The sequence below is a fragment of the Dysidea avara genome, chromosome 5, assembly GCF_963678975.1.
Source record: "Dysidea avara chromosome 5, odDysAvar1.4, whole genome shotgun sequence".
NCBI lineage: Eukaryota > Metazoa > Porifera > Demospongiae > Dictyoceratida > Dysideidae > Dysidea > Dysidea avara.
The window spans coordinates 27,212,936-27,330,771 of record NC_089276.1 but is presented as its reverse complement, the minus strand read 5'-3'; the positions used below and the strand labels follow the sequence as shown (position 1 = coordinate 27,330,771).

The window sequence follows — 117,836 nt, the reverse complement described above, 5'->3', positions numbered from 1 at the left end:
TGGCACCAAAAATTATGTATAAGTATGCATAGCACAATGTTTAAAGAAACAGAATGCATAAACACTGTCAACTTTTTAGCTGTCTAAGAGACAATTAAGTTATTAAGGTTCCATTACTTGTATGGGTGTATGTTGAATACTATAATGAAGGCTTACAGTAAAGAGACAGTTCCAGTCTGCTGCTGATGATGGTGGTGTAACTGCATCCCACATTGTTGACCTGTGAATCATGGGGTTGGGAAGGTGTTTACCCAATGATATGGTAACCATAACATCCCTGAGAATACCAGATAGGCTGCATATCTCTGACAGAGTGAATGGCAGGGGTGACTTTACTGAGATGTGAATAACCTTAAAAACATGTACAGTTGAAATAGAATAAAAATTACTGACCAGTAATGTCTCCATAAAATTCAGCGTCATGGAGCGTGAATAACATTAATTGGAATATTGCACTGAATGTGACTAGCTGAGGGATGAGATCATGTGAGCTGGTGGATGAGATGAGAACACCCCCAGCCAGCTGCTTCAACACACTTGCTGAACCACTATTAATGTTAAAAATATATGAATGAACAACATAGTTATTATACATGATGATTCGGACAGTGTAACGTGAAAAATTACAATTGGTTTGCTTACAATATGCCAACTGACTGCATTGATGTAATGCTCCTCCAAAGATGCTTCAATATAACTGGGTGAAGTGACAGCAGTTGAAATAAACTATATATATATATATAACAATATTATAAAGTCACCATGTCTTCACCCAACTCACCAGCTAGTGTGATAAGAATATGGCTTCTTTAAAAGCTGATAACACAGCCTGCTTAGTGGTTTGAGTATATCACCATGGTTACTACAGAAAATGTTCTATGAATAGCAATGCACAACCACTTTATTGCTTACATGATCTTCACTATAGCAGTGGCCAGTTCCCAACTGGACACCTTACATAGACAACATGACTGCAACTGCTCTCTGGATTTCAGAGGGTCACAGAGTTCATACATCAAGTAGGGTTGACCAAAAAGTTCATTGTCTTCATCAATGACAAAGTCATCTGGGCCACACTGTTCTAATAATAATCCAATTGTGTCCACTAACTGGATCACCTCAGGAGGTTTCATAGCAGCTGATTATATTAAGAAACACATACATCACATCACATCACATCTGCAACTCTTGGATAAAGCAAAATAACAACATTAAACAGAATTAAAATTTACATTAGACATTGCTTACAGCATTACACTGAGAGATATCATGGAAAACATGTAACCACTTTAAACAGACTGTAGGACCAAGTGTCCTACAGACCTTCAGCACTTGTGCTATATAAAGCCTTAATAATACAAATTTCAGATCATTTATCTAACATGTACATAGCACAAAAACACATACACACAAAAGTGGATCACCAATTGCAATACAGTTAGCTAGAGATTTTACAAGTAGAGAGAACACTCACACAAGTTTCATGACATGCACCATGTACCATTCAGTATAACAACAACAGGACAAGCATTGGCTACACCTATACCATGTAACTAGCACATTATTTTAGTGGATATAATTTTTCGTAGGTTCCATAATAGCCAAACAATTATGATTTTGTTCTGCAAATATTTACGGTTTAGTAAGCAAGACAGTAAAGTATGTTCAATTGAGCCTTAATTTTGTGCCTGTATGAGTGTTCTCTGCTGCTTGGATCAGCTCATTTGTTCAAGTATTTTATCTTCTTAAGGTGACTTCATCATCACCAAAAATGTTACACTACCTTCCCATGTCAATAATAGTCAGCCAATAGTTTTGCAGTGTCTTACACGATGAGACTGTTTTATTTCCACCACATTAGCTCTAATATGGCACTTACATAGTAACAGATAAGTGCCACGGTAGAGAACAAGGGGTCTAGCTGTGCAATAGTAGATGGCCCTCTGTAAACTTCAATCAATTACAATCAGCACTACAAATAGGGTAGCAATGTTATCGACTAGTTTCAGCAGCATGATTTTTCCATTTAGATGATATGTATTCAATAAAGTAGTGACATTATCTCTTTCACAAAATTATTTTTTATGAATTTTCATTTGTACCTTAATTGAAATTACAAAAGTTGTGCTACGAAAATTTCATGGTACAAGTACAAGGAATAATTAAGAATTGATAAAAGACATAGTAAAACAAGGGAGATCACCAGTAAAACAAGGGAGATCACCTATACCTAAAGATCACCTATCCCTACTTCATGATCAGTCTATACCCATGACTGAATTAGGGATAGATTGTCCACCAATATATCTAAAGGTGTTAGTAGACAACCTTCCTTGTTTCACTTCTATGATCCCTATAAACTTAAAATGCTTATACTTGTACATGTTTGCTTGTTTACTTTTTTGTAATGTAATTATGACTAGTGAACCCACGCAATTTATTCCTTTATTAAGACTTTACAGCACAAGTGCTGAAGGTCTGTAGGACACCTGGTCCTACAGCCTGTTTAAAGTTGTTAGATAAAGCATGTTTGAAAAGGTGGAGAAAGGAGAAAAATCCATGACTGGATCTGGGCAGCCTCAAACATGCAGCCATTCGATTAATGCTTGAATGCTTATACGGGAGTCTGCCAGGCGGTCATTGTCTCCTTGTCAGTTTCAAGCATATGTATCCATAGGAACTCTAGAGAGTGACTTATTATTATCTCAATCTACCGCATCAAAAATATTAATGTAATGCTGACTCCAACGAATAATTACAGAAAGTGAAGTGGCTATTATGCTTCAATTAGTTATACTCAACCTGCTACACAGCTTTACAAACAAAGAACAGTACAAGAAGTGCTTCTGCAATCAATCCAGTCACTATGAAAAATATGGATGATGACCATTACAAATACAGGAAGCAATCACATGCTTCTGTGAATCAACACCTTGCACTGCCAGCAAAGAGAAATCAGACACAAAGAATCCGGAGGACATAGACAATTGCAATTGTGCATGCATTGTATATACTGCAGTATGCCAAAAGGCACCTGTTGGGCTAAAGAGACATCTAGCAATACAAAGTGAGTAAAATATAAGTATCACAAAGTAAGTCAGTAAGTGAAGTAAGATGGTGAAGCGAAGTAACTCAGTTGGTCTGTCAGTCAATCAGCTGGGTAGGTTGGTCGGTCAGTTGGTCAGTTGGTTGGTTGGTCTGCCCATCCATCAGTCAGTCAGTAGAAAATTCCACTTTTAAAAATAAAATGTAACAACATACTGGAAGTGTTTCAGATCATACTGAATGCATTACTGGACTTCATATGTAACCATTACTACGTATAACAGTATCATGAAGGCATTGTGAGGCTGGTTTGTGGTAAATTCTTTTATGAGAAAGTATAAGCACCCTAATATACAATATCACTGTACTGTATGATAGGACTGCAAAATTAAATTACCTACTGTATATGTACCACACACAAACACACATACACACACACACACACACACACACACACACCTATTCTTCCCTCTACAATGGATAACAGACAGTAAAGAGTATCCTGGATAAACATATTCTGACTGCTGGTTGTTTTGACAGCTGAAATGATACTGCTAAGAGGGATATACTCCTTTACACCTGGAATAACTAAGTGGATCATATGAGCTGTCAGCGGACGTGCCATCACTGTAGCAACAAATGATTGCAACACACTACAGCAAAGCACAGCTGTAAACAATTAATTCATTGAAAAAAAATTACATATATTACATTTCATTGCCTTGAGATAGGAGCGTTGAAATAACCGGCAATAAAGTTGTAGCCAGGGACGACCGAATGGAGGTACTATCAGGAAGCGGTATTGACCTCTCCAGTACACTGACAAGTGATGCAAACGCTCCTGTAACCATAGCAATAAATAAGGTACACAACTATCATATTGTACAATGTCTTATTAAGAAAATCCACTCCTTCTACTGCAACAGTTATACTCAAAGATTAATAAGTGGCACACTCTAATAAAACAGCTAACAATCAAATATTTAAATTTAATCAAACAAGTATCTCCCTACACTTGCAAAACACTTTAAGCAGCGTAATGCTAATTATTAATTGTTGCAGTAGTTTTCAACTTGCTTACAATTAATACAAGCTAGCAGAGTTGCATTGCATGAATTTTAATGCAAGATACTTACATATAGAGGTCATAGTCATATTATTAGTACGTTACCAACTTTGAGTGTATAGGAAGGAACATGATCAAAACTCCCACATTCCTTTACAATACAACCATCTGTGTATCTCCTTTTGATGATTTCTAGTTTTGCATGCAAGCACTTGTATAAATATGGTTGTAATTTTGTTCATCTTTCCTTGTTTGTTTTTCTTAATCAAAGAAGGTACAGATTACAGGTAACCATCCAGCCAAATCTGTTATGCTCAAGGAGCGCCTGTCATTAGTTGAATAAAACATTGCCACAAGTCCTATGCAAAACATATGGCAGACAATTGGCAACTATAGAGCCATGTACCATATACTGTATTCTGTCTACACACCAAGCACTCTTTGAGTACTATGTCTATTATACAGTAGAGCAAAGCAATGGGCACCGAAGTAAACAACATGCATGGGTTATACTATTCAAAAGTCTTGGAACTCGCCATCTTGTAAAAATTCACCATTGCGCCTGTTAATCAGTACATCCCTCTACTGCAGTAGGTGTTTCTCTTACTGTTCTAGTTAGGCCCATGTGCTATTCTACAACCACCCATAGTAACGTACCACATTTGGACAAACATTCTAGGATAGCAATGCTCGTGCTTTTGACTGTTACTGTTCTGGGATCAGTAAACACTTCAATCATCCTCAATGGGATAGCAACAGAACTGTATATGTTATCTTGTAGTATCCTAAATGATCCAATGACATGATCACATAACCTTTTAGCTCCACCCACTACATACCTGCAACAAATTGCAAGCAACTATTTTAGCTGAGCAACCCAAACACATTTGTCTGATGTTCTAATGATTTCATGCTTCATCTTTAGCCACTGTTGACATAGTGATACCTGTATATAAAATTAATGTTGCAACCAGTGTAGCCAAAAACCACAGCACTTACAAATTTGTCCATCTCTAATTTGACTGTGGACATGAACAACAGTTGCCTGGTAAAACTGTGAAGTAATGTGATATCTTTACCACCAAATTGTGAAAGTAGTGTTTCATATTCCAGTGACATTTCAGCAAACTATATTATACAAGCATAATTTGTGAATGAATGCACAACAATTATCAACCCAGCTTACCAGCAACTTGCGGCAGACATAACTTCTGTAGTGTGACTGGATAATTAAAGCAGCATTTTGCTGTTGTTTGTGAACCTGTTAATAAAGAAACAATTTAATGTCTGAACAAAGTAATATGCTATCAATTTGTGGTAGCAAGCCAATAGTTCATGTTGATAGTGACATGCCCTGTGGTAGGTGAAGGCTGACTAGTACGTATGTTTAAAACCTAGCAATAAGAAACAGTAAAACAAGAGATGAATGATGGTATTACAGGTGGGAAAATCCCTACTTTGGCATTGAACAAAATAACATGCCAAAGTAGGGATTTTCCCACCAAGTTATGCTGTAATGCCATCATTCATATCTTGTTACACTACTTTTTATCGATTGAATCCCTACTTCACTTTTAAGTTGTAATTTTTAAATACATAAACAATTACGCAAACTTCTAGCTACAACAACAACATGTCTATTCAGTAATACGTTTGCAAGCTCAGCAGAGTCATTGCTTTCTGTATTATGCATTGCATGAATTTGTAAGTATCATAAGAATTAACAGTCATGCATGAGCATTATGAAACTCACCTCTCGTTCATAACGATCAATGTGTACACGTGATAACAGCTCAGATCTCTTCTCCTACACAGTGTAACAATCATCACTAACCTATGACACTGGACACTGTACCTGATGACTGTTACCACGAAATGACAGGGTAGGTTTGCTACAATATTCACCAGTAAATGTATGCTGTAAGAAATCCTTACTATCTCTTAGCATAGTAACCATAGCTAGGTTTTCTGTGAAACAAACAATCATAGTGGATGACAAGTTGATGTCGTGCTACTTGTAAAATACTAGAGGCTCATTTAAAGTAAATTAATCAGCTATCTAGTTTTGTAAATAATGTTTATAATTATTTCGCTGAGTAATAGACCAGATTTGTATAAGTGCATTTGGAATTTTAAGTACTTTACAATGGCAGAGCCTCCAAGAAGATAATTAGATGCATGTTGTTGTCTTGTATGAAATTGGGTTCATTAATAGTGTGGAGGAATGGAAATTCTATGCTCTGGGTATGTGAGACCATGTGCCATGTACGTAAGACCAACGTAAGACCATGAATGCATAAGTAGTTTTAACATAAGCATCCTCACCTATGGCAACACTTCCTCCTTCTCCTGGGGTATGTTGCAAAAATATCACTCTCTAGAATGTATAGCCACTGCTTACAGAGCAGAATAGTGATCATGACAATGGGAGGTGGGGTGGACAGAAGAAAGTATTTGTTACACGTAGTTGAAATATCCATTTTCATTCACTGTGCATATTCTGTGCTCTATATTGTTATGATTAGTACTGTTCATGTAGTAAAGTGCGACAAAGTGGTTATTTTTGGTGAGGAAGGCTGAGAGAAATAGTTTTTATGGAAATAGTGAATTTAAGTGGACAAAATTAAAAAAAAACAAACATAATTATGTACTAGTAGTAGTAGAAGTTTGTGATTTGTAGAATATGTTTTAAGCAAAATTTAGCTATCACACACTGAGTGGACCACATTTTTGAACTATAGATTGGTCTTGAAGCATTTTCAGTCAAGCACATGTAGTACACTGTAAAAAAAAAATTTTAATATAGCATATACACACATGGTGCAGCTTGCTATAATTTTAGTCCGACATTAGTATAGCCCTATCACACTTTACAACCAGCCAAAAGTCAAGCCAAAACTAGTCCCTTTTTGACCCTGGAGCATACACCCTAAACTGATTGTACTGTTACAAATCCATGTATTTCAGTTGGCTCTTTCGAGTGCAAAAGATCAGAGTGTCATTTCCTAACATACTGTTATCAACTCACCACATATCTTGTCAACTTCTCCATTTTCATGATCAGCTAGAAAGCTTTTCTCATTGGTTTGGTCAAACAGAATGTGAGTAGCCATGGAACGATCTGATCAATTCCGGCAGGTACGTAGTATATAATATCTATGATTCCGGCAAGATCAGATAAATTTACTACTGATCCAGCAGCTCGGTGGTGTAAACTTTGGTTCACCGCAAACTAAACTGACGGCTGACCTCCAAGTCCCTTTATTTTGTAGCTTCGTTGTGAATCTGATTGTTTTGGAACACACCAGAATGTTTGGGGATTTCCCAATATATTCCCGGAAGCCAATATAGTCACGGAAGCCAAGTGAGACTGTGACAACGGTAGCCTTATAAGGAGAAGGTTTCACCTACACTGACTCGGTCGTACGACTGTACGATTACTCAGTAGCCGGAGCTAGTCTCGTGCCCAGACCGTTTTTTTCTTTTTGTGTGGGGGCGGAGAAAAAAGGGTCTGGTGGATCTCCAATACATTTTTTGTGCAGCCGGATCTACAACTTTTGGGGATCGTTGATTAGTGGTGATGAATAGCAAAGGCTTGTTAACGAAGCAACAATAGGAAATACGGCGCGCGTAGCCAAGGATGTAACCTTGCCAAGCAAACGCGCGCCGTATTCCTATTGTTGCTTCGTTAACAGGCCTTTGCTATTCATCACCACTAATCAACGATCCCCAAAAGTTGTAGATCCGGCTGCAGATCCACCAGACCCTTTTTTTCTCCGCCCCCACACAAAAAGAAAAAAAGCGGTCTGGGCACGAGACTAAGCCGGAGCGGCCAGAGCCGCGTAGCTACCATACTTTTCATAGCAAAATTAATGCAAACCACTCAAAGCTATAGCTATACCCTCTTCCCAAACCATATGCAGTAATTAAGCGCCACAAAAATAATAATGGTAGCTTTTTTGACACTTGAGAGTAAAAACAGTGATGTGTTGTAACTAGTTTTGAGGAAATAATTAAGGAGTTAGCTATAGCTGCACACAGTAAAAATAAGTGTAAATACTGTGGAAAATAGTGAATGTCACTGGAAATTCTTAGTGACAGTTACTAAAATAGCCATGGCCAGTGTATTTACTACTTATTTTTTACTGTGCACTGTATATTTGAAAACATGAAATTCATATAGCAAAGGGATCGATGGCTCCTCATGTGCGGCACCTTGATGGTATGAGGGTCATACTCAGTTGTCATCCCTTCAGTATGAGATTCATACTTTCGAATTTCAGTGTGGTTGCTAACATCAAATAATTAAGTAGAATCTGATTGTGAATGACACTATAGCTATGAGGGGTCAGCAACCAACCAATTAGCTAGCACCCAATATTACCTACGAGATTCAAGATTTCTGAAAAGTTTCACAGAGATTTCCATAGAAAGATTCTGCCTTCAAATGGCCATAGAAGAAATTATGTTAAAACTGCACAATTTTTCTGGAAATATCCAACATATTTCTGGAATGAGTGATTTCAAGATTCAGGAATTTTCATAAAGATTTTTAGAATCAGCCTACAAGACTTTAAGCTTGTTGCTGACCTCTCAACACTATACTACTAGCCATGCATTGATTATACTTTTAGGGTACTGACTGTGAGCTACTACATAAAGCTGCTGAAATGGCTATATGTTTCAATCTTGTATATCTAGATCCATCATGCGCAGCTATTCCCGCTAGTATTATGTAGCTTTAAGGGATAATCTTTAAAGCTAAGTAATTAGCTATTTGGTTTGCATTGTGGAATTAATGCCATGACATTCCCACACCACAACTAAATGTAAGTAGCTTGAGTCTATTACGTCAGCTATATGTATATGCCAATATAATTTTATGGCATAATAGGAAGGTAATAAATCAAGCATGAAGTTGGCTATTATTAAGTTTCAAGCCTAAAGTCAGAGCTTCTGTATATTTGAGTTAAGGTGATGCATGGACTAGCTATACTCCAGCTGTATAATGAAGTAGTTTATTATTTTATTATTATTATTACTTTACAATACAAAATATACAACAGCATTGGTATACAGATGACAAAATTACGTGTGCATGTATTGAAGGTCTACTGGCAACCAGTGCCAATAGCTTGGGTACAATTAATTTATTTTGTATGCATGTAAATAAGATTTATCAAAATTAATTATTGGACCAAGGTTGCGACAATTAGTGCATGCCATTGGACAAATGATAGGTACAAGGGTTGTCAGAATCAAACTTAAGTACGTTTAATATTCTTAAGTAGATAACTAATCATTCAATCAATCAAAAGCAAACATGTACATGTGTCTGCATGCAACTATTTCAAAAGCAATTAAGTCACATATACTTGAGAAGGAACTTCAAGACAGCTCCTACATGGAGCTGACTTATTGTATACTTGTTTGTTCCCAGGCCAAAGTTGAATATACATCCTCTGCCTGCATGGTCACCATTGCTTCTTCAGGGACATTACAAGGCTGGAAGGATTACAGCATAACTAGAGGTACAAGATTTGTGTTAAGAAACTACTAACAAACTATTATACCGTAAGTAATAGAAATTAAGAGTTAGGGGATTAAACATGTACTTTATTATATGAGAATAGAAGAAATAACAGTGTTGTAGTGATACTAACCCCTATACCCAAGAATGGAGTACTCAGCCCTATTACAATTTATGAATTAATCAATCAAAGGATCTAGTTTTACCCACCACTATATATGCATATATATACATGCTGAAGGAACTGATATGTAACTGAGTATTCATATTTCCATGAAGCAATTGAATTATGAAACAACTTACCCATGAATCAAGAACCTTCTATACAAAGTACACAGTCATAGTTTGATTTATAGTTAATGAATAGCTTAATATATCTTAAAATTCCTATCAAAGTTTTCACACATTAATGGATGATAATAAAGCATACATAGATAGCTACCTGCATAGAAACTCATGCAGTCTCTTCATTCTCCAATAGAATGGCAGGATATAATGTACAATTCATACTGCAGCAATTAACTTATATTATAGAGTAGCTACATAATTTTGATCACGTAAGATCCCATGTAATGTAAGTTACAACTGGTAACAACTGTTAGTGTGCATATGATGTAAGAACACATTGAATTATTGCGGGGAAACTGGCTCCAGTGGTAAAAATAAGCTTAGTACCTGCATTGCTGTTGTGCATTACAGTAATGGATCATCATGAGCAACTAATATGCTTAATCTTTATATAGATTTTGATTTGATTTTAAATTTAGCTTCAGCAATGTTGCTCTTCCCTGGCAGAGGAAACAAAACCACAACATACATACAACAAAGTTACAACTACACATATACAGACACAGCAAAAACAATTACATGAACATGAACAAAGCTAATTACACATACAGTATAGTATAAAATCAAGGTTTTACACATAGTACAAAAATAGCTATGCAGTATACACAGAAGTTTAAGTAAAGGAATTCCACTCAAAACTAAGTAACTTAGTCACATTATGTGTTAATAGTTATATTAGTTAACACCAGTGTAGGAATACCTGGGGGTCAGTATATCCTTGGTTGAGTTATAGCTATGTATGATACCAAAATAACTCAGTATTATTTCATGTACTGTTTGATTATTTTATTTCTCAATCAAAGAGTATAACACACAAATGTATATAAGAGCACAAAATATAAAATCAGCTAATCAAAATGACACACTGTTAAAACGAGGTGTTACAGGTACACCCATCGTAAAGGTGTTCACGTACACCCATGGTATTTACAACACCCTAAGGGAGTATTGTAGCACTTAGGGTGTTGTTGAACACCACAAATGTCATTTTACTCCCCAATAATAGCTAAGCCACTGTAAGGGTGTTTGCCTACACCTAGGTATATTGAAACCCACAATTGGATGCTTCTATTGAAAATTAGGTTATAAGTACAGTTTGCTAACTTCTATAAGAGTGACTTGGAAACAACTATGTGGTAAGTATAAGGTGTTGCAAATATATTATTGCGTACTGCTAATGTGCTTTGTTGTTGGTAGTCATTGAGTATAAATTGAAATCAACATGAAGGTTACTGGAATGCTATAGCAAGCCTACATTTCTTTTCAACAAAATGCCACCATGGAGAGCACTAGAACATCTTTAAAGTGTACCGTGACACCTTTATAGCTATTCCTAGAACACCCTTAGGGAGTGTTGCAATGCCCTTGTAACACCTTTTAGTTGCTCCTAGAGCACCCCTGGGGAGTACTACAACTCCCTTCAAAGGAGTTTAATTTAAACAGCAGTTAGAACTCCCCCAAAGGTGATTGGATTACACCCTATTTTTAACAGTGCACTGAATGATTTAATAATGCATCCTTAAAACAGTTTATAGATAGCTGATTGACTAAATAATAATTATTATTATTTATTGTTATTATTATAGTACAGGAATAGTATAAAAGGCACTAGGCCTGTAATAGTCCTGATCCTAAGATTCTATATACAACAGAAAATAAAACTTAGGTATCATATTTAATGTTTTGGTAAAAGTGTCGCATCTCGTCTTAAATAATGATAAAGTTGGTGCTGTAACAACTTCCTTTGGTAGGTGGTTCCAACAGTTTATCACCCTTTGACTAGAAACATTTGCCCTGACATCATTAAGTATTTGCTGTTTATAAAGTTTGAAACGATGACACCTAGTTCTTGATAAAACATCTATTGTGAAAACTGAGATTGATCCAAGTTGAAGATGTTGTGTAAGAGCCTGTAAACATTTATCTAATCCAAAACAGCCAAGCTGTAAAAACAGTGTGCGGCCCTCAGAAAGGCTATGGTGAAAAAAGATGTGAAATGAAATCCAAGGTGGCGGCCAAGAAATGGCTGTGATGGTAGGTTAATGGTAAAAATTTTAATAATGACAATTCAGGTAAATTTTGTGAAGCGGCACAAAAATTCACCTGAATTGTCGTTATTAAAATTTTTACCATTAACCTACCATCACAGCCATTTCTTGGCCGCCACCTTGGATTTCACATCTTTTTTCACCATAGCCTTTCTGAGGGCCGCACACTGTTTTTACAGCTTGGCTGTTTTGGATTAGATTTCATTTCTTTTTGTATTTGTATACCCCAAAGCCGGCCTATGGCCAGCTTTGGGACTTTTTTAACCTATGTTTTTTTTCTTTACTACAGGAAGAAGAAAAGATGAAGTAGATGTACTTTAAATATTTTATCAGTAAATGTACAAATTATATATATAATACATATGGGACCGGATTTGCGAAAAGGGGCCTTCCATACACATCCAATTTGCCAACTTTGACAATTGATAACTTCAGAATGGAAAGAGCTATTGCCTTGAAATTTGGGCAGTGGTGATTTCTTTGCAGCTGAACTCTCCACATGATGATTTCTTTGTAGCTGAACTCTCTACAAGATAATTTCTTCTAGCTGATCTCTCTACAGGGAGATTTGTTTGTAGCTGAACTATCTACAAGGTAACTTCTTCTAGCTGATCTCTCTACAGGGTGATTTGTTCGTAGCTGAATTCTGTACAGGTGATTTGTTTGCAGCTGAGCTCTTTACAAAATGGTTTCTTTGTAGCTGAACTCTCTACAAAGTAACTTCTTCTAACTGATCTTTCTACAGCGTGATTTGTTTGTAGCTGAACTATCTACAATGTAATTTCTTCTAGCTGATCTCTCTACAGGGTGATTTGTTTGTAGCTGAATTCTGTACAGGTGATTTGTTTGCAGCTGAGCTCTTTACAGAATGGTTTCTTTGTAGCTGAACTCTCTACAAAGTAACTTCTTCTAACTGATCTTTCTACAGCGTGATTTGTTTGTAGCTGAACTATCTACAATGTAATTTCTTCTAGCTGATCTCTCTACAGGGTGATTTGTTTGTAGCTGAATTCTGTACAGGTGATTTGTTTGCAGCTGAGCTCTTTACAGAATGGTTTCTTTGTAGCTGAACTCTCTACAAAGTAACTTCTTCTAACTGATCTTTCTACAGCGTGATTTGTTTGTAGCTGAACTATCTACAAGGTAATTTCTTCTAGCTGATCTCTCTACAGGGTGATTTGTTTGTAGCTGAATTCTGTACAGGTGATTTGTTTGCAGCTGAGCTCTTTACAGAATGGTTTCTTTGTAGCTGAACTCTCTAAAAGGTAACTTCTTCTAACTGATCTCTCTATACAGGGCAATTTGTTTGTGGCAGAATTTTCTACAGGGTGATTTCTTTGCAGCTGAACTCTCTACATGGTGGTTTCTTTGTAGCTGAACTCTCTACAAGGTAACTTCTTCTAGCTGATCTCTCTACAGGGTGATTTGTTTGTAGCTGAACGATCTACAAGGTAACTTCTTCTAGCTGATCTCTCTACAGGGTGGTTTCTTTGTAGCTGAACTCTCTACAAGGTAACTTTTCTAGCTGATGTCTCTACAAGGTGGCTAGTTTGTAGCTGAACTCTCTACATGGTGGTTTCTTTGTAACTGAACTTTCTACAAGGTGACTTCTTCTAGCTGATTTTTCAATAGGGTGATTTGTTTGTAGCTTCACTCTCTACAAGGTAACTTCTTCTAGCTGATCTCTCTACAGGGAGATTTGTTTGTAGCTGAACTCTCTACAGGTGATTTGTTTGAAGCTGAACTTTCTAAATGATGGTTTCTTTGTAGCTGAACTCTCTACAAGTTAACTTCTTCTAGCTGATCTCTCTACAGGGTGATTTGTTTGTAGCTGAATTCTGTACAGGTGATTTGTTTGCAGCTGAGCTCTTTACAGAATGGTTTCTTTGTAGCTGAACTCTCTACAAGGTAACTTTTCTAGCTGATGTCTCTACAAGGTGGCTAGTTTGTAGCTGAACTCTCTACATGGTGGTTTCTTTGTAACTGAACTTTCTACAAGGTGACTTCTTCTAGCTGATTTTTCAATAGGGTGATTTGTTTGTAGCTTCACTCTCTACAAGGTAACTTCTTCTAGCTGATCTCTCTACAGGGAGATTTGTTTGTAGCTGAACTCTCTACAGGTGATTTGTTTGAAGCTGAACTTTCTAAATGATAGTTTCTTTGTAGCTGAACTCTCTACAAGTTAACTTCTTCTAGCTGATCTCTCATACAGGGTGATTTGTTTGCAGCTGAGCTCTTTACAGAATGGTTTCTTTGTAACTGAACTTTCTACAAGGTGACTTCTACAAGCTGATTTTTCAATAGGGTGATTTGTTTGTAGCTTCACTCTCTACAAGGTAATTTCTTCTAGCTGATCTCTCTACAGGGTGATTTGTTTGTAGCTGAATTCTGTACAGGTGATTTGTTTGCAGCTGAGCTCTTTACAGAATGGTTTCTTTGTAGCTGAACTCTCTAAAAGGTAACTTCTTCTAACTGATCTCTCTATACAGGGCAATTTGTTTGTGGCAGAATTTTCTACAGGGTGATTTCTTTGCAGCTGAACTCTCTACATGGTGGTTTCTTTGTAGCTGAACTCTCTACAAGGTAACTTCTTCTAGCTGATCTCTCTACAGGGTGATTTGTTTGTAGCTGAACGATCTACAAGGTAACTTCTTCTAGCTGATCTCTCTACAGGGTGGTTTCTTTGTAGCTGAACTCTCTAAAAGGTAACTTCATCTAACTGATCTTTCTACAGGGCAATTTGTTTGTGGCTGTATTTTCTACAGGGTGATTTGTTTGCAGCTGAACTCTCTACATGGTGGTTTCTTTGTAGCTGAACTCTCTACAAAGTAATTTCTTCTAGTTGATCTCTCTACAGGGTGATTTGTTTGTAGCTGAATTCTGTACAGGTGATTTGTTTGCAGCTGAGCTGTTTACAGAATGGTTTCTTTGTAGCTGAACTCTCTACAAGGTAACTTCTTCTAACTGATCTTTCTACAGGGCAATTTGTTCGTGGCAGAATTTTATACAGGGTGATTTCTTTGTAGCTGAACTCTCTACATGGTGGTTTCTTTGTAGCTGAACTCTCTACAAGGTAACTTCTTCTAGCTGATCTCTATACAGGGTGATTTGTTTGTAGCTGAACTCTCTACAAGTTAACTTCTTCTAGCTGATCTCTCTACATGGTGATTTGTTTGTAGCTGAATTCTATATAGGTGATTTGTTTGCAGCTGAGCTCTTTAAATAATGGTTTCTTTGTAGCTGAACTCTCTCAAGGTAACTTCTTCTAGCTGATGTCTTTACAGGGTCACTAGTTTGTAGCTGAATTCTCTACATGGTGGTTTCTTTGTAACTGAACTCTCTACAAGGTAACTTTTTCTAGCTCATCTTTCTACAGGGTGATTTATTTGTAGCTGAATTCTTTACAGGTGATTTGTTTGCAGCTGAGCTCTTTAAAGAATGGTTTCTTTGTAGCTGAACTATCTACAAGGTAACTTCTTCTAGCTGAAGTCTCTACAAGGTCACTGGTTTGTAGCTGAGCTCTCTACATGGTGGTTTTTTTGTAACTGAACTCTCTACAAGGTGACCTCTTCTAGCTGATCTTTCTACAGGGTGATTTGTTTGAAGCTGAACTCTCTACAAGGTAACTTCTTCTAGCTGATCTCTCTACAGGGAGATTTGTTTGTAGCTGAACTCTCTACATGATGGTTTCTTTGTAGCTGAACTCTCTACAAGATAACTTCTAGCTAATCTCTCTACAGGGAGATTTGTTTGTAGCTGATCTTTCTACAGGGTGATTTGTTTGAAGCTGAACTCTCTACAAGGTAACTTCTTCTAGCTGATCTCTCTACAGGGAGATTTGTTTGTAGCTGAACTCTCTACATGATGGTTTCTTTGTAGCTGAACTATCAACAAGGTAACTTCTTCTAGCTGATCTCTCTACAGGGTGATTTGTTTGTAGCTGAGCTCTTTACAGAATGGTTTCTATGTAGCTGAACTCTTTACAAGGTAACTTCTTCTAGCTGATGTCTCTACAGGGTCACTAGTTTGTAAATGAATTCTCTACATGGTGGTTTCTTTGTAACTGAACTCTCTACGAGGTAACTTCTTCTAGCTGATCTTTCTATAGGGTGACTTGTTTGTAAACGAATTCTCTACATGGTGGTTTCTTTGTATCTGAACTCTCTACATTGTGGTTTCTTTGTAGCTGAACTCTACAAGGTGATTTCTTCTAGCTGAATTATCTCTTTCTATAGTTGCATGAATTCCCTACAAGGTAACTTCTTCTAGCTGATTTCTCTACAGGGTGAATTGTTTGTGGCTGATCTCTCTACAGGGTGGCTTGTTTGTAGCTGATCTCTATACAGGTTACTTGTTTCTAGCTGATCTCTTGAATTCTCTTCGGGTGACTGCTCTATTAGGATGACTGCTCTATTAGGATGACTGCTCTATTAGAGTATCTCGATCTCACACTTGCTACACTAAGTTGGATTTCGTGTTATAACTCCGTGGTTTTAAGTCTGATTCTTCTACACCATTGAAGAGCCTTTCTAAGATGATAACTCCATCTGTACAGCGATTTTCAAAGCATTACCCCAAGCGGTTTACCTGGTAGGCGTGGCAAGCAGTCGTTTTTTATTAGCTAATCTCGATTGCGTAATTGTTACACACTGTTGGTTTTTTCGTTGTATCTTCCTGGTTTTTAGCTCGATTTCTTTCAAACCACAAAAGGTTTGAGGTTCAATAGTTAACCTATTCACCCACCGATTTTCAGCTTCTTCCCATACGCGGTTTACCCTGTAGGCGTGACAACATATTGGTGTTAATTTTCGTGAATAATCGCTCATAACTCTTTGCCTGTTTATCGTATTCCAGCCAAAGTTGGTACCGAGATGCGCCTTTATATCCCCCTTCTGTGTGCCAAATTTCAAGGCAATCGGATATGGCGTGCGAGTTTTATAGCAGTTTTTGTAAGTGTGCGACAAGAAAAAGAAAAATAAGAAGAAGAAGAAGAAGAAAAAAAACGAAGAAACTGAGCCAATTTTTGAAGTCGCATATCTCGGGAACGCGCGAAGCGATTTCGCTCAAATTTGGAATGTGGAGTGCTGCAGTTGGGGGGCATGTCCACAGCAAAAATCGTCTTGTTTCATCAAGGAAGCACAGAGCTACGGAGGTGCGAAAATTGCGTTTTCTTTCTTCCTGTCAATATACTCACGGGTGTTACGCGCCGGCTTCTTGGGCCGCACGACACACTACCGTGTGTCTTGATCATATCTCCACGTAGACGTCTGTACTTGAGAGATGGTAAGTCAAGAGTACGAAGTCTTTGTTCATATGATAGGTGTCTAATAGATGGTATTAATATTGTGGCTGCTCTTTGGACATTTTCTACTTTGATTTGATCTGTGGTGTAAAATGGGCCCCAGATTGTATTTCTGTATTCTAATTGAGAGCGAACTAATGTTTTGTAAAGGTTAAGAAAGGCGTCAGAGGTATTTCATAATACAATTATTATAGATGGCAAGAAGAAAAATAAGTAAGAGTTTGTTCTAATTTGCAGAACTCTAGAATATTGAGAGTGACCTCAATTGATAACATTGATGATACAGAAATAGATTGTGTATATAACATGATTAGCTTACAGAAAATAGGTAATAATTCTAGTGACGTGAGCATGCCGGAGGTAACACTAATCCACGAGTAATCAATCATTGCATACCTTGCAGCACTACATTAACATTAAACGGCTATTCTGTCCACCACGTCATAATACTGTATACGTGAGGAATCCAGTACATTTGAGTATGGGTGGGTATAACAAAGGACTTGCCATTTAGGCTTTTATCTGATAAGGGATGGACTTGATAGAGCTACGTTATACTTCTGCATAATGCCATGATCTATATTTTATTGCAGATATAAAGTAAGAACAAAGAAATCAAAAATGGCCCATACTACATGCTAAGAAGTCCGACTTGAAGTGAAACACAGAATGCTGGCTAGTGGGCCATTTTTGGTATGCAGAACTGGATTAACTAAAAGATAGTAGTTATATCATGATCCCATGTATACCACACAAAGATGGACTCTAAATGTAGTTATTAGATGATATCCATATCTTGCCATGGTAAACTACATAACAACAGCTATTGATTTTTTAGCACATCTTTCAGTTGTTTGTAGACATGATAGCATTGTAGGTCAATATAGAGAAAAAACTAGCAATAACTGTAACAAGGCATGGAATTTCAATAGCATGTTGCAATGGCGGATCCAGGATGGGGCATTTGGGGCAAATTCCCCCCCCCCCCTCTCCACCTTGTGGAGGAGCCAGCCATGCTTCTGATTAAAACAGATAGTAAATTTTATGTCAGGCCAACCGAGATCAGTTTAAAACTTATGAAAATATGCACATTTTACTAGCATTTATTACAAATCCACCTGAGACCAAAGCGAACCGAAGTCAAACTAACTGTAAAATAGTCACTCAGCACCTTCGTGCGTACTAAGCGCCTCTAAAAATAATTATCGTGTTATGGTGTTGCTGTTATTTAAGACATTCAGAACCTTTTAAACAGTTTTAAGACTTCACAACCATCTGAAAAGGCCAAAATGGCAAATATCAACAGTGAGACACCACTAAGAGGTGATTATTTGCTGCTTTAAAAAAGCAGCACTGAACTATAGAGAATATGGTTCTCCCCATTCATGCAACCACCTACCCTATTTGTGCCCCTCCCCTAGCCAGCTCCTGGATCCGCCCCTGTGTTGTACAGATATCTCCGCTATAGAGTTTAACACCAATACCACACACACAACTTGGGAAATTTTAAGGTGAGACAATGAATTTGACCATTAGCACCATCAATGATCAAACTCAAATCCATGCTTAAAGGAGAAACATTTTTACCATATCACATAAATAAACTCACACTTATTACACTAAAATAATTATAACATACCACTTGTATATAAAGTTCTAATATATAGGAGGACTAGAATGTTGTTGGATCAGACTGACTAGTGGGAAAGCCACAGAAAATTAAAGCAACACACAGCTACTTGATAGTACCGTCAGGAGTTTATATAAGCTCCTGATACTGTATAATGAACATGGTTTACAGCTTATTAGCGGTACCATGACTCACGTACAAACATTATAAAGCTATAAAGACATCTACATCCTGCGGATCCTTTACATTGTATTTTGCATTTTAAAAGTAGTTACAAACAGTATAAAATATTTGTGGAAACTTTTAAGCAAATTCAAACCCAGAGTCAGATGTTATAGCATAAAGTAGTTTCTCTTTCATTTGTGCCTCATCTTTGATGTCTGGTAACTTCAGTAAATTCATACAAGTGGCTGCAGTAGGCAGTTTGCCTTCCTCTCCACTCACATACTGGATTCCAAATTGTGGAAACAAATTCTATGGAAAGTAAAACTAGAAACAATGTAGTAACACACTGTCCACAGCAGAGAACCAACTATTAATTAGCATTGAGCACAGGTTAATTGTATACACTGCACTAGCACAATCTCTGAGAATTCAATTCATGTCGAAAGGGTAAAAGCTTACCAAGATACTAGTTGGCGTCAAGCATCCAAAGTATTAAATTAAGAGAATACACAAAAAATACCTATATACTGTGAGTACATAAATGCATAAATTTTGATCAATTCACCAAAATATTATTCTTAATACACACTTACACAGACACAGCACAAGAGAGCTGCGTGCACTACCAACCTTAAACCCAAACAATGGAGCTCTTGTGCTGCAGGTGACAAACTTGAGTAGATGCTGTTTCTCTTCCTCAGTCATTGTGCCCACAACTTTCCAGAATATTTTTATACATTCATGTCCATCACTGTATCCATCTGAGTATGTAGTGTTTTTCCTTAGGTCTGTCAAATCGATAGTAGCTTCTCCAGACATCAGCACCTTGTAAAACAGTTAATGTAACTAACATTAAAATACAGTATGTATTAACAACATAACTAACTGATTTGTACAGTAACAGTTTTAAAAATCCAGTAACAAAACTTATAACAATTCAGTACGTCTCAGCTATTAAGTAGGTCATTACAAGTAATAGGGAAATTCCAGAAGATAGTCTAGCTAGTCAGGGGAAGATGATGATAAATATGGTGGCTTGTATCCACCTCAATTTCAATTATACGCACAATATATAGTTAGCACAAAGCACTGTACATGAAGGAAACACTTAGCAATAAGCAATAAGATTAATTTTCCTACACACAGTCACTGTAGTGCACATTTGAGTTTATAAAGAACTACACAGGTGCATGCCCTTTCAGCTAGTTTTTCCCATTTTGGTTTTGTACAAAGGAGGATAAAGGTTAGTCCATGATGCATACAGTAGCTGCAATATGGCATGGATTTTTTCTCCTTTCTCCAACTTTTCAAACACACCTTAAGTAGTTAAAGTCTAAGTAGCTAAAGTCTTTGAGCAGGCTGTAGGACCAGGTGTCCTACAGACCTTCAGCACTTGTGCTGTAAAGCATTAATAAATAAAATAAAATAAAAAATATATCAAGTCTAAGCAATGTTGAAAAGTGAAGAAATAAAGCCCATAGTATTACCTATTACCATAGCCAAGTTATTCTTGTCAATTATTTCTTAGAAAATTCAGTTAAACATTTTTGTATTCTGTAATAACTCACCAGAAGTACCTTTAGTTGCTTTGAAAGCTTAATTATACCCAACTAATACTGCCAAGTCATTGTCATCATAAGGTGAGGTTGGTATCTGAGTGATTTTTAAGCACAAATCTTCGTAATCCAGTACACCCTACTGTATGATAATGCCAGATGGATTCTCAAGGAAATATTTTCATGGGATTGTACCTCCAGAGGTTGAACCTCAGTTAATAATTCAGACATAACCTTTATAGTAAGTGAATTCCTACCTCTATGGCAGTGCAGATGCATTTTTTAAATAATGAAAAAATTGCAAGATTTAATGTAAAGTTTCCAGTAGTACCTTATACTGCTGGAATGTTTAACTTACAGCATTACTTAACAACATGTCATAAAGTCTATTATATTATGCTGTTGCATAGCTGCACTTCTATAAACTTTAACATACTTGTAGTTCATGATGATTAAACAGCTGGAACCATTTATCAGGTATGACACTAGCCAGTCCTTCTCTAAACGATGCACACTGTCGATTTAGCTAGTAATAAAACAAAAGTTAACTACCAGGATTACCATCTCAACCTGTATCACATACCTCTCTGTTTAATTTATAATTAGCGACAAGATGAATGAACTCAAATTTGTTCTCATCAGTAACAGGCATGGCATTGCCATTTGGTTTCAAATCGATCTCCTAATATATTTGGTTATACAAAGGTACTGACAGACACATGGCCTGTACTTACCTGCAGTTCTCCCATATCATCAATGTTAATAGAAAATACAAGGTCTAATTCAGCAACACTTGTTTCCTTCAGTGATAGTAGACTGCTATATATTAAAAGTACAATCACTGTCACACTTTGCTATTATTATGTGGCATGCTATACTCAATAACATACGGTAGGTTGTAAAAAAAAGTTTACGTTTCGTAATTGTAATTACGGTGTGATTACTAAGTAATTACCATGTTTGTACTGTAATTTCATTTTGACCGTAATCCATAATTATGCAAAAAAAGTGGTTTTTCACCAGCCATATTTACAATATAATCATAGTTACCAATAGAGCATAATTCGTAATTACGCTACTACAGCATAATTACAATTACAAAACATAAACTTTTTTTGCAGCCTACTGTATCTAATACTCCTCAATGCATACATACATTGATTGATGATAACAGTTGGAGCATACTGATTATAAACCAAGTCTAAGTTAATACACGTAACTTAATAGGACAATTGAGAAAATGCATAGTATATATATATAAAAGTAATCAATCATCAAACAGTATCCATTGTCAAGCTTAGTGTAAACCTACATGCATGTGGTCCAGTGAACGACAATAGCCAACAAAATATAAATGTTTTAGCAACAGTTTCTTTTATTACTAAGGCTCTAGTAGGAGCATTCTTTTATTAACAAAGTTTCAGCCTATGTGGTGATTGGTTTTGGAATTGTAGTGCTGTGCATAGACATGCAGTAGGAAGAGCAAAAACTTTATTTGTACAGTGACTGTACTTTACAAGTACACAAATGGTTATCAGTCTGACATACATGATGAGTGAACAGCATAATCAATATCTGTGGAGTTTCTGTATTACATGTAAAGTTATCTAGTAGCTGGATATCCTACAGAATTTTGAGGTGATAGTAGCATAAGTTTCCAGGGAGTGGTAGATTAGCAAACATACACTGTTATTTACTATTTATAACACTATTGTTCAACACTATAATCTGTTCACGTTCACCTGAGCCCTCTTCTCTTGTTAATAATTCTTGTTACAAGGGTAAGCTGCTCAAACATTTTGTAGTGCTGCGAAGCCCTTTAAACGCCGGAACTTTTTATCAAAAAAGTGCTTTGATACGGGCAAGAACAAGTGAGTTATGAGGCTTTAAAAATATCCCTAGTATGGATGATTCAGGCATGCAAACATGTTTATAACATGAAAACATGCTTGTTCCTGTACAAAACCATTGAGAGTGAACCAATGTTGAAACTGGGTCGGGTCATCCGGGTCAACCAGGTCACATTTTCTCCGGGTCATCTGGGTCTGACCCGGTTTACAAATTATCCAGGTCTGACCCGGATTGGATCACGTGAGAAATGAAATTGTTCGTTTGACGACGTGGAAACTTATAAACGCTATCGCGTAGCTCTTTCGTGAGCCATGCCCACTTATCGCATTACCAACATACGCTCAGCTACACCCATTTATTAGTAAATGCAGTATGTAGCACGAAACTGAGGGTATCTATGGTGAGGGGTAGCTATTGTCAGTAGGTGATGACCTTTTTTTTTTTTTTGTTTTTTTGGTCTTCAACCTACTGCTAGGCTGAAGTTGCAATATTTACTCAACACGAATCGAACGCTCAAAACGTAGTCTCACTCGCTCGAGACTAGCCAAAATATAGCTCTTATCGCACGCCTCGGCTTTAATTAATCTGGGTCACATCCGGGTCAAATCTGGGGTCTGACCCGGTTTGCTATCCGGGTCAGTGGGTTAAACACTGCTTTAACGAGATATACTCACTGTAACCAGTGTGTATATCTCACTAAAGCAGCTAAAGCAGTGTGTATATCTCGTTAACTCAAGACATTGCATACCTAATAGGTTTGTAGTATCTTATCCAGAAATCTGTTATGTTTTGATGTCTCTTCCGGCTCTTATATGGGAAACCAAGTAAGCTGTGATTGTGGGATTGCATTTTACCAAACAAGATGTGATTGTGGGATGGAAGTTTAAGGCAACAACAGTATTTTACGGTTTTTATTGTTAATACAGTAATAAAAGAAACATGATTTACAGTGTAATTAATTAACACCTCTACATTCTTTTTATTACTGTATTAACAATAAAAACCATAAACTACTGCTGTTGCATTAAAATAAACTACTGTTGTTGCATCAAAAAGAATGTAGAGGTTTTAATTAATTACACTGTAAATCATGTTTCTTTTATTACTGTATTAACAATAAAAACCCGTAAAATACTGTTGTTGCCTTAAACTTCCATCCCACAATCACATCTTGTTTGGTAAAATTCAATCCCAAAATCACAGCTTACTTGGTTTCATATATAAGAGAAGAGATAACACCTGAGTGTGTCAAAATAGAACATATTAATTATACCATAGTCACTCGTGCTTTGCCTGATATATATGCACGTGCCTGAGGGCCACACGTGCCTGTGGTATAACCATTACAAATACCATGATCACGTGAAACTTCAAAGGCGCCGCTGGTTGCATATAGGTAGGGTTTCCAATGTAAAAATTCGACTTCTTCAAAATAATTTGCTAACTGCTGTTACATGTTGGACTAACTCTCACTTGATTACAGTTGCAGTGGCAATAAATTCCATTACCTTCTTGGGGTAGAAATGATTGAAATATCTGCAAAATCCGACATTACAAGCTGTAACTCTCATAAGCCTTGATCCTTTATCGCAATACTGGAGTTCAACCTTCCTCTGTGAGTAAACCTTCACCTAAAAGCATTGGTAGTTTGATTGGTGAGGTAAGTTTCCTGTCGTTGCATCATTTGAGCATGATTTTGGGCTCCAAAAATGGGTTTTCGTCTATGGACACCAAACGATTGATAGCCAAAACTTCCTCACACCATTATCCATCAAACAAAGAAGCCACATATGAACTTTGGTCAAGTTGTGACATCTCTAACCATCTGGGTGAGTGTGATATAGGGCAAAATTAGCCGGAAATCACACCTTCACTACATAACTTGTCTGCTCAACTGCTTAAAAATAGAAATCTTAACGTAAAACAACTGTATGATCCCTAAAGTATGGCTAGAAGTGAGGTTATCGTCATCAAGAATTGTAAAATAAAATTTAATGCAGCTAACGAAAATGCAATTAAGCTCGTGTGATTTCTGCCATCTAAACACTTGATATCTTATGCAGTGCCACGACAACTGTCCCTCATTACAAATATTGCCTGCCCAGTAATAACAAACAAATAAATGTAGGCAGTAGGGCTAAAACGAATATACCGAATATTCGAATTCGTATTCGATTCGACTTCGTTCGAAGGAATTATTGAATTCGAAACATCGAAATTACAGTAAAGATGGCAGACACTAGTAATGAGGAATCTTTGTCAGTCTCTACAACTTCAACAACATCAGACACTGGACTAGAGATGTACCAATAATCGGATTGGTGATCACGAGGGTGATCAGATCGGTTGCCGATATGCCTTCCATATTCAGTAATAATGGGCACAAACGCTCTATGAATCAATTAGTTTGCATGGCCAGCTATGAAAAGCCTTTTTGCTCACTACAAACAAACAGAAAGCCTCTCTACACTATTCTATAAAACGCTAAATTACGAGAAGCCATATGACGACGTGTGAGAGTACTGCTATTAGTGTTAAAATATTCTTACCCAGAACAGTAGCTGTTAGCTGCACTTTAAGAATAAAAAACTGCACTACAGGAAAACTAAAGTGATCACCTGTGTACAACAGCCATCTTGGTAACTAATCAAAACACGGAGTAATCCGGACAAAGGAACATGTATTAAAATATTTGTGGTGCCTAATTGTCTGGATTGTGTAATAGAGGCCACACCACCATAGGGAGTTGTGCAATATAGTAAAGTTACATCACTTCTCTTTTCTCAATGCTACAAATCATTAGAATATACATCATGCAGTAGCTACACCTGTAGTTCTATTTGATTTACGAATATACAATAATTTAATCGGTATATAATCAGTATCAGCTCTTTTAGGTACAAATTAATCAGATATCAATACAACTGAAAAATCCTTATCGGTACACCTCTAGTAGCTACATCATCAGACACTTTTACTTCATTTCAAAAGCTGCCTACTGTATCAAATTTTAATGATGTTTTACAATTGAATACAAATAATAAGAAATAACACATGTACACTGTATAAGAGCATTACACTATATATAGAATATTCTATTATTCGTTCTTGACCAAAGATATTCATTCTCTTTCATTTAGAATATTCGTTTTAGCCCTAGTAGGCAGTGTATATCATTACTGACCACACCCAAGCCTAGTCACATGAGCCTGACTGAACTAGGCTAAGTGCATTTGTAGCTGAATTGCAGTGACGATAACTTCACCATTAGTTATACTTTATGGATCATACAGTTGTTTTACACCGAGATATCTATTTTTAAACAGTTGAGCAGACAAGTTAAGTAGTGAAGGTGTGATTTTTGGCTAATTTTGCCCTATATCACGCTCACCCAGATGGTTAGAGATGTCACAACTTAACCAAAGTTTGTATGTGACTTCTTTGTCAAAGGATAATTACTACTGTGGTGTGAGGAAGTTTGAGCTTTCAATCGTTTGGTGTCCGTAGACAAAAACCCATTTTTGGAGCCCAAAATCATGCTCAAATGATGCAACGACAGGAAACCTACCCCACCAATGAAACTACCAATGCTTTTAGGTGAAGGTTTACTCACAGAAGAAGGTTGAACTCCAGTATTGCGATAAAGGATCAAGGCTTCTGAGCGTTACAGCTTGTAATGTCGGATTTTGCAGATATTTTGATCGATTTCTACCCCAAGAAGGTAATGGAATTTATTGTCACTGCAGCTGTATTCAAGTGAGAGTTAGTTCAACATGTAACAGCAGTTAGCAAATTATTTTGAAGATGTCAAATTTTTACATTGGAAACCCTAATATAGGGCATATACAGACATTTGCGTGATCTTTGCAACACAAGACCGCCAAGCGAAAACCGAAACATGTGATGCAACTACTTTGATAATGTGATGAATTATGTAACAAGCTCATGTTTCCAGTGACTTCCTGTGTTGCATAGATTCCGCAATCATTTGTACACCTCAAACCCACAGGTGAGTATTTATATACTTACCTGGGAGGTTACATGACACATTACTGTGTCACGATTACGGGCTAATAGCCCGACGTGGGCAGGTGAACGACGCCCATGCTAGCATGACTAATCACCCAGATAACTCGGCTAATAGTCCTTGTCATGCTAGGCGATCAATCACTCCAGCCAGTAAGAGTCCAACCACTGGATTCATTTTATAACCATACCTCGCGACTTTGATGATGGGTAGCAGCAAGTAACGTTGCTCCTATGTTTGTTGATAGATCAGACAAGTCCTGGGGATGTACAGATATGTTTACTAAGTCCCACAATCAATTTGATTCTTCATTGTGAGCAAGCTGAATTGCGAGAGGAACGCTTCCAGTGTGTCTACTATGCCAAACTATAGTGTGAGTATATACTTTAAGTTGGTTTGTGTGCATATGAGTTGTTAGTAAGTATTGTAGTGCGGATTAATTTAGAAACATGGTATATATTATATGAATCTTTGGTGTATTGCACTTATATACACCCCTCCTCCTCAGTCATCAGAAGTTTACTGGTGATAAATGCCTCAGTGAATCTTGTAGCCATGGTTTATATATTACATATTTTATAGTTGTAACATGGGAATGAGTGATTTGCCTGATATGTATGCCCAAAGCCCGAGGGCTGCGGGCATACATATCAGGCAAATCACGAATGCCCATGTTACAGCTAATATGTAACACTTCTGTTCAGGCTGATAGCCTTGATGCCAATACGAGTGTAACCACTGGATTCATTTTATATGCATGCCTGAAAGATTCAATTATGGTTAGGCAGCAAATAACGCTGTAGTTACGGTCACTATAATAAACGGACGAGTCGTACAGATATTATGAAAATGTCAAGTGGGGAAAATTTTGGGGAATTAGTGTTATGATGCTTTTGCATTATGTAAAGACTAATCACAGTGTATACTAACGACCTAGAGGGGTAAGCCCCATTATAGAGTGATTAAATTGTGTTGTCCATAATGTGGACATGTCTGCATTCAAAAACATGCTGAAACACTTGTGAATGCACTGCAAGACTAGTTCACACCTTTCAGTAACATTTCCCAACTTGTAGAATGGCATGCAAGGATACTGAAATTCCTTCATTTCAGTACTTCTTGTTAGTTTGTGGTAGTCATCATGTGAGCATTAATTTATTCCCCCAATTGGTTTCGGCCTAAGCTTGTATAAAACAAACAGAGGGTGGTACCACTACCTCATCCACATCAAGGCCATGCTTGCTTTGATGAAAGTGGCTTGCTCTTTTAGAAGTGCAACCACTTTCCCGGGATACATTTCAATGTACACCGGTGTACATTTTGATGTCTCCCTGTAAAGAGGTATACATACTAATACATCCTCTGGAATTCCTTTGATCTGAGGTGTCAAAGTCTTACATATATATATATATATATATATATTACATGACTTCACTCCAAACATAATGTTAATTGGAATAAGTTACAGCAGGTACCAAAGGAGACCAAAGAATGCTCTATTAATGATCAAACTGGAAGTCTATGTGTTGTTGTGGCAAGAACTTTCAAGTGTTTACTGAAATAAGTCTGTTAATGGCGACTTATGAAACCATGTATGTACAAACAGACAATTTACCGATACAGTTGTGGATCCAGTGTTTGTAAATGATGAATGTCCACACTACCTGCAGCAAACATGACCACAATAAAACATATAATTATGTAAACTAAAGTGGAGCTAGCATATTGTCTTATACCAAGAACTATTTATTCACACTACTGTTTCCACAAGTATTATCAACACATAGGCCTGCTCAAAATTCTTTCAGGAATTTTCCAAAAAATTCACCTATTATGCTCTTCAGTGTTCCCATTATGTTTGCATTATCCTCCTAGGTGAACAACATTTCTTATAATTATCTTGGAACATTATTATTAGTGAATGCTCTATTAGAGTATTTCACTGCAAAGTGACTCTTCTATTAGAGAGTATCAATCTAAGGAGCTACGTACAATGCCTAATTGCAGTTTGCAGTTTCTACTGACTGCTCTATTAGGGAGTATCGATATATTTCAGGCCTTTTCGTTTAAGGCAGTGGAATGTTGTGGTAACACTGTGACAACATAATTGGTAGGGCTGTACTGATACCATATTTTACATCCAATACTGATATCTGATATTTATTGTCTATTTCCGATACAGGTTTTCTAATGAACTGATACCATATACACAGCCAATACTTAAAAGTCAAACTGATATGCATTACAATATAAAGAGTATGTAGGATGATGACTATGGCTGTGTTAAATTACTACAATTCATAATTATGCTTTTAATCTTTTTATTTGTTGGTACTTATGACTGTCTACAAAAGGTTTTTATCTTTATTTTTTCAGTCAAAACAATACAAAAATCAAACACTAAACAACATTAAAAGATGGTGCAAAAACCCTCAGAAAAGAAAAACTTACCCAACCTGGGATTTGAACCGGATGAACCTAGGCCAACCCATGCTAGGTAAGGACTGCTAGGCTAAGAAATTAACCAGTTAACACTAAGTCACTAGGCCAATAGTGTGCTTTTCATTGTAATAATACTATGTTAAATAGTGCATATAACTCAAGTGAAATATCTGTATTGTAGACTGCAATTGACCGATACCAATACTAGTAATATCTGTACCGATACCGATACAATATCAGTATCGGTACAGCCCTAATAATTGGTCTATGAATTGACTTCTGGAGTACAATATTTTCTTCAATCACTACTACATTACCATTGATATTGGCGGTACTTGCAGTGCTAATTCACAAGTAATTAGTGAGATTATCAAGTTGAAGCCATCTTAGCTTTGTTGCCATGTTAGGTGAATGCTATCCTGTATCATTCACTGAAACAGCATGAAAGGAGAGTACTGTATACAGGTAGCCCAGCGATGCAGCCTAGATCAACAGCGTGGCACTCACAAGCTATCCAAGAGCTATATAGCGTCAGATAAATTTCCAGCAGTGTGTAGATTCCTAGCGTCACTACCAGTTATTTTTACCTTCGTTAGCCTGCTGGTTTCTCTATATAATAACTACCATCAAAGTTTGGGAACAGTACACTGGTCAAACAGCACCTTCACCATTGCTCCAGGTATTTAATTCACTATAAGACCACTGTTTTCTGTTGTTGCTATTCTTTGCTTGGCTTGAAAGGCTGCTAGTGGCAAGAACGGTATGGTGGTGAACTATCATTAGCACTAAAATTATCACCAGTAGCTTTGTTAATTACAGTGCCAAACAAAGTGATTAAATACATGAAAAGCTATTTATAAAACTTCTGTAACTCAAAGACAGGTTTTTGAAATGCAATGAGACAAAGATTTCCTGAGAGAGGAAGACCAAATCTAACATCTAAAGAAATTTTGGCTGCATATATGGTAGTATGAACAAGTTTTAGTTTTTAAAAAAGTATTTTTGTACAGGCAGTCAATGGGAATCACAAGTTGTGGTTAGCAATATTGCACTCTGGAGAAGTGAAGAAAGTAATTAATACTAATGGCATATTTTGGTTAGTTAAATGAAAAAACCTATTACACTTCCACATAATATTCCAGCATAACTATATGCTCTATACTATGCTGGCATATCTGACACAGACCTACACACACATACACACACACACACAAACACCAACACACGCACGCATGCACATATACACACACAAACTGCGCACGCACACACACATACAAACACCAACACACGCACGCATGCACATACACACACACAAACTACACACACTACACACACACTGCAGCTGTGCAAAACACAATAATTGCTACTGAGTGAACCAGCGCACGCGCGCGCGCACACACACACACACACACACACACACACACACACACACAAACACATATACACACATACACATGACTAGTAGACTGACAACTAGCCTCTTTGTAGCTCCCCTTGGATGCTATACACTTTTACAACATGAATCATTTTGTACGCAAAAAGTGTACAAGGTTCCCTCATGAAGTCTATGTATAGTCTATTGTATAGCTAAGCTACACTGGGGATGATTCAAGGAAACTTTCATTAAGCTTGTGATATTAACTAAAGTAAGTCTACTTCACTTATTTTGTCTGCTACAGCTCAATGACTTAGGGTCAAATCCAAGATGGTGTTAAATCAAAATTCTATGTTACATTCAATGTATGTGAATGTTTTTAGGAAGGGTAAAATTTTCCTTTTGTCATCTAACATATAATTACATACCAATTAATTCACTTACTGCTACACTACACTACACTACACTACACTACACACACACACACACACACACACACACACACACACACACACCTCCTCCAATGATTTTACATAGGAAGAAACCAGCCAATGGTAGCTCTACTAACAAATTCTCATACAATGCTTTTCCTATCAGCCGACCAATAAAGTGATAATGTTGTGGATAATCTTGCATGATCATGTGAGCCTGAAACACCACCTTGTTACCATGACAACAAGCTATTGACTTACCTGTGAGTTAGGGAACAACTCCTTCCGGTCACTACTATGAAACAATCCTTTTTCTGGATCAAAGGATTCTTTAACCAGCTCATACAGAAACTCTTGTGTTACTCCCTTCCCAACACCCGCTTCTTCAAGCATCAATAAATTGAACATGGTAACACGTAGATTCTTTCGGATATCTAGTATTTGCCAAATAGTATGCACATTTGATAGTGATGCCATACTTACCAGCATCATGTAGCGCCAGTTGAATAAATGCATCATAATAAAGTCTCTCCCTTCGTACTAAAAGGCTAACATGTGGTTCTTTGCCAAGCAATGCAAGCCACGGAGGTCCTTGAACAGCAATTTTGTCCCTGTGAACAAGTTGCCAGAAGAGCTAACATGTGGATAGATGATACTGTTAGGAACAAAGATGGTTAAAGAAAACAGCTTACTTTAACTCTATCAGTAAATGAGTACACAAATGGGGTGTACTTTAAAAGTTCTCTGGTTTGAATCAATGGTTGTCTAAGAGGACGAGCTAGGCTCTCATCTGTAAAATATAACCAGTACAGACAGATTCAAACACTATGTAATACCACACCTTCATCCTCAAATATGTTAGGTGGAAGCTGAAAAGAGAACATTAGTATTCATGGCTACAGGTAAGCTCTCTTACTTGGTCAAGTTTGTGATATGGTAAATTGGCAACCCAGTGATTCTCTGGACAAAATGACCGACGTGAATCTCTCTCGTGGAGTAGTCGTAATAGTCTCCGTAAGTGCTATACATACAAACATATGTAATTTATCTGTAAATGTAATTTCAAATACAATTGTAGCTAATAACTGGTGTTCCTATTTTCAGCTATGTTAATTAGTATAGCAACTTGAATATGTAGCTATGACTGTTGTACAATTTGTGAAAGTTTTTTACAAATTTGCTTTACAATTAAATATGTAAGATTAAGTTTTTAGGGTGCCAAGGGTTGCAGTAGTTGTCTTGTGCAGATCTGTGAAATTTTTTGTCAATTACCACTTTAACTGCTGTGCATAGGGTAAAAACAAGGTGCCATTAGTCTTCTGTTGGTGAGTTTAACAAACCGCAATTGAAAGTTTTGGCAATATTATAATTTGGAAAATGTGATAATAAGCAGGAACTCTTTGTGACAATTGTCCACAATCAAGGTTGAGACTTGGAATACCTAAATAATTTATATACCTATATATTGGATAGAAATTTGACTACTTTGTACACAGTATATACTTGAAGCCTAAAACACATCTGACTATAAGCTGAACTTTCTTTGCATGGTGCTACCTTTTCTTCACTCATGTAATGAACTGGCAAAAGCACCTTGGTTGAGATTGCAATATTTAGAATAAAGACTATAGTGATATAGGCACTAATAAGTATGTGCTATATATAAATAGGTTTGGAATTGTTATACATGCTCTTGTCACATCAACGCTATGAAGACTATTATCTATGGACTGATAATAACTATATGGAAATGAGGTACTGATAGTTGGCATTCAGTATTGTGCACAGTCAAAGTCTATGAAACAGCTTGATATGATATGATAGAAGATTGAGAAAACTCTAAGTCTGTAGAATATTTCTATGATGAGTTATGCAGTTGTCACTTGTGCTTACAGTTAGCAGACAATTCCACTCTGCCGTTGATGGCAGGGTATCTATGTCACAAGTCGATAGTTCATGTAGTAAAGTGCTTGGAAGATGTTTTCCCAGTGTCATATTAACTGTGATATCCCGTATAATAGTTGACAAACTGCATATCTCTAATAGGCTGAATGGAAGAAGCATCTTACCTAAAATTTGGACAATTTTATGACAGATAAAGCAACACAAAATAATTACTAACCAGTGATGTCCTCGAAAAAATCAGCATCATGAATGGCAAGTAATGTCACTTGGAATAGTGAACAGAATGTGACCAGTTGAGGAATGAGATCATGTGAGCTGGTAGATGACAAGAGTATACCCCCAGTCAGTTGTTTCATCACATTCATTGAACCACTATGAATGTTAACAGAACACACCACAAGGTCAGAAAACGAAAACTGATAGTGGGTACATATAACCTTACTTACAATGTTCCAACTGACTGCATTGACGTAATACTAGTCCAAAGATATTTCAGTATAACTGGGTGAAGTGACAGCAGTTGAAATAAGCTAATGAAACATGATGTTGTATCAATTAGCTACAGTAATTCTCATCACACCAAAAGTAAGAATTTATATTGTTATGAACTCTTGATGACAGATCACACCTGTACTCACCAGCTACTGTGATAAGGATATGGTCTTTTTAGTAGTTCATAACACAGCCTGCTGAGTGGTTTGATTATATCACCATGGTCACTGAAGAAATTTTCTATTACATAAATACAGACCCACATTATGCTCACATGATCTTCACTACAGCAGTAGCCAGTTCCCTACTGGACACCTTACACAGACAACATGACTGTAATGTCTCCCTAGATCCCAGTGGGTCAACTTCATCATACAGTGTGTGGGTTTGGTAGAGTGGTTGGTCATCTTCATATGTGGGTATGTAATTTGGAGCACAATTTTGTAATAGTAATCCAATTGTGCCCACTAACTGGATCAGATCAGGAGGGCCCATAGTAGCTAAATAAAAAAACAGATGACATAATTATTATATTATCTATTTCATCAACAGCAGCAATAGCTATCATATAGAGGGTCATTTTGGTGGGTGTATAGTTTTCATGAATGAGCAATCTCACTAAACTTTGCATGAAGATAACAAAAAACCACTAATCACTTGTATCAACAGTAGAGCTGGACAGTACTGTTGATACTACCCGGTATCATGATACCTATAGTGGTATATCAATCTATAGCTACTCCATCCTTTGGTATAGTGGGTTTCAATTATGCAATATAACCAGACACATTTGATGTCAAATATTTGAATAAAATTTATTGCATAGAAACTCTGTAAATGTGATAAAATTTGTACATATCTTCATATATGCAGATTAGCCTGGTAGGCCATACCATGTGAAATAATATCATATCAATAGCTATATTGTGATACCCTAACTGGTATTGTGATACCCTAACTGGTATTGTGACACCCTAACTGGTATTGTGATACCCTAACTGGTATTGTGATACACAAACTTGTCTCGTACAGCTCTAACTGAACAGTGTACTAAATAATTAGCCAGCTAGCAATTCACTATTAAAATTGTATGTCAACCTGGGTGAAAATTTTCCCCCTTTTTGCGTTTTATTAGTGTATAATATTGAGACTGAACATGTAACTAAAATTCTATTGTACCACCACCTCAACATACGTAATAAGTTTACTTTTTTGACTTTAAGTGGTATGTAACAGTGTTTTGAGACTATGGAATGAATTAGTTATGCTCAGCATATACCTTGCACTGGTGAACACTGTAGTACATATGTGTTCCCAGTAACAACTTACTATTATCTAAATGGCCATGCTGCACACATAAGTACTTTGGCCTATTTTTCAACCAAGCATTAATCCATACAAAGTTTCAATATATATACATAGCAGTCCCAAAAATGATAAAAGCTTAATCATGTAGAGTAGATCAGGTATTATCGACCACCATGAGTTCGGATGTGATATTTCCTAGAAGAGCAATCAAAGCTGATCATTCATGGCACTATTATGAAGACCTATAACTATAACCTCCATGTATAAAATTTGAAAGGATTTGGTTATATCGTGTGGCCACAGTGACCTTCAAAATCCACTGTCCAAAATAATAGATGCTTGGACAAAGCGATCTTCACTCGGACACCTCTATCTCTACCCTTCCCATGCAACGTATATGCCATTGTGTGGCAATGATTGGTAGAGCTATCCTTGAACTATCCTGTGATATAAGCACATTAGATTTTTATCAACTAGAATTGCAGATATCGCCTGTTTCCCAGATGTGGTAACTTGATGGATCATCGGACATCAAATCGCAATTAAAATTCTGGACACAGCAACTTCTTGTTATTATTTTCACATTTTAAGAGTTTAAGTATAGCACTAAGTTCGAAACCTTAATTTGAAAACAACTTTTATGCACCTTTGTAGAGTGAATTTGTCAATTTAAGATGGAAATCAAGACACACGGTAGTGTGTCGTGCGGCCCAAAAAGTCGGCGTGCAACACCACTGAGTATATTGACAGGAAGAAAGAAAATGCAATTTTCGCACCTCCGTAGCTCTGTGCTGCCTTGATGAAACAAGATGATTGTTTCTGTGGACACTCCCGCTAACTTCAGCACTACACATTCCAAATTTGAGCAAACTCGCTTCAAGCATTCCCGAGATATGTGACTTCAAAAATTGGCTTAGTTTCTTCGTTATTTTTTCTTCTTATTTTTCTTCCTCTTGTTGCACACTTACAAAAACTGCTATAAAACGCGAACGCCATATCCGATTGCCTTGAAATTTGGCACACAGAATGGGGGTATAAAGGCACATCTCGGTACCAACTTTGGCTGGAATACGATAAACAGGCAAAGAGTTATGAGCAATTATTCACAAAAAATAACACCAATATGTTGTCACGCCTACAGGGTAAACCGCGTATGGGAAGAAGCTGAAAATCGGTGGGTGAATAGGTTAATTATTGAACCTCAAACCTTCCGTGGTTTGAAAGAAATCGAGCTAAAAACCAGGAAGATACAACGAAAAAACTAACAGTGTGTAACAATTATGCAATCGAGATTAGCTAATAAAAAAACGACTATTTGTCATGCCTACCAGAAAAACCGCTTAGAATAATGCTTTGAAAATCACTGTTCAGATGGAGTAATCATCTTAGAAAGGCTCTTCAATGGTGTAGAAGAATCAGACTTAAAGCCACGGAGTTATAACACGACATCCAACTTGGTGTAGCAAGTGCAAGATCGAGATACTCTAATAGAGCAGTCACCCTGAAGAGAATTCAAGAGATAAGCTAGAAACAAGTAACCTGTATAGAGATCAGCTACAAACATGTCACCCTGTAGAGAGATCAGCTACAAACAATCCACCCTGTAGAAAGAAGTTACCTTGTAGGGAGTTCAACTACGGAAAGAGATAGTTCAGCTAGAAGAAATCATCTTGTAGAGTTCAGCTACAAAGAAACCACCATGTAGAGAGTTCAGCTACAAACAAATCGCCCTGTAGAGAGATCAGCTAGAAGAGGCTACCTTGTAGAGAGTTCAGCTACAAAGAAACCATCATGTAGAGAGTTCAGCTACAAAAAAATTGCCCTGTAGAGAGATCAGCTAGAAGAATTTACCTTGTAGAGAGTTCAGCTACAAAGAAACCATCATGTAGAGAGTTCAGCAGCAAACAAATCACCTGTAGAGAGTTCAGCTACAAACAAATCTCCCTGTAGAGAGATCAGCTAGAAGAAGTTTCCTCGGCTACAAACAAACCACCCTGTAGAAAGATCAGCTAGAAGAAGTAACCTTGTAGAGAGTTCAGTTACAAAGAAACCAGAGTTTCAGCTACAAACTAGTGACATTGTAGAGACATCAGCTAGTAGAAGGTACCTTGTAGAGAGTTCAGCTGCAAACAATTCACCCTGTTCAGAGATCAGTTAGAAGAAGTTTTCTTGTAGAGAGTTCAGCTACAAACAAATCACCCTGTAGAAAGATCAGCTAGAAGAAGTTACCTTGTAGAGAGTTCAGTTACAAAGAAACCACCATGTAGAGAATTCAGCTACAAACTAGTGACCCTGTAGAGACATCAGCTAGAAGAAGTCACCTTGTAGAAAATTCAACTACAAAGAAACCATTCTGTAAAGAGCTCAGCTGCAAACAAATCACCTATACAGAATTCAGCTACAAACAAATCACCCTGTAGAGAGATCAGCTAGAAGAAGTCACCTTGTAGATAGTTCAGCTACAAACAAATCTCCCTGTAGAGAGATCAGCTAGAAGAAGTTACCTTGTAGATAGTTCAGCCACAAACAAATCACCCTGTAGAAAATTCAGCTACAAACTAATCACCCTGTAGAAAGATCAGCTAGAAGAAGTCACCTTGTAGAGAGTTCAGTTACAAACAAATCACCCTGTGGAGAGATCAGCTGGAAGAAGTTACCTTGTAGATCGTTCAGCTACAAACAATTCACCCTGTAGAAAGAGCAGTTAGAAGAAGTCACCTTGTAGAGTGTTCAGTTACAAAGAAACCACCATGGAGAGTTCTGTAATAAATATAATATGTATTATATTATAATTTGTACATTTACTGATAAAATCAGAAATATTTAAAGTATTTAAAATCTGCTTCATCTTTTCTTCTTCCAGTGGTAAAGAAAAAAAGATAGGTTAAAAAAGTCCCAAAGCCGGCCATAGACCAGCTTTGGGGTGTACAAATACAAAAAGAAGTGAAATCTAATCCAAAACAGCTAAGCTGTTTTGGATTAGATAGTATTTACTTCATATAGCTACAATACATTAGGTCTAGAGTAGCTCCATAAAATTGCTCAAATTTACACATTTGAGTTTATTTGAGATGTGTGAGGTCAACTATAAACTGCAACAATATATACTGTCAAATTATAGCAGTGACTGTTCTATTATAGTATAATAATTTAACATAGCTTTTTGTTAGTTTTCGTACTAAGGCACTCTTAGATATGTATATGCATAAATCATAATATGAGTGCAGTTAATACAAAGTTACATTAAAGTAAAATATGTAATTTAATATACTATAATGGAACAGTCACTGAGGCGAATAAGCAGTGGAGACCTTCTGTACATTGTTGTGGTTTATCTCTGACCTTCCACGTCTCAAACAAGTCCAAATTTACATAAGATTATTACATTTGGGCAATTTTATGCAGCTATTCTAGACCTAATGTATTTTAGCTTATATGAAATAACTACTATTTCCATCTTGAATTGACAAAAATCTCTTTATAATTGCTGTTTTCAAATGTTTCTAACCTAGTGCTAACTCTAAAAATGCCAAAATATCACAAGAAGTTGCTGTGTTTGGAATTATAATTACAATTTGATGTCCGATGATCCATCAAGTTACCACGTCTGGGAAACAGGCAGTATCTGCATTTCTAGTTGATAAAAACCTAATCTGCTTACATCACAGGATAGCTCAAGGATAGCACTACGAATCGCTACCACACAATGGCATATAAGTTGCATGGGAAGGGTAGAGTGGAGGCATCTGAATGAACATCACTCTGTCCAAGCATTGATTTTTTGGACAGAAAGGTCACTGTGGCCACACGATATAACCAAATCCTTTCAAATTTTATACATGGGGTTATAGTTATAGGTCTTCATAATAGTGCCAGCTCTGATTGCTCTTCTAGGAAATATCACATCCGAAAACTCATGGTGGTTGATAATACCTGAGCTGCTCTACCATTCAGGTATTATGAATATTATACTGATGTGTGTACAGATTTCACATTCTCATTTAGCTAACTGTTTTTAAGTAGATTAATCTCAGCTTGTAAGTAATAGTGAAATCTTGGTATTGCTATTACTAAACTAGAGTACTGAATATATTTCCATATGGAATATGTAGTACAACAGATCAGCACAAATCGAGACAGAATATTGGCAAGCATGCAAAATTTTCATTAACATACAGTTATATAGCTAAATAGCTACCATTGGGGTAGCTGCATGCCTTGTTTAAAAACAGACACTGAGCACTGCACACAGATTAATCAGTTAACATGCACACACAAGACACTTTTTACAGGTATCTTCTTTCCCACATGCACCACAGTATAATTATAAAGTTTAGATACCAACATCATCAACATTGCACGCTCATTAACTCACTCACTCACTCGCTCACACACTCACATGCACACACACAAATATAAACACACACAGTGACACAAATATAAACACACACAGTGACACAAATATAAACACACACAGTGACACAAACATAAACACACACAGTGACACAAATATAAACACACACAGTGACACAAATATAAACACACACAGTGACACAAATATAAACACACACAGCGACACAAATATAAACACACACAGTGACACAAATATAAACACACACAGTGACACACCTATTCTTTCCTCCACAATACACATTAGACAGTATAGGGCATCCAGAGTAAATGAACTAGTCATCTTGACTGCAGATATGACACTACTGATAGTGATATGTTCCTTTATTGCTGGTATAATATAGTAAATCATGTGAGCAGTAAGCTTGTGTGCCATCGCCGTACTAACAAATGACTGCAGTATACTACAGAATAATCACAATTGTAAACATTCCACTTTACCCACATTATTATACCTTTCATTGCCTTGTCCAATGAGTGCTGAAATAATCTGCAACAAGCTTGTAGCCAAGGGATGCTGGTGTGTGAAACTATTAGGGGCTGGTACTAACTCCTTAAATACACTGACAAGTGATGTAAAAACTCCTGAAACCAAATTATATTTAAGGAATACATGGCACCAATGGCAATTGTGTTTCATAATTTTCAAATAATTCATATTCAAAATCAAGCGATCAAGTTGGTCTGCAATTTGACTATGCACTGAATCCTGGGAATATTATATTGAATTTGTAACATGCAAGAGATCTTACATTATGCATGAAAATTATAACTTTTAGTCAATTTAGCTTTTGTGAATAGCATGCTGTACATTGTGATTATATGCGGGGATAACTTGTCTGTATAGGTATGAAATGTTTATATACATATCTGTCTGCATTCCATTCAAATTGATGTAGTTTTCTGCATGAAACTAAAGGAATCACGATGTGCACTAAACTGGCACTCTAAATGTCTATGGCTCCTTAACTATTAGAGGAAATGAAGTGAAACACTTTCATACAAGCCACACGATAAACACCTCTGTCATACGTCAGTACATAATCTGCCTGTGGCATATAAAGTGTGGCTTAGGTTAGAAGTGTACCATATTTCCTCGTATAGTAGCAGCATTCGATTAAACGCCTGTCTCATATTATAAGCCAGGGTGTTTCCAGGACATTGGAAAATAAATTCCCAGTCTCATACAGAGGCCCAGGTTATTACTTGAGTCTACTGTTAATTGCTTTCCCTTGTTGCTACTGCTTCATACTTGATCATGACTTTGGAACTTTCTGCGGGATGAAGCCAAATACTACAAGTAATCACATGAGTAGTCCGGGCAAGTAAGCGTGCATGCAGATATGTATGTTACAACTATTAATTTTCCAATCATTTTAAACCTTGACTACACTTGCTTATATAGTCAACACACTGTATCACTGTTTTCTATGCTTACTATTACAGTAATCTCGTTCTACCACCACCTGAATTTAATTAAATGCCGGGTGTCAGTCGGACCAATGCATAATAAATGCCCAGTCTCAAATAAAGGCCCTATTCATTTACAGGCCATGTCAAAAATTCTGGAAAGGAAATGAATCCCGGGCTTTTATACGATGAAATATGGTAATTAAGTACAAAGTTATGTTTTAGCTTGAACCACCTCCTGGACTACTTACTTTGTACATTTACAACTTACCATGTTTGGACAAATGCTCTAGAATAGCACTGCTCATGTTTTTGTCTGTTACTATTTTTGGATCAGCAAACACTTCAATCATCCTTAATGGGATGGTATAAGATCTTGAGTTGTACAGGTTGTCTCGTAGGATTCTACAAATTTATATCATGATCAAATGACCTTTTAGCTCACTACACTTTATACCTGCAGCAAATTTCAAGCAGTCTTTTTGATTGGACAGACCAAACACTCTTATCTGATATTCCAATAATTTCATGCTTTAATTGTATCCATTGTTGGCATAGTGATACCTGTTTATGATATCACCATAGAGACTACCATAATCATGGTCATGTTAGAATACTTACAAATTTATCCACTTCTAGTTTGACTGTAGACATAAACAACAGTTGTCTGGTAACAGCATGAAGAAGGGTGACATTTTTACCACCAAGTCGTGAAATGTTTTCCACATATTTCAAGGATATTTCATTAAACTATAATGTGTATACATACATATACATAATTATATTAACAATATTGCCAAACAACTTACCAGCAATTTGCGACAGGCGTAACTTCGATAGCTTGATTGTATAAGCAGTGCAGCTTTATTCTGTAGTTTGTGAATCTATCAGCAAGTACAAGCAATATGCTTAAATTAAAAAATTAATTTATATAGCAAAACACAGGTAGCTAAAGGAACTTGTATACATAGTACCAAGAATTTGTAAAACCATGATTGAAGTAACATTCTCAAAGTGCTTTCTGTGTTAGTAGCTAATTAAAATGTCACAATGTAGTAACTGCTTTGTACAGTAACGTAGCATGAATATAGCTTAAATTGTAAGAGACATACAAAATGTAAATGAAGGCCAAAGTGTACATATGCAAAATTTAACTGTACCATATGTAGTGTTTCCTGCATAAATGCATTCATGAGGGATGCAGGTGACAGACATTTCTGTTACATGATCTGTCTCTACAATGTATATAGCTAGTTTGCTTAGTGATAAATTATTAAGTACGGTAGTACTTAATGGTAGGGATCGTCAAGGTTCACGATTTCCCGCCAAAAAATTACGCACCAAAAGCAGACTTGCAAAACCATCTCGGCGATTCAGCAGTATTGTATTACAAAAGTGAAGCACGATTTCGCCTTCAAAACGACACGAAATGCATCCTATGAGTTTCCACGAATTTTAAAAAAATTCTATCTGATCGAATTTTCTAGTGACTGACTCCCTAACTGATGCCTTCAGCCAGGCCTAGCGGGAAGATGGCAACAGCTACAGTCCTACTTCTTGCATGAAAATGGCTCGCTTTGCCTATAGATTAAACCTTTCCTATACCGATAGAAATACAATCCTTGCGCTAGGGTCTTACCTTTCATCGTTCTTTAATGTCGCCATTGTCCTGGATTCACTACAGGTAGTGTTAATAACTCCACAGATGGCTTCAATGTACGGCGCCGTCTGTTTTAATAAGAGTGCTCGCTAAATAGAGTAATCATAATCTTCGCGGTAAAATATTCGAATACACGTGGTTGAAAGTTCGAAGTTGATTTTGAGCAGGAAGAGCGAGCTGTTCACAATCGGGAAGCTTTGTACATGTAAGTGAATATATTTAGCGACTTATATCTTTTGTTTCTGGCAAAGTTAACCGGCAAAATTAAATGATATTGCTTGCGTTTGTAAACGCATTTCTTTGCTGTAAACAACGTATCTACCTCAAGTATTTGAGCGATATTAGAAATAATTCGTAGCAAAATAGCATTAGCTAAGGGTATTGTGGTTATTATTGCTTTGTGTGTTTTCTCTGAGGCAATATTGGGTGCGGCAATGCCTTCGAAGGAATCGGCACGGAAGAGTAGAAAGAAGGAGAATAACAGGGCGTACTATGAAGCTCATACAGAGTCTATACTCTCAGAGAGAAAGGACAAGTACAGCAGTGAATGCCGATCACAGCGTCATGCTAATGAGTACTACAAAAATGTAACAACGTTGCGTGAGAAATCAGCTGAAGCCACCAAAACATCATTTAACAAAGATTTGGCAAAGTCTCGCATTGAGTCAGCGGAAAGGCAAAGGGAATACTACCATCAAGACTTGGAAAAGTAACTTTAGTGTCCTGTGTAATAGAAACTGCATGCACATAAAAGATAAGATTCATGCAATGTTTGTAAAAAGTACACAAACAAGTGGAACAAAAAATTAGGAATTTTCAATATGAGTAGGGATCAAAGTAATAAAAAGTACTGAAACAAGAGAGATTATCTACCACCTGAAGTCATGCTAGTACACACGTAATCCCTACTTCAGTGCCATTATATATTAAATCTTGGCAACTGAAGTAGCGATTACGTGTGTACTAGCATGACTTCAGGTGGTAGATAATCTCTCTTGTTTCAGTACTTTTTATTACTTTGATCCCTACTCATATTGAAAATTCCTAATTTTTTGTTCCACTTGTATTTTAAAGAACCAGTCCTAATGGCATCCCACCCACAATCCACCACACGATAACCCTATGCTAAAATTTTCTATTTAAAAGGCTTTGCCTATAACTACACTTACAGAACTAAAAACAGAGCCTATAGAACAAAGGAAGAGAGAAATGAAAGGTGGCTTAAACAGTCAGAAGATGTCCATCCCCCAGTGCTGAGGCTGGAACATGACCCTTAAGGGGATGACCGGAGGAGGAATGATGACCCCTGATGTACATGATAACTGAATGCAACAGGGAAAAACCAAGACGACAATAAAGCAATATGGAGTTTCCACTTGTAAGGCAAGAGGAGGGCCAGACTCTTATAGGCTATGGTAGTGGAGGCACTCGTACCTCCTGAAATGGAGAAAACAAGAGAACTAAAGTTCCATATTCAATCTAGCATTGACAACGTAGGTTGAAACCAGAAGCCAAATGCCTTGATATATAATAGGTAAGCACCAACATCATGATTCGCAGTACACAGGGAGAGAAACTCTCCACTCAAAGGTTGATGGAATGACTTTTGTGGATACATTGTGGCAGACCTCAGACATAAAATCAGCTGGACATCATTGTGGTGGATGGTAGGGAATGTTCACAGTTGAGGGCATGTTCAGCATTATTACAAACACAGTTAGCAGAGAGATTCTGGGGTGACCAACCATATTGAAGTGGAATTGCATCACAAAAAGTGCCCTTGTGAAGAGCAAGACATGGCATTCCAATAGCAGGGTGGACAGCCAAGAGGATGTACCTTTCTCACCTGAAAGTTTTAAAGATATCTGAAGACTGATGGACAGGGTAAAATTGGAAAGATTCTGATGTTTGGTGGATAAAGCGTCTTGTTTGAGAGTATGCTGTTATTGAAGATTGAAACAGTCAAAAGACGAAACTGGTTGAGGCTAAGAGGGATGTGATAGAAACTGAAAAGTGGTAATTGTCTTGGGCATTACAAGGATCACAAGTACCAAAACTACCAAGCTGAAGTGGCAAAGCTAAAATTTCCTGCTAGGAGGATGGAGGAAAAGCTTGGACAATATGGCCTCTTCAATAAATGAGGATAGGTAACACACTATCCTGATTAAAAACATCCAACAGGATGATAAACCATGGATAATAGCAGAGTATGCAGCATGGGCCAAGATATAGTGGTAATTCAGAAGGTAGTAGACAACAAGCAGCATCATAGCAGTCTTCTTTAACAACCGACCAAGACTTTAATGCATTCATCAAGCCAGCAAATCAGCAGCAGCAGCAGCAGCAGCAGCAGCAGCAGCATCAAACAGTAGCAGCAGCAGCAAACCACACTTGAGTTACTATGTCTTCCAACTATTGGATAAGAGGAACAGTTGAAAACACATAATGCATGGCCATAGTTAGGGGATCACCCTGAGTGGTCTGACAGTAAACATTCACCATTGATAAACAAAGAACAAGCCTCCATATACGCATTGGTAAGAGCAACAGCAAGAAGGAGACAAGGTTATGCGATGAAACACACCAACTCAGAGAATTGAAGGCATTGGAGGATCAGAGAGTATGGTATAGCCCAGGGGGGGTGGACCAGGCCAAAGAGTGAGGGAGCCAGGCCAGCTGAAGACCAAAAAAAACGTAATCACCTGCTGACAATAGCCGCCTTCCACCAACTGTATCTCCTTATTTATGACTACACATATGTAGCTAAGTAGCTTGCTACACTGCTTCTCTAGATACTGTGACTGCTCCATTAGGGTATCTAATCTTGACTGTTTTATTAGAGTATCTCGACCTTTTCCTACTGTATAAAAGTGGGAGGACCATGACTCCCATACCCCCCTGTCTTCACCACCTATGGCACAGCCTGAGAATGGAAAAGGCTCTGTATGGCATAGATTGCAGCTTTATACCCTGTTTCTTGAAAGTTGAAGATTGCCTGTTGCCACCAAAATGAAGAATAAAGAATAGCTTTCAAGGCACTTTTCACTCTTTCTACAGTTAATTGTACCCTTTCTGTTGTGTCTTCCATCTTTTAATTTTAGGACTACTGTATGTAGTTTTATCACCTGACTTCTAGTTAGGAACTGAAGGGTTCACATAGTCTAACGTGGCCCAGACTGCTTTTCTCCCATGGTGCTTATCAAATAATCTCTAATTGATAAGCGCCGTGGGGGAAAAAGCGGTCTGGCCATGTGAGACTATTATAAGGTTCACATGCACAAAATCTGAAAATGGTATAACTATAAAAATTCATATAATTATGCAGGATACGCGATACCTAGGGTCTATAGGACTATACATTCATTCAGTGGGCGTGCACAGTACATAGGATTTCACTAAAGGGAGCAGCTGCAGTAATATAAAACAACCAAAACAACCAAAAAACACAGGATAGCTAGAGTAACTGGTCATTCAACGGACACCATCACATGGACATTGTTATATCAGCCGGACCAGGCTACTAGCTGCAATTGAAACTGCACTACTTTGCATTACTTGTTCTTGCATAAAAATTATAGGAGCACAGTGCAGTTACTGTGGTTTAGAGAGCTGCAATTTTCAAGGCCTTCTGGACCATCGATTAACGGAGGAGTGATGTATATACCAGACAACAAAAGGAATTACTTCCACATTGCAAAGAAACGTTATCCTTTTAGCTAACTACATGCCGGTTCATACACATCATTCTATGTAGTCACCCCTGTGGTTGGCAACGAGTAGTAAGCCCCTCCCTCCCTCTTTAATTCAGTCATAAAGGCGCCAAGTAGCTAACCCTCAATGCACGGACTATATCCAGCTACAAAATGCACAAATTCCAGTGCATAGCTTTGGCAAATGGTATGCTATGGCATTTGAAGTCATCAATGACACATTTTAATAAGAAAGATTTCATAATGCATATTTATTAGTATAGCTACTACAAAAATCAAATCACAAGTGCATTAATTAGCTAGCTAATCACATGCAGGGTTGACCGCAATTCTATAAAGTTTTCCGTAGATTCCTGCTCCTAAATGTCACAGCTATTGTTTTCTTTGCTTCAAATGGCTAAATCACTCTTCTCAGGTCTGCCAGCTCACTCCAGTCTATACAACGACCGCTGCCATAGCTTATTTAATAAACAATTTTTACAGCGAGTTAAGGCCCTGACGAGTTACATTAATTTGTCGACACTATAGTGCTGCATCATGCATGATTATTAGCTAGACAATTAGGCGACACCTCCCACCCACACTGCGAATAGATGCCCAACGTAGCTACGGTACATGGGTAGTAGTGTCCGGAATTATATGCAGTCCGTTATTATGTAGTGTCCGGAATTTGAAAACATTACACCGGCTGGAATCCTTCAGAAAATGAAGTAGCTAGCTAGATTTTGGTGCAAGCAAGTTGCGGATGACAGTGCATGGTTGTGTCTGTATCCCATATTTCACATTATCATGGTTATAAGCATATACAAACTAATGCACGATCATGTTCGATTCTAAAACTCAGTGTATAGCTAATCATCAGTGAAGTGCATAATAGCTTACCTCTCTATCATGACGTGCACTTTTTGCACGCGATACCACCTCAGATCTGTCCCCCTAAGATGATAACAAGTAACTAGCTAGTACTATAATGATTTCAGTACCTGACGACAGCTACGCGGACTGTTACCACCTAGATACACAGTGGGTGTTCTGCGGTATCGACCCTCAAACAACTGATTGCGCTTATCTGACATAGTTTACCCGGGAAAAAATAATTAATAGCTATCGCGAGTGTAGACTATATATAGCAGTGCTGGCGCCTCAATTGCCTTGTCAGCATACCCTGTAATGGTATAGCTGAATTCATGGAAACTATCCGTTACGTAACCGGGTCTTTCCTTTGGTCTGTGTCCCTTACCAAAAGTTTAATTTAGTTGACCACAGTTCCCAAGAGATTAGACCTCGCTGTACTCAACTGAGATAATTGGATATCTATTAATATTATTATTATGATACTCAATTTAGATAACTGCACAGCCAGGACAAATAGTACATGTATGTGTAAAGTAACTATATACATACACTGATTACACAATGGCATGCATTATAAGGATACTTAGCATCAACCTAGCTGAATATTATCATACCATCAAATTTCCAGATATGTACATAGGAAATATATTATAATTAATATACAAAATTACAAATTTTAGCTCAATTCAAATCCAGCCCCAGAATTTACTGCATAAAGAAGTTTCTCTTTCATTTGTGTCAGATCTCTGATGTCTGGTAACTTCAGTAAATTCATACAAGTACTAGCAGTAGGTAGTCTACCTTCCTCTCCACTCACACACTGGATGCCAAATGGTGGAAACAAGTCCTAACAAAAGTAAAATAAATCACACAGGCTATACCACACTGCATAATGTATAGTGCAGTATACCTATATGTTACATGTATGTATATATTATTGACTGATTCTTTTTTTATATTTTATTTTCCAAAAATGTGCAGCCTCGATTTGAGGATTAACGCACATATGAAACATGCATACAAAAATGATGACTATGGGATTACTGATTGGTAGGGGAAAGTAATAATAGTTCAGTTGGTGCTTAAAATTGTAATGATTGTTGTTGGATTAGGTCAGGTGGGAGTGAATTCCACAGTCTTATTGATCTAGAGAAGAATGAGTTATTGTATTGATTGGTCCTTGCATAGATATGATGAAATCTTTGGTCATGTCCTCTGGTGTTAGAAGTGACAGGGATTAAATCAACAGGAGATATATCAATGAGATTATGAACAATTTTGTAGAGGAGGGTGATACTTGATACTTGTCTGCGGTGTTCTAAACTGGGAATGTTAAGGTCAATGAGCATGTTGGTTACGCTGCTGAAATGCGAGAAGTCAGCCATAATGAATCTAGCAGATTGCCTCTGTGCTCGTTCAAGCTTATCAATTTCTCTTCTGATATGAGGGGACCAGACAGGGTTGGCATATTCTAAGATTGGTCTTATCATGGCATTATAACATTTCAATTTAATTTGAGTTGAGCAGGACTTAAGATTTCTGTGTAGGAATGCTTTGACTGATAGAGCCTTGAATGTGATGTTAGTAATGTGTGTGGACCAAGACAAGTCATTGGTGATTGTAACTCCTAAATATTTGGTAGATGAAACTTCTTGATAGAGATGTCATTAATGGTGTAGTTGTAGGTGATTGTATTGTATTTACGAGTGATTCTCATGAATACACTTTTATCAGGATTAAAAAACATACCAGATCTAGTGCCCCATTGTGATAAGGAGTTGAGATCATTTTGAAGTGATAAACAGTCAGATGTAGAGTGAATAACAGTGTAAAGTATGGTATCGTCAGCATACAGACCAATGATGGCATTGATTGATAATGGTAGGTCAGTAATATAACATAAAAATAATAGAGGGGCTAAAATTGTTCCTTGCGGGACACCAGAGTTAACTGCATGTGACTCACTGATGTCCCCCAAGGAACACCAGTGAGTCACATGCAGCACAATCAAAATGTATACATTCCTCTTTGTCTCTCAATAATTTTGTTTTCAGGTAATCCGGTACAATAGAAAACTTTGACGATGGAAAAAGATAACAAATTCAACTTTTATTTGTCAAAACTCAACAAGCATCTTAGTATTTACAACAACTATGTCCTTCATGATTGTCATCAACATTGAATTTGACTTTTTCTTCCATCAAAGTTTCCTGTTGTACATTAGATGAAATGAATTTTTATAGAGCTCTGAAAGGATATTTGCAAGGTTGTCAACAACGTTTGCCATATAGCTGCAGTAAACCTACTCGACTTTGTATATCATGTAGTTGTAGCTGTATGCCTGCAAGTTGGTAACAAAAGGGTGGGGCTGGATGGAAGTGGTTGATCACATGGAGCAAGTGGTACTGTGCTGCATAAGCAGAGTTACTGGGATCACCAGTCAAGATCTATTGCTGGCATTATCAAACATCTCATAAGACCATCACTTCTGCAGAAGTACAACTGAAAAGCAGTTTTATCTACATGCACTTTTAGTACTCAGTGTAGTAGTAGCAAACAAAAAGTTGTGTGAGTCAGTGTGACAAGTGAGAACATGGGAATGCACTACATATGCAACTAGCATGTAGAAACAAATTACAGAAGGACATACCATACAATATCAACACAGACTAAAGGAGAAGCGGATGCTTAAGTGAATTGTTCTATTAACCAAAGACACTATGCCTTGTGGTGCTTACGAACTCCTACCAAAGAACACCCATACAATGAAACTATAGAGAATCACACAGCCATAGTAGTAGGGCTATTGATGTTACTTTACTGTATGTGGTCATTGCAAATACGTAGCTACAAGGGATCATACAAAAGCCTCTGAGAAGGATTTCAGCAGCTACACTGTACAAGTCAATTTAATGAAATTCTATCTCATTAAATGTATATTAACTAATGTAATCATAGAGCAAACACCTATACCAGCAAACAAACTACTCTAATAGAACAGTCAAATTGACAATCATGTACATACTTAGTCATACTACCAACCTTGAATCCTAATAATGGAGGTCTTGAACAGCTGGTAACAAATTTAAGCAGAAGTCGTTTCTGTTCATCAGTCATTGTACCCACAACTTTCCAGAATAATTCTATACACTCATGTTCATCACCATATCCCCCAGCATATTGGGTATGTGCCCTCAAGTCATTCACATCAATAGCAACATCTGCTCCTGATATCAGCACCTTGTAATAACATTTGTAAAGTATTAATTAATAAGAATTTGGCATGCTGAGTACTTTAAATCAGCAGAATGTTAGCGATAGGATTTGCCACATTAAGTACATACATTAACAAGCTAACTAATTCAGTGAATTCAGTGAATACAGTTAAGCTTTTACCATATGAAAATTAGTAGCTTATGGCAACTACACAAAGAGATTTAAATGAGTGTCATCTCTTTTGCTACAATACAGTGACACTTTACGGGATCAAATTGTGGGTTTTGCAAGCTACTTGGAAATTAAGATAATTGTTTTAATGAATGAAGGTCACAGGTAAGTTTATATTGCTGTTTTGATTGATATTACATGTAGATACCTGGCGTGATGTCACATATAGCATGTAACATGGTGCTTATTGGATTTAGCAATTAACATTGTAAAAATATTCACAACTTTACTTTATTCATGGCTATTAAAGTAAGTACCTTGGTGCAGTCCCAAAAAAATCCCCCTTGGGGAATTTGTTTATATCAGTTTAAAATTACCAGGTGTTTTCAATCAGTATGTACAAACACAGTGCAACTGGAAGCATATACGGATATATACTAAACCGTCATTTTCAGACGTATACAGAGAATATACAGACAAATACAGAGACGGAGCGATGGCAGGCCGTATACGAGTGTATAGCTTGCCAATGGACGACGTTACATATACGTGAACGCCTACTTCTGTTCACATAATTGTGGTCAAGACTGACTGCATCATGTGAAACGTCGTCAGGGGCGAATCGCTACTGTGACAAAGAACCAGCCGCAGCACTTGAGCCGCAACTACAGTACTGAATGACTGATGCTCGAGTGGCAGTATGGTGCAGAATATAGATGGCAGAAGTGACTGATGTTTCGAGTGAGTACTAGTTTGCATGTACAAATATAACAGCAGCTAGCCGCCGTCCTTGTTGAGCTACCAGTGGCCCAACGGGAATGAAGAACTGCATGGTTTGGCCCAGGCCACTCTTGGGTATATCGTACACCCTTGTTCGCTTGTCTCTTTTATTCTTTTAGTCAATGGGTAGGGAAAAGAGACTGAACCATGGATGAAAAATCATGTGGCTAGCTACATTCAGAAAGAAAAGAAAGTCTTTGGGTAACATGCTGCCACGTCATTTAGCTACAGTCTCAGTGGACATGGAACAGACTTAAATGCTACAGATCATATATTAGTTATAATTATTTTCAGTTTGTAGGAATTTGGTTAGACGATATGAATCCCTAGCCTAATTTGTGGGCCACTCTTTACAAACTTTAGCCAGAGAGATTCTTTGTGATGTACAAAATATCAGCATCGTGTTATTAGTAAGTTTGATTCAAGGTGATGTGCAAACGTTAGCAGATTCTTGATGGTAGATATTTAGTAGTGGCCCAACACTGCTATCACATAGTAAAACATCTGTTTTCTTGCCGACCCAATGACAAAACAGTGCTCTGGCTGTAGACTAGTTGCTCACTGCCAATCCGTACATGGCAGCATACTTTTTCTGTTGTTCAAAGAGAAAGTGGCATGGCCACAACAGACTGTTAGAGTCAATCCAATGGTCCCAGCATAGAATCTGGGCTTGCCTGATTTCTGTGGTCCTGGAACAGAGGTGTAAAAGTCCAAGTGGGTCAATGAAGGTGAATCCATGGCAGAATAAACTATTGCTGAGTCAGTCTGGCAGTGCTCACCCCTTCAAAAAGAACAACAAAAGCTTGCACACATGTAGTAGTAAGCACGGGATTGCTTGAGTGTGGGATTATAAGGGGTCATTCTTTACACGTACTCATAAAACTGTCGACATGCTTTACTTACCAGTTCTACGTTTTACTTACCAGTTCTACTCGTCTGGTCTCTAGCGTGGGCATTCTGTGGGATGCTTTGCATTTGTGGGAGCTGGTGCAATGTATTGAGAGATCCATCTGTATCAGATAAGTCCCATACAAACATTAATTATTGTGATATTCCTGTAGTGTGCTTTAAATCTTTGTACCATGTTAGTATAAAGTGCCCAGCTAGTTGTTAATATAATAACTATGGTTACAGACAAAAGTTTAACTGCTGCATCTTTGTCTCATCTCTCTTGGGTGTAGTGCATGTGACTGGCCAGCCCACGCCCAAGACAACATGTGGCCATGTATACCCCTTAGCTTTGTGTGCTAATAGTATTGGCAAGAATAAATAATTTACTGTAGGTATTGGTATGAATTTTACTTGTGTACACCATGTCTTGTGTACAATATCCTCTACTTATATAGCTGCATGAACACCAAACGATGACACAGGCAATTTTAATTCTTAGAAAGGATGTTGGTGAGCTGTGAAGTCAGATGAACAACACAAAATTGCAGTAAGGAAAAGTCCATGCGATGTGCCATTACCAATCAGTATTATTATCACAATTTTTTTAATTTACAACAACATCATAAATATTATAGGTTTTTTGATCGTTATATTCAACTGCTTGCTAGCGAATTTACTCAAGATGAGAAGGAAAGCTGATGACTATTTTCTTAAGTTGTAGTTTTGTCTTTTGTTCATATATCTCTAATTCTGTTCACAGAGCAGCACATTGACACTGTGACACAAGCGTTTGCATCGTCAACCATGAAGGAGTAAGTGAGTCGCACAAACAGTTTAAAAAGAGGTGCACATAAACTAGAGATAGTCAGATACTGTAATATGCAAGCTGACTTTGCATATGTGTTTTCATAGTAGAAGAATTGCATGCAGGACATCGACCTAAGAGAAGAGGGACGATGAAAGTGATCAGGTGTTACATGTCCTACTAACCTCTGTGGAGATCTGACAGTATGTGTATATGTGTACCCTATAATAATTGGTGACTGTGCACTTAAGCAATATAGACTTTGGACTGCCTACATTTTTGAAATACTGGAACATTGAATAAAGCATTGAAGGAAAGTGGATATTGTCTACTCCTTTTTTGTAAACGCTGTATGACGTACCTGCTTGGGTGATTCAGTAAGTTATTTGTGCTACATTGACCCTATGATTCTTCTAGCAATCTTGAATCTTCAAGGTGCACAAGGGCTGAATATCACAGCGTGGTACATGGCATGCAAGATGCAGGTCACATGTATGTTTTTATATAGAGCACTCCAAGAGCAGTTAGTTTGAGAGATACCGATGTTTGAGAGATACCGATGTGAGTAGGGTTATACTATATGGTTTTGCTAATTTTTATCTCATGCAGTCCCATCATCAATAACTCAATGCACCTACTCACCTTAAAACTGGCATAGGTAAGTATATTTACAACATGCAAAGTATGAACATTAATGTTAACTATTTGTATATGAAGAAATGATGTGATTATTCTCAGTATGAAGAAAGCAAGGATTGGCTAGTGTTGAGGGTACACAGCTCAGTGATGATCAGGCAGAACTGCTATAACCAAAAACTCATTGACTATGAGGTTGTTTTACCTTTTTTTTTTCATTTTCATTATTGTACAACTGTACTTTGTTTTGGCTCACATGAAATAGCAACAATATAAATCAAGAGCGACATCATTAATTAAAAGGATTGATTTCCGAAAGGATATGGGCCGTCTTGAGGGAAAGGCGTGGGTCTAGCAGAAGCGTATACAGCAGTATAGAGGATAGTATGCAGACGTATTGAGGTATGTGTGACTCTATAATACAATTATACTCGTGACATTTACAGAGGTGCCGTCTAAGTTAAGAGTCCAGGTTCAGGATAGACTGACCACATACGTTTGGGTTGACGCTACATGTAGATAATCAGGCTTTGTTTATATACATGTTGTAGATGCTGCTATACTGATCAGTCTATGCCTCTCATTGCGCTGTGAAAGAACAAGCAGCTGCTAACAGTTGTGACTGGATCTGTAAGAACCCCACGTGTCAGCATTTTTTTTCAATTTTCATTTTCTTTAGATAGCCAAGGAATGGTAAACTGAAGTTTCAGCTCTAGAAGCCAAGCACTTTTGAAGTGACAGTGCTACAAAGTGGTAACAACAGAACTGAAGTCAATTTGTACAGTGGCAACACAGATACGAACTACAGGCACTTAAATAAACGGTCATAACTTACGATTGCAGTCCTCTACCAAGATGCAACTTGCATCATCAGATTCTCCATGAACAGGTGAATCCATTGCTGGGTACATTTTGTCTTCCAGACCCTTCCTACAACCATCGCCAGGTGAAATTGACAATGTGAGAACAAAACTATAGTGATCCGCTTGTCAAACACAAAGCAGACTAATACTCATACTTTTTGTCTCCTTGGGGGTACAGACATGAAACAAAGATTTACAAACTTCTATTACTTTGAGGATCATGATGCTATCGAGGTTTTTGCCGTTAGCACCTTCCTTCATTGAGAAAGAAGCGCTCAATAAATTCCTAAATATTTCACCCAATGGAGTTGCATTTATACATCAGGGGGAAACCGCGGATATTTTACATGATTACACATGAAACTACAGAGTGTGACTATAAACTATAATAACTATAACAACTATGATATCACTATAACAACGGGAGTACAATTATGGGGAAAAGGAAAAGTCATCATTCAAACCTTGTAGAGCCCGATATCATAAAAATAATCCTGGCATTCTTTGCTCAGTATAAACACAATGAAAGTTGTTGATGTAAGTTTCTCCTAGCCACTTTACAATCAGTATTGGGACTAAGAATTGATGGTGCAAAAGGTGTCCTTACCCCCCACAACTAGTGAAATGAAATCACCTCCTTCTCTTACTCTAAACACCGAGTTCAACAGCAGAGACTTGTTCACAAATGATTTGTAGTAATTGTGTTGACAAATTGTGACCGAATCTGCAAGAATCCCACACGTTAGTGTAAACTTAGTTTTACAGTAGCTACCTATAGAATGGAGGAGTTATATTTGATCCTGATTATCAACATGGCTATCCTGCCTATTTCGATGTCTCTGTTTGCAGTACTACTCAGTCTGCACATAATTTTCTCCTCTGCTTCCTGTGCTGCCCATGGGGTGACTGCTGCAGCTGGATAGGTGGCTAAGGATACTACTGAAGCATCTGGCTACTGTGAAAGAGCAGCTAAAGAAAATTCTGATCTTTTAACTAGCAACTGATGTGGACATGGTGTGGCCAGCTAATAGTTTTTACTCAATAGGGTGCCACACTCTGCTGCTGGCATTTACACCAGATATAAGTAGTCACCTATCAGTTACAAGCTTTCTTGCACCTTTTCATTTGGAAAAAACTAGTGCCTGTCTATAAGATGCTAAATGACATACTGTAATTTATGGTTGATTTTATTCTGGAAAGTTACAGGGAAAGTATTAACTAAGACTTCTTAGTATAGTGATAATTGGAAAGCTGTTTTTCAAGTGACAGCATTGTGCAGTTCTCCTTCACTATACTAGCCGCAAAGAAATGCTGCACATTACATACATAGGTAATCCTGCAAGCTAACATGTTATGTATGTGTAAGTCAGACAGCCTATGCCTCCGCCTCCCATTCAATGAGAAGAAGTTATTGCTAGCTCAATGCATTCTGTTTCACTTAAAGAGCTACTTAAAAGCAGTTAGTTTTGATTAGGCCAATGAAATTTGATCAGCAGTTTCACGTCATCTCCCGCATGCTTTTGATACACCCGCATGGAATTTCATTATTGGTATTTCACATCGAAGTACTCTAATAGAGCAGTCACTTTTATTCTAATAGAGCAATCAGCTATACTCTAATGGAAAAATCACTTGTTTAGGAGTTACAGAATTAGCTGAATATTCTAGTAACGTGCTTTAGCTAATGCAAGAGTAATCAATGTAGATCTCACTGTTTTTGGCAGAAATCTTCATGTCTGGATGTGTGTTGTGCATAATGAATAATGGATAATAACCGGCCGCCCGCCCGCATCAAATTTTCAAAAATCTGAGCGAGAAACTGGTAATCAAGTTTCATTGGCCTTACATGCCTTCTGCACTGCAGCACGCTACTGATGCTAGCTCCGAATCTCACATCTTCCTGATTACTTGAACTGTGCATTAGTTGAATCATAGGAATTTTGGTTTCACAAACCTTACTTATATATTTGAGATAATGCATGCTGAGAAGTAGTACAGGTGTTTGGTTCTTCAGAGTATATGTATCTCAGCCTGCCCTGGTGCCATCAGCTTTAAAACTACATAGCAAAAGCTAATTATCTTTACAACAGCTGTGTCGTTATCAGTATCAGGATTAAGAAAACACTTTCAAAACTGCAGCACTTGCTTTAAAGGGTTTGATGTTACAGTATGTGCCTTCACCATTTATATTGCTCACAGTTTGCCTCTCCAAAGACTGATTTAATCACAGGTCCTATGGTGCCATCTCTTGCCATTCATTCTGGTCATTTGATATTGAAGATGTACTGAGTCTCACCTACATACAGTACTCTGATCTTGAGAAATATTACACACCCTTACTCTGCAGTTGTATTTGAAAATGACAAAAAAGCATGATCAATATTTTGATCACTGTATAGCTATAACAAGATTGGTGCTTATGGTTACATACCTAACTACATTTTTTATGAATGCATCTCACACAGGCTAAAGTTTAATGCAATCATTCATTTATTCGTAACAGGAAGTGAATATCTGTATATTAATGTACAGGCTGTACTTATCAATATTATTCCCCTCCTCTCCCCTTACAGGAATAATAGTGGGGGAATGTAGCTAGCCATGGCTTCCGAGCATATGTATTATGGTTATAGTAAGTATATCATTATTGTGTTCTACTGTATTCAAGCAATGCCCCTACAATAGCCCAAGTACATAAGTGGGGATGTGATGTCGAATGATGCCATGTGGGTACCGTAGGGAATCTCATTGTATAATAGTCAAATCCCTTACTATGGTTCCTGGGAGGTGAAGCTGATCACGCATTTACAGTAGATAAACAGAGTGACACATTTGAAAGACATGTGCACTTGGCGGCAGGGATGGGTATGTACCTTGAGATATCCGGTGTAGGAGAGGTACTCACATTACTATTGACAAACTTTGTGCCAGCCATTTTTGCATTAAAATCATTTATGTCATCTGTCATGTACAGCCATCGCAATATACTTTGTTCAGTTTTCCAGTAGGAATGTGCGTGATTATACAGATGTATTGATATAAAATTTATCACAATCGTGATACCACTATTAAAATATTCATAAGGACCATCAAAGAGACAATAGCCAAACACTACTAAGACAAGGGACTCCATACTCACTAAATCCATTAGCAGTGGAGCTCTAGTGTATACACCAATGGAAGAACATGCCCTACAAATACAGTGGATAGTTGATCAAAGCAATGAAAATCCCAGACATGCAACCATGAAGCAAACCTAAAACTACTAAATACTCATCCTCACTTAATGGACAAAAGAAAAGCCAAAGGCTTATAAAAGATAGTAACTTCGTGAGCTAATTGAAATGGGTGCATCTAAAAGTGGCATGTTCGACCTCATGAATGTGCTGGCCATATGCGTGAGATTTGCATTTTTTTTTAAAGATAGAATATAAGAGATGAAATTGTTGGAGGGAGCAAGAGGATTGAAATTTACTGTTATTCCTATTTAGAGGTGAAATTGTAATCATAGAGGTTCACAGGAACCTCATAAACTGTCCTTTATAAGTAGGTTAAATGTAGAGTGTACTTTACATGGAGGGTCCTTTAAGCACTGCATGTACATGTACAAACTTATTTTCACCAGCTATCACTTAGACATGCCAATTCCAAACTAATGCATATGCACAACCATAGCACTGTGCTTGTGATCCATTTTTCCTCAAATATCAACTCAACAAGTAAGCTGTAGCTGGTGATTACTGTTCTATTAAACACCAGCTGTCAACCGTTTGTTACAGAAATTACATGCAAACATTTATACAACAATAAAAAATTTACCCCAAGATGGATTTTTTGGGATTTTGTATATGTTATTCTCCATTAAATTTCACACAGAATGATACCAAAACTTCTTTTCTACCATTTTTTTCCGGATACATGGCCTTTTTTGCATTTAACTACCGGATTATTATTGTGGAAAACCTTTTGGTTTTCTGTGCTTATTTGCACAACCATGATCAAAGGTTTCTGCATGCTCGTGTCAATACACTGACATTCAGCCTCAGTAACACCTTGTAATTATTCTTACGTAGATTTACACTCATGAAGCATGCCTGCGTTTCCCACACTTGGAGGTGAGTCACCCAAGTGGAACATATTAGTTGCAACATGGGTACTTGTGATTTGCTGATACAGGGTATATATACGTACCTGCCCTTGGGCCTGTGGCCCTCGTGCTTGTGCGCATACAGTAGGTATATCAGGAAATCACTTGTGGCCACATTATAACTATTACAAATCTTCCAGTAGCATTTTTGGTATCATAAAGATGATACACTAACTGCTAGGCCACATACTTGTAGTTCATGATGACTGAACAACTGGAGCCACTCCTGAGGTATTACACTAGACAATCCTTCTCTAAATGATGCACACTGCAGGCTAAGCTGGTAAATGTGAGATAAGAAGATTATCATTCCTGTTACACTTGCATCACATACCTGTCTGTTTAATCTATAATTAGCAACTAGATGGATGTACTCAACCTTGTTGTCATCGGTAACAGGTATGAAACTGCCACCAAGTTTTAAATCAACTGTCTAAATAATTATTTGGTTACACGAGGATGAAGAGATATTCTAAGTAACTACCTGTCCTTCTCCCATGTCATTGTTAGTGATAGAGAAGGTGAGACCTAAGTCAGTAACACTAGTTTGTTTTAGTGACAGTAGATTGCTACATGGAAAATTAATCAATGCTCACTGTATTATAAAATTTAATTTAAGTTCTTACATAAACTCACAAAAATTACTGTTAAGGACAGACAATACATACACTAACTTAGTTTTAATAGACCAGCATAGTTGGCTATTGTTTATTTGCCAATAACCCACACCCCTCTACATAATACACACATGGATAATCACCGATATAGTTGTGGATCCAGCGATGCCAAATAATGTATATCTACATTGCCTGTAGCAGAAAAATACAACATATATACTTTTCCGATGTCTGGTTCTGTGAGATCACACACACACGCACGCATGCACGCACGCACGCACAAACACAAACACAATACACACACCTCCACTAATCATTTTGCACAAGAAGAAACTAGCCAGAGGCAATTCTACTAACAAATTCTCATATAGTGTCTTTCCCAGCAGTCGACCAATGAAGTAATAATGTAATTTATAATCATCCATGATCATGCGAGCCTGTAACACCACCATGTTACCATGACAACAAGACAGGTGACTCACTTGTGGGTTAGGAAACAACTCCTGTTGATCAGTACGACAAAACAATCCTCGATTAGGATCAAATGATTCTTTGATCAACTCATTTAGAAACTCTCGTAGAACTCCCTCCCCATAACCAGCTTCTTCTAGCTGCAGGGCATTCACCATGGTAACTCGCAGTTTCTTCTTGATATCTATTGGATACTATAATGATGAGCCATGGGTGTTGTGCCACGCCTACCTGTATCAGGTGATGCCAGCTGAGAAAATGCATCAGAGTACAGTTGGTCTCTTCGTACAGTAAAGCTAATGCCTCCACCAAAATGTCTTGAGGGTCCTTGAATTTCAGCTTTATTGTCTTCCACAAGTTGCCAGAAGAGCTACAATAGCAAACAAAAATAGTGAAAATTGCACCAAAACCACTAACAAGGCCACTTCTTTATAGTGACCACCTCTAGTAGATTCTTACTACTAATAGGGCAACCTTATTCTTGATAGGTCATATAAGCTACCATGATAATATTTTATATAAATTATCTGCCAGCCCCTCATATACAATACTTGGTTTAAAAACAGGGCATTCACCATGATAACTCGTAGTATCCATAATGATGAGTCGTGGTTGTTGTTGTGCCACACCTACTTGTATTAGGTGATCTAAATTATCTCCCAACCCTAATTAATTATTATTTATATCATAATATAAGTGGCCCTATTAATGAGGTTCCAAAGTACAAGAAACAAAAGACAGTACAAGAAATAACTCACTTTTACTCTCTCAGTGAAAGAGAACACAAAAGGGGTTTGCTTCAAAAGATCTCTTGTTTTAATTACTGATTGGCTAAGTAAATGAGACAGGTTCCCATCTGTAATATATGACCAGTATACACACAGTCATACATCACTCAATATCACACCTTCCTCCTCAAATATGCTAGCTGGAAGCTGTGGTAAGAAAATAATTATTAATTAAAGTGAATATGGTTTAAATTTACATTACCACACTCACTTGAAGAAGTTTATGACGTAGTACAGAGGAGACCCAGTGATTCTTTGGACAAAATGGCCGGCGTGAATCCCTTTCGTGGAGTAGTCGTAATAGTCTCCGTAGGTGCTACACCACACAAGATACAATACAACAATCACAAGGAGAGCACATATGTACTGTATCACGTACACATTAAACACTTCTATACATTTGTACACACACACACACACACATACTGTACATGCATAAAAGTAGACTCTATTACAATGCTTACAGTTAGCAGACAGTTCCATTCTGCCGGTGATGGTGAAGTAACTGTGTCTAATGTTGTAGACTTGTGTGTCATGGAGTTGGGAACATGTTTGTCCATCGCTATGTTAATCATAACATCCCGGAGCACACCAGATAACCTGCATATCTCTGACAGGGTAAATGGAAGAGGTGTCTTTACTGAGGAACAAAAGACACCCTAATAATAGTGATGAAAGTGAAGGTATTACTAACCAATCATGTCCACATAGAATTCAGCATCATGTAGGGTGAATAGTGTTAATTGGAATAGTGAACAGAATGTGACTAGCTGAGGAATGAGATCATGTGAGCTGATGGGTGATATGACCACACCCCCAGCTAGCTGTTGTAACACTTTTGTTGAACTGCTATGAATGTAACAATAACTTCTAAGCACAATTATAGAGTTCAGACAAATTAAAAACATAGAGCTACATAATTACTCTAATAACACACACATTTTAATTCTTTATACCAATAGACAGTACTCTATTGACTTTAGTTAACTCAATAAATTTACTAGAAATGACATCCCTGCATGTAAGGTTTTGTACAGCAATGCCCTTCACTTACAATATTCCAGCTGTCTGCATTGATGTGATACTGGTCCAAACATGTTTCAATATAACTGGTTGAAGTGACAGTAGTTGAAATATACTAACAGCACACAACATCACCTCATCCTAACATGTACCTATGCATAACTAACTCACCAACTATTGTGATAAGAATAAGATTGCCTTAACAGCTGATAACACAGCCTGCTGATTGGCTTAATTCCATCACCATGGTCACTAAAACTGCCATATTCTATTAAATGTACACCACATCCATTACTCACATGATCTTCATGATAGCAGTGGCCAGTTCCATACTGGACACCTTACGAAGACAACAAGTATGTAGTTCCTCCCTGGACTCCAGGGGGTCACATAACCGGTACAACATGTCAGGTTGATACAGTGGTTCATCATCATCACTACTAGTCATGACATCTTGACCACACCCCTCTAATAGCAATGCGATAGCATCCACCAATCGGATCACCTCAAGAGGTTCCATAGCAACTGGAAAAGAAGGACAAGGTGCTGCTTATATCGGTTAACATGTATATACATACAGGTTGTAAAACTCACAACATAATATACTCAATCAGTATAAAATACTCCCAAACCTTGGTACATTTAGGTCATTACAACAATTGGTACCCATTGTAGCTAAATGGAACTACATACTATCATAGATAATAGAGTAAAAGGGATAGGAAACGCAAGCGATTTCCGGTTTGATTTCCATTACGCGTGACTTGAAAGGACAAGACAGTTTTGTGCTCAAGCATGGGAATTAGTGTTCTAAGCAGCGTAAATAGTAATCCAACAGACTACGGCAAGTATTTAGGCCTCTGTGAGAGATTTTGGCGAGAGAATTCAGACCGTAGATTTTGTAACAAAGCGTATCGCATTAACCGTGATTGTTACATGCTGTCATACTTTCGCTCACAGTACCTTCATGCCTCGTCCATACCACTTCTTTTATAGCCGGTTCCATTTTCGAATCTTGTGGTAAGCTAGGCGTGTCACCAACACAGTCTTTTACCCTTGCGCTGTACTGCAAGGTGGTTTAAACTTTTGGTAAAAAATGGAAGATACTCTGTCATTTCTTCAAGCAACAGTTCCTGTTTTGCTCTGATATTTCCTCTGGTTTTCTCTGTTAAATGGTAAGGAATAGGTTTATCACAGTTAAAAGGATAGAATGTATTTACGAAGAAAGTAAAGTGGTTTAAAGTAATTTGTGAGCCATTTTTTTCACTTTCAATTTCCTTTAATTTTGCACACAACTGGTTGGTACCATCCTAGTCCCCTCGATTACTTACTTGAGTTCATTGTAGCGAAGTTTCACAGTTGTTGCTTGCAAAATTCTGTCGTTACAACAATTTGTTTCTCTTTGATACAAGCGCAGCAAGCGTAACGAGTATGTTCGTGACGTAATACACGGAATTCCAATAAAAATGTACGTATTTTGTGACGTCACGTTATTGCATTTCCTATCCCTTTTAAGTACTCTATTATCTATGGTACTATGTACTAAAGTTCACTTGGAAAGTTTAACATACAGTACTATTGTATGAGGATCAATTCACAAACCATATACTGTATGCTTTCTTGTATTTATCACAGCACACAGAGTCACACACATATCCACGCATGCGCGCGCATGCACACACACAAAGCAAGGCCTGTGACAGCTGTACAAAACACAGTTATTGTTGTCCAGCAAACCAGAGCTAGGATGACTGTGTACCACTCAAGCGCTTGAGCAAGCAAATCCTCCTGAGGCAGGGCTATTAACTCGCAGGAGAACTATTCAGGTATCACAAAGTTCCACAATGACCTCAACACTGCTAAATGAAACAAGGACAGTTGGGTATTCACTTCCCCAGTAAACACCAGGTACTCGTTGCTGAGTGGTCTGCTTTCCCACATGGCACCAGACCACCAGGTCCCCAATGCACAGCTGGGAAAACTGGAGCAATACGAGTAAAGTTTCTTGCTCAAGGAAACAATAACACTAAATTGGCATAAATTGGCATAACCACATTACACAACAGACAGTAAAGGGTATCCAGGGTGTATGCATTCTGATTGGTTTCCATGAAGGCAGAAATTTGAAACTTGGAAAAAAGCTATCCATATAAACACACACACGCACGCACGCACACACACGCACACACACACACACTACACACACATAAACACAAACACACCTATTCTTCCCTCCACATTACACAACAGACAGTAAAGGGTATCCAGGGTGTGTGCATTCTGATTGGTTTCCATGATAGCAGAAATGACACTACTAATGGGGACATCTTCCTTCACAGCAGGAATAATAAAATGGATCATGTGAGCTGTCAGAGAGCGTGCCATCACTGTAGCAACAAATGACTGCAACATACTATAGAAAAAACAAAATGCTAAATAATCAACTCGTACACAATTATAACACGTACAATTCCTTGTTGTGGGTAATAAGTGCTGAAATAATTTGTAACAAACTGGTTGCCAAGGGTGACCGGTGGGTGGTATCACCATCAGGAACTGGTACTGACCTCTCTAGTACACTAACAAGTGATGTGAACACTCCTGTAACCATAGCAATGATTATAACATGATGATAAGGATAGATAGCTGAATACAAATCACCAACACACCAACTGTAATACAGTTGTACATCAACACAGTTTGTGGGATTTAAACTCATACAGTGAAGCCTTAATAATATTATGATCATTTTAACACAAACCTACAGTACATGCACACATGTATAATCAACATAGTAGCAACTCTTCAAGATACATGAAGTCTAATCTTTTTCTCCAAACAACTGTGCTAATTCTAACTGTCCTTTAAATGTACATACACATGTATGCAGTGCCACCTTAAGAGAGGCAAGGCATCTAAATGTGTGTGACGAGCTAGTATCCTGATCATCAAACTATGTACATTTTCTACCTGAGCAGTTCTACTGTACATATAAGGATGTACTCTAATAGAACACACAATAGCTTGCAAATACTCTAATTGAACAATCAGTTTTAATACCAGTCAACACTCTCCAGACAGTTAACAAGACACAAGCAATCACCAAGTTTCATGTAAATGTTGTGTACACATACATTGTACATAGTATACAAAGGTACGTGTATGGTAATGCAACACCATGTAGTACTTATTTTACAAATTTTGATTTCATTCTTTGGTAAATTCCACAAAAACATGACAACATTTAAAATATATGTAGGGTACAAACTGACACCACTAATAATCCAACAACAAAAAACAGTCAGATCAACATGCATTATGCATATGTTACTCACATGTAGCCCTCACTATAATATACATACATGTTGTTCCTATAGTAACGGACAAAAAAGTTCCTGTTTCAACGAGTGAATAAAAACACTTTACAAGCAGTTGAGAATTGTCACGCTGGTTCAACAAAACACTTGACCCCCTTTTAAAATGCCTGAAAGGCTTAGCAAAGTTATATTAAACGTTTTAGCTAAACTGCTTGAGTAAAATTCATGATAGTGCTCTGTCATGATTCCAGAATCGTGGGAGGATGCGTCACTGGCTAGTGGTGGTCTCATCATCTAGTTGCATTTGCTGTTCTACCACCCTCTTCACTTCATCACTTATCACAGTTCTCCTACCACTGCCAAGCCTCTATGCAATACTATGGAGTATTGTTGCTTACGACAATATCACTTTAGAAATTTTGCCACTCCCCTAGAAGTTGTCTGCAAGCCTTTATTGCATGTAATAAGCTTTATTGCTGGTGGGGGGATAATTATAGCAAAGATCACGAAGGTAGATCATATTTAGTTTAACATACTCACTGTAAACAAACCATTTTAGTTGCCTTATTTACATGCCCTTAAGTAGCTAGCTAGCCATTTAACTACTTGCAAAACACTTGTAAAATGCTATGACATAATGAGAACCCACAAAACGGAAAACAGTTATAAACACTACCCACAAAACAGAAATGGAACGCTAATGTTAAATGCAATGGAATGGGAACTTATGTGTCCGCTACTGTAACAAGCAAGTAACAATCACCTTACAATAAACATGGATTGTAACACAATGTTCAAGCACATTACACTATAGTACTTACCATGTTTGGACAAATGTTCCAAAATAGCACATTTGATACTTTCTTCTGTTACTATTTTAGGATCAGTAAATACTTCAATCATCCTTAATGGGATAGCAACAGAACCGCACATGTTATCTTGTAGAATCCTAAATGATGTAATGATGTGATCACATGACCAGCTAGCCCAACCCATTACATACCTGCAACAAATTGCAAGGAGTCTCCTTAGCTGGACAAACCAAGTACAAGTACTCTTATCTAATGTCCTACTAACAATTGCATATTTCATTTGTAACCAATGTTGGCATAGTGTCACCTGTTTATAGTATTACCATAGCAACCAGAGCAAATAAAGCAACAGTAGAAGACTTACAACTTTATCCACTTCTAGTTTGACTGTACACATAAACAACAATTGTCTGGTAACAGTGTGAAGAAGGGTGACATCTGTCCTGCCAAGTTGGGAAGCTTGTGCAGCGTAATTCAATGATATTTCTTCAAACTACAAATGAAAGATGTATACACACACACAGAGTATCAAGCCAGCTTACCAACAACCTGCGGCAGACATAACTTCTGTAGTGTGACTGAATAACCACAGCAGCATTTTGTTGTCGTTTGCGAAGCTACGTATTATTAACAAAGACACATGATGAGTAAGACATGACACAGCATTACATCAAATGTTATAACATGTAAGTCAAGCAAAGATTATGGTACTCCATTAGTAAAATTGGTACTAAACTACTCATTAAGATCATGTGATCCATTTGGGTCAATCATCATGAAGGCTGTGGAGTTTGAATTCTGGATTTTGATGCACTTCACTTGATACAGAGGTTTTGAGTTTGCTTGAGCACTACTTAGCGCAGGCGCAATGGTGGGACTACTAGACAAGTTCTACGCATTGCTACTACACCACTGACCAGTCATGTTTCATCAGACCACAGTTTTCACTACAACCTTGCTATTCATCGCTTTGTGGAGAAAATAATGATAAGAGTTGAATCTAAAGCACCGAATAAGATATTTAGAACTTTTACCCTGCAAAACCTAGACACCGAGGCCGTAAACTGTTGTGAGGAGCTCAAATGGGAAATTAGAAATCAACTTGAAGAAAATGTTACTAGCAGTGATTGTGATGTCGGTTATTATGTATAAGGAATGAAAGTAATACGAATTCGAAGCAGGTTAGTTATTCAAGAATTTTGGTAGAGCTTCAGGAAAGCCAATTTAATTTTGTGGTGTAATGGTTTGAGCACTAACAGTACAAGTAAAGAGTCTGTTGATGAGACAGAGCCAACCAGTAAAAAAAGGAAAGTACAAGCCACAAAGGATGAGGAAGTACAGAAAATTGTTGAAAAGTTAACAGCGAAACATGGAACTAATTTTACTGTGCAGTTGAGAATAAGGGCAGAAATTATTAATGGTGGTCTGTGCTCCAGTTATGATAACCCACAGCTACCTCCATGTTTTCAAGGACAGGTTCTGCATCTAAGAACAGTAAACCAAGTAATAGTACATGCTGCTAATGCCATCGCATCGTCCTTTCAGTGAGAGCTACATCTGTGCCATCCACACGCAGTTGTCCCAGCAAGTTAATTAAAGATCGCTCAAAACTGTACAAGCAGTTGTCTAAACTACACAGTCTCAACGTTTTGAGTGAGGAAGAATATAAAGCAGAAACAGAAACTATTATGGAGCTACTTAAGAAACTTAAAAATACTACAAGCACATCATGATATCTCATCAAGAGTTCATTATGAACTCTTGATCTCATGGTGCCACTGTTATCCAACTAAGCCATTTTAAGCCCTTTGTCCTTAAACCATTTGTCCTTAGACTTTTTGTATTTATTCATTTTTTGTCTTTACACTATTTGTACATATTTACATTATTCAAGACGTATAGTTGTCCAGTGTTTCAATCATAACCAGAGTACTTATGTAGTTTTCTTTACTGTAGCGTCTGGCATATAGTTGCTTTGCTTATACTCTTGCCAACATCAACAAGCAGCCTGCTTTGAATCTCGTGTAAACAATATAGGATCCTGTATAATTCGTAGCAAAGTGAGCTGATCGCCATTATTAAGTAGCTTACATGGCCCGTGCTGGTAATCAAATGGCTTCACTGTACCAGTTTACTTAAACCTCCTGATATATTGCCTAATAGTAAACGCAGCACAACTCCGAAACTTCATCTTTTCACCCAAAATCATCCATGTTACCCTCCATCTCAAATCCACCAAGTAGCCAATAGGCATGGCTAGACTAACCATACAATCGTGGTACAGTTATACATTCAAATTTGCATGGACTGGTATACACATGAGTCATATTTTTCGTAATGCATGCTGAAGCAACCTCAAAACCTCTGCAGGGACATTTACACTGCTACTAAATCATTGTTGTTACTTGTACTTTAGCTACAGCTACTTAGCAGTTTGTCCATGAAGTTAGTATGAAAATTCATAAATTGTGACCCAGTCTGGGAAAACTGGTCTTATCGCCTATTTAAAAGTATTGAGAAACGCCAGTTTTAAGCATTTAGTGTGTTGTAGCTCGCCAATGGTTGAAGCTATGTGTACCAAATTTTCACATGTTTTACACCAATTCTTTACCTTCCAGAGCATCCACTGTGCAAGTAGCCAACAACTAAGTTTCCTGTCATTTTAGATAGTTTTTAAACCAAGGTTGACTGTATCAGGCAAACTGAAAAAGGGGTGGGAGGCAGGGGCAGGAAAGATGGTGTTCAAAAATTGAAAAAGAAGGCGTAGGGATGAATTAGGCCAAGCTTTGGGCCATTCAGGTCTCAAAATTGGCTAAAATGAAAGGAAATTCACAGCAGAGGTACTTATTCAACACCACAGAGCTGTACAGCCACATACAGCCATCCCCAGGCTGATCAGAGCTCCATTAAGGCCCCACACCGCACGTACGGAATGCCACTAGACTTGGGAAAAGCAGCCAGCAAAACCAGACCACTCAAGTCCAGCTGATTTTGATTGTGGAATTAGATAGTTTATTCATGTAGCTTTGTGTCCTGGGTGAAAAATTGAATCTGCTGACATGGGCGATAAGACCAGTTTTCTCAGACTGGGTCACAATTTTTTAATGGATTTCCACTACAAATTTTTATGCAAATTACATGTAAAGTACATGAAGTACGTAATGGTATAAAAATGTTTTCATGCATGACAAAGCTTGCATGAAAAACTGTAGTGGTATGAAGCCATTAAAAGCCATACTATGGTAGTAGGAATTTTCCATACTAGATGAATTTTTCATACTAATGCCAAGGAGTGCTGAAAACAACGTATACTGTGTGTGCGAGCGTTTATGGATTTGTACATTTCACATCTGTACATTGCTAATTAGTCTTCAACTTTCCATGTCTACATAGGCAAGGCCACTCAAAATAAATTTTGTTTCCCATCCACCGCTGACATCTGTTTACTATGGGGTGCCGTTTGTACCAAAATTGTGCAAAAATGCCTTATTTATAAACTATAACCATACTTTATAAATCAATGCACTACTTTATAAATCATATGCATGATTTATAAACCATATACCTGATTTATAAATACTTTATAAACTATAACACTGATTTATATAAATTATACATGTGATTTGTAAACTCAAACACTTATTTGTAAAGTATAAACACTGATTTATAAATTATAATATTAATTTATATATCAATGCACTACTTTATAAATCATTTGTATAGTTTATAAATCATGTGTATAGTTTATAAATCATACACATGATTTATAAATCAATACCATACTTTATGAACCGTACGTGCATAATTTATAAATCATCATTATGATTTATAAATTGCACACATCAGATTAATAAATCATAAGTATAGTCACAAACCATCATCACGAGTGACTTAGTTTGGTTATTGTTGTATTTTATAAATCATTGTTGTACTTTATAAATTCAAAACATACTTTACAAATCACACGTACAATTTACTTTTGTAAACTAGCACTATGATATATAAATGAATAGTGTAATTTAGTAGCCATACATTGTTGTTTAGTATTGATAGTCAGAATTCATATCGATATTACTTAGATGTGCATCAAATGGAAAGCATTTGTGGCATGTGATCCAGCTAGCACAGGATTTAGTACAAGCTTTGGCAGCTATTGTGAACACTTGCACTAATGAGAGCAACCCGGCAAAGTGGAGTATCACCATTACCAATGCCCTTGCCAGTGGTTCCACCAATTATGCCACTGTTGTCACTGGCTGGCTTGAGCCCAAATCCTACACCATGTAAGAGTAGCCAGCAAGAGTGGCATAATTAGTGGAATTACTTGCAGGGAGTTACCCAAAATGATTACAGGGGCATTGGTAATGGTGATACTCCACTTTGCCAGGTTGCTCTCATTAGTGCAAGTGCTCACAACAGCTGCCAAAGCTTGTACTAAATCCTGTGCTAGCTGGATCACATGCCACAAATGCTTTCCATTTGATGCACATCTAAGTAATATTGATATGAATTCTGACTATCAATACTAAACAACAATGTATGGCTACTAAATTACACTATTCATTTATATATCATAGTGCTAGTTTACAAAAGCAAATTGTACGTGTGATTTGTAAAGTATGTTTTGAATTTATAAAGTACGACAATGATTTATAAAATACAACAATAACCAAACTAAGTCGCTCGTGATGATGGTTTGTAAACTATACTTATGATTTATTAATCTGACGTGTGCAATTTATAAATCATAATGATGATTTATAAATTATGCATGTATGGTTCATAAAGTATGTTATTGATTTATAAATCATGTGTATGATTTATAAACTATACACATGATTTATAAACTATACACATGATTTATAAACTATACACATGATTTATAAACTATACACATGATTTATAAACTATACACATGATTTATAAACTATACACATGATTTATAAAGTAGTACATTGATATATAAATTAATATTATAATCTATAAATCAGTGTTTATACTTTACAAGTAAGTGTCAGAGTTTACAAATCACATGTATAATTTATATAAATCAATGTTATAGTTTATAAAGTACGTCAATGATTTATAAATCAGGTATATGGTTTATAAATCAGGTATATGGTTTATAAATCAGGTATATGGTTTATAAATCATGCATATGATTTATAAAATATATGTCCATGATTTATAAAGTAGTGCATTGATTTATAAAGTATGGTTATAGTTTATAAATAAGGCATTTTTGCACAATTTTGGTACAAACGGCACCCCATAGTTTACTGCCAGCTTTAAAAGTTCATTATTCTGTATTCTTTCATTAATATTTTTTTGTTTTCTCATATACTGTATAAATCGCTGATGTAAGGTTCCGCATGTACTAGCAGCTACTAAGCCAGCACGAATTCACGTTTTTGTGTTATTCCTGTTACGTAAAATATGAAAGTACAAGCTGAGAATGGTCTTAGGAAATTTACTATGGTTGTGCACAGGTAAATAATGGCTTTAAAATGCTTCCAATCTCATATTGAAATAATGGAAATGGATCGCCTACCCAAATGCAAATAATATATGCCTGAGAGGAGGACAGGAAACAGAATTTTCTTGGAGTGGTCTAAGTACTAGTTAACACTCGCATCACAGCACTAATCTTAGAGCTCACCTCTCTATCATGACGGTCACTGTGTACACGAAATAACAGCTCAGATTTCTTCTCCTAAAAACATAAAATCCTTCATCACATCATTACCAGCCAATGACACTTTACCTGACGACTATTACCACGTAACGACACGGTGGGCTTGCTGCGATGCTGACCCTCAAACGAATACATATTGTTTCCACTATCTCTCTGTAACCGTGACCATTACAAACGGGTTCACTATAAACACGACACAGTACGGTGAATGTTGCTAGTGGTTCATGAAACGTAATTACCAAACAGTGGACTCACAGGATGTATCACAAGTTGAGGCTGTAGCGTGTCGTCATCACAATATCTCGAGACAATTCTAGTGACTTCCTCGCTAGTGTATTTTAATACATTCGAGTGTGTGTGCTAGGTAATGCGCACCTTAGCAACACTTTTACCCCGAGACCTAGCCACTGGAGTGGCAGCCTCAGCATTGGACACACCGGATTAAGGCCACTCCAAATAAATTATCTGTTTCCCGTCCTGCACCCAGGCATATTTGCATGCGGGCGGTCCATTTCCGTTAAAGGTTGGCAGCTTTCCAAGCCATTATTTGGCTGGCACTACTGCAAATAAAAGCATGCTTAAGCTTTTACCATCCTTTTAAGAAAAACAAACCCAAATTGACTTGCGACTGGATAGCATATAGTCACGTGAGCTGACTAGATTCATTGAATATTTGAGCTGACAGTAACCAGATGTGAGGGTGGTGAACGGGAAACTGAGAGTTTATTTGGAGTGGCCTAAGCGGAATACCTCCAGAAAATTCCGGGTAGGTGGTGTGAGTGTACACTAGAAGACTGTTATTATGGATGTGTTAAATGTAGCATGTAGGCCATACCATAGATTATTAAGGTTACGGGATAGTGAGCGACTGTCAAACAAAAAATTTATTACGTAATTAAGGCGGGCTTGGTGTTGTTGTGTTTTGTATCAGCTGGTAACAGGCTTAAAGTGTTGGGAGAATAATAGCGTGCTGACTGGACAGTTACAAGGTACAAGAAAACACACGTAACAGTACAAGATAACATAGATACAACACACTTAGCAACTGGCGCACCTGTAAGCGCATGCGTAGTTTTGCTGACTAATGGCGATATTTTCCTGAACCAAAAATCAGGACTGTCAAACTAGTTGTTAACATTTTGTATAAACAGACTACTAGTCTGGCTTCTTGTCTAGGTCCTGACGGAGCCATTTGTTAGAAATAATGTTTCTAGTGCTTGTGATATCAATTTAAAAATTAATTTTGTGACTAGTGTCTTGCTTTAGGCCATATTGTAGTCATATTTCAGCAACTATACACATTATTCACAAATCCTCTTGTCAGTCCCTCACAAGTGATGTTCTTCAAACTTTAGAATTGTTCGTAAGTTCTCATGGTTCTTCATTGGTCTGATTTTTGGTTCACAGTTTTCACTGTTTGGCATGGGGACAACTCATGTTTCCATAACAACATTTGAATTCCATGTCGATTTATGAGAAGTTAAGAATGCATAAATATTTGATAACAATACATTAAGAAAAATCAAACCCCTAATCATGAAAAATGATCGATAGTGTACATGTGGGGTTTACAGTATCCCGTAACCTTAAGAGTGGGATTAATAATCATGGCCACATAATCATTAGCCTTGCGTGGCCAGACCACTTTTTTGGTCTGGTACATCCGTTGTCATGAAAACACAATTTTCAAATCCAAACAGTTCATACTATTGGCTATGTTCCATGTGATATATTACAAAAGAGTTGAACTGACCACCATGAGGACAACCGTCTTGTACCTACACTTGCTCTACAATCGATATCCCGGTTGTGGCCAGGATGGAAACATCCATTGATGGTCTACAGTAGCATGCACAGAAGCAATGATGTCATTATTGGTGGTATGTCCAGAACAGGATCCTACTAGAAAAGTATCAAGGTCGATATACTCTAATAGAGCAGTCACTCTGTTAATGGTAACTGCAAATTCCTCTCAAATTCAATTTTGAGGGTTAAATTCTCAACTTCCTGGAGGTAAGAGGGACATACCTCCAGGCCTGTTAACTGGATACTAATAAAAATACCTCAAGATCGAGGTACCCTAATAGAGTAGTCACCTATTACAACAGTCGAGCTAATGGATTCCTAGAAAGTCTGATTTTCAGAATTTCTTTGGGACATGCCCCCAACCCCCCTTTTCTTCGTGTATTTTGGCATGACATTCCCTGGATAAGCCTATAACACACCCACCCCCAAAAATAAGGTGTCTCCTCTTTCCCTGATGAGGAAGTTCCTTTTCCTTCCCCTTTTTACTGCTTGCAGAATATTAAAGAGTCTACAGCCATATTAGCACTCTCTTTTGAGAGATTATATGATTTACATTTATTTTTGAGTTTTCCAAAGCACTGACCCACTGCATCCGTGAAACATAAGATAAATTTTTCATGGGCTTATTTATCTGGGTGGCACCAAATGGCAAAACACAAAATAAATATTACAGCAGTACAACTACAGCAATAAAAACAAAATGTTTTGTTCCAGTGTGGCTTTCTTGATTAAAGCTTCACTATGAGATGGAGACCTATAAGCAGGACTGGTCATTATCATGTAGTATGGTAGTACTGTATAGTAGGGATCATGAAAGTTTGTACCTTAAGAAACATAATGACACCAGATACCAGCTAGCCTCACAATACCTTCATGTTGCCTTGGCAATATAAAGCCCAAAAGTGCCTTCAGTGCGACTGAAAGCAGGTTGCTATGCTATTTTATCTTAGAATTTCTTCTGACTATCTGCTTAATGCTTTCAGATAAGCATAACTCAATAACAGCTAAGGCTAAGGGCTTAATTTTTTAGTTCTTAGATGTTGCTTCAGCTCAAAGTGTCTTTTGACACACTGTAATATTGCACACGTAATGGACTCGTCTTTATCTTAGTAGGGATCATAAAAATGCTTACACAAGGTCATCACCTAAAGTACAATCCGGCCTACTGTATTTCGCGGACTGGACTCACGGACTGGACTCGCGGACTGGACTCGCGCACTGAGCTGGAAACAGTTTTTAAACAATAATCCAGACATTATCCATCTCTTACAACACTGGAGACACCACTATCGAGCTACAACTGCTGATACTGCTCTTCCTTACAAGTCTACAAACTAGCGCATGCACTAATTAATTAGAATACACTTATGATACACGAGTACTGGCAGTGATAAAGCGTGATAGAGGCTATTGTTGTAGCATAGATGTTTTCCTTTATTGTTTTGGCACTAGTGCTAGGGTTGTAGAGATGAGTCAGTAACAATTCTTAGCAGGGTAGCTGTAGATGTGACCGCCCGGCGAGGTGATGGGGCTATGCAAATAAACTGGCTCATCACTACAGCGCTAACACTAGTCCTAAGTACTGGAGCAACAAAGGAAAAATATCTAAGCTACAACAACGGCCTCTATCACGTTTTATCACTGCTAGTACTCGTGCATCGGAAGTTTATTCTAATTGTTGACTTGTAAGGAAGAGCAGTATTAGCAGTTGAAGCTCGATAGTGGTGTCTTCAGTGTTGCAAGAGATGGATAATGTCTGGATTATTCTTTAAAAACTGTTTCCAGTTCAGTGCGTGAGTCCAGTCCGTGAGTCCAGTCCGCGAAATACATTAGGCCGTATAATCCATACTTCTTTGTTTTCAAAACTTGTCATACAGTATGGTATATTAGGAATTCGGGTTTTTCTGTCCAAAAATATCACCCAAAACCCAGCTATATAACATCATCCTGCAGTAGGGTAGGTATAAACAAGCCTTAGTATAATCTATAATCCTAAATGCATATTGTTATGAAATTTAAAATATATATATACAATGGAAGTTTCTGCCTGCCTGCCTGCCTGCCTGCCTGCCTGCCTGCCTGCCTGCCTGCCTGCCTGCCTGCCTGCCTGCCTGCCTGCCTGCCTGCCTGCCTGCCTGCCTGCCTGCCTGCCTGCCTGCCTGCCTGCCTGCCTGCCTGCCTGCCTGCCTGCCTGCCTGCCTGCCTGCCTGCCTGCCTGCCTGCCTGCCTGCCTGCCTGCCTGCCTGCCTGCCTGCCTGCCTGCCTGCCTGCCTGCCTGACTGCATGCCTTCAGGCAAGCGTAACTCAATAACAGCTAAGGCTACGGGCTTGATTTTATTGCACTATTCGACATCACTTCATCCCAAGACATGCCTTTTGGCATACCGCAGTACATACAATGCACACATCGTGGACTTACCTTTGTCCTCATTTGTGTCCCATTTCTTTTTGCTGACAGCTCAAGGTATCGATTCGTAGTAGCTCAATGGCTTCCCTACATTTGTAAACAGGAGTTGTCCATATTTCTGTGGTGGCTGGATTGATTGCAGAGGTGTTTCTGATACTGTTCTTTGTTTGTAACGTTGTGCAACCAGCTGAAAATAGGTGAAAGCGAAGTGAATGGCTATTTCACTTTTGAGGCAGTAAATGATAGTTGGGATGCACAAATTATCCATATTTTTGTGGTGACTAGAAAGATTTCAGACTCACTTTTCCTACCGTTCTTCATTTGTAGCGCTGTGTAACATGCTGAACATAGCTGAAAGTGAAACATAATGGCCACTGCACTTTCGAGTCAGTAACTGATAGCTGGGGTGCACATTCAGACACTCTGGTGCCATCCTTTCTTTTAATGCGGTATATGTGCTGGTTCACCAGTCATAATAATGTTACAGAAAAGGTAAACAAACAAGTAAAAGAAAGTTTTAGGGATCATAGAAGAAAAAAAGTAGGGAAGCAAGGGAAGTTGCCTACACCTGCAGATATACTAGTGGTAATTCAGTCCATACCCATGACTGAATTAGAGATTAAATGTTCACTAGTATATCTGCAAGTGTAGGTGACTTCCCTTGTTTGCCTACTTTTTTCTATGATTACTAAAATTCCTAATTTTTCTTTATACTTGTAGTTAGTAGGAGTAGAATATCTTAGTTGTAGACACAAGTTCACAGAGATACTAATAATGATAAAGCACTACTACATGTGTGTATATCATGATGGGGATGTGTTGAGAAACTAATTCAGCATGAAGTGAAGACAAGTGTATTAGTCTTGAGACAATCCCCCAAGTGCTGTATTTTTATATACATCAATTAGGGGTGGTCCACAATTTTCTGCTTTTTCGCGAGCGTACAAACCGTACTCTAGGGGGAGGGGGTAAAATTGCATGTACGCTTTTTAAAAAATGTCGATCACATGAGTTGGCGAGAAATTCGAATGTAGTAATAAGGCTCTAGTAGTAAACCTCTACTGCTACTTATTCAGTGTCCAATTATAAACAGTGGACTAAAGCGAGCCGATGCTGTTACAAAATTGTGCTTCGGCGAACTCTGGAAAACAGTGTAACTAGGGTTAACTACCAATGAAAAGAAGCTTTATAAGCTAAAGGAAAGATAAAGCTCATTGAATCTACAGGTAAGACAGTTATCAGCGTGATAACACGTACTAAAGGCTTTATATACTTTTATAACAGCACTTACTTTTCTTTCTCTTTAGTATTAGCCTAGCAATTAGGCACTGATAAATTGTTACAACTGAATAGCTTGTAGCTACACTGCTTGTTGCTTTTGTTTTCTACCTGCAGAAGGTGTTGTTGTGAGTTTAGGAATACTGTTGGGTATGGGTTATAGTGGGTACTAATTTGTTTACACTACATAGTTGTGGTAGTTGTGGTAGTTGTGGGTTGCCCTTAGGGAAAACCTGTCTCTGCATGGGTAAGTAAAAACAGTGGACCCGGGGACCCACAGAAATTCAACTCTTTTTGGAATTTTTTATACTTCACAGTATTCTATACTTGTACTAGGTACCTCTGCAAGTAGTCTTGCATGGCCAATCCACTTTTTCCCAAGCCTTTTCCCATCTTGCACGATGTTTACACCAATTAGAAACTATATAAGCACCTCTGAAAAAGAGTCTGAAGCTGACTGGCTTAATTACAGGTCACTCGCTATTTTCCCAGAGTATTTGTTTGTACAATGTTTCTAAACTTTAGTAGCTAGGTGACGTAATAGAATAGCATGCTCATTGTGCAGCAGGCAAACAATTACCAGCTAAGCCAAGCTAAGCAAGTTCCAGCAGCTCTTCATACGTCATGATGCATTTGTACAATGTTCCTAAACTACTCTAGTAACTAGGCGGCATAATAGATTAGTATGCTTACTGTGCAGGGCCTATAAGTGCAGTCAGCTTCAGATACTTTTAGAGGCGCTTATACTTCTAATTGGTGTAAACATCGTGCGAGATGCCGCGAGGGGAGAAAAAAAGTGGATTGGCCATGCAAGACTATTTGCAGAGGTACCTAGTACAAGTATAGAATACTGTGAAGTGTAAAAAGTTTTAAAAAGAGTTGAATTTTCGTGGGTCCCTGGGTCCACTGTTTTTACCTACCCTCTCTGCATAATGTACCCACATCTCCTGACTCCAGTCCACCTCAGACTATGCAGTGAATAGTGAATACCCAACAAACTAGTACTACTGTTGCTACTGCCAGTGTTCGGGGATGGTTTTGTATGAACACATTGAAGATAGCCAAGAACCGTTTCTATGATGTGTATGTACACATTTGCAAATGTACATCAGGTACTAATTCCCTAGGAATGTTTCTTTCAGGGTATCAGCTTCAAAAGCATCAAAATGATAAGATGCCTAAAAGATAAAACAAATACCATAGCTACATGAACAATGCACTATTAAAAAGTATCCATGTGTTTGTTCTGCTATACAATACATCCATGTGTCAACATTTATACAGTACGCTTTGGGCTGGGGGATTAGAAAAAAGATTACTCTTTGTACGTTCGCAAAAAAGCAGAAAATTGTGGACCACCCCTTAAGTGATAATTTCTGAATCATCTTCAGAGGATTGCATGAGCTGCTTCAGTTTTCTGCCTTCAGACCAAACAGTGCTTTCTATTAAAGTAACAAGGGTTCTTTATCATTTATCATATTAGGCTTGGGCTTTTCTTGCCGAAAATACCACCCTAAAACCATACCAGTACATACATACATACAATGCATGCTTTATAGATTATCCTGTGTCCTCCTTTGTGTCCCATTTATCTTGCTGACAGTGCAAGGTGTCAATTTGCAGTAGCATCACATGATGGCTTCCCTAGCATTTGTAATAGGAATTGTCTTAGCTTTCCATTGTGACTTGTGACTGGATTGATTGCAGAGGTTCTTCTCATAGTGTTCCTCTTTTGTAACGCTGTGTAATGGGTCGAACATAGCTGAAGACGAAGCATAATGGCCCCTTCACTTTTTAGTAATTGATAGTTTGGGAACGTATTAAGATAAAATCAATAAACATGGTGTCATGGTATACATGAGTTTACCAGTCATAACAATGTTTCAAAATAAGCAAATAAACAAGTTAAAGGAAAAATTAGGAATTTTAGTTCCATTACATTGAAAAGTAGCAACTTAATCATATGTGTTACACTAAATATCAACCTATGAATGTGTTTTGAAAACAGTTGATTGTGGAGATCCTGGGACACCCAATAATGGAAGTACATTGGGGAGACTCATTCGTGTTAGCCCATCTCATGATCTAACAGATACAACTTTAGGAGCAGTTGTGAATCACACGTGTAATGAGGGAGTTGTAATTCTAGTGGTAATGGAACAAGAATGTCTGTCAAGTGGAGAATGGTCTGGACCCTTTCCATTATGCCTTTGTAAGATCACAAATTCTGCAGAAAAAATCCTTATGATATTTTCTTGTATGTGTAGTTGATTGTGGGGATCCTGGAATTCCTGAAAATGTAAAATACTTTAGGAACAGTTGAAAACCACACATTCAATAGTGGGTTTGTGTTTAGTGGAGTGATTCAAAGAGAATGTCTCCCAAGTGGAGAATGGTCAGAATCACTACCATCTTGTGTTGGTAAGACCAAAATTCTTACAGTTGTAATAATATTCTGTATAGTTGATAAGCAGTGTTGGGAGTAACGCGTTACGTAATATTATTACTTTTGTGGTAACTAAGTAATATAACGAAATACGCTATAAAAACAGGTAATATAACTCAGGTTACTTTACTTACAAATGTAACGTGTTACCTAGTTACTGTAACGAATCTAATATTACGTAATATTATTACTACAAGTAAGGAAGTTACTAATCTCGTTAGTAATCCACTGAGTAACACCTAGCCACAACAAAGTAATGAAGCCTACTGAATGAAGCTTATTCACCAGCTTCTTACGTATAGCCAAGATTTACACATTGTCCAACAACGCAATTATGTCACGTGATAAGGTGGTAGTTTCACATGTGAGAGCTTAAGGCTATGGACACGAAGTAATATAATATGTAATATTATTATAGTTACTTTTTTATGGGTAATATGTAACTAACTAAATAGTTCAGTTGCAAGTAATATGTAACTAGTTACTTTTAAAAAGTAACTTACCCAACACTGTTGATAAGTTTTCAAATGTTAACTGTAGTCCAAATGTCCAATTCTGATATTATACTGTACAGGGGAATTAGCTGATTGTGGAGAACCTGGGATGCCTCAATATGGGAGTACCTCAGTAATTAACAGATACTACTGTAGGAGCAGTTGCTAATCACACGTGTAATGTCTAAGAGAAGCAATACAATCAAATGCAGAATGGCCGGAACTGCTGTAAATTTGTCAGAGGTGAGAATTACTGGTCTATATACAGCAACTACTGAACTGCAGGTACCATGCCAAGTAAACCCCTTGATGTATTGCTTATAATGGTTCATATACTATAATAGTTAGCTAAGTGACTTGTGGGGTTAGATTTACAAAATAAACTAAAACCCACAATCATGGTTTATGAAATACATGTAAACTAAAACCCACTATCAAGATTTACGAAATAAACGAAAACCCATGATTTAAAAAAAGTAAACTAAAACCCACGATTTAAAAAAAGTAAACTAAAACCCACAATCACTCGTAACAGATAGGTCTTTATAAGTAAAGTACAAACCTCAATGAACAGTGACATCATTTTTTGTAAAACTGGTGCTATGCTGCTATAATTTTTGCAAAGGTTCCCTAGGGGACCTCACAAACAAAATTGAGTAGAATGCTAAGTAAATTTGCGTATTGCATAGTGGATTGTATGTTCATGAGGTCCAATTTTTAGGAAATTTGTGAATTAAGGTTTAACTTGCAAAGTCTTCTGCTGATACACTGAATCTCTTGTATGTTCTTTGTTTGAGCAGAATTTTGCCTAACCTGTCCAAGAGTTCATAATATATACTGAGGAGAGTGTCCTACTCTCATACACGCCTGTAGAAGGGCGTATCGTGAAGTTATGATGTTATGGTTTATGACATACAAGCAGCTGTAAAAGTTCAAGAATCATTTGCACCATTTCACTATCATGGTGCTCAGGATAGCCGTATTTACAAATGGCCCAGTAAGAAATGCCTATGAAGCCGTCTTATCCCATGAAGGAACGATCGTAATTTAGTAAGAAACGCTTAGAGCTGGTGCTAGGGACATTCTTAGGCATGCGTTGAATCAAGAGTTCATAATATAAAGTAAAAAGAGAGAGTGTCCAACAGGAGTACATTCCAGCAAATACACTGAGTAAGATAGAATATCAACACCTTGGTTTGTACAAAGGTTTTACCATCTCAACACATTTCAACACTTGCCTTCCACCAGTAAATGTGTCAGTTGGATCAAAACTTTCAAAAGTCTAATTTTACTCAGTGTGTTTGTATAGGCTATATTGGCAGTTTGACACTCTTCCTTAATATTGTACTGTATATTATAAACTCTTGGTTGAATCAATACCATGTTCAACTAATGACATCATGAATTATACAAAGAAAAACAGGCAAACTCAGAAGTGCTACGTCATAATTTCACGATACTCCCTTCTACAAGGGTACATGAGAGTAGGATACTCTCCTCGGTATATGAACTATTGCTTGTATATAACATTTCAGAACTTTAGAAAATGTTTGTGTTTTGCAGATTTTTGCAATCACAGAAATTTATGCTGGAGGCTATTGTAGCTGCTTGACATAAAAGAAAATGGACCTCACAACAATAACCCGCTGTATGGTATACACTCCACTGAACTAACTGTGAGAATATTATCCTATATCATACAGTACGGTATACTACTGTATATTCAGGATCATGAATAACTGGGCTTTTCCAGCCAAAAACTATTACCCTAAAACCAGCCTCAATTTCCCTTTATGTCAGCATAGCAGCATTGGTTAGGCACCCAAAAATGTCCTCAGACCAATCCCAAACCCTTCCAACAAGTTTCTATAGAGTGTTAAATTTTATTTAACAGAATTTTATGCTGACTGACTGACTGACTGACTAATACTTCCAGCCAAGCATAACTTGACAATGGATAAGGCTATGGGTTTGATTTCTTCACTGTTTGACGTTGCTTCATTCTGAGATATACCTTTTTGCCTACCGAAATATGTACAGTACACGAACTATGGACTTGCCTTTGTCCTCCTTTGTGTTCCTGTTCCAGTTCTTTTCGCTGACAATGCAAGGTGTCGATTTGCAATAGTACTATGCAGCTTCCTGTGACTGTGTTGGCTATTATGCTAGTTGCCCGTATTTTCTACAGTGATGGCAGAGATGCTTCTCGTACTGTGTATTATAACGCTGTGTAACTGGTTGAAATAGGTGAAAGCAAAGTGTAATGGCTACTTCACTTTTGAGTAGTTGGGGCTTGCAAATCATTTGTAATTTTTGTTGTGACTGGATTGATTGCAGAGATGCTTCTCCCACTGTTCCTGATTTGTAGTGCTGTATAACAGGCTGAACGTATCTGAAAACAAAGTGTAATGGTCACTACACTTTTGAGTCAGTGGAGTGAGTGCTAGGACGAAAGTATTAACAGTAGCCAAGAATATCGAATGGGTGTATTACCCCATGATTAATGATTGCAGATTTCAGTAATTGTAACACAGATATTTCAGCAATTGTTCGTTTATAAGGGTTGCTGTATTTAGCCCAATTCAGCCAACAAACCAAGCAAAAAAACATAATAGCATTAAAGGGAATTGGCTAATGGCACTGCCAAGCAGATCCCTGAAGGTGTGGCAACACACTCGTTGTGCAACCATTGTTTTAGCGAGTGGAGTTATCTTGGGTCCTTATTACACTTTCCTTGTATAATAACTATTAAATACTTGGTTGAATAACACGGAAAACTGGCGAACAAAGACCTGTTGCCACGTACACATTTCAAATTACCATTTTGCATAAACAAACAATTACTGAAATATCCATGTTACTTTACACAATCATTAATCACGAGCTAATACACCATTTGACACTCTTGGTTTCTATTATATACTCTTGGTGATATGTAATTAAATAGTACTTTCTCAGAATCGTCTTTTTCAGAGCATTCTTCTTTATTTCATGAATTGCTTCAGTTTTCTTTCATCAGACCAAAGAGTGCTTTATTATTTATAAAGTAACAAGTTCTTAAAGACTAACAGTTATTTGGTAGATACAAGGCCTGCGCTGATTATGCTGGGGCATAATAGGTAGCCAAAGCATTGAGCATAATTCCAGCATAATTCCAGCATAATATGCTAAAGTTTTGTGCATTGATTATCATAGAAACTGAAACTCTGCATATTTTGCATGATACAGAATGGGTTAGCGTGTAAACGCAATAAAAATCAAATTTACAGTTACTTGTGAAGGAAAAACTAGTTAAAAATCGATATACTCTAATAGAACAGTCACCACATTATGAAATATCCTAATAATATCCTAATAGTAACGTTTATAGATGTATCAGATACTCCAATAAAGCAGTCAAGACACAATATTATATGAGCAGATTGGGAGTATAATGGGAAACAAATAAGCATAATAGCAGCTTACTCATGTATGTTACACTTGAACTAGCCAAAAACTTGCTACTAGAATAATAAATACCTTATTGGACTGATGGGGTTTTATACTAGATTTTATACAGTTAAATTACTGCAGTATGCTGTGGATGTAGACTAAAACCCACAATCACTTCTCACACGTAGGTCTATTACAAACCTCATTAAGTAGTCTCACAGTATGATGGATGCATAATCCATGTAAAGTAGATTTGTATACTGTACTGTGGGTTATGTATGAAATCCAATTTTTTGCGAAATTAAAGTTGAACAGAAAACCCATGACCACGATGGTAGACAACTGATCCAGGTTAGCAGATGCGTAGTTTTGCTTCAACTATTTTGATTTTCTTATTGGGGTTGACAAGGTGTAGGGAAAATCACGATTGATACTAAAGCCACTATTCATGATAGCAAATAGTTCACAATACTTACAAATAGGTTAGTGTTCCTACTCCTATTCCATAGTGTATTGTTCTGCATTCCTGCAGGAAGTCCTTATAGGTGATAGCAAACTAGCCACTATCAACCTACATTTGTTGTACCACATGCTTTGAGGTTATGTTACGGTGTTCACACCTCTCTGCGGGGGTAACAAGGTTATCACTCACAAGGATTCTTAGCCAAGTACTGCATAACAAATGGATTTTTAATGACAGTAATGTATAGGCAAGGTATCACGATAGTTAATAACAAAGTATCATGATATTGATACTTTCAAAATATCTCAATATATTGCTAAAATGATAATATCGCTGAGCCCTAATAGCAGAGTACAATGTAAGGGAAAATTCTTGCTCGGACAGAATAGCCAATCAAATGTAAATTTGATTGACCATTTCTGAAATTGCATGGCCATAATAAAGAGGTATACCATCCTTGTGTGTGAAGCATAAGCCTTCTAGGAGGTCTGGGAACATGCCCCCCTCCCTCTCCAGAAATGTTTTGAAAAAGGATCACTCTGAGATTGAATCTGAGACCACTTTCAACTACTTATCACTGAATTTTATGCACATAAATTTTACAGAGAGTAATACAACCATGTGCAAAATTTGTATTGCTGTAAGTTATACGTATTTTTACAACAACAAAAATGAATCAATGTATTGTATAGCCATGCAGTTTGTAGACTTAGCTAGTTGGACTAAATGCTTTGTTACAAGTGGTGTTGAGTCAGCACAGATTGAATTATAACTGTCCAACTAGCTATTGCTAAAGTTTCTCTTGTAAATTGATTAAAACTTACTCTCGAACTTGACGTGCATGCAAAACACTTTCATCACCTGACTTTCATTCCCTGCCACTCTCTCCAGCCAGTGTATTTTCTACACATTCTAACCACTAAACAGCCACCTTATACTTGATACCATACCTCCACTTCGTAAACATTACTTTCTTTTCTTCTCCTGGAAAGTGCCACTCATGTAGTCAGTGTAGTCAAGAGTTCATAATAGTGATGTGCAATAATATCGATGCTGTGATAATCATATTGCAGTGGTTCATTATCGTGATATGATAATAGCTTGTGATTATCGTGAGCACTAATATTATACATTCTTACCTTGTCGGAATTACTCGAACAATTAAAACATTCATTTGTTTATTCAACTATGTGTTTTCTGAGGTTGAACTTTACTGTATTTTGGCAGGACATATATGCATTTGGGTATACAGGATATGCCTTTACCAGTGTTCATAGAAAATAAGTAAAATTAGTGCTACATTATGCATCTTATCATTTGGATTTACTATTGTGATAACTATCATATCGTGATTGGTCAATATAGTTGCAAACTTATTATCACACATCACTAGTTAATAATATGAACTCTTGATGTAGTGATTGCTTCTTGATGTAGTGATTGCTTTTTACAACATCAACTGTAACCCACAATCGATAATTGGAATAAGCACGAGGTGCAGTGCTCTAGCTTACGCATGTGCATCGAGTCAATGCTTTAATAGGATCAAGACTTCATGCAGCAATTAAATAGCTTCAGTAATGAAAGGTAACGATATGACAATAATAACTATTAAATACATGTTATAAAGACTGAAATAATTTAATTGGCACAAATGCCTGGCCAATGGCTGCATTGATTGGTCAATAGCATCACTTGGTAGGAAAATAGCCGATGGCCGACTGTTATATTGTATTCTGACTATATAGGGAAGTACGTAATAGGGAAATTCTATTGCTGCTTTCTGAATGCTGTGATTGACAGTTATTGAGCTAAATACAACCATGCTGCGGTCATTACAGCTGCTGGTGATAGTACACAAAGGGGGGTTGGAATAGACAAATTCCATAATAAGGCTTTTTAGCATATAGAAATAACTGTTGCCCCTAGCAACCTGAATTTCCCAATATTGTTAGGTGATAACGTCTAAAGTAACTTCTCCAAATTTTGAAAGGATAGCATGTATATGTGATAAGATATGACATATTGAAATTTGTGGTTTTCCCATACATTTCTATATAATTATGTGAGAGGGCTACAGTTGCCCCTTCTGGGCAATCACAAAAATGAGGTATTTCAATGTATGCAAAGACCAAAAATTCAAAAGTACACATATCTCAATTTTACATAATTTGTAGGTGTGAATGTCAACAATAATCTCTCCAAGTTATAAATGGATAGAGTATATAGGTCATAAGATATGACATTCTTTAAATACCATGATTTGTGTGATTACTGAGAAGGGGCAACTGTTGCCCATCTCATTGACAATGTATGGGAAAATTGCAACATCAAAATGTCATATCTCATGACTTATATATGCTATCCTTTTAAAACTTGGAGAGGTGACTTAAGACATTGACACCTACAAGTAATGTAAAATTTAGGTTGCTAGGGGCAACAGTTAATTTTTTCATTATTATGAAATTTGTCCATTGGTAAATCCTTGGGTTGGGAAAATGTATCTCCTAGCAACCAAGTGACAGTTATGTTAGCACTACAAGCAAATATGTATTTCTCAGCCTTTAGGTATCACTATTGCATTGTGCAAGGACATTTGTGTCCGCCCAAAACTCATTATGGTCAGACATCATGGCATTTGTGCAGATTTTGTTCGTTGACCAACCGTTAATTTAATACCTGACGTGTATCAGTCAGTTCAGACAAACACAGAGACGCTGCTTACCGGAAGACAGTAAAAAACTGATGAGCAGAGTGAGAGAGATACAAGGTTTGTTATTGCCAAACACTTTAGCGTGAGTCAAAGAATCTGGTTCTATTTGACACCGACTATCATACAGTATGATAGTACTGTATAGTAGGGACATCAAAGGTGTGGGCATGGCCAGTGATATAATATAACCCAAAAACCTGCCTCGATTTTTCCTCACGACGACATGACAGTATTGGTTGGGTAAAATCGAGTCTAAAAGTATCTTCAGATCAACCTGAAACGTTTCCATCAAGTTGCTACAGAATTTTTTTAAATTATTCAACGGAATTTTCTACTGCCTGCCTGCCTGCCTGCCTGCCTGCCTGCCTGCCTGCCTGCCTGCCTGCCTGCCTGCCTGCCTGCCTGCCTGCCTGCCTGCCTGCCTGCCTGCCTGCCTGCCTGCCTGCCTGCCTGCCTGCCTGCCTGAGGCCTTCAGTCAAGCATAGCAGAAAACTGGTTACAGCTACAGCTACAGCCCTAATTCTTTCGCAGAAACGTTTCTAGTTCGCTTAAGAAAAAAAACCTTTGGTATATTGATAAACATACAATGCTTGCGCTATTGTCGTAATTACCTTTTGTCCTACTTTACCATGGCCATCAGTCAAGGTTCTACTGCTAAGTGTTAATAGACTAAGATAGGGCTTCCATTTACCAGTGTATATTGCATCAAACTATTCGAATACACATGGTCATTGCACCAAACTATTTGAACACACTTGGCTCAAAGTTGGTAGTTGATATCGATCAGTGAGAGCAACTTGCGGCGAGCTAGCAACGTATAAGTCATTTAGTAGCAATGTTAAAACCGAGTCAGGTCATTCAGGTCCTGCTTTACAGATTATCCAGGTCTGACCTCACGTGCTAAATTAATTAGTGTAACGATGTGGAGGTGTAGTAACACATAGCGTAGCCCTGCTTCTTTCATGAGCCACGCCCACTTATGTAAATTACTGTCTGTAGGCATATGGTAGCCACGTCCATTTGTCAGTCTGTAATTATGCACGAATCCACATCCATTATTGTCTGCAGGCTTATGTAGAGCTACGCCCACCAATCAGTTGTTATTGTATGAGTCATAATCTAGTATACTAGTGCTGTGGTTAACTCTTTTAAAATATTGTGACTGGTTTTGTGAAAAACAGGCTATTTAGTGGTCATGAGCTTGCAAAAAAGCCTCACAAACAAAAATTAGGAATTTTAAATTAGAGTAGGGACAGTGTATAGTGCTGCAATAAAAAGTACTGAAACAAGCTGGATTGGAGTAGTACGTAATTCCCAAATACTGTAAAACAATAAAAAGTGAATATCCCTACTATGCAATCTTATACTTGTACATGTATGTCTGCAACAAAAGTATGTAGATACCTGTGAAAATGTAAGTCATAATGTCAGCACTATCTAATGTGCATCCTTAATGAATTACCCTTCAACTATTATGCTATCATGCTTTTTCTACTGAACAGCAGCTGAGAATATAATTAATGATACACAACAATTTGTGTGCAGATTTCATGCCCAGGTGGGTTGTATGATGGTGATGGGCACATCACTTCACTATGAACACAGTCACTACTGGATAAACCACTGAGGAGTAAATTAATGCTACAACCCAACTTGTTTTTGCTTTTTTGCTCAGATATATCATACCCAGGTAGGTTGAAAGAGTTGCTTCATTGCTTCATAGATCCCTTCATAGTAAATACAACATTAATCTGAGAGCTGTTCATCTGCACACTGTATTCAATACCTTTGCCACAATGTCAGACAGCTAAGCAACTATTCTTAACTTGCTTGCATTCATTGTGTGACAGAGATATATACATAAAAGATTGTAAACCACACATGTGTTCACTTTACATTATGTACATCAGTGTTGTGGTATGTGTGATTAAATAAATGATGTTTGATTACATCATGAGGCTCGTGTATATGTATAGTGAATATGAATTATCTCATTGTCAATGTGATGGTGTCAATCTTACAATGTAACAATGTAAGCAATAGCTCCATTGTTGATGACACTGCTGTGAACTACTATTTACATGGCTTTATATATTATATTATATATTAATACAGGATTATATGAAAGGCAAAAGCCAGTCCTGATCTTAAAGCTCATCAATACTTCTAACTATATGTACATTCAGTATAAAAATAAGTTACCTTTATAGGAGTGATGATAATTGTTGCATGGTAGCTAGCAATAGTGGTCTAATGGACTGTTGTACAATCACTAACTTTGTACCAACAGTACTTGATAAGGTTCTGTTATGTATTTTGTTTTTGTACGTATTTATTGTGAGTTATCCTTCTATGAGTTCACCAGGCTTACATGTGGCTTACGCACTAGTGTGTCACCTAGTCAACAATTCATTCATAATAATAAACATGATAATTATTAGACTGTTAACATGCTAAAAACTTGCTGCAGGGCATATTTATGAATTAATATAGGCTTGGAACATTCCACATATCATCGTTTTGCTCAAGAATACACACCAACAATGACAGTTAGTTTTATTTCCATTGGCATAAAATATTTCCATATATGTGACCATCTGCAAAAACCCACCTAGTTAGCAAAGCATGCATTTTGTGAAAAACTAAAGTATAAAAGTACACATGTACTATGCAGAAAAATTATGCAGGTTTTAATCAAGCCATAACTCAGAGAAGCAAGACTCAAATTGATTAAATCAATACATCATCTTATTTGCCTACTCATGCAGAGTTCGAACATCTTTGTTTTGATTCTGTAACCTTAACGGTATGCATGTCATGAGCATTTGTTTGCTATGTGGTTGACATACAGTAAATAAGAAAGTCATCATTTTTTTCAATAAAATTACCTTCATACATATAGTATGTGCAAATGACTACAGAACTATTGGTTGATTAGCCATTTAAATCCAATGCTGTGGACTATTAAGAAGTTATGGCTATGAATGTTAGCGCCTGTAGTTATTTTCAGTACAAATCAATTTCTTTGCTCTTCCTTACTGTCTAATACTGTAATTCCAAAGTACTCACCACAGTAAGCTGAAGCTTTGGTTATCCATTCCTAAGACACCACAGATACTGTTGAGAAATGTATAAAAATTGGTTTGTGCCACTCTTTTTTATTGAGGGCTTAGCCCCTCCACTTTTAAAGATCAATATACTCTAATAGAGCAGTCAGATCTAGTTAAATACGCTAATAGAGCAGTCATGTACTAAATAAAACAAAAGTTTAGCCATATTACAAAATTCAATCTCAGATGGCTTCTGTTTTTTTTTTCAAAAAAAATTCCTATGGAGGCATTCCCCAGATCCTCCTAGAAAGCGCATGTTCCACATACTTGAGCTTTACACATTGTACAAATTGTATCAACCAGTTACCACCATCTCACTTTAAATTTTGTGGCTACGCCTCTGGAATGGATACATGAAGTCACTCCTCCTAGGCCAAAATATTTGGATGAAGCCACTCCCTCTCTCCTTCACAATACAGTATATGGCCTAAACCAATTGATTTTATGAGAATGTTATGTTATTTTTATTTGGTAGCTACTTCCATTTATAGTTTTCAAACAGATGTGAAACAGCCGATCTGTTATATCATTCTAGCTCATTGCTAGCTTTGCAAAGTGCCACAGTACATTATTAAGATTAGTAACCCAGTACTCCTCATCTATGTCTTCCATAATGACATTATAATGACACTTTAATCGATGCATCTAACCAGTTTCATCTCAGTGTTGTATTTGCTGCATAGCTCAAGCTGAAGCTAACACTTGTATCTTTCTTATCAAGAGTTAATAATAAGAGAGGAGAGTGTCTAACGCCGTATAGTCCTGTAATAGATGATTGTGCAGAAGTTAAACAGCTTCCTTTCCGCGTAACGTACAGACTGGCTAGTATATTTTTGCATTTAACCACAAAGACTATCCCAGACACAAGGACATGCGTTCAATGTTGTTCAAGTTCACCACGAAGAGCATTGCTCTGTCATGTAAAGTGTGGCTGTTAACCTCGAACATAACTCTCGGGGAGCGCATCTAAGAAACCAATAACACTGAACAAAAGCTAGGCAGAGTATTGCTTCGGATTTTCACTGCGTTGCCATGTTGCCCTACCTTTGAGCATTCTTCAATTGAAGGAGCACTGTTCCCTGTACGTACCAGCTCAGTCTGGTTCAGTCTTTGAATATTCTCAAGGATTCATCACGGTGTGGCTAAACTAATTGCAGTAAGGAAACGAACAAATACTAGAAGCCTATACGTCACATGGAAAAGAAGCCATTTAACTTCTGTGCAATCATCTATTACAGGACTACACAGCGTTAGACACTCTCCTCTCTTATTATTAACTCTTGTTCTTATCAATACCTCAGCCTTGTCTTTGCCTCGGCCATGGTTGACATCCTACTTGTGGTGAGATTAAGTACTAGACAGATGCTCATAGCATTGTGGGGTGTTTTCAGACTTCATAAACAGTTGCTGAAATTCAGTGATAAAAATAGCACCATACATGTTGTATGACAAACCTTTATCCCTTAATAAACAATGTAACTAAGTTGTGTATGATTTCAATTTTTGTTGTGTTTTTAGTTAAAGGTGACCAGTATCAGTATCGATGCCAATACCAGTGATATCGGTATTGGATTGGTATTACAAGGTACAGATACCACCAGTAGACACTCACCACTTTTATTAAACTATCTCTAGCTAAGTTTCCAGTAGCTAATAACTTAGTTGAGCTAATCAGTAACTTAGTTGAGCTAGCAAAGTAGCGAAACAAAGCCTTTGTTACTCTTTTTCAAGTATTGCTGCAATTGCTCCGTGTGTATTGTAATATATTAGAGCACGTGAATCCTTTGTAATTAAATGGCAGTGCAGTTGTTCCTCAAAAAATAAGTTTATGACTACTTGGCTTGTTTTTCATGAAAAGGTTTGGTTGCAAAGCTGTAACAAACATTGTACAATTTTCAGCCACCCACGCAATTACTTGCCTAATCAATAAGCTTACAAGAAAACTACCTCAAATCAAGAAATTAGTAATCCACAATGATGTTTATCATGTTTAGCTGTTATACAATGAATATTTTAAAACTTGATTGAACTGAGATCAATCAATTGCTGTGATATTTTAATAGCTAGCTATGTATCACAACAGTGAAATTTCTATTGGTCCATCTCTATTAAGTTATACATTACTTTTGCTTCAACTGAATTTGTAAATCATGTTCTGTTTACTCTCACAGTTCACAGGGTTTTACTACCATGATATCATGGAGGAGCACTGGAGTTCAATCAATGAACTAATGAGGTAGATTAATGAAGTAAAACCCACAATCACTTATCACAGGTAGCTCTATATAAGAAAAGTACAAACCTGAACGAACAGTTTTGTGACTGGTGCCATTATATTCTTATAATTTTTGCAAAGGTTCCCTAGGGGACCTCACAAACAAATGAAAGCATGTAAATTAGATTAGTGGGTTATGTGTGAGGTCCAAATTATTGTGAAGTAAGTTTAAGTCACAAAAAAAATTCTGCTGGAAAACTGAATTCTTATATTTTTGAATGGGAAGTATTTTATGTTGACAGTGTACACATCTTTGTAAGACTCATCAACTACCCTGTATAGGGACATGATTACTTTGATGTCTGTATAGTATAGTAATGCACCGATACCATTTTTTCACTACCGATCCGATACCGATACATTTGAGGCCAGAAATGGTTGATACCAATCCGATACCAATACTTTGCCCCACAGGCATTTCTTACAAGAAACAGCTAGTGATTTAGCTTACTAAACTCATTTGCTAATCCCATCAACTGCAGTTTGCTGGTTTTGTGACTATCAATTACGCAAAGATAAGTTTATGGCTTCAATGAATCTTATTTCGTGGCTTACTTCAGTTTCCACTGTACTAATAATGCTAGTAGCTGGCTTCTTGTAAGGAATTCATGGCTTATATCAGCTTTTGCTCAACTCCGTTCAATGCGCTATGTATGCCGCCATCTTGATAAGTAATTAACTGACGTCACTTAAAGTATCGGTTGGTATCGGGCATTTATAGTTTTACCGATACAAGTCCGATACTGCCAAAATAGGGCCGATACCGATACTAGTATCGGTATCGGTGCATCACTAGTATAGTGTCTACGTAGTTAACTATATTGTATACTGGTACCTGGTATGTATTTGTTTTATTTTATACGTTTATACATTTCAGCTATTTCCCACCACATTATTAGTTATGAGGAGATGATTTCATTCATTGTAATGTCCCTACCATAACATTCAAGTGACTATCTGTGTCTCCAGAAGAAATAATTGGTCACATCAGTTACCAGTGGCTGGTCACATGAGAGTATAGTGATTTGGAGGATTTCAACAGTTACTGAATACATGTACAAATTATACCATGTAAGGTATAAACACTTCTGCTATGTATACACTATATAAACAGTTTGATATATGTAAAGTCCTTAAAGCAGAGAGTTTGCTGAAAGGATCTACTGAATCTGATCTCTGTGTAATCTTTCCAGGTACACATCACGACTCGTATCAAAGTTTTGGTCTACTGAACTTGGTCATCACATTTGGAATGATATGTTGATTGATGTAAGTAATAAAAACAAAGAGTGTTACAGTATCTTTACTGCTGATAATGAATAGAATTAGTTCTAGGAAAAGCATTATCAATAAAGTGGAGAATTACGTGTTGATACTGAAAGTTATGAAGTATGACCAAAGTATGAAATTATATAGTTTTTAATGTATATACACATATGATGTCATAACTGAAACACACAATCAAACATCACACTTGAAGGTATATAATAAGACCTGTTAATGGAGGATACACAAGGGATACCATGATCACTGAAGAAGGTAGTTCCCTCAGGTTGAGGCCAGTGCATTGCACCTTGTCTGGCTGAAGCCTGTGATCTCCAGGACCTGTAATGTGGGAGACTAAGGTGTATAATAATGTTAGTGGGGAACTGTGTTTGCGCATAACTCATCCGATGAAAATCACGTTTATGGTATAGTACTAGTACTAATACAGCATTTTAAATATAACAATACATTTAAAGGTGCCGGATATAGAATTTTTAAAAAGTGCCTAAACTGGAATTTTTTCCTCACTGCCTGACTGACCGCAGTAGCAAGGATAGAGGCCAAACAAAGCAGCGCACAGCCACCATTTTATGCCATGATAACAAACTCTCCAGTGGGATGTGTCTTTTGGGGTTCCAACGAATCTCACTCTGCACTTTGTCTTTTTTATCTTCAATCAAAGTGCTCATCTTCTTCATCCAAGGAAGTCATATCAAGGCATTAATTTTCCATATCAACACTTTCTTTCAGCAGCATACTTAGATGTCACAAAATTGTTTTAGAGCTGAATTTCAGAAGCAATTCAGACCAAGCGCTACTATAAGAGATATAGTAGCTAGACTTTGCGATTGGGATCCATTCGTGATAGGTCCACGACCATGCCCATCAGATAATGATCTAGGTGGACTAATAGCAACAGAGTATGGATTTACTTAACAGTAAACAAGATTATGATCTACCTTACTGGTCTAACCACGTAGCTACACACCCCTTGGCTGACTCGAGATACTCTAATACAACAGTCAATAGTCATGCGTGATATTCTAATAGAACAGTCACAAGTTACACTGTAGCTAGCTGTGCTACAACAACAAAAACTAAACAAACTAATTAAAATTAAGTAGGAATTCAAGTGATAAAAAGTAGTGAAACAAGAGATGAATGATGGTATTACAGCATAGCTCAGTGGGTAAGTCCCTACTTTGGCATAACAATTATTTTGTTCAATTATACAGTAGAGACTTCCCCCACCGAGCTATGCTGTAATACCATCATTCATCTCTTGTTTCACTATTTATTGTGTAGATCTCTACTTCATTTTTAAATGAACATTTTTTTTAGTAGTAGTAGATTATGATTTAAACTAAAACCCACTAGAATTGAACACATGCAAAATTTTAATCGTTTATTGGTCAACAATAATTGAATTGATGATAATCGGTTAATCAGTACAGTTAAATGTCACTATTTATGCATGGCTTTAAAACAGTAAATATTTCTTTATGGAGCACATGTGCTTGTCAGATTGATTTTTATTGAAATGCATTATACCAAGATCCAGTCACCAAATTACAGTGATTGGTATGTTCAGCACTCAAAAGCTACTCAAAATTCTAGTGTGTATTTGACTGAAATAATTAGGAGCCGATTATCAGCTTATCACCAGTTATTGAATTATTTATTGGAAATCTCCGTTCGATTAATCGGTTATTCAGTGAAAGTGAACAGCACTAAAATCCACAACCACTTCTCACATGTAGCTGTGTATACTGTAAGTAAAGTATAAGCCTCAAAGCCACATCTGGCAAAATTTGGTGCTTTATTTTAGTTTATAATTTTTGCAAAGGTTCCCTGGGAGACCTCACAAACAAACGCAAGGTAGATTTGTATACTGTACAGCGAGTTATGTGTATGAGGTCCAAATTATTATGAAATTTTCAAATCAAAATTTTCTGCTGGCACAGTGAATTTTGCAAGTGAGCAGAATTTGCCTAACCCTTTAACCAAAGAGGCAGGGGTTAATCTAGGGGGGGGCGGGGGGGGGCACAGGCCCCCTCTGGGTTAGCTATTGCCCCCCCTAGGTTTATACCTAAAGCCTTGAGAAATGGAAAGGTTTAATTGATCCCAAAGTTGTATAATCCAATGGTCAATATTCAATGGCATCACAGTAAAATTTCACCAAAATTGAGTATATTTACACCTAAATTTTCAAAATTTTCCTGGGGGAGCATGCCCCCAGACCCCCCTAGAATCCGAAGCAACTTACTTCGCCCCCTCTAGGTTAATATTCTGGGTTGAGCCCTGAGAGGGAGCAATAATTTGCAGATTTCACAATAACAAAAATTTATACTGTAACTGGTCAGATTTATGGTAGAACTAAACCTGTGTCATTGTGTCCTGTATCCGTGACTACAAAGAACTAACTGAACTAACTGTGATAATGTTTTTATATAGTATATAATATACTGATTGGTCTGATCTATAGTGGAAACTACAATACAGGTTTTAGATCAACATCATAACAAACTGATGTCATTTTATCGTACCAAGAATAAAATTTATTCAAACCATCACAAGTTGTGGGAGTCTTAGCATGTACTGGACAGAAATACTTAGAGTATATGTACAGTAACGGACAAAGTTCCTGTTCCATTGGTGTTCCGTTTCCGTTGCATGCAATAGAAGGCTAAGAAAACGCTTTCAGAACAGAATAAAAAATAAAAATGCTAGCATCAGTCTTACCATTTTTGAAGTGTTTGTGAAATTTGCAAACAGTTGTACAAGCCATTGCAAAGTTATTTGAGACGATGAATAATACTGTGCACCATTGGCCAGCCAAATCGTTGCTACAGTGCTCCAAGGAGTCTGGGATGGAAGCTAGTTGGCAGTTAAACATTCGCATCAGCTTTAAACAAGCCAATGTAACACTAAGCAAAATAACAAAACCTACAGAAGGTTAGTACAATTGTTGAACAATTAGTTTTATTGTTTTTTAATCACAGGTTTGTTGCTATGAAGCTACCATGTGCCAGAAAGCAAAACCAGCCAGGATTCTGCTAACTCTACTAATATCTCCTTTTCTAAAAGTTATATTTTAATGCATGATCTAGTTCTATATACTTTAACTCACTTTTATTGATGGAACACTGTTAATTATGTAACCATAAACGCATTCTCAGCAATAATTAAAAATGCTAACAAAACAGAAACGCCTCACCAAAAACATAAAATGCAAATGGAATGGGAACTTTTTTTTTTGTCCGTTACTGTATAGAGGTCATCTGTTTGATGTCACACTAAATATTTTCTGTATAATTACAGGTTATCTTTGTGAATGTGCAAAGCAAGAGTGAGTTACAATCTGAAGAACGATAGTGAAAATAAGAAAGCTGTGGTGCATTTGTTATGCTATTTGTTGCTTAGTAATATTGCTTCACAGCTGGAAGAAACAGGGCCATTAAACTCCAGCTGCTTGCTGGCTTGTACCGCTAAGTTAACCCACTCCACTTTATTCTTGCTCTTCAATTGGCTATTAATTTAAGTAACTCACTCGGTGTAGCAAATTCCCACAAGTCTTTCTTCGATTATGCAAAATTGCAAAAAGTTTATTTCCTCGTATGGGTCCCATTGATATTTGCCTCTAAAACATGGTGTCTAGTAACTGTTACTAACTTAAAATGACATACTGTAAACAGATAACCTCTATGCATTAGTATGTGAAGGAAGGATTATATGATTCAGCAACTGTTGAATGGAATCTTATATGTGACTTGGGTTGGACAACATCATCTAGGAACTGTTTTGAGTTCTCCACTTCCTTTATAGAATGCAATACAGCAAATAGAACATTATGTAAGTGAAAGTCAAGAACACTAAAGTAGCTTCTAAATGGACATTACACAAACAATTTTTGGGATTTTTCAGTAGCATATATAGTATACAGAGTTTGACAAACCATAAAGATAAAGCAAAGTCAACACTTACATGTATATGTAATTATGTATTTCTGTGTGTGTATATAACTGTGGCTGATTGGCTACTAGTACTTGGCCCAAAAGTGTGTGTGCTGGGGGGGGCAAACTATAATTTGAACCCCACATAAATAACCACTGAACAGAAATTAAATCTACTTTGCATGCTTACATTTCCTTGTGATGTCCCCTAGGGAACCTTTGCAAAAATTATACACCAAATATGAAACATTACCACTGGGATATAGCTATACTTGTTAAGGTTGCACTTTCTTTATATAGACCTATGTATGATAAATGATTGTGGGTTTTAGTTTATCTACTTACACAGCATCATTGTTGTATTTAACTGTAAAATCTAGCAATAAGGTTTACTAGGACAGTCTATATGGTAGTTATACAGTCCAATAAGGTATTTAATTATCACGTCTAACATAAAAGGAGTGCTTATTATTCTAGTAGCAAATATTATTAGTGTTTGGCTAGTTTTAGTGTTATTAAGTGTAACCATACATGATTAAGCTATTGAGGTAGCTATACCTAATATTTCTCATAGCTGTGATAAATATGACCCACTGAGTGAAAACCTATACTTTGTTTTGTGACTTTTTTGTTGTCTGGAAGAAGAAAAACCAATGGGCTGTTAAGGTTTCAGCCTTATCTCTGGTAAGTGCTTTCAGAGTTATAGCGATAGACAACAAGAAGAGCAAAACAATCGATTTGTACAGTGCCTATACTGGAAAAAATTACAGGTGCTTTTTTAATTGATCATCAATCTCTAGTGCAACGAGCTACAGAGTTGGAACTTGCGTCATTCTATTCACCATGAACTGGGGCATTCATCAAGGTATAGTTTTTGGTCTACACCCATTCTGTTAAGCAAAAAGGCTGTTCATGCTTAGAAATGGCATTGATAGAGGTACGTCACAACGTAAACAAACACATATAACTTATATTTGCTTAGTGCTACATAAATGAAACAATGACTCTCATGGTGAATCCATTGGTAAATTAGATATTTCAATTTGAGTCTCCCTTCACTGTTTACTGAAGTGATTAAAACTAGCATAAAGTTATTTATACATAGCATGCATTTTTTTACTGGATGTATTTCAATGGCATCTATGTCAAAAACAGAACCGAATTATTAATAATCTGCTTGTCTGTATTGTTATTTGTTTCCACCCTTACCGTAGCATCTGACAGTGATACTCGTTGTTGGCAGCTCATGGTCACGAGCCAATAGTATTCATCTCATTCGGTCCCATTGAAACCTTCTCTCAAGTATGGCTGACTATCAAGGATTATTGGCATGCCTCTTTATAACTATTTGCATAATCTAACTTTTGCTTATTCTATTATTTTCTGCTATTCTGTTATTCCATATTCCATGTTTTATAGGCTCCCATAAAATTATACAGGTTTTAATCGAGTCATTAGCTACTCAGAGAAGGCTCATTTTAAGCACCTCATATAGGCTTTGTCTCCAGTTTTCACTCTCAGGTGCCTGTCTGATAAAGCAGACAAAAACAAAGCAGCAATACTCAAATTGAATAAAACGATGCACTACCTTATTTGCCTACTCGTGGAGAGTTCGATAATCTTTGTTTCATTTTTTTAGCCTTAAGGGTGTGCATGTCATGAGCATTTAATTACTACGTGGTTGACATACAGTTTGTTTTCAATAAAACTACCTTCATATATATACATATGTGCAAGTGACTACAGGGCTATTAGTTGATTGGTAATTCCATGGTGAAAATTTTAAGCTAAATTCCAGTGCTGTAGACTATTGGTGATCCAGGGATACTGTCAAAAAAAAAAAATTATTGGAAGTTGTGTGAATTTGGCAAGTTTTGGCTGAGATGGTCACTCAGCAAAAACCCGACTTATTCGCACAAGCATGCGTATTGAGAAAAGCGAAATTTAAAAATAATTTGTAAAATTACGCATGCTACAAAAAAACTACGCAAGTTTTTATTGGGCCAGTACTCAAAGAAGAAAGAGTCAAATTGATTAAACCTATATACCATCTTATTCGCATGTTCATGGAGAGTTCAAAAATCTTTGTTTCGTTTCTCTAGCTCCAACGGTATGCATATCACGTGCGTTTGTTTACGATGTGGTAAACGTAAGCAAGATTGTCATCATTTCTTCTACAAAACCGCCTTCATATCCATATGCGCAAGTATCTACAGGGCTGATACTATACATTGGCTGATGTACTGATCCATGGTGAACGTTTTAAGCCAAATTACAATGTTGTAGGCTAATCCAAACGGAAGTTATGGCTGCGAATGTAAGCGCCTGCTGTTTATTTTCTGTATAGTCGCTGTACAAATCGATTACCCTGCTCTTCCTACTATCTATCGCTATAATTCCAAAACTACACACTACAGAAGGCTGAAACTGTGGTGGTCCATTCCTTGGACACTGCTGATATTGCTGAGTGAATAAATTTTTTTTTTTAATTGTGTGAACAAGTCGGGTTTTTGCTGAGACGGTCACATATGTGAGCACCTTATTCCACTTCCTCTCTGCCATTGCAATCCTCCTCCTCCTTCACTCATGACGCCACTCCTTCTGCTAGGCCAAAACCTTTGGATGAAACCACTTCTTCTTTTCCTTTGCTATATGGACTAAACCAATCAATTTTATGAGAGTGTTATGTTATTTCAATTGGTAAATTAATCAATCAAACAATGTTACTGTACATTACAGTAAAAGGAACTTTAAATGCAAATCATGTTATAATCAGCTACTTTCCATTCACAACATACAATATATTCAAACAGATGTGGAAAAGCCAAAGAGTTAATCATCCTAGCTCATTGCTAGCTTCAGAAAGTGCTACAATCTTCCCCAGTTCATCATTTAAAATAGTTACCTGGTACTCCTTTTCATCTGTGTCTTCCATAATGACATTATGATGATACTTTAATTGGTGGATCTCCAGTTTCATCTCAGTGTTGTATTAGTTGCATGCTCAAACTGAAGCTACACTTGTATCTTTCTTATACTCACCTCAGCCTTATCTTTTCCTTGGCCATGGGTGACATCCTACTTGTGGTGGGATTAAGGTGGCTCGGAACAGTTTTCATAAGGTTTCAACAGTGTTATGTAAGCAATTACATTAGCTATGAGGCTTAAATATAATCATTACTGTGGTTGACCACCAGTTCCTGTCATTTGCAAATGAATATAATTATGTTGCGTAAGCACACATCATCACAGCATTTAACAAGATCGCCACGCACTATTATTACAAGCCTCCATACAAAAATGAACTAGTTGCCGGTTTTTCAAGATACAACTGTCGAATTTTGGATTGGCAATCAGTAGTAAATAAGCTGCAATTGTGCGGAAGCCGATTTTTAGTATTCGCTTCGACCTCGCAGTGGCGAATTTAAAAAAAAAAAAAACGTTTCAAATCTTTGTGTGACATGGGTAGAATTAACGCGTGAACTAAAGACCTGGTAGGAAAATTACCTCCGCACAATGATAGATAATCAGGTAAATAGTGTCTAACAGCGAATCCAGCCCCATAGCGTCAAGCGCGGAGGAAGAGTTCACTTTGAAGGGCTAAATTTGTAACTTACGCTACACGCATCCCAGAGAACTCCTGTTTGTTGTAAATGGTAGAGAACAAACTGCTTCATAGATTTCTGTTAGTTCAATGCACTTCATGAAGATAGCTTGCTTGTTTTAGGCCCTGTAAATTTCATGGTGAAGCCATACGGAAACTGTTCCCAGCCACCTTAACACACCTTTATCCCTTAATAAACATATGTAACTACAAGCAAATAAGTTGGTATGATTTCAATTTTTGTTGTGTTTATAGTTTATCATATGTTTCATATTACCTTTGCTTCAACCAAATATGTGTGAATAACGTTCTCTTTACTCTCACAATTCACAGGGTTTTACTACCAAGGAGGAACACTGGAGTTTACTAATAATCACTAATAACCAATAGAGTAATGAGGTAGATCAATGAACTTAACTAAAACCCACAGTCACTTATCACAGGTAGCTCTATATAAGAAAGTACAAACCTTTACAAATGTGCTAGTTCAGAGAACGATATTTCCTTTCTTACAATTTTTGCAAAGGTTCCCTAGGGGACCTCACAGACAAGCGTTAAAGTACATTTGTATACTATACAGTGGGTTATGTGGGAGGTCTAAATTATTGTGAACTATCACTGGTACCTGCCCTGTGGTGAAGGACTGTTTACAATGAGTCATGCACGTGCACACTTTACACTAAGTTTAATCTTGTAGCTATCTAGTGACAAAAATTCCTACACAACATTGGAAACCTGACACATCACTTGTCTATACTTTAAGCATATAGATAATATAATCATGCTTCAAGGCACTCATTCAAAAAAGAATGTGGCACCAATAAGGTTCATGTAGTGTATTGTGTATACCTAGAGTGTTTACCACACATTACAAATGTTGCTGGTAGTACCTGTCCTATTATGCACACTATATAATTATGTAATAAATAAAATAAGCAAATCAAAGTTCAACTCATAAAAATTTTGTTGGAAAACTGAATTCTTATATTTTTAAGTGGGAAGAATTTTGTCTAAACCTTCTATATTCTTAAGTTGTCGTAACTTTGTCCCAGGGAGTTGCATAGAATTATGAAGAAGTAATTTGTGTTTTACAGATGTCTTAATCACAAAACAATTATGTTGGAGGCTGTTTTAGCTGCTTCACAAAAAATAGACCTCACTACAATACCCACCCACTGTATGGTATAACACTCCACTGAACTAACTGTGATAATGTTATCCTGTAATATACTGATGTGTTTGATCTGTAGTGGAAACTACAATACAGGTCTTAGATCAAAATCATAACAGACTGATGTCATACTATCCTACCAAGAATAAAGTTCAGCAACTGTTAATTGGAGCCTGTTTGTATAACTTGGGATGGACAACATCCTGGGAACTGCTTTGAGCTCCCCAACTCCTTTATAGAATACGAATACAGCAAATGATAACATGCATGGGCTTCCTGTTAAAACTTTAATGAAATACTCAAATGTGTACGAGTGGACCACATACAACAACATTGTCAAGTATCAAATATCATAACATGATAATCTGATAGTTAGTGAAAGACAAGAACATTTCATAAGGTAGCTACCTAGTTAGACTTTGCGAATAATATTTGGTCTAATGTGGTAGACAATGTACAAACTGTAACTGAAACAAAAGTTAAGATACACTAATCCACCTGTCTATACACCCACCTGCCTATTGAGGCCAATAAACTTTAGCCTAAATGTAACACGTAAACATGTTCTGTTGTATACCGGTCATTAAAAACTGTACTGATGTTTGCAATTTGGTAAACCATGAGATACTCTAATAGAACAACTCTATCTATTACCTAGTGGCTAGTAATTATTCATATTATTACTTTACATCATTTCAATAGCAGATAAAAGCTATAGTAGTCCAGGAATATGTTGAAATAGTAGTAATATGTGGTGACTGTGTAGCTGATGACTGTTCTGTTAGAGTAACTGGAAAATAAGGAAGCTTCAGTTTACTATAATTTCAGAGTACACAACCAGCGTAGTGTGGTTGACTATTATATTAGAGTATTTTATGTTTATATCATATGAACCATGGCTTACTTCAGTGTATTGCAGTTATATGCACCCCTCCTCTTCAGTCATCAGAACTTTACTGGTGATAAACCCCTCGGCTTTGACTCAGGGTTTATCACCAGTAAATTTTCTCTTACTTCAGACCTCATGATGTATGTAAGTGTAATACACCTCGTAACCATGGTTTATATATAATAGTTACATGGGAACAATGTGGAGTCTATAAAATTTATAAACCTGAAGGCCTGAATCTGTAGCACACAAGCAAAGTGAGGGTGCTACTAAGGGCCTGAGAGTTTATAAATCCATATTGTGCCCGTATAACTGCTTTAAACTCTATTTTACATTATACTCAAATTACTTACCTCATCATGGTTGTTTCTGCTGTAGGCTTGGCAAAACCAGCTGGTTTTCTTGTAATAATACTATCCCCATGGCAACTATGCATGCTCATGTTACAAAATAAGTGCCCTCGTTACATCACTGCATGTGAAAAATGCATACTGAATAGATATACCTGGGTTTTGAGCATATGTTATATTGCGCCTGAAGGCGTGGAGTATATTAGAAAACCAGGTGGAGTATATGGGATTGATTACCCACCCAAAACAGCCTAAATAGAGTCTATAAGCAGCTGCTGTTAACATACTTTTGACAAGTCACGGATTTCAGTGCTTGTAGTAAGGATTTTTCTACAAATTATGCTATTGTAATCTTGTCCTATCCCTTGTATTAAGGTAGCGCCCACTGGCGTTTATTTAGGACCAGGCGTTTATTTGAATGTGGCTTTTATACAAGGAAATACGGTATATATATGTACTAGATAAAGCACTGCCGCGAGTGCTATATGGGAAATATAGCACGAAAAGAGTGGGCGAGAGACAAATATAGCACAAGGCGAAGCCGAGTGTTATATTTCGTCTCGAGACCACTCTTTGAGTGCTGTATTTCCCATATAGCACAACCGAAAGGTGGTGCTTTATCTGGTATAGAGAACTGTCAACTTGAGGTACACACAAGGCACATGAAACAATTAGAAACTCACGGAGGAATGTTATCATCGGTAGAGTAGGCATTGCGCCTGTGTTTCGCCTGCGTTGCACTGTTGCCTTAGTCGTTTTTGTGAGTCTAGTCCCTTCCATACCAAAAGTTTTTGATTGTGGTACTTTCATAAGCATATTTCCGTGATATTCCTAGGACTCGTCCGTTTATGTGAGCAAAATGTACTAAGAACGTTCACTGCTGCTGACCACAAGCAACCATCATCAAAATCTTCAAGTGTGTCTATAAATTAAATCCAGTGGTTTTGCTCTTACTGGTTGGGTTGACTAGTCAGCCAGTGCAGTCAGGCTATCAGCCTACACTGGTTTGGTTGATTGGTTGTACTGACCAGAATTGAGTGATTACTCACTCAAAGTAGGCTATCAACCTCCAAAATAGACCTGGCAGTTCTATAACTACCTGATATAGAACTGTGGTCTATTAAAGTGTTCTATAACTGCCCAATATAGAACACTTGGGCTTTTATGGCGAATATAGAACACTGTTTTTGCTTTGATACTCCCACGCAAAGTTCTTCATATATATATATATCACATAGAGGTACATATAGCAAAAATGTTTTATACCTTACATCAAGAGTAAATAATACTTACATAGTATAATCTGTACATGTATTCAGAAACTGTTGAAATCCTCCAAATCACTATACTCTCATGTAAGCAACCACTGGTAAATGATGTGACCAATTATTTCTTCTGTTTACTGGAGACACAGATAGTCACTTGACTGTTATGGTAGAGACATTACAATGAATGAAATCATCTCCTCATAACTGTTAATGTGATGGCTAGGAAAGTAATAGCTGAAATGTATAAATGTATTTTTTTTTAAACAAATACGTAGCGTATAGCTGGTAATTTTGGAAAGGTTTTTATTTTCGGATATTTCGAAGAGGCCTTTCTCTTCAAAAATAAATTCCCACGTCCGGTTGTTTTTTGAAAATAAATTCCCACAAGTGAAAGCAACCGTCCAACTTTCGGCGATTCGTTTGTGTATTCCTCGACTTTTAGCTCAGTATTGCTGATGATAATGGGCAAACTGTATCATTACTGTACCAATAACCAGAAAACAGGTGATCCAGAGTGGCCGGAATTGATGCCTAGTGTCTATGCGAGCGGGTAGGATAGCTAGCTATGATCGAGCGTGATCGTGCCAGTGAATTTACTCCACTCGAGACTCCCTCAGTCTTCTCTCCAGTGCACAAGATTATTCCATCAGTAAGTCAGTTTTCGGCAAGCATTCACGCATCTTCATAATTAATTTTGTGTCATGAATTTCCATTTACGATTTGAAATCCATCCGGACTTCGAAATATGCACTCTTCGAAATTAAAATCTTTCGAAATTCAGATTTTGCTTCTTGTGCGAAAATTTCTGTTTCAAAAATAACCTGCTATACGGTACATACCAGACACCAGTATACATATAGTTAACTAAATACTATACAGACATCTTTTCAAAAAGTAAACATTTTCCCTGTACAGGATGTAAGAATGTGGAAACACTGTCTATCATGCCTCGTAATTAACATGCACCATAGAGTAGAAAGACACCACACACGCAAAGTAACAAAGCAAACTAACTACATTTATTTTGCCATAGTTTGGCGTGTAGAATTTCCTTTAGCGATGGAGTTGGCTCACAGCACAAAATCGATTGTGGTATTTAGTAAACGTATTTCTGTATATTGCTAGGACTTGTCTGTTCATTTCAACAGATACAGTAATGATATTCTCTGCTGCTAACCACAAGCAGCCATCATCAAAGTCTCCACGTATGTCTATAAAAATGAATCCAGCAATCGTACTTGCACTGGCTGGGGTGACTGGGCATATGTACGTAGGTATAGTAAGATATTTTTAGATAGGGTTTGGTAGGGCGGTGTTGAAGAGCCAGCAAAAGAAAAGGTCAATACCTACTAAGAATTGCTGCCCTCCACCAAATATACATTGTATCACTGTTAAAGCATATAAAAATCCTTATTTACATCTTCATAGTACTTCTCTGAATACTGTGGCTGCTTTATTAGAGTAATTGACTGTTCGATTAGTAAGGGCATGCCAGCCGGTTTGCCATGCCTATGTACTGGGATGATTGGTCACTTGGCGCAGGAGGACTCTTAGCCTGACTAGCTTAGGTGATTGATAGTACTGGAACCTGTGGCAGGCTATTGGCCTGCAAATGGGCATGACGTGCAGTAGTGTGTCATGTGCCTCAAACCACAGGTGAATATATATGCTCACCTGTTCCCAGGTAGGTGTATATATATTATGTCTTTTTTGTAAAATAAAATTATGACTGGAGAACCCACGCATACCACATTTGAAATGGCGCCATGTGCCCCAGCTATCAATTGAAGAGGTCAATGGAAGAGGTCAATGGAAGAGGGAGTAAGCCACATTTGAAAAATAAAATGGATGTATAGTGGGAATTAAATAGAATTTTTGACATTACTGAATTGCCATAAACCTATATAAATATAATTTGATTGTCACTTGAACTTTTAAGTCCTGTTGTTAAATTTTTGTGGAAACATTATTACTATGCCTAACCAAGCAAATTTGTTTTTTACAAAATGGCAAATCTCAAAATGTGGATTACCCCTTTTTCCACTGATCCCATTAATTATTGTTTGCAAAGTGAAGTATCCGTTACGCTTTTGTTGTCGGCTATGTTCAACCCGTTACACAGCAGTACAAATCGAGAACTGTTTAAAAACACCTCTACTAGCAAAATAGCCACAATAAAGAAATACGGACAATTTCCGTTACGAAGGGAAGCCATCATGTGCTACCACCAAATGGCACTTTTCGCTGTCAGCAAAGATGAATGGGACACAAAGGAGGACACTGGTAAGTCCATGAAGAATGCATTGTAGGTACTATGGTATGCCAAAAGGCACCTCTCGGGCTGAAGCGACATCAAACAGTGAAAAAATCAAGCCTGTAGCCTTAGCCGTTATCAAGTTACACTTTCCTGAAGGCATCAGTCAGTCTGTCAGTAGACAATTCTGTTAAATATAATTTATTTAAAATTCTGTAGCAACTTGTTGAAAGCGTTTCAGAATGGGGCAATTTTCTTGAATACCCAAATTGCTTAATTTCTGGTGATCAGACTATCAGTAAGTGATTGTATAATCTATTTGTAGTCATAGAACAAACTAGTAGAATTAGTTTAGATTTGATAGTTTCATGTACTTGATCCATCATGTCATCATTTTTCCATATTAGTAAGTGTTCATGTAATCTATTTCTAGTCATAGAACCAACTGGTAAGATTAGTCTGGCTAGTTTAAGGTTACGGGATACTGCAAACCCACATGTACACTATCAATCATTTTTCATGATTAGGGTTTTGATTTTTTCTTAATCCATTGTTATCAAATATTTATGCATTCTTAACTTCTCATAAATTGACATGGAATTCAAATGTTGTTATGGAAACATGAGTTGTCCCTATGTCGATTAGTGAAAACTATGAACCAAAAATCAGACCAATGAAAAACCATGAGAACTTACTAACAATTCTAAGGTTTGAAGAACATCACTTGTGAGGGACTGACAAGAGGATTTGTGAATAGTGTGTATAGTTGCTGAAATATGGCTACAATATGGCCTAAACAAGACACTGGTCACAAAATTAATTTTTAAATTCATATCACAAGCACTAGAAACATTATTTCTAACAAATGGCTCCGTCAGGCCTTAGACAAGAAGCCAAACTAGTAGTCTGTGTATACAAAATGTTAACAACTAGTTTGGCAGCCCTGATTTTTGGTTCAGGAAAACATCGCCATTAGTCAGCAAAACTACGCATGCGCTTACAGGTGTGCCAGTGTGTTGTATCTATGTTATCTTGTACTGTTACGTGTGTTTTCTTGTACCTTGTAACTGTCCAGTCAGTACGCTATGATTCTCCCAACAATTTAAGCCTGTTACCAGCTGATACACAACACAACACCAAGCCTTTTTATGTTGACAGTTGCTCACTATCCTGTAACCTTAAAGTTTCATGCACGTGACCAATTGTGCAGTCTGAGTGGGGTTCATTCCTTACATAACTGTTCTGCATAACTGTACTGTATTTGCCTAATTATCCACAGTGCTGTGCTGTATGACAGCTAATTGGTACAGTATGGAAAATACAGCACTTTAATCCTCCCATGCAAAGTGCAATAATGTACCATACAGTTCCAGTAGATCCTTTGAAGCATCGCTTCATGGGGATATATAAAATTGTTAGATATCAAAGCACAGGGTCTATGGAAGTTAGTAACCCAAAGGTCCTGTGTTGTGGCACCTGAGTGAAGCAAAGGGGCTACTGCAGGGCCTAAATTTCATGGAACCCTGTATTTCAATGCCTAACTTATTTAGACTGCAGCTCGTTCTTGTACATATTCACAGATGTTTGTGACACACAAAATGTTTGTACTGCAATGGGGCTATGGAGGTAGATTAATGAAATTAATTAAAACCCACAATCACTTCTCACATGTAGCTTCATATAAGGAAAGTAGAAACCTCAACAAGCACAGCCTGTATACATGGAATGCCTCAATTGGCTTATAATTTTTGCAAAGGTTCCCTAGAGGACCTCACAAACGAATGAAAGCATGTAAAGTAGTTGCATACAGTAAACAGTTGGTTATAAATGTGAAGTCCAAAACATGCAAATCAAAGTTAAGATGCACTAACCCCCAAATGTTACATGTAGATGTGTTGTATACAAGTTATTAAAAACTGTAGTGACGTTTGAAATTTGGTAAACATGAGATAGTCTAATAGAGCAACTCTATTTATAAAATCAAATCTATCACCTAGCTACTAGTGGTTAATAATATTATTACTTCACAGAATTTCAAGAGTAGAGGTGGAAACTGTAGTAGTCCAGGAATATGTCGAAAATAGTAGTAATGTGGTGACTGTGTAGCTGACGACTGTGAGTAGCTGGATGGTTTACCAAATAAGGCAAACAACAGCTTACTAGAGTACACAACCAGTAATGTCAGAGGAGGTTGGACACGCACACATGATCGCATACATTTTGTATTGAAAGTTTAACCAAGCACTCACCAAAGTTTTCACTAATACCATTCGAGAGTGCACTTCAAGTTTAGCCGATCTACCCCATTCAATCCCACTACTCCAGGCACGTACCGTATAGTAAAAAACTTTGGCGAACAGCGTTCAATTTGCCAAGTTATTTTTGCCAATTATTTTAGATGATCAGACGAGCACATTGAATAACTAGAACTTGAGATGAAGGTCAGCTCGTACCACCACGCAATGAAGATCAAGCTGACTTTGGAGATCTTCGAAATGTGTCCCACAGTTATAAGCACTCCAGCCACTCCTTGGGATAGCATTTCCAACTGGCTTCCCGTTCTCACATCAGCTAGTTCATCATCTCGCGATGGATTTGGCCAAATGATTTGATTTACGTACTGGACTGGAACACTGGACTGGACTACTGGGCTGGACTACTGGACTGACATATTTTTAGTTTTTGCACATTCTATAGTTGGATTTATGGAGTCTTGCTAGTAAACACCCTTAGGGCACCTGCAAATGCTGAAGACAAATAGTGGAATATGCGAAAACTGTCTCTTAATAATTTTGCTACTGTTCATTATGCCATTATACTGCACTTATTCCTAAACCTGGTGTGTAGTAATGCTGCAGGCAGTGCAGGGAATGTGACAGCAATATTTAACCAGCGATCAACGTGCCAGTAGACAATATCCTTCAAGGTATCCTTAGAGCAAGCTTGAGGAGCAAGTTAGTCTCATGTGGCCAGACCTCTAGTTCAGTGCAGGGGCTTACCAATTAGAGATTTTTTTAGCATGGATGCTTATAATCTGTAATTGGTAAGTCCCTGCACTTAAACAGAAGTCTGGCAGTGAGACTAGCTTGCTTCTCTAGCTTGCTCTAAAAATACCTCGAAGGATATTGTCTACAGGCAAGTTGATAGCTGGTTAAACATTGCTGTCACATTCCCTGCCCTGCCTGCAGCATTACTAGCTACACATCAGGGAAAGAATAAGTGCTGTATATAGTGGCACAATGAATGGTAGTGAAATACAGTTTTTGCATATTTCTTCAGCGTTTAGAAGTGGGCTGCAGGTGCCCTACGGGTGCTTACTAGCAAGACTCCATAAATCTACCCCTCCTGTAATTTTCCCCCAGGAATAATCAGTAAACACCGCCTGCCCAGTAATAATAATGAATAAATAAATAAATCCAATTATAAAATGTACAAAAACCAAAAATTTATCAGTCCAATAGTCCAGTTCACTGAATAGTAGCACCCTATCTGTATAGTATCTACGTAGTTAACTATATTGTATACTAGTATCTGGTATACTAGTATCTGGTATGTATTTGTATTATTTTATACATTTCAGCTATTACTTTCCTAGCCATCACATTAACAGTTATGACTTATGAGGAGATGATTTCATTCATTGTAATGTCTCTACCATATCAGTCAAGTGACTATCTGTGTCTCCAGTAAACAGAAGAAATACAGTGGAACCTCTTTTATCTGGACCCCACTTAATAATATCCAGATTCTTGGTTAACCGAACCACAGAAATGACTGCTCTGTTAGAGTAATGACTGTTCTATTAGGGTAGTTGAAATATAAATATTTTCTTTATGCTATTTTAAGGTACAGTCTCAGAGATATGGACTTTTTAAGACTTTTGGACCTGTTCATCCCTGGTCCCAAAGGGTTCAGATAACTAAAGTTCCACTGTAATGGTTACATCAGTTACCAGTGGTTGGTTACATGAGAGTATAGTGATTTGGAGGATTTCAACAGTTTCTGAATACATGTACAGATTATACCATGTAAGGTATAAACACTTCTGCTATATATACACTATATAAACAGTTTGATATATGTTGAGTTTGCTGAAAGGATCTACTGAATCTGATTTGTGTGTAATTCTTCAGGTACACATATCAAAGTTCTACTGAACTTGATCATCACATTTGGACTGATAGTTTGATTGATGTAAGTAATAAAAACAAAGAGTATTACAATATCTTTACTGCTAATAGTGAACAGAAATGAGTTCTGGGAGAAGCATTATCACTAAAGTTGAAAATTACCTGTTGATGCTGAAAGATTGTGAACACTATGACAGAGTATGGTGTAATCATACCGTATAGTAGGGACGACCAAGGTTTGGGCGTGGCCCATGAAAACATTACCCAAAACCCAGCCTTGCTTTTCCCTAATGGCAATGAGGCAGTATTGGTTAGGTAAAACTAAGCCCAAACAAGCCTTCAGATTGACGCGAAATGTTTTCAACAAGTTGCTACAGATTTTTTTTAAATTTTATCAAACGGAAGTTTCTAGTGGCTGACTGACTGAGTAAGTGACTGATGCCTTCAGAAAAGCGTAACTTCATAACAGTCAAGGCTACGGGCTTGATTTTTTCACTGTTTGTTGTCGCTTCAGCCGGCCACATGCCTTTTGGCATACCACAGTACATATAATGCGTTCTTCACTGGGGTGCGTGGCACCATTTCTTTCCTTTGACATGGGTTCACCAGTCATAATAATTTTATTCTACAAGAAAACAAGTACACAAAATTTTTGAAATTTTCAACTAGAGTAGGGAACATAACACATTGATAAGAAGTATTGAAACAAATTGGAATAGTGCATGGTATATCACAGTAGGGCCCAAACGAACTTGGATTGTCAGGGTTCGAACATTCATCAACCAAAGTTCACAAATCTTTCGAACTTTTAAATGGAGCTGTTTCCTATTTACAAATTATAAATCACAGCATATTAAATGTTAAATACATGTCTCAAAAGTTTGCAACACACACATACAGTTGTACTGACTCAACAGTTTTACTGAGAAAACTTGAAATTGAATACCACAAGTAAAAATACTTGTGGTTATTTACTTGTGGTTATTTACTTGTGGTTATTAGGTTTTAAATACATTTTACTACTGCTATATAGTTGAGACAAGTGGCTGGCATCACATAGAAACCTTAAAACCTCATAGAGGCATGGCCTGTGACCACCACTAAACCATCAACTCATAACTTAATTAAATGCCAAATACCATGTGTCTAGCTTCCCCCACATCATTATGGAACACAGCAAGATGGATAGCTGAACTGTATCACTATCTAATTAGTAGCTATAGTTCGAACTGTTCAACCCACATTCGAATGTTTGTTTGTTCGAACAAACCTTCGAATTCACTTAAGTTCATTTGGGCCCTATATCACAGTAAAACAATAAGAAGTGTTATATCCCTACTGTGCATTTCCATTACAGTAGGGATACAACACTTCTTATTGCTTTAATGTGATTTAATATGTGACTGTCTCTTGGAAAACCGGTCTTATCGCCCATTTAAAAGTATTGAGAAACGTCGGTTTTAAATATTCAGTGTGCTGTAGCTTGCCAATGGTGGTAGCTACGCATACCAAATTTTCACACGTTTTGCAACAATTTCTTACCTTCCTGATCATCCAGTGAAGAAGTAGTCAACAGCTAAATTTCCACCATTTTGGATAGTTTTTAAACCGAGGTTGTCTGTATCAGGCGAGCTCCAGAAGGGTGGGAGGCGGGGGCCCTGGAAGGCAGGCAAGATGGTATTCAAAAATTGAAAAGAAACATGTTTGGGATGAATTAAGCCAAGTTATAGGCCATTCGGGGCTCAGAACTGGCTAAAATGAAAGGAAATTTACAGCACAGGTCATTGTCCAACACCACGGAGCTGTACAGCCACACACAGCCATCTCCTGGTTGGCCAGGGCTCCATCAAGACCCCTGACCACTCGTACGGCTCGTAACTGTGCTCTAAAAAAGCAGCCTGCAAAAGCAGACCACTTCACTCTGGTCGACTGTGGCAGTGAAACTTGATAGTGCATTCTTTAAGCTTTGTGTTTGTGTGAAAAAATCAAACTTCCTGTCTTGGGTGATAAGAATGGTTTTCGTAGATCCAGTCACATATCTTGTGCTACTCCAGCTTGTTTCGCTACTTTTTATCAATGTGCTATGGTCCCTACTCTAGTTGAAAATTCCAAATTTCTTATGTACTTGTCCCACATTATACTTTTAATGCAATGAATAACATATATGTATACATACATATGATGCCATAACTGAAACCCACAATCAAATGTCACACATGAAGGTATATAAGAAGGGACCTGTTAATGGAGGATAACATACCTGGCACATGGGGTACCATGATCAAGAAGGTGGTTCCCTCAGGTTGAGGCCAGTGCATTGCACCCTGCCTGGCTGAAATCTGTGATCTCCCCAAATGTGGGAGACTCAGGTGCATAATTTTTGTTAGTGGGGGACTGCGTGTGCGCATCTCCCAATAATACTAAAAAAAAAACAAAATGAGTATTAGTAGAGATGAGTAATCATTAGCTACCAATACTAAACTATAGCTACATATAATCACCTGTCAGTGAATAATTACAGTAAGGGTTGTTTGGTGAAATTAAAGTATGTCATGTAGTAAATGACTTCCCAAATGTTCCACATTTTTACCACCAATAATCACATGACCATGGTCTGAAAAGTACTCAATCAATACCAAAGTACCGTATAACAAGAAAATTTAGCAATAAACTAAATTAAGCAATGATGTTGATGCTAACACAGCAAAAATAGTGTTCCAATACTACCTATACAAACTCCGTCTTTGGTCAGTATTGAAACAACTAATTCAAAAAAGTCCCTTTAACAAGAGGAAATGGACCACAAATCTACAAATGACTCCAATGCTATTCAGTATTGGGGCTGTGGTCTGATTTAGTCTGAGCATAGGTAAAATTAGTTCCAACACCAAAACATTGACGGAATAAATCCAAATCCACAATCTTAAGCCTTAATTTTAGTATAAGGCACAGGTGCTTATACCAAGCATTGAGAGTTTCAAGGACCTGGCCTACGAGATTAGGTTGGGACATTTCCAGCTTAGTCTATATGACACTGAATTAAATTTCTAGAGCACGTGTACAACGCTATGGTCTTTAGAGTGCTAGTCTATCCTTCACATGAGGCAGTATTTGTATATATATGAATTATGCTGTGTATTAAATTTTAATAATGGCTTTGTGCATTATTAAAAGTTATTAATATCAGGCAGTCATTTCTTGGCCGCCACCTTTGATTTCACACCCAGGCTTTAAAGGCCGAACCATTTTTCATAGCTTGGCTGTTTTTGTGCAGTACTGTATCTACTACATAACTGTTCTTTATTGGTCATAAGTACCCTTTCTATACTCTATTACTAATAAAGCACTCTTAAATACGGTACTTTGATCCTCCGATGCAAAGTACCATATTGTACTAAGAATAGCTCATAAAATTTGCTGATGCTGTTATTTGTTGTATGTGCTGTTGTTGTTGTAATCAACACTTAGTTTTGTGTCAGATGTGATAATTAAAACACCTTGCTGGACTGTGTAGCTATCACACAATCCCAGTAAACTAGGAGTAAACCCTTTAAGGCATCATTCCATGGAGATATAATTTAAATGATAGTTAGACATCGAAACACAGGGTCTAGTAGCCCAAAGGTCCATGACACCCTGTGTTTCAATGCCTAACTTAATTAGACCACATGCAGCTCATTGTACCTTCACAGATGTTTGTGACATGCAAAATGTAATATTAATTAGCAGAAACAAGCCCATTACACCTTGCTATCCAGTTAAATGCCCATGGTTCAGGTACGCAATTGCCGCATCTTGTGTTGCCCCAGAGACAGGGATAAAGCTATTGAGATGTTATCTACAGAATTGAGAAAGCTATAAGTAGCCAACGAAATTTGAATATTGTATCTAGTGGTTCATAAAACTAGTCTATAGTTATAATTAGTTATCATGGAGGTAGATTAATGAATTAAACTACAACCCACATCACTTCTCACATGTAGCTCTATATAAGAAAAGTACAAACCTCAATAAATACATGCAAAATTATTTTGGTGCTTGGTGTTAGCTTGTAATTTCCCTAGGGGACCTCACAAACAAATAAAAGCATGTGAAGCAGATGACAGTCTTATACTGTATGTGTGTGGTCCAAATTATTGTGAGATTTGTAAATCAAAGTTTACAAAAATTTCTACAGGCACACTGAATTTCTTATATTTTCGAGTAAGCAGGATTTGCCTAAACCTTAAATTTTTGTAACTTTAATCAAAGAGATGTGTAGAATTATGGAGAAATCATTTGTGATTTGCAGATTTCGTATTCATGCTGTGAGCTATTTAGCTGCTTGACAAATATTGGACCTTGTAATAATATCAGTATCCTGTGTCTGTGATTACAGTACATAGAACTAACTGTGACTATATTATACTGATGGGTCTGATCTTAACTCTGAAGTGGAAACTACAATACAGGTCATACATTGTCATTTTATCCTACCAAAATTGCAATTGGCATCACAGGGGAATGTGAAGGATTGTATGATTCAATAACTGCTGGTTGATTGGAGCCTGGGATGGACAACATCATCTAGGGACTACTTGAGTTCCCCACCTCCTTTAGTAGCTTCCAGTTGGAACAATTTTTGGGTTTTTTTCAGTAGCATTTGAAATACACAGAATTTGACAACATACAAACTGTAATGTACCTGTATGTAACATAATCTACACAAAAACAGCCAAGCTGTGAAAAGGGGTGCGGCCCCACAAGGCCAGGGTGGAAAACATGTGAAATAAAAGGTGGCAGCCAAGAAATAGCTGTGATGGTAGAATGGTAGATTAATGGCAAACATTTTAACAATGACAATTCTGTTGAGTTTGGTGCTTTTTGTATAGATACCGTTTCTTTTTGTATTTGTATCCCCAAAGCCATCCTGTGGTCTGCTCTTTTTCTTTACTGCAGAAAGGAGGAAGACAAGAGCTGGGTGGACGTGATTTGTTTGTAGCTATACTCTCTACAGGGTGACTTGATTGTAGTTAAACTCTCATTATAGTCTCATATTGGGTGACTTGTTGTTAGCTGAACTCTCTATATGGTGACTTCGCGATCTTAGATAATGTACACTCTAGTACAGACTCTAGTCTCTATTACTTTCTTGACAGGTTAGTTCAGCTGCATAGTTGCCCGGCATTGCTCATTGAATCAGTTTTTCTTATATACATGATAGGTGCCGCTATGCCCATCATGACCAGTACCCCTGAAAGTGAGTTTGCCATATGTTTATTTTTGTTATTTTACATGGTTATGATTCTCTGCTATATACCCTCATATTGCACATAGCTAATACATACGTAGAATGTAGCAGGGGTGCATGTATGCAATTGGCTGGGCTACACTGTATGGGTATGAACGCGACCCAAAGTTTTGGGTTGATTCAAACGACCAATTTTGTGGTAGCAATGACCCAAGGATGTACTTGTTTATTTATCTTTGTATAGATATAGTCATATTACCCAGATGCCCTATAGCTACTCTCTTCAACCTCTAACTAAGTGGTTGAAATAACCTTTCCATCATGATCATTTTAGCTACCATCTGTTGGTAAAATTAACTCACATCACAAAATATTTGCTTAATTATTTGTTTGTCTGTTTACATTAATTAATGAGTCAGTCATCATTTGCAATACATTAATCTATCTATGACGTATATTTCACAATAATTGTTACATACTTTAAATTGTATATAAAACCTATGTTTGCATCCTACATATGTGACTGACTATATGGTTCTTGTTAAACATTGCATGGCAGCTGAATGCCAGTGAACTAAACTTAATGCCATGCACAAAGATGTACTTCATGACCTCACCTTTGAGGCCATGCACATCATATAAATCTTTGGGGCTTCACTGTGTAGTATATATTTTGCAACTGGTTCTGGCCAATCAACAAGCAGAAGTTTTGTTTTTTTAATTTATAATTGACACATCTGTATAAACAGCAACAATGTTTGTAGCTAAATGAGGTGGTTTGAGAGGTCACAAGTTGTGCATCCATAATTTTTCTTACAAGTTGTTTATGTGTAGGTGGTGATTAATAAATACCACATCTTTATAAATACAGGTCAACCAGAGGTATGCACTAGAAGCAAAAAGTTGTTAGTGGCCTTAGTGTTCCTTGGCATTGCCTGTGCCAGCATGTGAGTAAATAAACTACAGGAATCACACGCAGTCTGCGGATGCTTTTTAACTTTACAGGCGTATATGGGCTACACACAAGTTCATTCAAGAGCAGCACAATGACCACGAAGAACGCCTGATTTAACATTACAATAACATTAACATTATTATTTGACATTATCATTATTAACATTATTATTATAATAACATCGACATTATTACATTTACATTAACATTATTTTAAAATTAACATTCCAATAACATTATTTATTGTGATTCAAACAGATGATCAACGATGCTCGCAAAGAGCTATTGGGTTGTTCAACTATATGCATGCTGGGGGTTTGGATAAATAATGGTTTGCCAAAATATGTTTATAATTTTGCAGTCTTTAAAAGTGATCCAGCAGTAACTGACTTGAAAATAGTGCTTAACAAAATAATCAGCATCCTTAGCTGGCACCTGCATGGATGCAGAGAGTTGCATTATAGTGGTACTAACATCGACAGCTTACAACACACAACTAGTGCAATGCTACAAAAAAATTCTATACAACCATAATTTCATTTGTAGCTATCATGATAAAAAAGAACAGATTGTATTTTCACATTTCAGTCTCCATCACATATGACAAGCTGAATGAAACACCAGTGAAATAAATGTTGTAAAAGCATCTGTTGAAATTGGGCATAGTTCTCTGTCGTACGCAGTCCAGAGTATGGCATAGTTGCAGTGAGACACTGAAAAGAGCTATCATAGATGGAACTATCGAGTTCAGTAGCCATGCACATGTGCAATGAAATTATTTTATAGCACACGGTTATGCAATTAAAGCCATACAAGGAAAGGTGTGACTAACAAAAAACAAGTAAGGGCTGACTTTCGCACAGGAAGTTTCCGTATATCACATAGGTTTACTAAAATTGGATGCCAGCCTGAGGTAGAGGAATTTTTATAGACTGTAGCTTGATTGAGATATGCCAATCTCAAACATAAAAAAAAAGCCTCAAACATCTAGCTATTCCTAGGATTTTAAGCAACTTTTGTTTAATGTATATTAACTTGACACTTCAGTGCATCAAGCTCCATCCAGATAGTGAGGTATCAGAGGTTATCGACAAGTTTAGTGGCACTGCATAACATGACGCAGATTGAATCACATGCACTGCTAAATAGCTAGGGTTGCAATTCAGTATCAAGAGGCAATTCAATATTTAATGGATAGTAATGAAATGTAACCAAATCAAGGTATAAAGGTGCTTGTAAAATATTGTTAACTATAGCTATTTCATGACATTTGTAGATGCTATATCTTGTAACCCAATTTTTACTGAACAACAATGCATAGTAGTACAAAGAAACTTGGGTATTTCCATGTTCGTTTAGCAAAAGTGTACAAAAACGAATCACACAAGAACACAAAGAACATACAACAAAATTACAATGCATTGTGATAATTCAGGCACACAAGATGTGTGCACATGTACTGAATTGTGTATAAATAAACTAGAATGGGAAATGAGTTTAGAACTGAGAAAAGGAATGGTTATGCAATATGTAAGCTCAACAATG

General features: G+C 37.2%; 3 protein-coding genes, 1 long non-coding RNA gene and 1 other non-coding gene across 7 annotated transcripts in view; 2 read left to right on the top strand and 3 right to left on the bottom strand.

Moving 5' to 3' along the window:
- LOC136256734 (ubiquitin-protein ligase E3C-like) overlaps nt 1-5,057 on the bottom strand; it is a gene marked incomplete in the record, with an annotated part of 5,346 nt that extends 289 nt beyond the window's left edge. The window contains 9 exon segments of the mRNA XM_066049742.1: nt 157-335; nt 394-548; nt 643-726; nt 782-862; nt 913-1,138; nt 3,505-3,698; nt 3,757-3,886; nt 4,769-4,896; nt 4,951-5,057. Coding sequence (XP_065905814.1) covers nt 157-335; nt 394-548; nt 643-726; nt 782-862; nt 913-1,138; nt 3,505-3,698; nt 3,757-3,886; nt 4,769-4,850 — 1,131 coding nt within the window.
- Nucleotides 5,058-19,207: 14,150 nt separating this feature from the next.
- Nucleotides 19,208-46,835, bottom strand: LOC136256730 (ubiquitin-protein ligase E3C-like). Its single transcript, XM_066049737.1, has 25 exons — nt 46,695-46,835; nt 46,594-46,647; nt 41,151-41,225; nt 40,963-41,091; nt 40,799-40,905; nt 40,613-40,746; nt 39,387-39,516; nt 39,151-39,335; nt 33,488-33,713; nt 33,360-33,440; nt 33,168-33,251; nt 32,939-33,093; nt 32,710-32,885; nt 31,733-31,837; nt 31,658-31,685; nt 31,509-31,606; nt 31,300-31,450; nt 31,078-31,250; nt 30,901-31,033; nt 28,184-28,232; nt 21,425-21,509; nt 21,274-21,372; nt 21,127-21,216; nt 19,765-19,959; nt 19,208-19,443 (listed from the first exon to the last, which is right to left on the bottom strand). Exons 1-25 carry the CDS (start codon nt 46,785-46,787, stop codon nt 19,273-19,275), a joined length of 3,006 nt encoding a protein of 1,001 aa, XP_065905809.1. The 5' UTR covers nt 46,788-46,835; the 3' UTR covers nt 19,208-19,272.
- A 314-nt stretch (nt 46,836-47,149) lies between these two features.
- Nucleotides 47,150-71,181, bottom strand: LOC136256731 (ubiquitin-protein ligase E3C-like). 2 transcript variants are annotated; one of them, XM_066049738.1, is made up of 26 exons: nt 71,054-71,181; nt 70,868-70,981; nt 70,763-70,816; nt 65,646-65,720; nt 65,468-65,596; nt 65,295-65,410; nt 65,113-65,240; nt 63,443-63,575; nt 63,197-63,387; nt 61,274-61,499; nt 61,146-61,232; nt 61,006-61,089; nt 60,646-60,800; nt 60,416-60,591; nt 60,163-60,267; nt 60,071-60,098; nt 59,922-60,019; nt 59,395-59,533; nt 59,175-59,347; nt 58,997-59,129; nt 58,836-58,884; nt 58,560-58,644; nt 58,410-58,508; nt 58,266-58,355; nt 49,609-49,806; nt 47,150-47,413 (listed from the first exon to the last, which is right to left on the bottom strand). In XM_066049738.1, the coding sequence occupies exons 2-26, from the start codon at nt 70,931-70,933 to the stop codon at nt 47,243-47,245; spliced, it is 2,988 nt and encodes a 995-aa protein (XP_065905810.1). In that variant the 5' UTR covers nt 70,934-70,981; nt 71,054-71,181; the 3' UTR covers nt 47,150-47,242. The 2 variants fall into 2 exon arrangements, with proteins under 2 accessions (XP_065905810.1, XP_065905811.1); XM_066049739.1 differs by having other exon boundaries at nt 61,146-61,226.
- On the top strand, nt 51,379-53,328 carry LOC136256733 (uncharacterized). Of its 2 annotated transcripts, XR_010701628.1 has the most exons (7): nt 51,379-52,171; nt 52,260-52,436; nt 52,537-52,632; nt 52,689-52,892; nt 52,938-52,990; nt 53,039-53,087; nt 53,147-53,328. It is a non-coding gene; the product is annotated as an uncharacterized lncRNA (long non-coding RNA). The 2 variants fall into 2 exon arrangements; XR_010701627.1 differs by having other exon boundaries at nt 52,689-52,990.
- Nucleotides 71,182-112,359: 41,178 nt separating the features above from the next.
- LOC136257112 (U1 spliceosomal RNA) lies at nt 112,360-112,522 on the top strand. The gene has a single exon (XR_010701816.1). It is a non-coding gene; the product is annotated as a U1 spliceosomal RNA (small nuclear RNA).
- The last annotated feature ends 5,314 nt before the right edge of the window (nt 112,523-117,836 follow it).

Excerpts from the sequence above, each read along its gene's own strand:
- LOC136256730 (XM_066049737.1), bottom strand. The coding sequence starts at position 46,787 with ATGTCAGATAAGCGCAATCAGTTGTTTGAGGGTCGATACCGCAGAACA. Across the intron at positions 40,906-40,962 it reads AACTAGAAGTGGATAAATTT|GTATCACTATGCCAACAATG; the intron begins GTAAGTATTCTA and ends TATCATAAACAG. Across the intron at positions 31,838-32,709 it reads AGTGGAATTGTCTGCTAACT|CACTTACGGAGACTATTACG; the intron begins GTAAGCACAAGT and ends TTGTATGTATAG.
- LOC136256731 (XM_066049738.1), bottom strand. The coding sequence starts at position 70,933 with ATGTATTCGTTTGAGGGTCAGCATCGCAGCAAGCCCACCGTGTCGTTA. Across the intron at positions 65,721-70,762 it reads GTGACCGTCATGATAGAGAG|CTTCGCAAACGACAACAAAA; the intron begins GTGAGCTCTAAG and ends AATAATACGTAG. Across the intron at positions 60,801-61,005 it reads ATGCAGACAGCTGGAATATT|CAGTTCAACAAAAGTGTTAC; the intron begins GTAAGTGAAGGG and ends TTACATTCATAG.